Raw genomic sequence first — 132,433 nt, 5'->3', positions numbered from 1 at the left:
CTCTTACACCCAACAGCTCAATGAGGCGGCCCAGACTACACCAGTGGTCATGCCAGAATGAAGTAGATGCACCATTCTTTTACAGACACTCGATGAAAATAATCTTGCCCTCAAGCTTTATCATTTGGAAACTGACGTTCAAACTCCATCGATTTTGTATAATGTTTTATGCACGAACTCTTGTACTTGAACTTCCTTGATTTGTAAAATCTTCTTCCATCTCACCTTTTGCTGTAACCATAAATTGCCTTTTTCTTTAAGCAAGTGAAGATTCAGAATTTTTAACCTCCCACGTATACTCGGTTCTTCCTTTTTCCTCTGTTTTCTAACATCATTTTCCGTTGATAACAACCCAGACATCACATCGACTATCAAGAAGCCAGAAAATCTTCTTTTGTACACTCCCTCTCTCGAAGACAAGCTTGAACCTCAAGCAAAAGGATGGAAGCAGCACTCTAAAGCAACACTGTTCTTGTAACAGGATCATCATTCTCAATATAAAAGCTGTTGCATCCCTTACGTACAAAACTGATCCACATTACAAGGTCATCAGATTAGGGTCATGTCTTGGCAACAACTCAAGTGACACCCTACTACCAAAGACTGGTATTCTTTATATAGCCACCATAACCAGACAAGTTGAAGCTGCGGCTGACCATACTGCAGAGACTTGCCTGGATCATGCTGTAGCATATTCCTTGTGTTGCATTTGAATTTAAACCACCGTTTCTTGTAACTTTGTTTCTTTACTGATTTGTATACAAACAGCTTCTAACTCTACATTAGCCGAAAACTGACCAAGACAACACATTCCTTGTGAAACCAACTGCATAATCAATCATGCATTCGTTTCGTTTCCTCACACAGAGAGAATATAGAACCATGTCGTTGCAACAAGTCATTTTATTTACTTGCATTTTGCAGCCCACCATCAGAGGGTATTTGTCTGCAGTTGATGATTCCGGAAGTTGCACCAGGCTGCCTGCCTGTTTCATTGGCGTGTCTATCTGAGATGCATCCATCAACACTGTCCACAAAGACTTAACTGTGAAACTGTTGGTGAGCATAAACTCATGTTCATGAAACGAAATAGTCTCCTCTAAACAACCAGTGGCTGCTCTTTCAGAGGAGAATGACCAGAAGTCTCAGGAAGGAACCGTATCCTTCATCATCACCTCTGGGAGAGAACAAGTCTCAACCGAAGCACATTTATCAAATAACCTGTTGTGAAACTGCAACCAATCCGGGAGGGAGGGAACGGTGGATTCTCCATCTCGTCGTTGAACCAAAGTAAAATCGATCCCTCAGATATATATTAATTCCATCGAAACTCTCAGCTCAGCTCTGCATATCAAATCAAAAGGCAAAATGGCCAGAGAAAACATGTATATTCAACTGTCCTTAACAGAGCTCTTGTTCTTCAGCTGCTTCGTTTGTCATTCTTTCCACTTCATCTTCCTGTCTTTCACCACCGCTGTGACTCATCAGTTCCCACTAATCAGCTCGCCGGCAGCAACACATCCTCTAAAATGATAGCCAGCTTTTTTCATTTCATGGGCTTGCAGAGTTCATTAATGTTCATCTATATTCCTCTCAGCCCAACAAGAACAAAGCCTGTTTGCATCATTAATTCAAATACTTTTGTGCGTCTCTCTCTCCCACCCTGCTTTAGTCCTCTGTAACCTATTCATTCTCAATGGAAATAGCTTTTTCACCAATTTCCTCCTGTTTCGAGAGATTACTTTCACCAATTTCTTATATGAAGTAAACCGTTTAACCTATCTCTTTAATTCTTTGATTTCCAGTTATGTAACAAGTAGCTTCTACTTATCCGCAAAGAGTGTACAATAATGGATTGGAGGTTAGCTCTTCCAAGTTCAACCATATATTTTATATATATATATATATATGTATATTAAAGTGCTATGTACCACAAGACAAATAAATATATATATAAAAATATTTTTTTGGAAGTGTTATTGCTAAAAGATTTTGTTAAAAGAATGCATTATCTTAAGTTAACGAAATATTCGAATTTGGAACCGAGTTTCATAGAACATGAGGTTGATTAGTAGAGGCTGTATATTTGGATTTTTGCTTCAAATTTAAGTTGTCGATTTGTAGCTTTTGCTTTCGATTTTATTACTATAGAATTATTTCAAAGATTTAAAAGCACTATGATAAAACAAGAAGAAGAAGCTTTAAAAGCACTAAACATAAAGCTGTAGAAAAATTGATATCTAGAGTCAATATATTTCACTTGATTTTGGACTGTATCATTAAGTTTTCTTAACAAATTTTGGTTGTTTTGATTTTATTGCTATTGAGAGAATTGTGGAGAATATTTTAATAAATTTTTATTTATTTAATCAAATGGTTATTAAAAAGTTTCTTTCGATCATAAGAATGTCTACAAGTAATCTAAACAACAAAACCATATTTAAAATGATTAATAAAAGGATTTGGTTAGTATAGGTTTGTTCCATCGTGAAAAACAAATGGTTAAACCATACATATAAAATTGAGTTTCGTTTGATTTGAGATATTAGTAGTAGACGAAAACTGAAATATAACAATGAAATCTAAAATAAGTTTCTAAATAAATAGATCAGATAATGCATAAATCATATCACTTATATATATGATCTCTTCCAACTTTTGATGTTAGACTTTGTCATTAATACATTCATTCGAGATTATGGTTCTTTAGCCATATTTGAACAGTTTTTGGGCAGTGAGATCTATGGAAAATTTTCTTTTTCGGATCATATAGATACAACATACTACTACAAGTCATTTGTATAGATCACGATGATAAATATTAGCTGAAAATGAAACAAAATGCATATCAGAATCTCCAAAAAGATCATCCAAAACTTATATAGAATTTTGCTAGGTTAACCAGAGAAGCTGAGAGAAGGTAATGCATAATATCAGATACAAATGCTAAGAAACAACATGAGATTCATCGCCCTTCTTCTTGATCCTTTCTTCAACCTTTTCATCGGCAATAGAAGTCGACTTTTCATCGGCAGTATGAAAAACATACACTTTAGATTCATAATCTAGATCAAAGAAAGAAAAAGGAAAACATACTTGTTTCTGTTTCATTTTCTTACCAAGTTCTTCAACTTGTGAAAGAACAATGCTCTCTCTCTTAGATGCATGAAAAAAAACACTCCAAGTTGACCCTGCATTGATAATCTTCAGCTAAAATAAATACATACAATGTTAAAAAGAACTTAAAACACAGCATTCAAACCTCCTCGAGATCTATGCATCATCTGAGCACCAAGACTTCAAGTACTAGCTCCTGATTCATCAACTCACTGTATTTTTCAACAGAAGTCAGAAACCTATTGAAACTATAAAATTTAAAAACCAGTACTCACACTATAAACTACCAGTAAATCCCCTTGAATCAGATATATCTAATCTTCGTATCTTAAGCCCATGCATGATAAGCAGCAATTGAGAGTCTGACAGGTGAACTCCGCATAAACAAGATATGTGAATGTGGGAGAGATGTCAAAAAACGCTTGTATTGGAGCTTCAACAACCTCTCTCAAAGCATCATCTTATATGTCCTTACTCGTGTACTCAAAGCACTGTAGGTGTATGCAATGTGCACTCGCCACATGCATAGCATACTCTAGAGGCACAAGCCTTGCCAAAAACAAAATGAATCTAATTAAGTCTCTAAATGTTTTCCTATTTCTCTGTAGAAAGCCAAGAACTTACATTAGTCTATGAAAATCCAAGTTTGTTAAAACAGCACAAATAGCAAGCACCGGAGTCAAATCTTCTATACCTATTAGGTCTAATCCAACTAGTTTCAGTTTTCTCAAACCCCTCGAGATGCAAAAAGATAAGCAATAGGACAATGAGTAAAACAATAATACAGATTATGTATGTAAACACAAGAACAAATGTTACACAAAAAAAAAGAAATGCATATCCCAAATATTGTAGTGGCTCTAGTAACCTCCCATAATACATTCTATTCACATCAAATCCTCAAGATATCTGTAAGAGAATCCAACTGCAAGGGAATTTATTGTCAGATGAGCCCTCCTTATAAAGATGAGTGCAATAAGATTTTTTCCATAACAGAGATTACACATGTCAATGTTTTCATAAGCATATGAACACACCTTGCTGCTCTGAAGAACACACAAACATGCTCTGCTACGGCAACTTCATAACTTGATAAGTAAGAAAAAGACTGAAATGATGTGTATATGTAAAATTAGTCAGATCTAAATATAGAATAGTATTACGAGCGTAACAGATCAAAACGTAGATATAACCTTGGCGGTTAACTCCATTAGATGAACTTCTAATATAAAATCAGCTGTTGGTAAGTGAATCATTGCATATTACATATATATATATATATATATATATATATATATATATTTATGAAATCTTCCAACTTTTGGTGTTGGACTTTGCCATTAATACATACTTTCGTGGTTCTTTGGCAATTTTTGAGCAGTATTTGAGCAAGGATTTATGGACAATTTTTTGGGAACATATATTGTTGGATGACATGGAGATATAGGTCTATATATATCTATATCATTTTAGCAATGAACTTGTGTGTTTTATATCGGATATGTCTAAGATTTTAGCTTCTTAACTCCATGTAAGATAATCAGAATTTGAGAATCTGACAAATCAACTCCTCATAAAGCGAGACATGTGACATTTTGTAGACTTGTCACAAGTGCTTGAAATGTAGCTACAACAACCTCTCCCAAAAGAGTACCATATATATAGATTATGATTATTGTATTCAAAACAAAGCAGCTTTATGCAATGTCAAGTCTTTTATTTGTGAAACTACACCTTGTGAATAATTAATTGAAGATAAGAGCTGATGGAAATTTAAGCTTACGGATTCTTGACTTTGAGTGTAGAGAATAAGATTTTGAGTTGTGATAAACCTCGAAAAATAAAGTATAATAAAACATGTTAGTTTTTATTTGGTTTAGTAAGAGAGTTAGTTTATGCAAATATGTGTTAGTTTATGCAATATGTAATATGTTATTATTTTCTAAGGATTTCGGAATGTATTTAGGCTCTTTTGGTTATGAGTTCCCACTTTCAAACATGTTTTCCAATTATCTTTGATTGTTTTCTTACAGAAAAACAAAAAAAAACTAACATCGGAGAGTTGATATGTATTGTCTTTATGCACTTTTCATGTTTTCCCTTCATTTTATCATAACTTCATTTACATCGTAAATAAACACTTTAGTTTAACATCTTGTATTACCACTATTTTAGAATACTAGGGTTTAATCTTGCCTCTTGCACAGTTTTGAATATTTTCTGGTGATTTGTGAAGATGCAGATGCTTGGTGTGATGATTTAAAGACATATAAGGTGTAGAGCAAAGCCAAGAAATGAGCTTGGAGATTAAGAGGAATTGTAGCTGCAGATATGACTTGGTAGGCCGCTAAGGAAGAAGAGAATAATAGGTGGTAGTATGCTTCCGGACCGCCAGAGACCAAAGTAACTTATCATAGTGGTAGCACTTGATGTAGGTAATCACTACTATACGAGCTCGCTTCAAGGGTGAAGAACAAACTCTATGTGAAGGTTTACACTGGGGCAAAGACTGCTAATATAGACCACTCCAGGGAGTTACATGCGCAATCACCATTGCTGATATCAACTGCGTGCTATCAAAATGTATCCATCTATTTTGTATCCAATCTAATTTGTCATGGATAGCCCCGGTTTCTCTTTTCTCTATTATGAATATTTGTCTATATTAGTGATGAGCATAACTCACACTCAAAAGCTAGCTCAAGAGTGAATGATTACTCATACACATATATATTGCCCAAAGATCATGTTAATACACAATTTGGATTTTTATCTAATACTCCCTCTGTTTTTTAAAGATAGATGTTTTAGAAAATTAAATTGTTTCACAAAGATGTATTTTTTATGTTTTCTATACAAAAATTGCAAATTTCAATAAAATTGATTGAATTTATTGAAAGACTATTGGTTAAAATGCATTGGAATTTGATAATTTCTAAAAATGATATATAGTTAATGTGTTTTCTTAATATGTGTGAAACCCTACAAACATACATCTTTAAAAAACAGAGGGAGTAGTTCAGAGTAAAGTTTACATAACAGGTTTTATTAAAATATATGTTTATTCTGATTAACCCACAATCCAAGTATTTGGTGAAATTAATACTTGAAAATTATTTTCCTTGAATCGTACATCCACTTGCCCCTGTTCTTCCAAGATATTTGCAAATCCACCAGATAAAATCCATAGACTGGTCTGTTCTTTCATAAGAATATCATAATTTGTAACTTGACTTCGAATTGAGAAATATAGAGAATACATAAAGGATGATCAAAATGACTTGATTTTTCCTTTTATGCTTTGGGAATGGAGAAGACTCAAAGAAAACAACTAGACAAGAATACACATCCTAACTTTTAGTTTGCACTTCTCTTGGGAATTATGTAACGAAAATAAGAGGACCAATCAGCAAGTGATTTTGAGATAATAATTTATATGGGGGTCGTAGGCTACCTACCCGTTTAGAGCAGCAATTATTCGGTGAAACCATAGGGGAAAGAGATGAACAGTTTTAAAATTTTGAGTTAATAGCCCACAAAAGTACATGCTCAGATGTTGAAATCAGAACCACTCAACTTATCCTCATATGTTTAAATCAGAGCCAACTTAACAAGTAAAACTCAAAACTAGATCTCCACAGACAGGAGTGATAGGGAATGGTGTTGAGTTTCGTGAAGAAAGCCCTAAAAGAGACCTTCTGGCAGTTTGCCTTAGCATCGTTATTGTTTAATTTCTCCGTTGAGCTTCTTGTGAAATTCTAAGGTTTTCCCAAGACGATTAGGTTAAATGGTGTATATACAGTATATGGCGGGTTTCGGTTAAAATAATATTACACGGTGGTAAAAAATAATATTTTGAAAATATCTACTCCCTCTGTACCAATTTAAGTGATGTTTAAGCATTTTTATTTTGTTCCATAATAAGTGATGTTTTCACATTTCTAAACAAAATTTAATGTCAATTGAAATTTGCAACCAATTACAAAATACTAGATGTTTTTCTTATTGGTTAGACTGATTTTATTTAATGCAATTTTATGTAACCAAGATAAATTACATAGAAATTTGCATTTTCTTAATCTTTGTGTAAAAACCTTAAACATCACTTAAAATGGTACAGAGGGAGTATATGACTAGAAGTGGTGTCATTAATATCCACTGAGAACCCACTTGCCTAAATTCATGGTGTTTCAAAATCCAAGTTTCAAGAAAGTCATGTATTGATGTATATTTGATGTTCTGGTGGATCCAAGCGATCCAAACCGAATCAAGTTTATTTGAAGTTGAGGAGCTTTTATGTAGTAGCACTTGAGTCCATCATATGCATCTACAAGATCCATCATAACACACGACACAATGATCACCTGCTGGTTTACTTAACTCAAAAGTCACAACATTTAACATTCTTACTACAAAGCTTTTAACAAACAAAGTGAGTGAATCTGACAGTAACAAAACTCTTCAGGCTTGAGCACCGAGTTCGAGCAGTAAAGTGTGATTTATCGCATCAGATCCCGGTCCCTTGAACTGAATCGGACCTGGACAACAAGAGAAATAATGACAAGTTTAACATAAGAACAACACAAAAGAAAGAAGAAAATGAATATTTATGCAGAGGAATGAGTATGTGAACAAACCAGGACTAATGTATCTATTCTTCAAAGCCCATTCTTCACGCTGCGATGCAAATTTCTTAAACGGTGCACCTGAAAAATTGATCAGAAGCGATGAGTGAGACAGAGCAAAAGAGTTGAGATAAAGTTTTGAGGTGAAAAAAATTTACCTTCAAGTTCAACCATAGCTTTCTTGATAACAGGCTTGAATTTACCTGCAACACAAAAACATAAATGTTTGAACAAGAAGAATATCATTATAGATTTAACAATTGTTTATATTTTTTTACCATGTCTTCTCTCAACATCCATCAATGAAGTTAGCGGTGTACCACCAACGGTCCATTTCTCAACAGGAGCAGCCAGATTCCCAACCTGCAAAAAGAAAAACACAAACAAGAATTATAAGTTATCTTGAAATAATGAAACATTCTATGATATTTTTCAAGAAAAGGATGAAAAGGTTATTTAACCGATGAGATTAAACCGGTCTTTCCACTCTGGAGAAGTGATCCAGCACCGTAACCCAATGAGTAGCAGTAAGTTGCATCGAAATTTGTAGGCAATCCACATCTTCCCTCATACCTAATACGCACGAAAATAACATATGTGGAGGCTAATTAGTATCGAATCTATATGTTTATATAGCTTTTGACTAGTAAATATGTTATAGGTTACGTAATATACCCAAAGAAGTGCGATTTGCCCATGAACTCGCGTTTATATGAACCATCCTTCTTCTTTTTCTCTAGCTCGGTTTCAACCATTTGAATCAGCATTTTCTCTGTCTCTATTTTAGCCACCTGATGATTTAACATACATATGCAAGATGAGCCGGTTTTGAGTTTGGATTTTTATCGGTTTTTTAGTTAAACAGGATGGTCCCAAGAAATAGACCTGGACATTTCCATGTGGATCTCTCTCAAGCATCAGTTGTTCCTGAATTGTTTGGGGGAGAAACTCAAAAAGCTTTAGAGTCTCCTCGTTAAGATTCTTCTTCCATTGTCCTTCTTCATCGACGTTTCCTTGGGCTAAGATTTCGTTCAGTTCTGAAATAAGCTCTTGGACCTGCAAAATAAATGGAATTTGAAGAACAAAAACATTGAGAAAACAAAAGATGTAAGAATCATCTTATTGGAGAATCTAAAGATTTAAATGATACCTCAGGGATGAAATCAATTAGACCTTCAGGAACAAGAATGACACCATAGTTATAACCATTTTCAGCGCGTTTACAGATCACGTCAACAATATAATCCGTAACGTTTTTCAAAGTCAGTTTCTTCTCGGAAACCTGCATAAAATGTTCGGTGCTTTATAGCAAATCGGAGACTAAAGAATAACAAGCTTGAGTAGCATGCAAGTTACCTCTTCTCCAATAATGGTAATGTTTGGATGGGTTTGCAAAGCGCATTCAAGTGTAATATGAGAAGCAGCACGGCCCATAAGACGCACAACTGTATGTGCCGCAAATTAACAGATGAAAATAAAATTGTAGTTTGTATCAATAATGTTTTCCATTTTCCTAAGGGGAAAATAAACTTACAATGGTAGTATTTTCCCGTGGAACGTGCATCGATCATAACATTTCCAATCATTTCTGAGTATATCTGCACAAATATAATCACAAAAAAAAAGAAAAAACCATTGATAAGCTAACTGATGCATTTTCGATTTGCATTTCAAAGTTACTTACTTACCTTGCAAGCAGTGTCAAACCCGAAACTGGTGGGGACTTCTTTGCTCTTTAAATCACCATCGATTGTTTTCGGACACCCAATAACCCTAGTTTTCATGTCTTTACCTCTGGAAACCGAATGCGAAAATTACCATTCAACTAGTGAGAAAGTGTCTTTTTTTTTTACTTTTTGTAATATTAGTGAGAAAGTTCATATTCACTTATTTAATGGTCGGTCACTCTTGGAATAAAAGTACCTGAAGTATTCAGCGAGGAGACAAGCATTAGTATTGGAGTCATCACCACCAATAACCACAAGACCATCTAGGTCCATCTTTGTTACAGTCTCTTCAGCTTGCTTAAACTGCAATATGTAGGAAACCGATGCTAGCTAAGTCTATCGATGAAAGCCACCAACATTGTAGATCTTGAGAAGCGTCAAAGAAAGAGAGAAAAAAATAAAAAGAAACTTGTTTACCTGCTCTGGAGTTTCAATTTTGTCTCTTCCACTGCATATCATATCAAATCCACCCTGTGGAATGCCAAAACATATATCATCAAGAAAGAAAACACAAAGGCAACTCTTTAATTCATTTATAAATCATTTATTGCCAACTCTTCATGATCAATTTTGTTACTCCTAACAAACCACTCTTCAAGACATTTTAACAAGCTTCCCTCTGTGTTACTGTCGTCTTAACAAGCTTCCCAGTGTGTTACTGTTTACATAACTAATAGTATTCAACCAATCAACCCAAACCAAAATAACAGAACCGAGGAGGAAATAAACAGATCTGGTTCTTATTCCATATTAAGAAAAAACCCGAAAAAACGAAAAAAAAAAGTTCTAGTTAGTTTGAAAATCCTTGAAATTAAAATAAACAGTCTAAACATCAATAAGCTAAAGAAATTAAACCGCAAAAAGCTCAAAGAATTCTTTAGAATCTTTTTATTAAATTAATAACAAACCAAATGATGGTCGGTTTGCATTTGGTTTATACATTTTGATGAACCGAAACCAAAAAAACCAATAGAAGAGTTTCTTCTCCGTTTCTATAACACAGGGCACATAATTTCCATACCTGGTTTCTATAAGGATACACAAAATCAGAAGTGAGCTCAACGTATTTGCCTTTCATGATTCCAGCTGGACCACCACGAAAACCAAACAGTTTGCTTCCTTTCGCATGTTCCTCCAAGTAATCTTAACCAAACCAACAGCAAGAAAGAAAGACACTTAAAAATCACACCAGCTCTTCAGCTTTTGGTTTGAAGGAGAAAATTAAAGAAAATGTTCAAACCGAAAATTCCGCAAATAACATTGTGTCCTCCAGGTGCTTGACCACCAGACAAAACCACACCAACTTTAAGCTTTCGGTCCGACATAACTGAATCATTAGATTGGTCTGAAACCAATATAGCCGATGGTTGTCCATACAGATTTGGGAATAATTTCGCAATCTCCTCTGTAACAACAAAACCGATCAAATTCGAAGTAACATAATCCGGTTTAGTAAAACAGTAGGATGATTGATTGATTGACCTGAATTTCCGGCGGCGGAGCTCGGACGACCATCGACGATCTTAAAGGGGCTTTTAAATACGGAAGGAAGTGGAAGCGCGTGATCGATACGACTCACTTGGACTTCACTGTATACAGAAGGCACACGGCTTCTCCCTGGAGGATTGATCGAGATTCCAGCGACGTCGTCTCCCGTTAAGTGATACTGTGACGCCATGTGTAGATGTTTTTGGACAGTGTTCCTAAAAGGTCGTACGAGTGTCAGATAAGTTTCAGGTAATGTTTGGTATGGATAAGTTTCTCAAAGTACGGTAATGAAAATGTCCGAACATTCCAATATGCCAAAGTGTGATCATAATTTGCTTAAACTATGGTTTTCTTATTATTATTCTTTTCGAAAAGGAAAATATAGTTTTACTCAAAGATATTTTCTAATTATCTTTGGATTTTTCAAGTCTTTTTCTCTCTAAACTCTCTAACATCTCACTAGGTTTTCAAAACTGAATTGCATTCGGTGGCCGGTGTGCTCTTACGCCACCGGTCGCCACCCATTTTCTTTTTTTGTTTTCTGCTGTAATATAAAGATCCTTTGTACTTCGGGTTAGCCGATTTACTTTTCCATTGCGGATCAATGCTTTCGCTTTGGCGATGTATTTTGTTGTGTTTTTTTTAGTTAATTCATCGAAACTTATGTTCAATCTATATCTTTTATCTTCGCTGAGGAATGTTTTAAATCACTTTCCACTGAGGCTTATATGGATCCCAATGACCAATTGATCGGAGATCTCTTTTTAACCATTTCACTTTAATCAATTCTCCAGAAAATCAGTCTTCCTTTGTTTGATTTAGCCAGTTATATCTCTAGTAGAGAAGTGGATGGGTTTGATGGATTTTTTCAGTTTCTTCGGAAGAAATCAAGAAGAGTTGGTGCTATAGCAGTCCAACAAATGTTCTCTCTTCAAGCAAACTGAAGCTTCCCTGGACTTAATCAATGGTGAAAGAAGATATCTCTGTTCAGGAGGTTGCGGTTGGAGTGGAAAGTGTCTTCAGATCGGGAAGAACGTGGTGCCAAATCTGAGATCGGATTTCAAGACGGAGGAGCATTGCAACGGAAGTGGCAGAGGAATCGTGCGGCGGCCGAGATTGTCGTTTGACGCATGAGCGACGCGTGTTGTTTGACGTGGCTACAGTCAAGCATTTGGAAGACGCGTAGATCGTAGAACTATCCCGATGCTTTCTCCAAAACTGGACTGTAAACTTTCTAATGTCTCTTGGGCCTCGTTTGTAAACTGATCAATTGTATCAAAGCCCATTTGGACTAAGTTAATGAAATTTCAGTCGACAAAAAGAAAAAAAATTATCTTTGTTATAATTATTTTTAATCTTAAAACTGTTCAACAAAATTTTAATTCAGTAAAAAATTCTAAACTTGAAAATCTCTAAACTAGTCTTATTTACTACCACCCGCAAACACAATTTTTATGGTTAGCTACGATTGTTGCCGTTTTGCAACAATCACTCAAACTATTCTAAGGTGCTGACTGGTTTTCCCGCTACCACCCGCAAACGCAGCTTTTGCGGTTCATAGCGATTGTTGGCGTTTCGAAACAATCACAGAAAACACTACAAATCGTTTCAAACCGCTCCGAACCTCTTAAAATCAAAAGCTGGTTCCAGCTAGCGTTTGCGGTTGCGGGAGGGTAAATTTTTTTTCTTTAAAAACAGAATAAATAAAAATAATACTAAAAATATCCAATAAAAATTTTCAATTGAAATAATAGAAATTGTAAAATGTATTCATATTATATTTCAATTTATATTATAAAAATTCAAAACTAAAATATTTTCTATAAATTTTTAAAATTGAATAATATGATTTTATAAATATAGATTTTATATTTATCATATTATTATGATTTTTAATATTTTTATAATTACATAAAATGTAAATATTGTTAAATTATTATTTAACAGATGTTGTGTTTGGTAGTTTACCAGTCGTAAGAGTCCCGCAAACACAACAATTTCTAACAGTTGTACCAGTCGTACAAATCTCTAGAAAACGCTTAAAACCGCAACCACCCGCACCCGCAAACTCCCGCAACCGCTGCGGTTACACCAGTCAGGCCCTAAACTGTTTCAAATCGCTTTAAACCTTTTAAATTTAAAAGTTAGTCCAGTTAATGTTTGTGATTAGGAACGGTTGTGGAAGGATATTTTTTTAAAAATATTATAAATACAAAAATAAAAATATTCAATAAAAATTTAAATTTGAATTTTAAATATACTAAAACATATCTATTTTCAATTAATATTATAAAAAAATAAAAAATTCTATGATTTTTAGAAATTTAAAACTATAACTTTCTAAATATAATTTTATATTTATTATAATATTATGATTTTGATATTTTATGATTATATAAAATATAAATATTGTTAATTTATTATTCAACCGTTACTGTTAACCAGTATAAGTATCCCGTAAACGTACTAATTTCTGAAACCGGGAGACACCGTAACTACCTTCCGTAAACTCTCCCGCAGCCGCACCCGTTTGAACCAATCATGCTCTTAATAAACTAGACTATCCATCTACGTTAATAAAAACAATACTATAGGTAAACATTGATTTAGAGATTTATAAATTTGAATGATTTGTTATTGGAAATCTTAAAATACAATTACAACACGGAAAAATTATACTTCACATGTTCAAAATTAGCACTCTAACCCAATTAAATAAAATTGAGTAAGATTTGTTTTAATTTTCTTTTTAGCACTAAAAATCCTTGTTATAGTATGTATATTTTATGTTACTATAACATATTTAGAAATAAAAATATTATTCTTAAGATTGGTTAATTATACTATTAAAAGTTATGAAAAATGGTAAATAGATAGATGTATGAATCGACATTTTTATGTTTTGTGAAATTTAACATTTGATTTCATCATCCTAAACCATTCAATGTGATTCATTTTAATATTATGCTAGAAAATTCATAGCATTTTTCTCTAATCTACATAATCATTTTATACCCAGATTTTTTAGTATTTTTTTTTTGGGAAAACTTGATTAATTAGAATTAAAAGGTTTAAGAGTTATAAGAGCATGTCCATTAAGGGTTTATAAAGGGAGTTCACACGTTTTTAAAACAAAAAAAATAATATAATAAAGAAGAGGAGGTGAACCCGGAAGGTAGAGGTTCGATTCGTCACTGTTACGCGGACCCACGACACGAAGCGATTCGCGATAGGTTCGGCTATAATTTTTTTTTCTTTTTTGAAAAAGTCAAACAAAAAAAAAATTAAAATAATCAAAAAAATTATGTGAGGAATCGAGATGGACAAGTTTATTGATGGGCATGCTCTAGGAACTTGAGGCAGAATGCAAGAAGGCCTTGGAATGCAAGAAGGCCTTGTTGCAGCAACGGAGCGGAGGCTGCAGCCTTTCATTTTCTTAATCTTCCGTTGAATCAGACAAGCATTCCAGTGTTCAGGAGAAGCAATTAGAGATGATCAGAGAGACAAGAGAAGCAAAGATCAGAAGTTTCTGTAAGAAGATACCATGTTCTGTAACAAAATCAGTTTGTGTAAGTAATAACATACTGTATCAGAGACCTTTTACAACTTTATAAGCCAAAATTATCAAACATTTAAACCCTGAAAACACAACAACCATCATAACACTCGAACAATAACACTTACAAGACTATTAAATACAGACATGGTTCTATATAGATTTTACTTTACAATGTTTTTTAAGGGTTTAAGAGAGAGCTGCCTTCTTTGATAAGCACAAAAATGCTTCCACCATCGCCTCTTGAGATCCGAAGGTCTTTGTCGAGATAAGTCGTGAGGAGCCACGACTGCGCTCTGTCTGCAGGCAAAGAGAATTTCAACGGTGGTTGGCTTGAAATGGTTCTAGCCACTGAAGAAGCCGTGTCCTGGACAGACGTGAGTAATCCTCTAATGGGGTTGAGATCGATTTTCTGACCAAGAACCTCCACGAACTCAGGGATCTCTATCGAATCCGTTAGCTGAGGAGTCCCGATAACACCTTGCTCAAACTTGATCTACAAGCAAACAATCAATTAGGTTATGCAAAACGTTCATTAGATATTTTCGGTTCTAGGTGATGAGTGATGATCAACCTGGACGCGTTTAGGACTCTGGACTTCGAACTTAGCGTTGGTGCTAAACGATGTCGTGGCAAGGGGACCAGCGAACCGGACAGAGTTTTGTACAGTGAAGCTGTCGGAGTCAATGGTTTGTGAGATCTCGTCCACTTTGACCAGCGGTGAGATTCTACGTGAGAGCAACGGGAACAGACCAACGAACGATGTGTAACTGCAAAGGAAATTAACATTAACATTGAGGATTAAGTTCTTGACATAATGACATGGCTGGATGCTTTCTCTATCTAAGTTAAACCACGTGATTAGTAATAACTAGGCCAACTCGGTTCCAGCAATTTTATTAACAAATCGGTTATTGGTTCAACTATTCAAAAAACTACAACCAACATGCCGATTTTTTTTAGCAAAATTCTGAATCGAATTAACCAAACCACAGAAAACCTACTGAACAAACCGAATATCGAAATGGATTATTTTCGGTTCAATTTGGCACAATTATAGGTGAACCGAACTAATTAAAAATGAATTATCTAAACCGAACCAACCGCATAATTTAACTTACGCCAGAATCCATTTGCCGCTCAGGAGAAACAGAGCTTCGTTGGGAGCTGGATTAGGGTTGTTGGACTCGAGCTGCGTGATCATCTCACTGATCTCGGCTCTTGTCTCGCTCGATGCGCTAAGACCTCGATCTGTTCCGTACAAAGTATCCGCTAGCGATCTCTTCAGCCGTTCCGTCTCCTCCACGGATTCAATCGCTTCTTCTGCTACTTTCTCGGCCACCAATACGTTAGAGCCTCTCTCCGATGCATCAGGACCCCACTCGTCGTTAACGTCGCTAACTCGGACCTTGAAATCTGGCCGATGGACAGTGGTTCTAACCTCCGACCGCCGGTTGATTGGGTTTACGGGCACTAGAGTCGGAGCTTTTGATTGGAGTTTAGAGTTGGAGGAGCTTGGAGATAGAGTTTTGCATGGAAACTTGGTGAACAGAGGTACCGTCGCCATTTTTGTCTCTCTTTCTCACTATGTTTTCTCGACAGCAAGCAATGAATACAAAAAAAAAACTAAGGTGTTTCTCTTATAGTCGTTGAGCGTAGATGTCAAATGACATATAATACCCTCCTTTCGTTAGAACTGATAAAAGTAGACGCGGCTACGCAAGGGACAGTGTTGTATTTTAATACAGCATATGATGCGCTAGGAGATGGTGTTGACACGTGGGTGGTAAAGATAACCCGTTGGAGAATCGAAGATAATTTTCGGTCATTTAGCTGAAATTGCCGACTTTCCATAATTTTGTGGTAACCTTTTAATCGTTTTATTCCAACATTTTCTAGGAGTAGGAAATATTTGAAATTTATCCCGATATTTATGTTGGCGATGATTTTTTTGGGGGTTTGAGAAAACACTTATGCAGGTGTACGTGATGGACCTAGAAGCTTCGAAAAGTACACTTAGAACCTGTCTGTTTCTCCATCTTAATAAACCATTTGGATGAAGATAAGAGTTTTGTTTGTTTAGACAGTAAAATTGCAACTCATTCACATGGATCATTCGGATGACTTTTGGAAATCTAGGCTTAATTTTAAAGTTCATTCAAATGAACCAAATTGGATCATTTGAATGGAGATGATTCATTCAAAATGATATAATGTCTATTATACTTCTAATGTAATTCACAAATTATAAATCTAAATATAATATTATTTTGTCACACCTAAAAATTGACAAAAATACAAAAACATTTTTTTCCACCAAAACCGAAAGATCTCGTTTTCTCGCCAAAACTAAAAATCTCGTTTTCTCGCAAAAACGTGTTTCCCGCAAAAATGTCACATGCGTTTTCCCGCCAAAACCGAAAAAAATATTTTTCCGCATAAATCACAAAAACGTGTTTTCCTGCCAAAACCGCAAAAACGTGTTTCCCTCCAAAATCGAAAAAATCTTAATTTCTAGCGAAAACCGCAAAAACGCATTTTCCCGCCAAAACAAAAAAAAATCTCGTTTTCTCGTCAAAACGTATTTTGTCGCCAAAACAACAAAAATGTGTTTCCGCCAAAACCACAAAAAACGCTTTTGCCGCCAAAATAAAAAAAAAATCATTTTCCATCTAAAACAGCAAAAATACGTTTTCCCGCCAAAACCGAAAAATCTCGTTTTCCCGCTAAAACGCATTTTCGCCAAAAACGTATTTTCCCGCCAAAACCGAAAAATCTCGTTTTCCCGCCAAAACCGCAAAAACGTGTTTTCCCGTCAAAACCACAAAATCTCGTTTTCTGCCAAAACCGAAAAAATCTCGTTTTCTCGCCAAAACCAAAAAATCTCGTTTTCCCGCCAAAACCACAAAAACACGTTTTCCCGCCAAAATCGTAAAATTTCGTTTTTCTGCCAAAACCAAAAAATCTCGTTTACCCACCAAAACGCGTTTTCTCGCCAAAACAACAAAATCTCGTTTTCCCGCCAAAACCAAAAAAATCTCGTTTTCTCGCCAAAACCGAAATATCTCGTTTCCCGCCAAAACAGCAAAAACGTGTTTTCCTGCCAAAAACGAAAAATCTCGTTTTCCCGCCAAGCTGAAAAATATCGTTACCGCGAAATCTTATTTTTCCACCAAAACCGAAAAATCTCGTTTTCCCGCCAAGCTGAAAAATATCATTACCGCAAAAACGTGTTTCCTGCTAAAACCGCAATACGTGTTTTCTCACCAAAATCAAAAATTTGTATTTTCACACCAAAACCAAAAAATGTGTTTGTCCGCTAAAACCAAAAAATCTTGTTTTTCCGCCCAAACCGCAAAAGGACTTGTTAATTTTGAAATAATTCTAATGTAAATTATTAAACTAAATAATTAACCATATGATTAAACTAACACAGGTATTTTGGCAATTTATTTACTAAACTCATTTGAATGGAAATGGAAACAAAGAAACAAACATATGATTCATTTAGATATTTCATCTAGATGAGATATCTGGATGAACAAACAAACATGTACAAAAATCTGAATGGATCATCTAGATAGATCATATAAATGAATCATCTGAATGGAAATGACAAATGGTGAAACAAACAGCCCCTTACTTTTGGATGTTTGCCTTTTGGTGATCGCAGGGTCCGTTACAGCTTTCATTTTCTCTCTAAAATAGAATAAAAGTGAATATGAAGTAAAATTGTTCTAATCCTACTTCATTATTCATTCCATAACAAAGTCATGAACAAATAAAAATAGGTTATTCCATTTATGGAGTAAACTTCCAAATATAGTAAAATATGAAGTTGGGTTGGAACATTTGTTATTCTATATTCATTTTTATTCCATTTTAGAGTAAAAATAGTGTTGGATTGGAGATGCCCTTAAAACATCATCAACGCAAAACATAGAATGAGACCGGTATAAAAGTTATTATATAGCTAAAATAGAATTGTTTAATCTGGATTGTGGTCTGTTTCGGCTTTTTGGTATTTTAGTTTATAAAATTTTGATACCATATAAAAACCATATATATTTTGGTTTGATTCAATTTATATTCTATCGGTTTTTGGTTTATTCATTTTTATCAAAGAACTTAAACTATATTTATCTTTTAAAACATTTTGTCAATTTAGTTTTGTATGATTGAAAATTGAATCTATTAACAATGCTATAATTATTGAAAAAAATATTTTCTATTTTATTTAACTATTAAAAATAATTATTAAACAAATTTTAATTATTATAGATTCATAAGCTGAAATATAAAAAAGACTGAAAGTTTTTACTTAAAAATAATAAATTATTCAAGTTAATGTCTTTAAATATCAAAATCATATCAATAAAATAAACTAAGTATATATAATTATATTATGTAATTTACATATAACTATACTACTATAAATTATCAACATAAACCATATAATTATACTATGTAATTCACATATAACTATACTACTATATTTTTAACTAATAAGTTTTTTTTTTAAACTAATCAGTTTATTCTGTTTATATGGTCTGACCGGATTATATACTAAACAATATCTATATACCATAAGTTTTAATAAGAGCAAATTGGGTCAAAAAACAAAAATCTCTTAGCAGATTAGGTAAGTAGGAAAGATGGTAAAGTGGAACCAGCGTGTCATGGCAACAGGGAGACGATTTGACGAAACTGCCCTCTGGGTTTGGCGAGTCGACTTCTAGGCGATAGGAGACCTAGGGTTAGTATCTGACAGAAATAATTTACAGAGATATGGTGCTATAGTGTAAAGATTTGTTTAGGATTTTTTTAAGATTTTACTAGATTTGATAATCTTTTAAAGATTTTTTATTTATTTTAAACATACAAAAAGAAAACATATCATTTAAAAAACAACTAGATTTTGACCCGCCCTTAAAAGGGCGGGATTATTTTCGAATAATATTATTTTTTATTTTTATTGCGTATATACTTCTAAATGTTACTGATGAAGTGTTATATTCAGTGTACTGTAATCCGTCTAGACCTGCAGTTAAACCGATAACATCGATGACTCTATATATAATCTCGTTAAACTCTATTTAAAAGTTATATTAAACCCACAATTTTGTTGTAATCTTTATATTGGTAAATTTTATTTGATTATTATATTTTTGGTCAACATTATTATACAAATTAACTATTATCATTCAACCCGTCTTATACTTGATAAATAAATTAAAATTTTAAAAATATTTAATATAAATATAATATATATATATATATATTATATATATATATATATATATATATATATAATAATATATATGTATATATATATATATATATATATATATTAACTTATGAAATTATTTATTAGTTTATATATCGTACTTTAATTTTTTTAATAAGTTGAAGTATGTTGTAAAATTCATGCATTTATATATTATGTTATTTTATAATTTAGAAAATAGTTAATAGATGGATTAAGTAGATAAAAAGTCCTTCTATTTTAATATTATATGATTTTGGGATAGATTTTATACATTTAATTTTAAAAATTAAATTTGATTGATCCGCAAATCAAGGGAAAGAAATGATTTTGAAAATTAATTTTGTGATTTAGTAATAGGTAAAATTATAACTGTTTGTGTGATTCAGTTTCCCAATCTTTTTTTTTGAGAAAATTCCCAATCTTATTGTTATAATAAAGATTCTTCATTGATTGTAATTAAAGTTGATATGGATATATTGGCTAACTCGAATCTCATATGGAAGAGTTCATTTTTGGATAGGTTTTATATCCCCTTTCTGAGCTTTGTCATTTTTTGAATTATTCATGAAGTTTACTTGGTGTCGATATTGCAGGAGAAATGATATGGCAGGTAAAACAAAATATTGTCTACCTGGAGAACAAAAGCGTAGCTTTTAAATTATTGTTTCCTTTGTTTTAGTTGGTTTTATGTAGTTTAGGACAACATTGAATATGTGGAAAAGACAAATGTTTTTACGGTAAGTTAATTAAATTTTGAATGGAATTTGGTTGTAAATTTTATGCAAATTTAAGGAGTATTTTTTATGTGTACTTCTGTTTAATAAAGTAGATTATCTTCATCTCTCTATTCTTTCTTATTATTATTCTTTGTCAAACTTTCTTCATCCTTCTAATAAATACATAAACCCAAGAAGATATGTTTCATCATCATAATCTTGTTTTTTCATTTAGCGGTAAAGTTATTGCGTATGCTGTAGCCGGATAATTTTGCATTCGTTCACCTGTAAATATTAACCGGACAATTGGTTTGATCCTATACCCTAAACCATTAACCTTAAACATAAAATCCTAAACACAAATGTTAAACCCTAAACCCAACAGGGACCCTGAAACCTAAAGGGTAAAATTAAACATTAAAAATATTAACCCTTACCTCCGTAAACATATTACTTTATTAAAAATATAAATTATTATACATTAAACCATATACTCTTATTCACAACCGTACCCACAGCTGAACGTCGGTGTAAACAAGTTATACAGAAAATTTATTTATTAAACAGTCAGTTATTTTCATAACTGGATAACCTCATATTTTCACTTAGCAGTAAATTTATTACGTATGTTTTACCCGGATAGTTTTCGTATTGGCTGTCACCTGTAAATATTAACCGGACAAATGGTTTGACCATATATTGCGGGTACAACTTATGCTTCAACAATGTCAAGAAGAAAGAATGGACACATCTAAACCTAAACCCTAAACCTAAACCCTAAACATAAAATGCTAAACCCTAACCTAATAGGGACCCGTAACCCAAAGAATAAAGAGTAAACACTAAAATCTTAACCCTTACCCCGTAAACATATTACTTGATTAAAAAATAAATTATTATACCCTACACCATATACTTTTATTCACAACCGCACCCCAACAGCTGAACGTCGGTGTAAACAAGTTATACAGAAAATTTATTTATAACCGGCTAACCTCATATTTTTCACTTAGCAGTAAAATTATTACGTATGTTTTACCCGGATAATTTTCGCATTGGCTGTCACCTGTAAATATTAACCGGGCAATTGATATGGCCCTATATTGCAGGTGCGTCCAATGCTTCAACAATGTCAAGCAGAAAGAGTGGACACATCTAAACCCTAAACCTAAGCCATAAACACAAAATGCTAAACCCTAAACCCAATAGGGACCCCGGAACCCAAAGGATAAAAATCAAACACTAAAATATTACCTCTTACCCCCATAAACATATTACTTGATTAAAAATATAAATTATTATACCATAAACCATATACTTTTATTGACAACCATACCCCAATAGATGAACGTCAGTGTAAACAAGTTATACATAAAATATTTATTAAATAATTAGGTATTTTTATAACCTCGCCTTTTTCACTTAGGAGTAAAGTTATTACGAATGCTTTAGCCGGATAATTTTCGCATTAGCTGTCACCTATAAATATTAATCGGGCAATTGGTTTGATCCTATATTGCGTGTACGTTTAATGCTTCAACAATACTAATTTCTCAACCCTATACCAGCACACTTATTTCCTTATACCAACAATACTGTAAACATTGGTGTGGTTATCTAAACCCTTATACCAACACATTTATTTCTAATCCTACCTTTACACATCCAAGTAAATGTAAACAAATTATCTAGAAAACTGATTTCTATACAGTTATGTATCTTGTTAACCGGATAACTTTTTCCCATGGCTAATAAATTATTTAATTATCTGTTGTGGTAAAGTTATTAATGATAATTTCAATTAGACGCATACGAGGATGAGATGAGACTATGAGAGTATGTTTTTACTAAACAGAATAGACATAGGAAGGAGAGATAATAATTAAAATAAAAAATGTCCCAAAATCTATTACAGAAAAAAAACAAAAGGAACAATAAAAGTATAAACAAACATTAAATGTTAAATAAAATAAATAATATCATCCGCGCTAAGTGGAGCAAACCACTAGTTTAAAACAAAATGTAAAATCTTCTCATCAATATTATATAAGTCTGTGTTGTTGATGACAAAAAAAAACTCACATAAATAATGGCATTGATTCAATCTATTTATGACATGATTTAACACATCGGTTACACAAAACAATGTTAATATATATATAATATATATATATATATATCTATATATATATATATATATATATATATAATAATATTAAAATAATTAAAAGATTGAATATATAATTATTACTATAACTAAAATATAGAAATAAAATAATTGAAATTCGAGATGGAATTAATATTAAACTCATACTTTGTACAAGTTAATAAAAAACAACTAAATATTTATTATTTTTATAATAAAAATTTATCCAAATATTGTAAAATTATAAGAAAATACTTCATTTAAAAATTTATATTTCATAATTATACTGTTCTATATACTGTAAATAAAACAAGTGCTCTATGTTTTAACATTTATAATGTTTTGAATTTTGAAAATAAACATTTCTGCAAAATTATCTGTGCTATGCATTTCCAAAAGTTGATCTATCTCAACAAAATATATTTCAAAAAGTATTTTACCTTTTTAAAGGTTCATTACCATATTCTTTTAAAAAATAAAATATTGCAGTTAAAAATTGTTATATGATATTAAGATTATAGTAAATGGATAATATATTTTAGATATTATGACAAGTTTTAAAATAATTTAATAATCAAAAGCCATTGTACTAGAGATAAACATTGTCTAAATATCTAATGTTATTTTTGATTAATTTTAAAACACAAAAGACGATACTACTAGCTATATTTTGAATAATATTTAAAATTATATTTAAATATATTACTTAATGTAAAAATAAGGTTAAATAATTTTCTAAATTACTAAATCTATTAAAAGTTAATTTTAAATTTAATTTAAATTTAAAATTTTGTTTCTGCATATTGTGCAGGAAAACATATAGTTTCTATGTATAATATAATTTTAAAACTCTTAACTAATTTCTGCTTGGATGCTATGGTATATTTGGAAAAGAAGTAATAACAAAGTTTTTACTAATTTGGATATAGATCCCAGGGAAACTTTTAAATTGGCAGAAACCGAATCAACCTTTTGGGGTGAAGCGCAAATGCTGAATATACAGAGGGCGACATAGACTGTAGCAACTGCGACATTATCGTCAATCCCAGGACGATGGTACTTTATCCGGACAAAGTTAGTATAGTACGCTGGAAGGTTTTGATGGTTTGATGGAGGCAAGAAATGTCCGAGCTACCATATTTCCTCTCCACTCGGAGGTTGAAGTGCTAATTTGGGCAATGAAATGTATGAGGAATTTGCGACAGTTTCGAGTTACGTTGCAACCGATTGTTCTCAATTGGTGAAGATGGTTTCAGAACCAGAAGAATTGTCCATTTTTGCAAGCTATTTGGAAGATAATAAGATCCTGCAAAAAAAATTTCAGCTCAGAGATCATTCATATACCACGAACGAAGAATCTTAAGGCAGACAGTTGATGTTAGGAGATTTGAGGCTCCTAAGACAAATGATGTAGTATAGGGAAGTTGTCGAACCAGTTCTGAGGGACTTCAAATCAGAGAGAATGCAAGTATTTGCCTAATCTAAGTGCAACCAGTGATTTGAAAAATTCTAAATTAATGATTAAAGCTAATGCAAAACAGTAAAATGATACTCTTAAGCTATTGGAAAGGAGAACTCATAGATATAGGGATTTAGACCTTGGGTGATCAGGTTTCGATCTAAGGAATGCAAATGATAAATCAAACTATCAACCTTAAGCCTAGACACAATTCTAAGCAAGCTCTATGTCTAGATAAATGCTCATTTGCTAACATATCTCAAACATCAAATGTCTTTGGTTGAATAACATGCAAGCAATCATTACTAACAAGTCTATTAGTTATCTTAGCATCTTTAACAACAAATGTCTTTGGCAAAGTACACTAAAAGCCTAGGAGAGTTGACTTAGGCATTTCATCAAACACCTATCGGGTGAGAAATGCCTAGAGATCACCCTTTGAGTGGCCTACTCAAATGATGCATTAAGATCACTCTACTAGTAAGGAACAAGTATGATATATACCTAAAACATCCTAGAACTAGCCTAATCACCCTTAATCACCCTAACCCATAAATCCAAAAGGTGATTACTCACTAATCCCCATGATCATTCTTAAACCCATATTGGATTTCAGATTGATCAAAAACAGAGAAAGAAATCAACAAGAAATGAAATAAGAACAAAGGATCAATGATCCAAAAAGAGATTGATCTCCAATAGTTTGATGTTTTCCAAGTACAAAAGATAATATGCCTGGTGGCTGCCAAAAAGATAACTTAAACATATGTTTAGAGTGTGTAAATCGTAGAGGGGCAAAACGGTAAATTCAACATAGAACAGAGTCACAGCGGTTTAATGACACGCCAAAAGGCCGCTGGGAGTCAAAAAACCGCTGGGACACTTAGCCGTATGGAGGTCTCGTTCGTGGCGCGGCTTGCAAAGCCGCTGCAGAAGACCGATTCAGAATCCGCAAAAATCATCCAATCACAGCGGTTTTATGACAATGTGTCATTATGCCGCTGTGAACACAAAAGGCCGCTGGGACACTTAGAAAAATCGGCTGACGAGCAAAACCATTACTCTTGCCTCCAAAACACCTCTCAAGATTTCCAAAGTCACCAACTATCACCTCCAACACCTGATAAGGACATGTGCAATGAAATGCATCCTAGATATGCTTAGATGATGCCTTTGATGATCAAAATGCACACTAATGAATAGTTAAAACAATGCAAATATGCAAGATATCAACAGTCTAGCACGCAGTGCCATAAAACAATCATGGATGCAGAGCCGCCAGTTTAGTTGACATAGTCTATTTGAGTCCGTTTAAGTTGATGACAAAAACTCTTAACTAGTATTTTATTGGCGAGATCATCTTAACGCTCAAGGACTTGACGGATCTCTGTGATTGGAGGGGTAGTCAACAGGTGAAAACTTGATTTGGCTTCCGGTCATATCTAGGCAATCAAAGATCAGTCGCTTGACAGCGTTGGCCTTTTGGTCTATAATACCATTGTTTAAGTTTGTGAGCTTAACAAGATTGAACAGAAAAAGGAGAAAAAAAAACAGAGGAAGAAGAATCCAAGATGACATAGAGAGAAAGAAGATCCTTTTGTCTAGAAAAAAGAAAGTGAGAAAGAAAATACCTCTTTATTTACTTTGATTATACTGTAAAACTTCTATAATTTAATAATATTCAGACTACACCAAAATTATATAAATTATTAATTTATAGAAATTATTAATTTATCGATATACTAATTGAACAAAAAAATCAATTTGAGACTATAAAATTATATTATTTTATAAAGATTTTTCTTATATATTAATTTATAGATTATTAATTTAAAGAGGTTATACTGTTGTTTTGTTTCATACTACATCGAGATTGATAGAGAGGTACATGGGACTAAAAACACAACCAACAGTCCATTATAATATACTAAAGCGAAACCCAAAACATTTCATGACAATCATCGGAGCTTTCAAGCGCTGGTCGCTGCTGCCCCATCTGCTTCAATCCGATTACGAGGTACGAATGCAAATCCAAAGTAGCAGCACAGTGTCGGAGCCGAGTCCCTTTCCTTCTTGCCGCAGCATTTGTAGTAGCAGCAACACATGATTCCAGTCGCAATCACCACAATAAGTAACAACATAACAATTGGAGCTTATATTATAAAATATTTGCATTTATAACAAATAAAATTAAGAAAAATATATAATTAATTTATTTATTTTATTTAATAATATCATAAAATTATTTTTATATCCAGAAACTAAAATTTACATTTTTAAAATAAATTTATAAAAAAAATTTTAAAATAATATATTTGTTTTTTTTTAAGTTTAAATTTTTTCCGATATAAACATACTTTGATATTATTAAATAAAATAAATTAAATATATATCTTTCTTAATTTTTTATATATAAGTATATATATACTAAATTTTACGGTAATTTTAAATAGCATATCCATATTGTTTTACCAATCATTCTATTAATAATTTAATAAGAGTATACAACTTCTGCATCATGTTTTTTCTATAGCATACTGCTAATTCTTTATCATCCGGTATATCAATCAAGGCCATATAAAGTATTACACGGAATGTTAACATCACGCATTAAACCTGAAAGCTTCATGCGATTTTTTCTATATATACGAGAAGGAAGCTTCATTTTATAACTTTTATGTTTCAAAAAAAATTATATATGAGAAGCAACCTTCATTTTCTTTTTTATTTTCATAAGTTGTTTTTATTTTTCCTTTTTTGATTTCTTAAAGAATACTTTATTTTTATTTTCTTAATATTATTTTTCGGAAAATAAAACTTACAATTTACTTAAGTTTTTTTTGGTAAAACATTTTATTTAATTTTACTTAACCATTATTTCTAAATGATATGTTCTTTATTAAAAACAATTAAAATGAATACAAATTTATTTACAATATAAGCTCATAAGATTTAAAATGTTTAATATTATGAAAATATATCTCATTTTCTTTGACTAAACTATTTATAAAAATTTATACGGATAATATAATTTTATAATTCTTAACTCGGAATATTTTTGATGGGTCATCCATTGATGGGCTTATACTAGAAAGGAAAGCCTGGTCTGAAGTGTTTACATAATTTATAGTTACTAAAAATACTCAATCGATAAAATTGTTGTACAAAATAGGCCTATAATATCACATTTACATAATAAACTTCATTTCGCAAAACTGTTACAAAAAATAGCTATTGAATATGTGAAACATAAACCTTCTCTGAAGAAGTATCCCCAAACCTATAAAATCTTCTCACTTTAATCTCAAACAAATCATTTATTGATACCTTTAGGATGACTATTTCTAGTAACTCACACATAACATAAACTTTTAAGCCAATTTTTCTCCCTAATTTGAATTTTATCTTATATTTTCGAGTCTATTTATAATTATAGATTAAAGATTGCCATATACATAATCTTTCATAGAATAATCAACCTCGTTGAAGAAAAATCTACTCTTTGATACATTTAGTTTGACTTTTGACTTTTCATTTCCCCCTTCCCGACCGTACATGAATTGTAGGATCCCAAACCATGCCCATTTTGTTACCTCGTGCTCAGCCCTAGTTTGTTTAGTCTTCAACTCAAAACATGAGTTGTGGTTCAGGAGTATGCAATTCATGTATGATCAGGGAGCAGGAAAATGAAAGGTCAATACCAAACTCAATGTTTTAACGAGCGGATTTCTCTTCAATGGGGTTGACTCCATGGATGATTATGTATATGTCAAGCCTCAGCTTATAACTATAAATGAACTGGAAAGGAGTGACAAAATTCAAATTTGAAAGAAATATTTCCTCAAAATCATTGTTGTATGTAAATTACTAGAAACACATGTCCCAAAATCAACAAAGGATTTGTATGAAATGAAAGTGAGAGTGTTTTATAGGCTGACTCTTTAGGAAAGGCTTATGCTTCAAATATTCAATAGTCATTTCTTAGTAGCAGCTTCAGGCAACAAAGTCTATTATGTAAATATGATATTTTAAACTTATTTCCAACAACTTTTTCATCTATTGGGATTTTTTTGTAACTATTAATTGTGAAAATACTGAGGTTTCTGAAACAAAATTCTCTTTTTGGTTTAAGCCACCAATTGGTGACATCACCAAAAAAGTCCAAGTTATAAGAGTTTTTAAATTATATTATTCTTATTAAATTTTACATTTTATTCTAAATATTTGAGTCAAAGAAAAACGAGGTAATTTTCATAATATCAAATATTTTTAATAATATCAAATATTTTTAATATAATTATATTTTTTAAAGTGTTATTTAATAAAACATAAATTTAATAAAAATAACTGTTAAAGTAGAAGTTTTATTTTTAGAAAAAAAATATTAAGGAAACCAAAAAAAAATTATTTTTTGATAGCAAAAAGAGAATAGTTAAAAACTTATCTTATGAAATATAAATAAAATATAAGAAAATGTATATAAAAATTAAGAGCTCAAACTTGAGTTAAATGGGACACTATATATTAAACCTAAGCCAAAAGAGATGATAGTTTTCATTTATATATATTCTTGTTCAAGAGATTAATCTGATTTACCATATGACACATGTGGTGAATCCCTCATTTTTTACATATTGTGCCCATCTCATGGTTGTCATCGTCCTTTTCCTAGTTTGTATCAGCCTCCGAAAGTCTGGCATACTGCAAATCATTACACTGAATTGAGACCAAAGAAAAGAGACTGTAAATTGACTCTGAAACAAGAGGCAAGACTCTTCTGGTACTGTTTGCAAGCTCTTTCTCTAGCAGATTCGATAAAAAAAGTTACACAAAACGATTTACGGATAAAATACTAAAATAAACTCCCTTACAAGTAATCCATTTGCCTCTTGTGGTAATGTGTGCAGCAGCCGATGGTTCCCACGACGATCAGTACCAATGCACAATATACTACAAAACACCACTAGTATTGTAGAATAGTTAAACTGGAATGTAATTGGCTTGGTCAGCCTTTACCTAACCAACTCAAAACTCGGGGACATGCTCATCAAAAACAGCAGTTTCTAGCTTTGTTCATGATATAAATTCTGTATTTCATAACAGATTTGGTTAGTTCAGATAAACTAAGAATCCGAAAAACTGATAATTAGGTACAGTGAAACCTCTATAAATTAATAATGTTGAGACTACACCAAAATTATAATTTTTTATTAATTTATAGAGATTATTAATTTATCGAAATACTAATTGAATCAAAAACTCAATTCAGGACTATGAAATTATATTAATTTATAGAGATATTAATTTATATATTATTAATTTAAAGAGGTTATACTATATTTCAGAACAGATTTTAATAGGTTTAGATAGTCCTGGGCATTCGGATGTTCGGTTCGGTTTCGGATAAAAACCATTCGGTTTCGGATATATTGCATATATCATTACTATACCCAATCGGTTTTTATGAGATTTCGGTTTGGTTTCGGTTCGGTTCTGTTTCGGTTTCGGGTCGGTTTCGGATATCCGTTTAATATGTGAATCAAATATATATAGATAAAATATTTTAGTTAACATGTTAATCTAAATGGTCTACTGATTATATACTTGCATAAACGTCAATCCAAACAAAGTTCGAGTTTCTAAGATGTCAATTTTATAATTTTATAAATATTTACTCTATTTTAATATAAAATAACACATATATTTATAATATAAGAGAGTATATAAAAGATAATGTGGTCACGTGGTAACAATGTTCTCACCTTTCCTATCCAATTCAGGTTCGAGTGGTATTGATAGCATTTTACTTTATTCTCACCCTTCCTATCCAATTAAGGTTCGAGTGGTATTGATGGCATTTTACCTAATAACAGAAAGCTTAAACTTAATTTTTCGGATATTCGGATATCCATTCGGTTATTGGTTCGGTTTCGATTCGGTTACGGTTTTTCGGATATAAAAATATAGAAACCGTTCGGGTATTTTAGGATTTTCGGTCCGGTTTCGGTTTCGGGTATTTTGGTTCGGTTTCGGTTCGGTTTTTCGGATCCGGTTTTTTTGCCCATGGCTAGGTTCAGATAAACTAAAATACGAAACTGATACATTTGTACACAAGTATTAAAGGTACATATATTTATTCGTAACTACTAATTAATTAACTTCTGTCTACATCATTTTTTTTGTTTGGTCTAGTCTTTTTAAAGACGCTGAGGACATTTAATGTTTTTATTATATGATGTATACTCAAACTTGTGACATATTTTTGTTGGGTGATATATTACTCCACAAAAAAACAATGTAATTTGGAAAAATATAAGTTTAGGAAGCAATCGTTGGTTACCTGAAAAGAAAACAATGTTGATCATCTATAAGCAAAGATCGAAGCTGACTTGCAACCAATTTAGCAAAAGCTGGATTTTTATAAACCAAATCTCCAAGTTCCTCCAAAGTATACGCCCTTACAAACCCAGCTCCAGTACCTTTACAGTCAAGGTCCAGGCGTCCAAAGCTAGGGTTCAGGCGAAGTCTCCCGGCCAAAAACTCGTAAACGTCTATTGCTCCCACCAACTCCTTTCTCAGCATCTCCGCCACAATCTCCGGAGAATAATATTTGTTTTGTCGGAAGAAATGAACCGTTTGGACATCAAAGTTGAGAACTTGGTCGACGTTGGACAAGAACATAGAATTTCTCTCATGGGTTAAGGTATTTTTTTTTTTGAAAAAAGGTCAAGGTTTCTTCAGATGGAAAAATTAGTGATGATATCGCCACTTTGAGATCGTGAAGAAGCAATGATAAATATTCTTGATATGAATCACCATTTGTCCGATCTCTCTCTCCCTCTCTAACTTAATTGTGTTCTGAGAGGAGTTTGTGTTTTGGCTTTAAAGCTTAATCTCTATTATATAGACCAACACATGGTGAGAGATAATTATTTGCATGTAAATTATAGTATGAAATTATCCATGGTTAGTAATATATGGATCACATAAACATGTATTTTTAAAATACAAGATTTGATACCGGTTTTTACCAAAGAAAAGAAGATTTGATATCGGTAAGGATAAGCACGGATCGAATACTACCATAAATCAATATTTATGATTTGCTTCGCAATTAATAGATATCTAATTTACTGATTTTCTTTCCTTCGGAAAAGTACGGATATCCAATTTTCTTGATATCCAAAAAATTTACATATATTTGTGAATATTTACCGAGATTTACGGATGTCTCAGCCAGTACAAGCAATTTTGTAAAAGCTATATGAGATTGTTTTCAAAAATATATTCTACAAACTAAAAAAATAAAGAAAAAGTTAAGAATAGTGACACAATATGTTCCCTAAATTTTGATAATTATTTAAAATAATAAATATATAAATTATACATTTAGAATATCTGAGTCTAATATTTTCTAATAGTTGCGATTCGCTTCATTACTAATGGATGTTGATTTTTACTATTTGATTTGCTTCAAAGACTTACAAATTTTCAGATTTTTGATAGAATCAAAAAGAAAAACAAATCGAGTCGAAATTTAGGCATAAAATATATATATATATATATATATATATATATATATATATATATATATATATATATATATATATATATATTTGTCATCAAAGATACAGACTAATATAGACTCTGCACACCAAACTGGTAGCTCTGCATCCATGTGAATGACAAAAGACGATTGTTGTCTGGCACTGCGTGCTAAACGATCCGCCTTTGAATTTGCCGTCCGTGGTATATGAATGAGCTGTGAGTTATGAAAACTGCTTTGTAAACTCTTAATATCCTCAAGATAACTTGCGAACGCTGGCCATTCCTATGGTTCCGAAATCATCTTCACCAACTGAGAACAATCCGTTGCAAATGTAACCTGAAACTGTCGTAATTTCTCATACATTCCATTGCCCAAATCAATACCTCCACCTCCGAGTGAAAGGGGGACATACTTGCCCGAACATTTCACGCCCCCATTAGTCCCTCGAAACCTTCGAGAGTACTAAACCAACCTTGTCCCGAGAAAGAGTACTTGCCCCCATAAAACGTTTTTCTATAAAAAAAAATAGATTTTGATCCGCACTTTAAAAGTGCATAAATTATTTGGTTTATAAATTTATTACCTTGTCTGTTTGTCACTAATATCTTTGAGTTTGAGTGATTGGTACTTTTGGTTCGGTGCCATTTTGTTCCCGACTTTGTTTTTTCGAAGCTGTTTTAAAAAAAAATTGTTGAAATAGCTCATGTTAGGATCAGGGAGCGAGCTTGCCAGAGTGGCTCCATTGTCAAGTGTGGGGCCTATTGATTTTTTTCTCTGGTTTGGTTCCAGGTAGTATGGTTTCGGTTTTCGATTCAAGAGATATATTGACTGTTTGGTTATTTATGAATATTCGTTTTGATTTGATTATTTTGGTTTGGTTGGGATAACAATGATATCAACTTTTAACTTAGTTTATGGAAAATAAGAAACATACGAAAAAGGTAAAAAAACATATGAAAGCTTAAAACAAATATATGGACTAATGGGATGACGCGATCTTAATAATGAGAAGAGGAAGTGTCAATGTTAGGGGTGGGCACTTCGGTTATTTTATCGGTTCGGTTCGGGTTTGGTTCAATTTGATTAATTTGGTTCTAGAATTTTTCCAGTTGAAGTAAACCATAGTTAGTTTGGTTTGGATCGGTTTCGGTTTGGTTTGTATTCAGTTCGATTTGTGTATTAGTTCGGTTTAATCTGATTTTCTTAGTTTAGTTTTTTTAAGAGAAATCATGTTTTGAAACATCAACACATGGTCATGAAATCATCATGTTGGTGTCAATAAAAAATAAATTATGTGAACTAAATCTAATATAGAATTAAATCAATAATTTTTTGTGTTTAAACGTAAAACCAAACATAAAACCAAACATTAAAAAATGTAATCTACTTATTTTAGATTATTATCTTTGAACCTAATATAAATATTATAAACAGTAGGAGTGGCACTTTGGTTATTTTATGGATTCGGTTTTGGTTCGATTCGATTTGGTTAATTCGGTTCCAAAATTTGTCCAACCGAAGTAAACCATAACTAATTTGGTTTGGTTTTGATTCGGTTTGACTTGGTTCATTTTTTTTCCCACCCCTAGTCAATGTGATTGTTACTGCATTTTAGATAATAGAATTTCTTTTATTTTGGAAACTAAAGTAAACTTCAAAATATATTAATATTATGTTTAGTAGGTAATTGTTTCTTTCAATCTATCTCAATTAAAGATAAACTTGAATAACAATCTATACTTTAAATGCAAAAGAAAATGAAATACATGAGAGTATCTCGGGGTCATTAATTTTTTCGCACGATTTTATAATTACTAAATGCTTGAATTCTATTGGGTATTAATCATACTAATTGTCTTATATTTCCGGCCAATTTTAATTAATTATGCAAATATATAATTAATTATGTAAATAACTTAAAATACCAAGGGCGGAATCCTATTAGAAATTTATATTGTCATTGTTGTGTTTATAGTTTTGGGAATAGTGATGGGGTCACTTTAGTGGGTGTGAGGTAGGGTTGATGATTTATTTAAGGATTTAATAGGAGAGGTGTGATATGTAGAATTCTCAACAGAGGGTTCACAAATTATTGTGGAGTTTTGTAATTCTTGAGTATTCTCACTAAATGGAGAGACATGAGTGATGCTTTACCACAAAATGAAAGGAAACTATTTGGTTCCGTAAACGCTAACTGTTGTGAAGTTGATAAAGCTGTTTTGAAAGAATAGTGAGGTCAATTTAGGACTAGACCTGTGGAAGTATGTGCTGGAGAAATGGTATTGCTCTCATGGCCACACATTGTGTGATCAAATAAGAGTCAATTATGTAGTTGAGTGCTCAAGGAAGATATTGGAGAGATAAAGGTGCTTGAGCAAACCACAGTTAGAATGTTAGAGACCTCCTTATCAAACAAAGCCGTATTGGAGAATTAAAGGACGGCAAGAGGAAGATGATGAAACTGCATAGCATTTTGCTGTCTCTTGGAACATAGCTAATGTAGAAGATATCTCAATGTGATTGTTTTTTGTTTGCAAACCAACCACATTGTGCGCTTATCGGAAAATATGGATTTTGTTGAAATCTATCAAATGGGATTTGGTGGGGTTTGTATGATATTCTATATTGAAAAAGAAAAATTACAAATATTACCTCCCATGATAGTATTTGAAACTTGTTTTAAAAAAATGGAAAAATTAGTTCACACTTTTAAAAAGAAAAACAAACTGTTTGAAATAATATATATATATATATATATATATATATATTATCAGACTATAGTAATTAATTTTATATATATATATATCAGACTATAGTAATTAATTTGTTTTACAAAAACACTATTTTAAATAAATATTTAAGATTTAAAAAAAAAGACTCTGAAATTTCTTCAAAACCCTCATAAAGTTTGTTACAATCTTTTTTACTCAAATCTCGGATTTTCATGGATTTACTCAAATCTTGAATTCTCTCAGATCTTTGATTCAATAAAACCCTATTAAACATCACTTACAAACCTTTGTAATTCAATTACTTAGCTTTTTGGGTTAAAAAATACTTTAGGATCATTTGAGAGAATTGTCTTTTTTCTATTTTTTAGTTTCGGAGTGTGTTTTTGTCTGAACTGTACTGCTGGTGTTTAGTTTGAAGCTATTGTTGTTCTAATATGGTGTTGCGATTCTCGTCCTATCAGTAGGAACCGAGTAGTGTTCGTGATCTCCTTTCCGTTTTGTTGGCTTCTTACTTTCAAAAAGATAAAAGACCATGTTTTGAATTTGGATGCATGCAGTATTTGAATACAACGTCTGGATGGTGCATCCAAACGTGCTTGTCCTTGCAAAAGGAACCGAGTCTTGTCGTATTCTCCTCCTCTCAGTTCGTTGGCTTCTCAATCTTGACAAGGTAAATCTACACCCAGTCTTTAGGTGTATGTATGCCTTCTCCTCTCTTTGGTCGTCGGACCCAAACGAATTGTGTCCCTCGGCCTCTATCCTTTGGAATATATTGCTACCTGTTTAGAACAATTAGTATATTGTGAATTTTTTGAAACTTAAAGTTCTTGGCTTCTCTTGCCAAATGAGTTTTTATCAGTTGTTTTATTTTGTACTTTAGAGCATTTCCAATCTCATCCCATAATTTACTGTAAAATAGAATGGAAAATGAAGGGACGATGATGGAGTAATGTGATTTTTGTTTCTTCATCACTCAATTTCCCACTCCATTTTACTCTAAATTATAGAATGGAATTGGAGATGCTCACCCATCAATTTCATTTTTGTTGCATATGCATAATTGTAGAAGAGATTTTTTTGTAATGCTTCATCCCCTACTTTCAACAACAAAATTTGGTAAAAAGACTTTATGATAAAACTTGTTCTACATGATGATAGCGTTTAAATGGAGAGTCTTGTAACCAAGCCTATACAATTTTCTCTCTAGAAAAACCCTACAATGTTTATTTATTTACATTGCAATGAAAGGGTTTTTTTTATTTGAATGATTTTTCATCTAGCTAAAGAGACTTTTCAAGACATTCAACAACTATTTATTTAAGTTGTAGGTTTCGTTTACAGTGATCAACACCTCTTGGAGCATGAGAAGGAGAGTGGTGAATGTCTTAGATTGGAGATGTCAAAGAGCTCCATGAATCTCTGGTCAGAGATTCTAGCTTTGGAAGCTGCAAATCTCTGGTACTCGTCGAAGATGGAAGACAAACACCATCTCTGTATCTTCCTCACACACCCCACTAGACATCCAGTCCGATGCTGAAATCGAGCCAGAATATTATTAGAAATTTTATTTAAATTTACCAACGTAAGAATGTATGTCACTAGAGTTTTCACAAAGGGAAGATAGAGACTTCAATTATACCTTGCCACTTTTGCAATGGATTAAGACAGGATGATTCTCTGTATCTGGTTAAAAATGCAAGAACAAGTTAAGATTAGACGATGTTCAAAAAAAAAAAAAAATGTTAGGCTCAGCGACATGATGTTTTAGAGAGACAGAAAAAAAAATCATGTTACCTAGGAGTACTTGTAATGCTTCTCGGATAACTTGGTCCGGTATATTAACAAAGGGCTCCTGAAAAAAAAACAGAGAGAAACATCTAATCTTAGTAGAGATCCTCAGGTATAGATCGATCTCTACTATGCTCCTCACCTTGCATCTTTCGATTCCAAACTGAAACACGTGGATCCCATTGGACTTCGCAAACTCTACATTCACCTCTGGGTATGGCTCAGGGCACAAGTATCTTATAGAAAACATCAAATAGAGATCATCAGAGTAGAGGATTTCGAATCAGAACGACAGCGTTTGATCTTCTAACTAACTAGGAAGAAGACTGAATCAAAACGGAGAGATTGATTATTACATGATGGATCGGAGTCGCAGGGACTGGAGGAAGCTGAAACTAACCGGTTCAGGAAAACCGGAGCGGAAGATTCCGTTATCAACCATGGCGAAGTTGAGCGGCGGCACGAACAGCTCTCTATCTTTGTCGGTGTCGATCGGCGAGTTCTCCGATTGAGGTACGGTGTGAACATCGCCGTTGTAACTATCCAGCGTCATGGTGATGATGGGAACGAAGAAGAGAGTCTTTTTGCAATTAAAATATTTTTCTTTCAGAGAGAGAGAGAGAGAGAGGATAATATTTTGAGAGATTCATGAGAAAGGTTTTGTTGGATTCATGGGGGAAGAAGGCATGTTGATACGGATCTTCAAGAATATTCCTCTCACAAAACTAAGCTATTTATTATTTAAGTGTTTTTCTTTCCCACCAACTTTTCGCTTTTTTATCACTATTCTATTTCTCATTTACATTTGTATATATAAAATTTTAAAATATTTAATTTTGTAAAAATTTGAATTAGAAACATCATCAACTATATATTTAACTATAATTTTATTCATTAGAAAACATAAAAAATGATATAACATATAACTGTAATTGAAATTCTAAAACAACAATTATTTTTTAATGAAAATTTTACTTTAAAACAGTAATTAGTAATAGTATGAAACCGAAGGAATACGTGTTTGTTGACAAAATCTAAATGAAATGCATATAAAATACAAGTATGGGAATGGCACATCACCCCTCTCTCAAAAAGGCATAAAAATGAAAGAATATTTAAACTTAAATCTAACATCATTTACCCCCGAAAGTAGTTTCCCAACAATGTAATATCATTTACAGGCAGTGGCGGAGCTAGGATTTAGGTTAGGATTTAGATTTACATGGGTCATAATTATTATAAATAGGTTAGATATTGACCAAGACATGTGAGACTTGAACTCAAGACATGTGGGTCAAAAAGGAAGATATTGACCAGTTCACCACAACAATAACTTTGTATATAAACCTAAAATTTATAATTTCTAGATTTCATATGGGTCACTTGACACCCCTCACTCTAACGTGGCTCTACCACTGATTACAGAGAAGTTTTTGTTCAAGTTTAGCAAATAAAATAAAATTTTGTTCAATCATTTGTACTTGGGCAACAAACTCAGTCATAACAATTAACAAGCATCATAAACCTAAAACCATCATGAAAAAACCAATAATTGAGAATGTAAATTGCTGAATAAAATCATTTTGTAATCAAAACAAGTCTGTATTCACTGTCTATTAATAAAATTAAAATTGTCAAATTTTCTCTTGTCCTTAATAACAGTTGTATAAACCGTTAAATTCTCACTGAGTCGTACTTGCTCAACTCTATCTTCATCGCAATATATGGAATTAACATTTACTTGTTCTTTAATAATCTCTAATCTAAAGGAAAAATGCATTACAAGAACTTGATATGTTGTTGAATAATATATCTACGTGGTAGGTCGGTCAGTTCATCATTTAATATGCAGCAACTTTTTTTCTTCCTTAATAGTCTCTGTTAACCTAGATGGGTTTCTAACCTAAAACCAATTGTTGATAAGAGTATTGGATCATTCATTCACCTTATATATTATTAAAGATTTCTTCCAACTACCGATGTGTGACAACTATGTGTCTAATAGGCCCCCTCGAGATGATGGCTCTTTGAGCGTCAATCTCGGAATGTTTGGACAAAGATCGATGTGTTAACTTTGGGCCAGATCGATGTGAATCGGGTTGGCTGCGTGGATCGGGCTATGTTACCATGTTAAGCTAGATGGGTTTCTAACCTAAAACCAATTGGTGATAAGAGTATTGGTCCATCCACTTTTTATATTATTAAGGATCCCTTCCAACTACTGATGTGGGATAACTATGTGTCTAATAATCTCTAATCTTGAAAAAGAATATCAAACACTATATAAATATTTTGCATTAAATTAAGTTGTGACAGTGCATCCCTTTTTGGAGTGGAGATCAACAAAGAACAAATTTATTAATCACGAAACAATAATTTTTGTTATCATTGTATTTTTTTTGTAATAAGTAGATTTAATCTACCTATAACCTAATTATATTAATATTTCAACATGAGAAAATATTTGCGTTCTAGAACATCTTGAAGAAGCTAATGTTCATAAAATAAAATAAAAATGATCGAAGGAAAAAGAGTAGAGATCTATCTTGCACTGTTGGAGAGAAGTGTCACTGAAATTTTAAAGAACTTACAAACAACATAAGTTTCATAATTTTACCAAAAAAAAAACATAAGTTTCTGATCTATTTTCAATCCCCTTACAAATGGTTCAACGAATTTGGAAACAAGCCAAAAATATCGGACGTGGAGAAGTTATTGATGTATCACTTAAGAGGAAAGAAAATTATGGTACGAAGAAAAGCAATTGACCTTGAGCAATTTGGTAATATCTCACTCCATCGTTGCTTAACGTTAAGGTCATTGGCAGCATCTTTATATGTGAGATGTGGGTTATTGTCTCGATTTTTAAAAGCAAGGATCACTGTGCGACATTCAAAGGCCATCAAGCCATCTTTGAGTGAAGGTCACGTAGGAGCTCAGCTGGAATTTTGTGTCTCGATGCTTGATAATGCTACTCTTCCAGATAATTCGAAGTTTAGTGATATGTACAATAATGTACATATTGATGAAAAATGGTTTTATATGAAAAAGAAGACATAGAATTATTACTTGTTTCATGTTGAAGAAGATGCACATCGTACATGTCAGAGTAAAAATTACATTGGAAAGGTAATGTTTCTAGCTGCTATGGCACTTCCAATATATGATGGAGAAGGAAATGAATAATTTCCATGAGAATAGGATTTTTTCCATTTGTTACAATGCAACCAACTCAAAAGACGAAGTAGAAACCGAGAGAAAAATAATTTGGAGTTGAAGGCAATGACTTCCACCAAGAGATAAAATATAAAAGAGTTCACAATTGAGAAATTAATTCTGAAAATTCAGGAATGATGGCTACAAGAAGATTTTAGGAAAACTATTTTTATTCAACAAAATCATATAAAAACACATGTTGATCCGAAAGATAAATAATTTCAAGCAGCTGCTTCTGATCATGGTTTTGATATTCGTTTGATGTGTCAACCACTAAATTCATCCGACTTGAATATCTTAGATTCTAGATGCTGTATTTTTATTTTCTTTCAACCACTACAACACCATGTATGTCTTAAGACTATAGAAGAACTTATTTCTGCAATTGAAATTCATTTGATGAATATCCTCCCACAAAAGTGACAGATTTTTTTGACTTTACAATCATGCACGCAAAAATTTGTGAAGGTCCATTTAAAAACCAAGAATGAAATCCCGCATTTGAAGAAATCTCTTATCAGAGAAAGAAAATATTTTTTCCTTACAACTGACTTGTGATCCTATCTTAATACGTGATTTAATAAATTATTTGTCTACTTAAGTTGTTTTTATGATTGTGTTACGTTTATATTTGGTTTCCAATGTAATGATTGGTTTTTTTTACTAATGTAATGTAAAACCAAATATAAACGTAAAAATCATACAAAAAAACTTCATTATATAAATAATTTATTACATTTATATCAAGATAAGATCACAAGTCAGTTGTAAAGGTAAATCATCTTTTTCTCCAAAACATATTTCTTCAAATGTGGGATTTTATATTTGTTTTTTCTATGGACCTTCATAATTTCTATGATTATAGAGTAAAAAAAATTGTTTAACTAGTGTAGAAGGATAATCATCAAATGAATTTTAACAGCGAAAATCTGTTTAACTTAGGACATACCTGGTGTTGTAGTGCCTGAATAACACTAAAAATCCAAGATCTGGAATATTTAATTCGGATGAATTTGGTGGTTAACACATCGAACTAATATCAAAACCATGATCAGAACCATCTGCTTGAAATTCTTTATTTTTCAGATCAATTTGTGTTCTTGCATTATCTTGCTGAATAAAAATTGGCTTCCTAAAATACTCTAGTGTCCATTTTTCCTTTGAATTATCGAAATTACTTTCTCAATTAAGAACTCCTTTATATTTTCTCTCTTGATGGAAGTCATTGCCTTTAATTCCAAAGTACCCGCCTACCAGTTTTTACTTCGTCTTTGAGCTGGTTGCATTACAACAAATGGAAACAATCCTAATTTTTATAAAAAAATACATTACCTTCTCCATCATATCTTGGACGGTCCATAACAGCTACAAGCCTACGTTTCCAATGTAGTTTTCACTCTGACATGTACGATACGGTTCTTTTTCAACAGGAAGCAAATAAAATTTTGATGTCTTTTTGGTTTAATAAAACCATTTTTCATCAATATGTACAATATTGTACATATCAATAAACTTCAGGTTATCGGCCAAAGTAGCATTATCTAGCATCGAGACAAAATTTCAGTCGAGCTCTCATATTATCTTCACTAAAATCTTGATTGATGACATTTGAATATCGTTTAATGATCACTGCTTTTAAAAACCAAGACAATAACTCATGATTCACATTTAAAGATGTTTCTAGTGATGTTAACGTTGTGCAATTATGGAGTGCGATATTGGCGAATTTCTCAAACATAAGTGATTTTTCTATACAAAAACACATAACAAAGGATAACTAGCATGAGCTATTATTAACAGTAGTATGACAGTATGTTCTAAAAATTACATAAATCAGCAAAACTACTAAATATAGAGAATACTTCTTGACATGCATCAGTAAAAAAAATTAGAAGAAATATGTAGATATATATATATATATATATATAAACAATACAAAATAAATAATTAGCTAAAATAAATAAAAAATATATACCTGAATTCATAAAAGAATGGCTTTCCGGTTCTTCATCAAAATGGAATGATTGCACCATCATCTCATACAGTAGGATTTCTTAGTGGATATTCTAATCAAACCAAACTTTTCTTTCATTATTTTGAAATGATAAAGTTAAATAAAATCTGTTAAAAACCATTGACAAGTTTTAAATGGTGTAAATCCATGATAATATTTATAGAAGATTAGTGAAACTCTATTTTAATTTGGACTCCATTCTAAATTTGTATTCGCTAAAAATGTGGCTCTAAATATAAAAAAAAAGATCCTAAGTGCCAAGTGTCTTTTGAGTAACCAATTTTATTTTGAAAAACAAACACATCTCCTATTATTAGCCATTATTTAGATCTTGTCTGTTACATGAAAGTTGTATTTACTAATGCATTAATGTGTTGTAGGTTACATGCATTAAAATTCAATTGTAGTGACAAAACTAATATTCAGCTTAGTTTTTAGAGTTTTTTTTTTCAAAACAAGCAAGTGTCGTTTTATAGTTTTAATGAAAAATTTATTGACTTAATATTTTTATACATTTTATATTGTTTGAAATGTGGTTATTGGTAATGATGTTTTTATTTAGTAAATATAAATGAAACGACATGTGAAATACTCAAAACATCATATATTTAGTAATCAAAATTAAGTGTTCTCTTAATCTGTTTATTCAAATTTAAAAGACAATTAAAATGAAATGCTGGGAATAGCAAATAAACATCATATATTTGTATCTAGAGAGAGTATGTTTCATCTTAATAGTTGTTCTTTTGATTACTTTTAATTTCATTTAACTTATATGTTTCTTACTTTACTGACTAAGCTGATTTAGCCAAATGATTACTTATTTTACTGCATTCAATCTTCTTGACCCGACTTAACTAAATTTACTTGGTTTAGTAAATAGGTGTTTTAACTCGATTTAATGCTCTTTACATACCTAACTTAGCCGTTTCAGTTTGGTTGTTCTTTTGATTGTTTTTAACGTTTTTACTTCACTTAACTTATTCTCTTTGCAATTCGGTTAGATCAAAGTTTTGTACTGCATTTAAAGTTTTTACTTCACTTAACTTTTTCCGTTTCAGTCTGGATTTTATTCCTTTCATTTCATTTTATTTATCATTTTAGGTTTCAAATAAACTAAGAAATTCATTAAGTTTTATGTTTTACTCCTGATGGATACATGATTTAATTTGAATATGTTAACTAAAAACTGAAAATATGGGTAATACTGACAAAACTATCATATAATTGTATTGAAAATATAAAAAGACACGTAAAATGAAACAAATTTTTAAATTCTAAAACGATAATTAAAATGAAACGAAAGAAATACTTATTTACTACATTTAACGTTCTTAACTTCAGTTAAATGTTTTTGACTTCAGTCCATTTATTACAGTTTGATATTTGCTCTTTTGACTAAATTTTTAATGTACTTTACTTCAGTTAAAACAAAAAAAAATACTTATTTACTATAATTAACGTTCTTAACTTCAGTTAAATGTTCTTGACTTCAGTCCATTTATTACAGTTTGGTAGTTACTCTTTCTATTGCATTTAATGTTTACACTTTACTTAGTTTATATGTCTTAGTTTATATGTTTCACTTGGATAATTATTCTTTTTATTGCATTTTACGTTTATACTTCACTTAACTTACCCAAAACGTTTTTGATTCAATAATTACTTCTTTACTACATTTATTTTTTGGACCAATCAAATGTTCTTAACTTTATTTACCTTATTTTTTCAGTTTAATATTTTGTCTGTAAACTGCATTTAACGATTTTTACTTCACTTAACTTTGTCGTTTAAGTCATAAACAGTTTAGGCACTTGATGCATACCGTTTCTACTGTATTTAATAGTTTTAACTTCATATAATGTAGAGTGAAGTGGTTGATTATCCTAAAAGAATGTAGAAATTAAAAAAATTCCTATGATGTAACAAGTTTGTGTGCATGGAAGAAGGTATCATGGCGTGGGATTTAGGGTATGAAGTTAATTAGTGTATAAATTGTGGGCAGTGAGTGCAATTTTTCTATAATGTATTAGTTTATCACTGTTTTTACTTTATTTATGTGGACAAGTTTGTGTTTTTCTACTCTAGTGGTTTCGATACTTTACTATATATAAGTAAAACATAAATGTCAGACTACTTTTCATATATTAATATAATTATCGCGGGGAAATAAGAGAATTGATGGTATAACAAATTCTCACATTTCCATTTTGATTCAACGACTCAAGTAAGACATACAGTGAAATTTCTATAAATTAATAATATTGGGACTACACCAAAATTATAATTTTTTATTAATTTATAGAGATTATTAATTTATCGAGATATTAATTGAATAAAAAAATTCAATTTAGAACTATGAAATTATATTAATTTATAGAGATATGAATTTATAGATTATTAATTTAAAGAGGTTATACTGTACATTTAGCAAATGGTGAACTTGTTGATAAAATAAAAGGATATATTAAAAAAATATTCCAACTAAATTTTGTTAAATTTGTTAACACCTAATTTTTTTCATGTTAGCTAGTTAAATATCTTAACTGATTATTTTTCTTTTAATACTGACTTTTAAAACTATACTCATTTTATTACTTCAACTATAATTATTTTTATCAAAATTTTCATAAGTTTTTCAAACAAAAATAAAATATTCTCTCAAAGTGAAAAAAATAATGTCTAATTTTTTCTAATAATAAATTTTGGATGATGTTTAAAATTTATAAAATCTTATTTCTTGATGATAAATAAATAAATTAGTATTGTATTTCAAAACTTAAATTACAAAATTAAGGTTAGCCACAATTTAGTTTATTACTCTTAAAAATAAGAATAATATTAGAAAATTTTAAGACTTTTTGAATTTAATAGATTATTTATTTAAAACTTATCAATATCTTTAATTAAAATAAACATAATTTATTATTAAAATGAGTACATTTTTTAAGTTAAAGTATTAAAATGAATAAAATAACTAATTGTGGTATTAAATTGAGTATCAAAAGAGTTTGGGTATTAAAGAATAACCAAATTTAATTGAAATCGTGGTCGGTAACCTTTTTATATTGACTAACTTTATTTCGAAAAAACTACATATTCAGAAAAGTTCGAAAGATTTATTTGGAAAGGTATAATATCATCAACGTTGAGTTAGTCTGGTGATAAACAAGTTGTAGTTGTAAGTATTGTCATATTGATTCAATTTTTGGTGCAATTTATTTATAATATTTGGGTTTTCGGAAAAAAAAAAGTTAAAACCACCATTTTTATACCAAAATAAAAAAAAAATAGTTGGAACATCTTTATTAAATTTTCAGTACAAAAAAGTGGTGGGGAGAAAATAAGCAAACAAATTCCTTTTTCAGAGTACAAGAAAATATAGCATTCTTTTCTTTTCTCAAAAATTAATTTTATTCAAGAAAATATATCATTCATCATAAGTATTTTCCGTAAATTCCCAATATATTGAAAATAATTACGTCAACTAACCTAAACCTGAAAGTAATATAGTTCACACAAAGGTTTAATAACTTAAAATTAAGACAGCTTTGATATACATTTCACATCAATTCCCAAACGACAAACGGACAAAGAAAGGATTAAACAAGAGTAGCTGATTTAAGCAAATCAATATATAGAATAATAAGCAAAACAAGACAACTGAAACTTTCAAACTCGTTTTTTTCACTCTAGAACCTGTTCTTCCTCTTACACTTGTCACCCATTTTTCTTGTTTCTCAATCACCAAGTTAGTCAAAACGAAGCTATAAACTAAACGTCACGTCACGTCACTCCACAGCATCAATTCAATTCTCACCTACCTCTCCCTCATGGCCGCTCTTGTTTCTTCCATAAACTTCTTCAGACTTTGGTGTGTCCTTTGTGGACTTCTTCTTATCTGGTGTCCTCATCGGGCTACTACTAGCTTTGGATTCGTCCTTGCGACCGTCTACGCTGTGGCGATGTCGAGCACAATGCTTCCCTTTCACCTCCTGATGTGATGAGTTAACTGTGTCACTGCAGCTCTTTCTACGGTTAAGGTTTGGTGACTTGGGCCGAGTCAGAGGAAACTGTGATCGTTTAAACAACCACATAATGTTAAATATAATACTAAATGATAATAATGGGAGTTCAGTTCATCAGTGTTGGACAAGCAAGGAAATGAGGAAGAGCAGAGACAGTGTGGGTTTAGTTTGAATACCTTTTTGAGTGGAGGTTTCTGTGGAGGAGGCTCGTGGTAGAAAGTCGGTACGGGATTAGCTTTGTAAGCCATATTCTTCCGGAGTTGCTTAGTGGCTATTTCTTGCTCTTCCTGAAGATAACAACAACACGTTTTCAATGTTTCTGAGAATGCTCAAGAATGTAATATTATTTATTTATATTGAATCGAACATGTAAAAGCCAATTGTTTCAAACTGTGCAACAGCAACATCATGCTATTCCTAATGAAAATGCACGACAGAACTTTATATGTTGTTATAAAAACATGGAAAGTATATGAAGCTACTTTCTACACCACACACACTAGCTAATGGACATGTGTATACATTTTTCATGGTATTCCACTAATGAAAATGCAAGGCACAGAAACTACATGAACCAAAATTTCTACACCATATATATAAATATATATATATATATATATATATATACTAACTAATGGAGGTGAATGCAAGAGAGCATATATATATATATATATATATGTACCTTAAGCCTTTTCTCGTTTTCTCTCTTCTCTTCCTCAAGTGCTTTCTGTTTCTCCTCTAGCTTCTTGTAAAACTGAAACCATAAAACGTTGGTGGTTAGCTTAGCAGATCGATGGGAAACAAGAGTTAAGGAAGGAACAATAAGTATGAGAGAAGCAGGGGCAAATACATACCTCTTTGCGTCTCTCCAACCGAGAGGTGCTGCTAAACGTAGGAGCAACTCCAATGGTTACCTTGGGTTTAATACTTCTTACAGATGTTGCTGATCTATATATACATATATGGGCTAAGGATCAAAATAATTAAAAAAAAAATGTTTCTTCTTTATGTTCTCGTTCTAACATAATAAAATAAGAAAGGATACGAGGAAGCAACAGAAAAAGTATCTTCGTCGTCACGGTGCTTCATGTGATTTACTGTCTTCCTAGCTGGCATAGGCGAGTTTGACTGTGAAAATAAATAACAACGGAGCTAGTTCAGTCACCATTTTACACAAGTCCCATAAATAAAGGTTTAACAAAGATTATGTTTTTTCTTACCTGTGAACCTCTTGAACCAGAAGAAGAGTTGCGGCTAACAGCATTTCCAGGTGAGTTATTATTATTATTATTATGACTATCAACTCCTCCTGCTCTTGCGCAGACTGAGGAGGAAGCAGCAGGCTTTTCAGCCGACAGAGAGAATGGTTTTGGAACAGTGTAATTCACGCCACCACGAGTTTTATGCGGCTGAGGAGGTGTGTTTAGCTTCTTCCTATGGGATTGGGATCCAGATCCCTCATTGTGATCATCAGTACATTCCTTAACCTCTGCAGGCTCCATATGCTGCGAAGATCCTGAAGAGCTGTTTAGCTTCTTCTTATCCATGTGTTTGTCCTCCGGTTCTCTCCCCATTTACCACTTCCAACCCACAATACATAATTTTAAAAAAAACAGCCTTTAAACAAAACAAAGCACAAAAAACATCATTAAACAGGACAATACATAGACAACAATACCTAACTTTGTCTTGTCTCCAATTACAACATATAAAGAGGAATTTGCTGAATATATAGATAAATCAATTAAAACAATATTAAGAAACATATGTAGGTAGGTATCCACAATCATCAAATCTATGCTCTTTTAATTCTCTTAGCTGAAACCTAATTAATGTTTGCAATTAAAAATACCAAATTTATCAGAAATTTAACAAAAAGAATCAAACATGTGACATCAGAAAACCTAATTGAAAAACAAGAAAGAAAGAAAAGAACCTGAGTTGTACGCGGATCGAAATCAGATCGGAACACACATTTTTTCCTAACTGAAAGATTTGAAAGAAAGGTAACGAGAATTTTACTTACGGTTTATAGCTCCAATTTCTCCAGAAGCTTCGTCCAATACATTATTATTCTCTCTCTCTTTCTGCGCAGGGAGAGCGTTTAATGAAAATCCCCCTTTCACGTCTATCACTTTTCTCCTTTTCTTTTTGTTTTGTTTAATACAATTGTTTGTTTTTCAATTTTATCTTTTGTTGACCAATAGAATGTTAACTATATTCTTCTTTTTATTGGCCTTTATTTAGCTTCTCTTTTTGACCTTTTTGGTTATTTATAAGAAAAGTAAAAACACCTGTGAAAATGCACTAATGGTTATCCTGTTAAAAAGTCATCATTCTTGACTATTCTTAAACTGATAAGATCCGGTTCGGTTCGATTAGGTTCAATTGAGCCGAATCTGGTTTGGTCGAGCAACACTCAGAATTCCATAAGCAATAATATATCTAGTTTGGTCTAAGTGAGTGACGTATGGGTTGGTAGAAAAGCATATATAGCCGTGTGAGAAGAGTAATAAGAACAAAAGTATACCTTTTTTTCTTGAACAAAAGAATACCTTTTTCACCAATCACCATTGACTATTTTACGTTGGCCGTTCTTTCTCGGCCGTTACCTTGCCGACGGGATTTTTTTTTTTGTTTGATGGCTGCCGACGGGATTTCAATGTTTTGTTTTATTATTCTGATAATATAGGCTTTAGATCAACATAATTATCGGCGCTATGGGCCTATTCAAAATATCAGCAACTTGTAGGCTAGTGGGTTCAAATCGCCTAGGTCCAGTTTCATATTTGTTACAAGTCAATTTTTCTTGTCTGAATTTGTATTTTTTTTTTTTTTGAGGAAGTCTGAATTTGTATTTTTGTAAATATTTAGTATTTTAACATAGTAAAAGAATATTGTATTGCCCCCACATACACTTTTTGGTCTTCAAATTCTATAACAACCTACCTTTCATTCCAAATCACAACAACAACAACATACAAAGCGTTCATTCTTTGATAAAAAGGTTTTATTTTTATTGTATTTTTATATTTTTATTTTTTAATATACATAGACATGTTTTTCTAAAAATAAATAGAAAATATATAATCATAATCAATGAAAACACAGAGGCTAGTAGTGGGCACGAAGCGGATATCCGAAGTTTTAAGGATATCCGTGACCCAATCTGTTCCGTACGAATAATCGATTTTTTGATCTGATCTTATCTGTGATGTTTCAAATATTTGGTGTTACGGATATCCGGAAAAATCAGTATATTTTATGGGACAGTAAGGATGAAAATAAAAAAATTATAATATAAAGAATAATAAAAAATCATTTTTAAATAAATTAAAAGAAAATAAAAAAAATATAATATAAAATAATAATATTTCATTAAAAATTATTTAAAAACTATGTACTTTTAAAAATTTAGTGACCAAATAATTAATTTAGTGGATAAAATAAGTAAAAATCTATGTAGGGATATTAAATTATATATAATTTTATATATACATAGGGCTGGGCAAAAAATCCGAACCCGAAAAACTGAACCGAACCCGATCCAAAAAAGTAGCACCGAACCCGAACCGAAATTGATTAAATATCCGAACGGGTTCAAAATTTCGGTATTTAAAGAACCGAAACCGAACCCGATCCGAACCGAAATATTTTGGATACCCGAATGTATCCGAAATAAATTTATATACTTAAATATATACATTATTTTTATATATAATGTATATTAAAAATATTAAAAATATTAAAAATATATAAGATATCTTTAAGTTTTCCAAAATACTCGGAAAATATATGCAAATAGTCAAAAGTAAATGTTTAAAATAGCTAAAGTATACTGAAAACACCAAAATAGTTAAATATCTATTGATTCTTTATCTAAATATTCAAAGAAAACCAATTTATATGTTAAATTAAGGTATTTTGACATATATGTTATGAAAATTTATATGTAATATATTATCTTTCTTATAGATTTTGAAAATTTAAAGTATATAATGAATTTTGGAAATTTAAAAACATTTTAAATGGGTTATCCGAACCCGAACCGAACGCGCAAAGATCCGAACCGAACCCGAACCAAAATTTAGAAATATCCGAATGGGGCTGAAATCTTTGACCCCGAAAACCCGAAACCTGAATAAACTGAACCGAAACCCGAATGGGTATCCGAACGCCCAGCCCTATATATACATATGTACATTACTGATTGGATATTCATTTTTTAATGAGTGTTTGTGATTTGCTCTTTATTTGAGGGATATTAAATTTTAGCTTTTGCTTCGATTCGTAGAGTTACAGATATCCGTATTTTCAGATCAAATCGAACGAATAACGAATCGAATCAAATTTTACGGATATTTTACCCACCCTTAACAGAGGCAACTGATATTAGAGATGTGCTGCCGTCACAGGCAAAAGAAAGAAGACAATTGTATATTTGTAATTTTTCATTTTATTAAACAAAAACCAGAAAATAATACTAAACAAAAAGAAAATTTAGAATTTAACACACAAAACTATTTAAAATAGACCAAATTATTTTTTCACATACTGAAACTAATTTTAGTTTATACAACATATTTACAGATAAAGTTACAAAAAGAACTAATCCCTATTTTATTTCTGATTAATTGATTAGGTGTCAGATTGAGATTCTCTTTAGAAAATCTCCAGCAATGACCACAATTTTGGTGTAATTTCAATACTGTAATTTCAATACTAAATTTGGTGTTTTGGTGTCAAAACTTTTTTGTTATCTCCAACAATAATTAAATATTTTTTTATTAAATTTTTACAGTTTTATGTTTTATAAAATTTATTTACATTTATATTTTTGGTTTAACAGTATTATATTTTATAGTATTAATTTATATATTTTATAAAATAATAATTAAACTTTTATACTATTGAGACTAAAATAGAATCAATTTATGGTATTTTATACTTTACAAAACAACTTAAATGATAATACTTTTTTAGTAATTTAATAATTAAAAATAATTAAAAATAATTATGTAAAAAATAATTAAAAATAGGTTATGCAGTATATTTACGTTTAGTTACAAATATGAAATAAGTAATAATAGTAAATAAACTATATTTTAAACAAAATAGAATAAAAATTTGGTGTTTTGATGTCATTGTTATTGCTTTAGAAATGGAAAAAGGAGACGTGGCCTAAATTTGTCTGTAACAAAATGTCAACAAGTTAGATTCTTAAAATACCGTAATAAATCAATCATTGTATAGTCTACCGGCTATGTGTCACATACAAGTGCAGGACACATGGTGAAGGAGAGTCAAAACGTGATACGAAATGACAAACTATTACTATTTTACCATTTATAAATTCAACGGCCATTTTTTTATTATTGAATGTTATTTCAATTTTAATACGACAAAGAAAAGAAACAGATGTAAACTCGAAGGTGTTAAATACAACAGCCTAATTTCCGCCTCTGATTTGATTTATCCAAATCCCGAACTCAGCTCGATGGAAGAATCATCGAAACGACCCGACCCGATCCACAAACCGCCGGAATCATCGCCGGCAACCAAATTCTCCTTCCCGAGACTCCTTCTCTGGTTCGATCAGTCGAGCCGCCTTAAAACTCTGATCTCGTGGTCCCTCTTCTTCCTCCTCGCCGTCATCGTCCCGATGATCTCACACTTCGTGCTCATCTGCACCGATTGCGATTACAAACTCCACCGTCCCTACGACGCATTGGTCCAGCTCTCTCTATCGATCTTCGCCGGAATCTCGTTCGTCAGCCTCTCCCATTGGTCCAAGAGATACGGTATCCGCAAGTTCTTGTTCCTCCATAAACTCAAAGACGTCAGCGATAAAGTTAGGATCGGGTATGAAGCAGAAATCCAGGTAATTTCACTATATGTGTACAATCAGTTCAGGTACATTAGTACATACGAAGTCAAAAAGTTAGGATCAGTTTGGTTCCGGATAAAAAACAATTGATTCCAATTATGTCGGGTAAATTATTATGTTACCATATGGAGCTGATGGTAATTCGGTTCGATTCTTATCGAGGTCGGTTTGGTTTTGCAGTTGTAGAACCGTTTAATTGCTAAAATCTTATATTTATACCAATTAAACCGTCTAATGTGGGTTAACCAGTATCTTTTTGCTTTCCATACCCGAGTTCGAGCACCACCAATGAGTTAAATTGTGCATTTTTAAAATGGATTTCGGTCGGGGTAACCGGTTTTGGTATTCCGGTTTTTATGCCAGACCTAATTTCCGCAGCCAAACAAAAAAAAAATACTTAGGTTCGGATACGTAGCCAAAAGTATAATATATCTCCTCTGTTTCTTGTTGCAGAGATCAATGAAGCCACTGGCTATCTTCGTCCTCCCATCGCTTACACTTCAAGCGATCTATCGCATCTGGTGGTATGTTACTGGCTCCAACCAGATACCTTACTTTATCAACCCAACGTTGAGCCACGTCTTAGCATGCACACTCCAGCTCTCTTCTTGGCTATACCGTACATCACTCTTCATCATCGCTTGTCTCGTCTACCAAGTCGTCTGCCACCTCCAGATCCTTCGTCTAGAGGAGTTCGCTCGCTGCTTCGCCTCTGAGATCACTGACTTTAGCGCCACGCTCGCTGAACATTTGAAGATCCATCGTGAACTGAAGATTGTTAGCCACCGTTTCAGGCGGTTCATAGTACTGTCTTTGTTTTTTGTCACTGCCACTCAGTTCATGGCGTTGCTTACCACCATAAGAGCTAGTGTTCCCTTTCATATCTACGAAGTTGGCGAGCTCGCGGTACATAATATTCTTTTCTATCTTATTATTATTTATTATTATTATTTTTTCTTAAATCTTAGATTATTATTATTATTTTTATTTTTAATCTTAATATTATTAGTACATGATGCTTAATCGAGTTTTGTCTTTTTTTTTTTGTCACTGAAAAAAAAAAAAAGACAGGTTAAATCTTAGAAACATTATCAATGTCCCTGTTCTTGTTACTACATGCTTAAACAAACTTGTCTTAAACTAAAAAGGAATATTATCCTGGCCAATGTCTTTATTCTTGTCATTACATGCTTAGTCCAGTTTTGTGTTAACCTAAAGTAGGTGAGATCTTTGTTGCATTCTCTTGACTAGTGTCTCTGTTTTTGACAGTTATGTTCCATAAGTTTAGTGTCAGGGCTTTTCATATGCTTGAAAAGCGCAACGCAGATGACTCACAAAGCTCAATCTGTAACCAGCATAGCCACTAAATGGAACGTCTGCGCTAGTCTAGACACGTTTGATGATCTTGACAATGGAGAAACTCCTAAATATCCAACATCCAGACAGCATTTCCAGATTTTGTCACGTCGTCGTGATGTTAGTCGATCGTCTGATGATGACGAAGATGGAGATAGTGATCTTGACAATACCACTATACATCCAATCTATGCGCGAGCCATTTCTTTCCAGAAACGTCAAGCTCTAGGTAAAGAACGTATGATTTGGAAAGATGATTGTGATAAAGTCGTTTTCATTGTTCATTCGCCTTCTAACTATTTCGGTTCCTTCTTGTATAGTGACATATCTAGAGAACAACAAAGCGGGAATCACTGTTTACGGATTCTTGGTGGATAAAACATGGCTTCGTATGATCTTTAGCATTGAGCTCGCTCTTCTTCTATGGCTTCTCAAAAAGACAATCGGTAATATGCATATTTGTACTAATACCCGTACGTATATTCCATCATGTTCTCTTGTTTTGATAAAACTGTAAACATTCTTTCTCTTCGTGGTCTTGGATTTTGGCAGTGAACATAACATGAAAATGAAACCAGTGTCTTGGTTTCTCACACAACACACGACAAGATTAGTGTCAGAGATGATTTTTCCACAATGCGAGTATCACAGCGTTATTTTGTAGATCGTCTATGGATGGAAATTTATGTATGTTTATCAATGTTTGATCTCTGTGAGTTATATATGTATGTATCCAGCTCAGGTTTATTGTTGTGTAAAACTGATATTCATAGTGACGAATTTTTGGGTGAATGTATGATTTATAAACCGGAGCTTCTAGCTCTAGTGGTAAAGAGTTTATAGCTGTGAGTTCCGCCACATGGATTCGAATTATGGTCACTGGGGAATTAACATTTCGGCATTGCCAGGAACAAAAGACCGTCATATAGCAACACGTGACTAGTCTGGATCACTATTGTGGGGCCAGGATACCTCTGTATAATTCAAGGAAAAAAAGAATGTATGATTTATGGATTTGCGATCTTCTTCTTAGTCTTTTAATACTTACTAGATTTTGACCACTGCTTTATAAGCACGGGATAATTTTTGATTCATTTTAAAAAAAATTAAAAATGTGTTTTGAAGTTTAATGTAATTTGTTGAGTAATTTATTTTCAGTTCTCATATTAGTTTTCTTATCACGTTCTTCAATATGTATTTTCAAATTATTTACTTATTGATACTTATAATATGTGCTTTAAAAGGATTTTAAGGGCGAACGTTCAGGTAACCATTCAGGTTCGTTTGAAATGTTTAGGTTTTAAGTTTTCAGGGTTAAAATTTTTAGCCTCATTCAAGTATTTAGAAATTTAGGTTTGGATTCAGTTTGTATTTTGTGGGTTCGGGTTTGAATAATGCGTTTGAATTATTTTAAAAATTTTGAAATTTTAAAAATTTCAAAACTATATTTTTTTTCTCAAAATCTAAAAAATAAAAAATAATATATAACATATAAATTTGAATAATGTATGCGAAAAATACCTACTTAACATATAAATTGGGTTACTTGAATATTTGGATGGAGAATTAATAGACATTTTAAGTATTTTTGATGTTTTGAATATTGTTTATCTATTTAGATATTTGTTTTTAACTATTTGAATATATTTTCAACATCAAAAATAGTTCTCCATAATTAAATCCATAGTTATAAATTTATAAACAAATATTTTAACTCAAGTTCAATACAAAAACCAATAAGTAGCATTAGGGCTTGGTAAAATAAACTGAACCGAAGGAACCAATTCTGATCCAAAAAGTAGTAATACCAATCTGAACCAAGGTTGGTTAATTATCCAAACGGATTTAAAAATTTTGGTATAGAAAAAAAATAGAACCAAATTCGATCCGAAACAAAATATTTCAGGTATCTGAATATATCTGAATCAAATTTTTAGACCTGGAAATATTAGCTATTTTTAGATTTAGTATCAAAAATATCCAAAATATATAAGATAGCTAAACAATACTCAAAACACCAAAATATATGATAGATTTTGCTATGTCGCATAATAATCCCATAATCTAAACGGAAAAACAGTTATATTTCAAAATGAGTTTATCCCATAAGAAAAAGTAGAAACAAAGGTTTTGAATTTTACATGGTATAATTCCCTGTCATTAAGAAAAGTACAAGCTTGTTACCCTCTCAACACATATTCATTATGATATAATTTTCATAAATTATTTTGATACATTTATGTTTTAAGCAATGAAAATCAGTTTATTCAAGCAATTGTCGTAATGGTTTTAATTATACATACAGTTTTGAGTGTTTACATAATGTAATCTGTTATAAATGTTTAGTTAGTTACAGCAAAAGGGGAAATATATTTTTAAAAAAATATATATTGCATTAGAAGGAAAAATCTTGAATTTCTCATAATCCAATAGTAGGAATTTGTAAATATATTCAAAACAGAAGACACTTCAAAAATGTCATATGTTTTAACAATTTTTTGAATGACACATGTTCTTTTAAAAAAATTAAAAAAACATGTGTCATTCAAAATGAGCCATCTAGATGAACTCTCTGAATGGATCTCGTGTTCGTTTGCTTCTTTCTATCTTCATCGAGATGAGTATAATAAGCAAATTACAAATATACATCTGTTTTAATTTAAGCATATGTTTGATATTAATTTTAACTATACTAATTTTTATTATTTAGTCTAAAATATACTTCCACTGAATTTATTTTAAAATTTCATTTTGACATTTTTGACATTGAAAAATTCTTATTTCATATAAATTTATAGAATTTTATTTAAAGTTTCAATTTTGACATTCATAAATTCATAAATTTATAATTTTCAAATATTTAAATCTGAAAGATGAAAACCAACATAATAGAATATGATAAAGTTTCAAAATATTTAAATCTAGATGAGAATCCACATAACATAATGTGATATAAAGTTTCAAAAGATAGTTCTCATAACCAAAAGATGTTTCTCATAATCAAAATATGATAAGTCTCACAAACATAATATCAAACATAACATACAGCTAGAAGACACAAACATAACATTAGCAAACTCCAAGTACGATAACCTAGAAGTAGAAGACACAAACATAAACTCCAAGTAGGATAGTCTTCAAGCATCTCTACTTTCTCCAGTAGCAAACTCCAAGTATAGAACCTTGTTCTCATCATCATTAAAGAACAAGAAGGTCTGGCGATTGGTAGGATCTTGCTTGAAATGGTTGATAGCGGCTTTGTACAAAGAGGACCAATGCCTAATAGCATACAACGAGTGTAACGCTTCCATAGCTCTAAGCTGGTTGCAAATGAATTCAGGATGTCACCCTATCATTTGTTCTTATCAGAAAGAACATCTGCTACATCAACATCATATGAGATAGTCAATGTTTCTTCCACTCGATTCGTGTATTTAAGTTAGTATTATTTTTTTCTCTAAAAGGTAAAAGTCTAAGAAAAAATTCTTAACTTCAAAATGAATTTGATTATGTAAGTAGTTTTTAATACAATTCTAGAATTTCATAATAACAATACTTATAATTTTTAATGTAAATCTTTGTTTTATTGTATTTTTGAGTTAGAAAATCATTGACAGTGGTGAAGGAGACCTAATTACACATTTACATATCTATTTGGGTTAGCATAAGCTAATGTGAAGTTATTTCTATTTAGATGTTTTAAGCTGTTGGAAAATTAATCAACATCAATTTATTGATTTAGTTGGGATGGTGCGTGATTTGTTCACCATTTCTTGATACTACATTTATCTCATAATCAGATTTTAGCATTTAAAGTTATGTTTAGATTTCATACATAAATCACTTGTTTTCAAGGAATCTTCAGTACTATGCACTCGCAATTGGTTAAGTGGATTTGCAAAATTTGAAAGTAATCTTCAGTTGTTTTCTTTATTTTAACCACAAAGAAACAAAAACCATAATTTTGTTGTAGCCGCTAATAAAATAATATCGGTCCGGTTAGATAAGTTTTAGAATTGTAATAAATTATTTTTAATTGATTTTAAATGTTATGGCAGAATCTGTAAAAAATATTTTAAAATAAAGTATTTAATTTATTCTAAATGCAGTAACTAAATCTATAAATAAAAAGGTCTAAATCTGTAAATAAAAATAAGTACCAAAAATTAAAATATAGACTGATTTTAAATTCTGTAACAAATCTATAAATATGTATTAAAGTATTTAATTTATTATAAATGCAGTAACTAAATCTATAAAAAATCTAAATATGTAAATAAAAAATATACCAAAAGGTACTTCAGTTTAATAATATAGATAACACGCCACAATAATAACTTGTGTGATGTATAAATATTAAAATATGTTTAATGTAAAGTTATAAAAGTACGCAAGGGTCTAATTAAAAACATATAAATGTGTAAGAATATTTTTGAACTATATCCCAGCATCAGAATTATATATATACAAAATAAATGGAGTGAACAAGAAAATATCTACTCCTAAAAAAAAATCATGATTAAAATAATAACTAAAATATAACCTGCATTTCAAAGAGCGGTTATACTTTTTGTTTTACATTTTTAGTAATTTAATTTTTATATTTGTGTTTTAATCATATTTGTATTTTTATTTATAATCATGTTTGTGTAAAATATTTTTCTTAAATGAGTAATAATTTTAATAATTATATTAAAATAATTGGACTAAATCTAAATTAGTATGTCATGTTTCTGTTTTAATAGAATACTAGATTATGAACCGTCTTTAAAAATGCGAGTATATTTTTTATTTATACTCCCTCTACTTTTATATATAAGTAGTTTTAGTCAAAAATGTTAATATTAAAAAAATTATTACTTTTGAAAAAATAGTATTTAATACACAAACTCAACCAATAATAAAATACATAGATTATGAGATCAATCACACAAAATGTAATAAATGTAAAAGTTGCTTTGGATTATGTAAATATTTTATATCATGAAAACATTTTTTGCTAAAACTATTTACATATAAGAACAAAGGGAGTATTTTCTTAGAAATTTAGTTTTAATATTTGTGTTTTTAGTCGTATTTATATTTTTCTTTGTATAATATTTTTAATTTGATTAAAATGAAGTTTTAATAATCGTACTAAAATAGTTTGATCATACCGTACGTATATAAAACATTTAACCGAATAGAAACAGCTGGCGCTTTTATTCAAGTTTTCAAAATCAAATGACGAAGATGACACCTGGAGACTTTTCTAATATCAAATCACAGCCGTCTATTTCCGTGCTCGTCTGCTGGGACAAACAAATCTCCTTCATCAGCAAATATATACAACTTCATGTTGTTTTGAACCAAAACATGTACACATCGTGTCGTCCACCTAATGAACAAGGTAAAAACGACGTCGTCTTGACGAATAACGTTCCCCTCGACAAGCGCCAAACCAGTTAAAATCCCCCTTTTGGAAAATATCCTCTCCTCTCCTCAACACTCTCCTTCCTCTCTTTTTGTCTCTCTCTCTCTACCAACTACGCAGCAGTCTCCATTTCAAATTTCAAAAACAAACCTCTCATCATCTTCTCTTTGATGGAGACGTCGTTGGCGATCCCGATCGGTACTTGTTTGAAAGAGCACCAGAAGATCTACAAGGAATGGTTCAACATCGCCGATTCAGGTTTGAGTTCGATTTCGCTAGCCTCTCTTTATAAATGATACCGTTATGATTTTTTCTTGGTTTCGATTCTATGAAGTTCAGATGGAGATGGTCGTGTTTCTGGGAACGATGCTACCAAGTTCTTCGCCATGTCAAAGCTTTCTCGCCAGGAACTCAAACAGGTTTATTTATATTCATTACGAATCGAATACTATTCTACTTTGGGTTTAAGATTGATTTTGCTGATCTCGTGAATCGATGGCGGTTTTAAGTGGATTTGATTGGAATCAATTGTGTTTTTTCTTTCGTTTAAAAGGTTTGGGCAGTTGCGGATTCGAAGAGGCAGGGGTTTCTAGGTTTGACTGAGTTCATCACTGCGATGAAGGTATGTATGATTGTGTCAAATCAAATACATTATCTTTAATGAGTTGATTTGAATTAAACCTTTTGTGTTATTTAATGCTTAGCTCGTCACGTTGGCACAAGAAGGACATGAGATTACTTCAGATCTTCTGAAAGGTTCTGGTAAGTGAACAGTGTTGAAATCAAGTGAGAGCTATAAGAGAGTAGAATCATATGTGTATCCTTGTTACTGTAGTTGACATGAAGAGTGTGGAACTTCCAGTGTTGGAAGGATTGGAGAATGTGGTATCTGTAAGGAACCTCTGCTTCATTTTTGTTTTCTAAATTCTTCACGTGATTTAGTTTTCCTTTTTTTGAATAATTATCATTACATGTTTGCTTTACAGAAGCAGAAAGCATCAAAAGCATATGCAGATGATGAAAACAGTGGTAAAACTTTGTTGCAATATTTTCATTCATGACTGTTTTTGTTTTGGTTATGTGAAAGTTATTGATTTGCTCGTTAAAACTTGCAGTGGTTACTCAGCTACAAGCCGTCACCGCAAAAGCTCCCTGGTTCAAATCTAAAGCTATTATAAAGGTTTGCTACCACTTGGTTTATTGCTGCAAATGTCAATCTTTTAATAATAGGGTCGTGTGGTCGGTCTAACAAGTAATCTGTAATTTTTTCATGTGCAGCCTCAAGTTAATGTGGTGACAATCGTTGATGGCTTGAAAAGATTGTACGCTGAGAAGCTAAAGCCTTTGGAAGTCACATATCGTTTCAATGATTTTGAATCTCCGGTGCTGGTGAGTGAACTTATATCCGTTGTGGGGGGGCTTTGTTTTATCTCGTTTTTTCAGTTAAGAGTTACAGCACTTATATACTATGTAACACTTGTTCTTTTAATATATGCAGACTAATAGTGATTTTGATGCCAAACCCATGGTCATGCTTTTGGGTCAATATTCCACCGGGAAGACGACATTCATAAAACACTTGCTGGGATGTGAATATCCAGGTAATATGCTCCGTTTCCTAGCAATATATAAATATTTTCAATCACCACTATCTGATCTCACCCCTGTCTGCTTGTTATCAGGAGCTCACATTGGTCCAGAGCCAACAACAGATAGATTTGTGGTTGCAATGGTATGTCAACAGATAGATTCATTTTAGATATGAATCTTATGAATTAATTTTCTTACAGAGCGGACCAGATGAGAGAACCATACCTGGAAATACCATGGCTGTTCAAGCTGACATGCCATTTAACGGGTTAACAAGTTTTGGAGGTGCTTTCCTATCAAAGTTTGAGTGTTCCCAGATGCCTCATCCTGTGAGTATTTAACCATCTCCTTACTTTCTATCTCTTTTTGATCGCATCTTCTGTTGGTTTAAATGAGTTTTATTTTTCTGCGTGCGTAGCTTTTGGACCAGATCACTCTTGTAGACACACCCGGAGTTCTTTCAGGAGAGAAACAGAGGATGCAGAGAAGCTATGACTTCACCGGTGTTATATCATGGTTTGCATCTAAGTGTGACATGATTCTGCTTCTTTTCGATCCCCACAAGCTCGACATCAGCGATGAATTCAAGCGCGTCATAACATCTCTACGTGGTAACGAAGACAAGATACGTGTAGTCTTAAACAAAGCTGACCAAGTTGATACTCAGCAAGTAAATCCTCGTTTCCTTACCATTCATTTATTGCATACGTAAACTTTAATTTCTATTCGTTGTTGAGCTGATCCAAAAACTTTGTTTAACAGCTAATGAGGGTATATGGAGCTTTGATGTGGTCTCTAGGTAAAGTTCTGAACACACCGGAGGTCGTACGTGTCTATATTGGGTAATGCTTTTGGATACAACCTGAATCGTTTGTTTGATTTTATTTGGCTATATACTAAACTCATTTGCTATTTGCTTTTAACGTGTGCAGATCCTTCAATGATAAACCCATAAACGAAGCTGTTGTTGGACCAATCGGTAAAGAATTGTTCGAGAAAGAGCAAAACGACCTCATCACAGACTTAATGACCATACCTAAGAAAGCATGTGACAGAAAGGTATGATTTACAAACAAAGATTTCCAATACGAAACATGGACAAGTTTTATTTTGCAGATTAATGAATTGTTCTTTTATTCTTTCAGATTAACGAGTTTGTGAAGAGAGCTCGAGCTGCGAAAATCAATGCCTACATAATGAGTCATCTGAAGAAAGAAATGCCATCAATGATGGGAAAGTCCAAAGCTCAGCAACGTCTCATGGACAATCTTCAACAAGAATTTGAAAAGGTTAGTACCATCTAATACTCAATCTTAAGAATAATTGTAGTAGATGTTGCTTAACTTGTGTAGAAAGTGGAGTCAAAATATCGTTTTAAGTTTTAAAATATTTTTTTCAGTATTGATTTCAGATATGAAAATCTGTAAGTTAATGAACATGAATTTAAAAATATTAAACAGGTGCAACAAGAGTATCATTTCCCAGCAGGAGATTTTCCAAGTGTGGAGCATTTCAGAGAAGTATTGGGTGGATATAACATTGACAAGTTTGAGAAATTGAAGCCTAAGATGATTCAAGCAGTTGATGATATGCTTGGCTACGATATTCCAGATCTTTTGAAGAAATTCAGAAATCCATATGAATGAAATCATAAATGGCACCTAAAATTTGTATGGAATTTGAGAGTTCATGAATCTCTAGATCATGTTATGTGTTTGAATTGATGCTCGCTTTTTCTGAATATTAATATATCCCCTTATTATTAATCAAAAAGCAATTTAAAATAATGACCTTCAATGAATAAACTTATTACAATGTTGCCATTTTGATGACATGTTATGCTCTCATGCACCTTCAGTCTTGAGATAGAACTACTCTAAAAAGGCTAAATTTATTACATCAAATGCCATTGGTACTACTAATATTTAGTGCATTGTATTTTATATCATTTATCATGGGAATTGAATCTTAATATAGCGTATGTTATACCTTTTACGTGGATTGACATATTAGAAGTATCTGCATATACAAAAAATCAGTATGATAGCTATAGGAAAATGGAAAAATATCTCTGATATATTAACATGTTATATGCTACAGAATTTTATATGTATCTTTTTATATTTACGCTTCAGTGTATAATTTAGTAAGGTATTAGGAATCCTCTTCTCTCTAAACTATAAGTCCTAAAATGTAATTTTTTCCACGAAAACGATCTTATTGTATATCCCTCAAATGGGAGTTTAGACAACTTACATGAATATAACAAATTCGTTAGTATCATAACTATAGCTAAAAGTTTTATTTTTTTGTCCTTACATAAACATGTTTTTAAAAGGTTATCGATCTTCAGCTGTCAAACTTTTGAACCAGAATGTGAATGAATTTTGTTACACATAATAGATATAAACGTGTAAATCTGGCTTATCCTATATATTAACAGATATATAATATTGTATATATTAATATTAACATTATATTGTATATTGTATATAAATTTATTGATATTGATTTAAATATTTGAAGGCTATTGTTCTTGCAGAACCCTTTCCCAGTTTTGTGACGACATACAATTTGATTCGAAAATTGTATGATTGATTCAAAAATATTATTTGGGGTTCATATGAGTTAATGTAATTTTTAAACTGTTTTCTATAAATTGTTTTTATCATTAAAGACTATTAGTCAATCTTTCTGATTCCTAATATTAAGCTGTCATGATCAGTGCTGCAATTATGATTGATTGTAGCGTTTTTTTTTAAAACAAGATTGATTGTAGCTTTTTGTTTCCTAATCCACGTTATTTTTTTATTCAGACTTAGATATTAAATCACACAAAACTTAATTCACAAGTTTAATCTTTAAAACATTTAATAATTAGTCCAAGATTGACGCTAATTAACACTATTCACGCAAAGTAATTTCGTATTCAAAAGAAAGCAAATATGACATAAACTGATTTAGTGGTCAATCACATTATAAACTGATTTCGTATTCCCTTAAATTGTATATGCAAATTTATTGTTTAAGCAACTGCTTTACTAGATATACACATATGTGGGAGGAGACCCATATATCACTCAGCTTTTATCGTTTTCATATACTTTATTTTTCAAAATGGCCAAACTTTATTTCGTTTCTTAAAAAGTTGTCTAAACATTTTTCTGAAAAAAAAATTTCCAATTTTTTAATCATATTACCGGCTTCATATATTTAAGTGACCCATTTTGAAAAAAAATTGATAGATTCGTTTATACTTAAATGAACCCAAATCCATACTAATATAATTTTATACAATCTTGTCCTGGTGTCCACCTACAATTTGTCTACAAAAGATATGATATTATATTTTCTAATTCGTAATGTATGTTTTTGCGTTATCTTTTTTATTCTTACGTTACTTTACGTCTGCATACAATATATATTGATAAATATGTTATTTTAATAATGATATATTAAATTCATCCCGTATCTACTTATAGATTTTATTGTATATAAATTAAAATATGCTGTACTTTTGTTAAAAAAATTGTGTTTTTTATTTTTTGTTCAAAAAAATTTAAAATATAATGTACATTTAAATATTAAATATTTCTCTCACTCCGCGCAAGGCGCGGGTCATATCCTAATTGACTTAGTATTTTTATCTTTTTGCATCTTCTATTCTATTCGTCGAGTCTTTGAGCCACTAAAAAATAGGTTTAACATGTCCATGTCAATGAAGATTTAGCTGTAAATATCTGAATTTGTTGAATGATATAAGTTTCTGAGTATATCAAGTAAAAAGTGTAGCTAACATTTTTGTGCCTTTTCCAATGTAGTTTATAAATATATTGTTAATCTTCTATGTAACTAATTTTACACCATAATCAATACCATTAAATAAGAATCATTCTCAAATTATGCCTTTAATGAATGTTTTAAATTTTCCAAAAAAGTCCTTAATGATATGAACAAACTAAAAAATTCATTAATGGCATTAGTGTCTTTCGATTTTGTGGGCCTATTTCAACATTTAGATGGGCTTGCTAACTAATTAAATGGGTTATGTTTTTATATAATCAAATTCGAATTCCATAAACTTTTTAATATCAATACCACACAAATTAAAGTCTGCAATAATTTTAATAAGTTGATATTAGAGATTGAAATTTTGTAACTACACGAGGATAATACTTAATCAAAAATATTATTGGCCAATTTATATGTTTAGCAATATTTTATATAAATTATAAATCTTTAAAATTATATAATAGTCCAAGTAAGTATTTCGGATAAAACCAATGTTTTGAAAACCGATCTGGACACTGAACCGGACGATTTACCGGATTACTGGTCATTGAGTCGACCGCAGGTAAACCGCGGGTGAACCGCAGATTAATAAATGAATTAATTTTATTATATAATAATATATTAGCTAATAAAATAAAAAAATAAAAAATATATAAAACTAAAGTTACTACTTTCTAAATATTTTTAAAACATAAAATAATAGTTTGGATATGTATATATTTTATGTTTAATAAACATTTAGAATACTTAAAGTCGATGACAAAAAAAAAACATTTAGAATACTTAACTTAATTTTTTATATTTTTATTTTCATTTGGTATACGACTAAAAAAAATTATCTACTGGTTCAACCGGTGGTTCAACCGATACCGGGTTTTTGGTTTTAGTGGGTTTGAGTGGGTTTTTGCGGGTTTGAGCGGGTTTTTGCGGGTTTTTAAATTTTGGGTTTTTTACAAAACCCAACCCGAATTTATTTTCGGTCACCGGGTTTTCTGGTTCAACCGCCGGTCCGGGTCGGATTTCAAAACACTGGATAAAACCATTGTTTAACTTATTTACAAACATAAAATAGTTGTGACGTATTTTAAATTTCGTCATACTGTACACACTATAACAAACCCGCATAATTGAGTCTTGATCATGTCACAGTTTATATAATTAAAACGAAGAATTATCACTCTTTATATTGAAAAAACAACAAAAAAATACCTGCCCTTTTAAGGGCGGGTCGGAATATAGTTTACACTTAAATTTGGTCATAGGAAAATAATAAAAAAAAAATGATCGTTCAAACACACATAAAATTGGACTGATATAAAATCTCTCTAATTAGGAAAAGTTCCTTAAAAATACACTAACTAATTTATATTTGCTAATAAAATACACAAACTATTTTGGATCCTCGTTTAATACACGAACTAATTATCATTGTCTATTAAATACACAAATTTTTGAAATTCGCAGATTCTACACATCGTTTTAAACGCCGTTAATTATAATTAACGAAAGTAATGATGGCATTATTGCTTAATTAAACACGTTTTAAATTGTAAAGATAAAGTTTCTTAAAAATACACGAACTAATTTCATTTGCTAATAAAATACACGAACTATTTTGGATTTCCGTTTAATACACGAATAATGTTTATTTTCTGTTAAATACACAAACTTTTAAAATTTCCAGATTTTAGACAATATCAACTATGTTTAATATTATTTAGATGCTGTCAACTATGTTTTACAAAAGTGAAGACGATGTTAGTGTTTAATTAAACGTGTGGTTAAAATGAAAAAAAAAATCTTTAAAAAAATCCTCTCTATAGATTATTAGCTTTCTTCTCTATTATACACTTCCATCGTATAATTCCTTTATGATAAATTTCAAATGTATTTACCATTGTAAAAAGAATATACGTACAACATAATTGATAACACTAAACTTATTTATCATAGTGTAAATTAACCTTGATTGAATCATTATCACTAGATTCAAAGCGAAGAATAAGAATTAGAAATACATAAAAGTAAACTAATTCCAAAATCAGTAGCTCGTTTAAAAAAAGACCTGGTTTTCTTCGTTCTTTTCAAGACATGGAAATAGACTCTACTTCGAAGCGATATAAAGGAAAATCAAAGCAAAGAAGACAAAAAATTTGGACAATAAAAATCGGTTAAAACCGATTAGGATGCCAAACTCGTATTGAAACTAATTTGAATTAGAGCTCATTTGATTTGTGAGGTTTTGGTTGAGGGTGAGCGTGCTTTTCACGTTTAACCACATGTTTAATTAAAACTATTGTCATATTCTGTTAAACATAGTCGATGTCATCTAAATCGATGAAAAAATCTAGAATTTTCAAAAGTTTATGTATTTAATGAAAAGTAAATATTAGTTCGTGTATTAAACGTGGATCCAAAATAGTTCGTGTATTTTATTAGCATATGAAATTAGTTTGTGTATTTTATTAGAAAATAAAATTAGTTCGTGTATTTTTAAGAAATTTTATTTTTACAATTTAAAATGTGTTTAATTAAGCAATAACACTGTCATCATTTCCGTTAAGTATAATTAACGGCATCTAAAAGTTGTGTAAAATCTGCGAATTTCAAAATTTTGTGTATTTAACAGGCAATAAAAATTAGTTTGTGTATTAAACGGGGATCCAAAATATTTTGTGTATTTTATTACGAAATAGAAATTAGTCTGTGTATTTTTAAAAAAAAATCCCCTCTAATTTTTATGACCGCAGCTAAATGTATAAGAATATCTCCAGCTCACTTATATTATATTTGCTTCTAAATATTATTCTAGAAGACACTATTTTCCAAATTATTATTTTTTCTGAAACTATTTTCCAAATTACCTCCATTTATTACTATATAATGCAAACTATTATATTTTACCTTAATATTTAGGGAAGGAAATAATGTTGATATATAATTTTTTTTTGAGAAAGAAATAACATTGTATTTACATTTAAAAGGATACAATTACAACCAAGAGATTTGTTTCTGTATTTTGAAATTTTATGTAGAACCTCTATAAATTAATAGTGTTGAAACTTTGAAATTTTATTTATTTATAAAAGAAATTTTTATTTAGATTTTTTTATTTTAGTATAAAAGAATATTTTATTTTAGTGTATAGACAATAATTGTTATTTTCTAAAATTTGATATTATATTAATTGTATTATATTATTTTGTATATATAATATATATTTCATAGAATTTAAATATGATTTTAGATGTAATATTATTAAATCTCAATAAAATATAAGAAGTGTTAAGAAAATATAAAGATAATTTCACTGTGAATATAAAATAAATAATATAATAATAGGGTTTTACTTATTTGTAAAAAAATAATGATAGGTTTTTACTTATATAAAACTAGGGTAAACCCGCCCTACGGGCGGGCGAATGAATAAATTAATAGTAAAATTCTATTCTAGTGTTAGATTTATTTTAACTAAAAGTATCATTGACATTAATAAATTTCTCACAACAATTTTAACTATTTATTGACCATACATTTGTAAAATATATATTTTTTTCTCTCAGTGTCTATTCTAGATTAACTATTACAATAAGTCAATAAATTTTCTTAAAATTACAGTAATTTAGAGTGAGTAGAGTAAAATTATTTTCGCTCTCAGTTATTTTGTTGGTCTGTAAAGCTAGGTTTTAGTATACAATGCGAGTTAATTTGCTTTGACTTGGCGAAGAAGTATTTGTGACATATTTGATAGGCAGAGTACAATCGTCATGTTTTTTCGTTTAGATTCTTTCATATTCTGACATGTATGTATGAGTCTTGAATATCATAACTTTTATCTTTATAAAATGAGAGACAATAATTGGCAAATATCATTCTTTACTCGATAAGAAGGTGAAGGTAGCTTTCCAGGGAAGATGTAAACAATAATTGGCCAACATAAATAACCTTTTTCCCGTCTGAAGCTTAAAACTCTTTCCCACAAACATAGTTATTTAAACGATACACACCCTAGATTCTTGTACAATTGTACTCAAGATCAAACAACAGAGAAAAGGTTGACAACTTTTCATAATGATTTGCTGTCACATGTTACTACTATCATCAAGCCAAGAATCTTTTAGACTTTCTAAGCTAATTTCTACAAATAGAAAACACACAAGAACTACGGTAAGCAAAAAGCTCACCATTTAGAACCTCAAATCGAAGGATCAGGAGAGAGCAAGACCTCAACTGGAAGGATCAGGAGAGAGCAAGCCATGAGAGCCAAGTCTGTGTTTGGAGCAGAATACGGACTACTCTTCAGCTTCCTCTGTTTCTTTTGAGAGCACGCATATTCTTGACCAATGACCACTACACCTGAAGAGTTTACTAACATCAGTATGATAAGTATTATAAACTATGCAATCTTCTTGCTCTCAAGGTTAATAAATCTTACCCCTCCCGAAGGATCCTAAACCAAGAACAGCGACCACAGATCAAGGGAGGATTTTGTTGGTGTCTTTAATATGCAAGAAGGGTCGATTCTGTTTTACAGCTTTTGTTGTGTCAAGGATCACAATCCGCCTGTCTACTGTTATCAAAATAACAAAACTCATCAAGATGACGCAACATAAACAGCTCGGAGAGTTGATGATGCAGTACTACACCAGGAAATTCACAATTATTCATCATACATTCCCCACCTAACATTAGAAAGCTATATATTCAAAAGAACATTATTGTGTGAAAGGATTTAGACGATACTGAACTTACGAACAAAGCTTGCTAGGCTTAGAAAAAAAAAGAGATTTGATACCTGTCCGTTTAGTTCTAATAAACCTTTGGCAGGTTCTTTTTTAGAAGAGAATGTGACATAAGCAAACCCTTTTGGCCTTCATTTGACATCGTCCATTACAACATCCATTGAAGCGACCAAAAATTTGAAGAGGACAAAAGAGATGTGTAAATGCCGCTGCGTCAAGAAATTCCGAACTAAAACTGGTATTGAGATTTAAGAGGCTGACCTCCAAGCACTTGGCCATATTGAGATTTAAGAGATTGAGCTCCAAGCACTTGGCCGTATTGTGAAAATGCTAGGGTTGATGTCTCTTCTGTGCTTGAGAAATATAAGCCTGCAACGAACTGAGCATTCAATTTTATTGAGAACAGAATCGCTGAAACTCACATAAGAAGATCGCTCATGAGATACTGCCCTAAAATAAAAGACGATCCTTTTACATAAGCGGCAAATTCACACATACAGACACAGCATAAAACAGAACCAAATCAAAATAGTTGTCATAGAAAATGTGAAACACAGAAAATAACTGAAACTCATAAGAAAAAAAATGCTTTTAGATCTGAAAGTTCGAAACTTCAAGATTGGTCAAACTTAGACAGAATCTAAGCAAATTCATATTTTCGTTAGCTGTACAGTAAAATCTATCTGACTTACCTGGTCGTTCTAACACCATTGTTGCCATCTCCACCACCTACGTATCCCCATTTCACAGTGAAGAAACCCCAACTGCTCATCTTAAACATCAACTCGAATTTCTCAATCTAGCTTAAAATGCAAACTGATCGAAACAGAATCTCACTATATATGAAGAATAGATCATATTTTCCTCCACTAAGAGAAGAAGAGAACTAATCGGTCAGAGGAGCGGTGATGATTGACGGTGAATGCGAAGAAGGAAAATGGCGACTATGAAGGTGCCTGCAAACATGGACAAATAGAAACGAAATCAACAAACAAACAAAAAAAGTTTGATTAAAAATTCACCAAGATCATATCAACCCAAATGAAAAACTTTGCTCTCAGAAAAAGTTTATTTCGTGATAAGATGGTTTTTCGAGAGGAAGAATGTTTATCTTTTTATACTTGCTGATACACCGCCTAGCTGAAATACGCGCATTCAAGGCTATTTAACACGGATAATTCGTAACAGGAACCGTTTCGGTGATGGAAGTAAAGATCAGACGTTGTGATAGAACGAAAAGAGGAGATGAGCCTAAAAGTCGATGAGACGGCAAAAAGAGAGGATTAGGGTGGACCCCTATTGGGCTGTCAAGATGGTATCTTCATCTAAACATGAGGTCATAGCAATAAAAAAGCCCGCACCGATTCGAAAATAAATGACTCGATTTAATGAAACGCAGCACTTTGGCAACGTGGACAGGTGTCGCGTCCAAGATACTTGATTTGATGACGTGGATGAACAGGAGAGAAGGAACATTTTTTTATATATATAGATATGTATACACATAAATTATTTATTTGTAACTAGGTGTTTTCCTGTACCATGTGCAGTAAAAGAATTTTAAAATATTTTTTAGTAGATAAATATAATTATATTTATTTTTTTATTAATATTATAAATTTTTCTTTTTTTTATCAATATTTTAATATAAATTTGATTTAACTGAACATTAAAATTAAGATAAAAACAATTTTGTTTATCTTGAATTATATTTAAGAATGTGCATGTATATATTTAAAATTATAATCTTAGTTAGATTTTTCTATTTATTTATTTTAATTAAATATATTAAATAAATATGTAAAATTGCATCATTGTCAAAAATTAAAATTAAACAATATTTATAAAATTTGTAGATATATATAAGAAACTAATGATTTTACGATTTAATTTGATTTTATAATTTAATTTTTATAATTTTCTAAAAATATGTATATATAAATCTGTAGATATATATAAGAAACAATATTTTTAATTTAAATGATATTTCGAAATTTGATCATGTAGGTAATGCCATGGTTGTTGCTTAAGATTCCGCAGGCTGACGCTGATCTAATAGGATAAAGAAAAATAATCTATGGGTGTCATGGTATTTATAGTAGGTTTGGACACGGATCAGATATCCGAGATTTAAAGGTATTTGTAATTTGCTTCGAATGTTACAAATATCTAGTTTTCTGATTTGTTTTGCTTTGGAAAAATACGGATATTCGGAAAAACGGATATCCGAAAAATAAATAGATATTTGCGAATATTTGCGAATACTTATGTATATTTCATTTGTTTTTATTAATGAAAATAATCTTAAAAATCCGATACAAACTTGTTTTGTAAAATACTATTCTTTGCATGATATAAAAGATAAAAATTGAAAGAAGTAGTGAAACTAATGATATTACAATTTTTTAAAAAAACTTCAGAAAATTTAGAAAATTTTAGATAATAAAAATTTTATAATTATAAAAGTAAAATTATATAATATTTCGAAATTAAAAATTGTCATATTTGAATATATTTATTTTAGTGATGATTTATGAGTTATTACCATATTCTACAAAGTTTACCAAAAATATAAATCAATACTAAATGTAATATATGAGTTATTGCCATATTCTAAAAAGATTTCCAAAAATATATATCACCATTAAATGTAATTGTCCATGTCATATTTAACTATATGACATGTCATCAATTTTAATAGCCACGTCACAATTTTTTGTGTGAAAACGATTGTAGAGAAGACATGTGACAAATTACTTCTCAAATATAGACTAGGGGATTCTAACATTAATTTATAATTCTAGTGAGACTATATACTTTTTTCCCAAATTGAAATTCATTCATAATCGAAATACTAATATTCATACAAAAATTACCGGCAAAATATAATATCCCGAAAACAAAAACCTATTAGATTAAATATACGTTGTAAATTTGATGGTCTAGTTAGCATAAGTAGAAGCGGTCGCACAGTAAAAAACGCTAAACCAAAACGCGTTTGTTTTCCCTAAACGTTTAAAAACTGAAACGAACAATAGTAAACATCACACTCATCAATCATCATCGGCTAAGAGAGAGAAAGAAGGTAAAAAAGAAAAAAGAAAGAGAGAGAGAGAGAGAAATGGAGGGGAAGAAGATAGGGAGGAGATTGGAAGGAAAGGTGGCGATAGTAACGGCTTCGACGCAAGGGATCGGCTTCGGTATCATCGAGCGTTTCGGTCTCGAAGGCGCTTCCGTCGTCGTTTCTTCCCGCAAGCAGGTTTTTTGAATCTTCTCAAACATTCATCATATCTTAGCTTCTGTTCTGTATTTGATCTCCACGAGAAAAATTGATCCAATATTTAGCTGCTGTGTGTGATTGAATTGAAGAAAAGGCTCTGATTCTTGCTAGAGAAAGGGAGTTTTATCTTATTATTTTATTGACTAATAAAATTGTCAACCTTTGCTTTGACTAATAAAATTGTGCAGGCAAATGTTGAGGAAGCAGTAGAAAAACTCAAATCCAAAGGGATTGATGCTTATGGAATTGTCTGTCACGTTTCCAATGCTCAACATCGCCGTAATCTTGTCGAAAAGACTGTTCAGGTAAACACACATTTCTCTTAGCTTTTTTGCTACTTCTTGAAAAGCTCAAAACTGTTAAAAGAGGCTGAACATTACCATGTCTTTAATCTACTTGGAGAGATTACAGTGTTGTCTTTTCTTTTTGATTTCAGAAATATGGAAAGATAGATATCCTTGTCTGTAACGCCGCTGCTAATCCATCTACAGACCCAATCTTGTCCACCAAAGAAGCTGTCCTCGACAAGCTTTGGGAAATCAATGTCAAATCATCTATACTTCTCCTTCAGGTAAACCTTTCCCTTGCAATTAGTTTCTACAAACAATGATGATGCAGAACAAAGTTAAAAGTGTTGGCTTTTGTCTCTTATGTCGTCAGGATATGGCTCCTCACTTAGAGAAGGGCTCTTCTGTTATTTTCATAACTTCTATCGCTGGATTTCAACCACAAGGATCCATGGCTATGTATGGTGTCACTAAGACTGCTCTTCTCGGACTAACCAAGGTACTTACTGTATGTCTTTTTTGGTGGTACTATCAGTGTCTTCCATCTCATGACTCAACGAGGATAATGATGTTGAACAGGCTCTTGCTGCTGAGATGGGTCCGGACACACGTGTCAACGCGGTTGCTCCCGGTTTTGTGCCCACACACTTTGCTTCTTTCATCACCGGAAACTCCCAAGTGGTAAAATGATTGGAAAACTGTTAGATTTTGAAGTCATTATCGTATCTTGAGTGATGAATTTACACTTTGTTCTATGCTTAGAGGGAAAGCATCGAAGAGAAGACTCTGCTTAATAGGTTGGGAACAACAGGAGACATGGCTGCTGCTACGGCTTTCTTAGCATCTGATGATTCTTCTTACATCACCGGAGAAACTTTGGTCGTCGCTGGAGGAATGCCCTCAAGACTCTAAACCAAGTAATAGTCTAAGAAAAAACTAATTATAAATTTATAATGAAAGTCATTTTATTTTCGGTTTTCACGAAATAAGATTTTAAGAAAACAAAAGAAGTTCTAATAATATACAGTACCTTTGTTTGGTTCTTTATGCCAAAGCTTTCTCTTAGTGTTGGAATGCATCTATTATGTGAACATTAATCTTGCTTAACTACATTAGTTACTTGTTTAGCAAGCAAAAGATTCAGTTCCAATGTATTACACATCCTAGTTATCACAGTTCACAAACCCTAAAAAGATTTAAAAGAGCTACCAAGCATTCATTCTCCCTCTCCTCATCGAAAGAGATTGAAAACTCGAATACACGTCAGACATGTCAACCTTGAGCATAGCATCATTCATGGCATCTCTTAGATTCTTGTCATCAACAGCATCATAGAAACATCCACGTCTCTTTGACTCCCTTATGAGCTTTGTCCAAACAGAACCACTCATGGTTAGAGTCCTCTGGTTTCCAACCACCCACAAACAGTGCTTTGCACGAGTGAGTGCTACGTTAGCTCTTTGACGGTTACTGAGGAAACCTATTTTCCCATTACCGTTGCTTCTCACGGTTGATATGATAATCACATCTTCTTCTCCTCCTTGGAACCCGTCAACCGACCGAACATTCAAAGTGAAAAGGTGATCTGATACGGAGTTGTACTTATCTCCGACCCTCTCTTGAATTGCTCTAATCTGACCTTTATAAGGTGAAATAACCCCAACGCTCATCTTTGTCTTCGTCTCACTTGACGCTGTTTCAAAAAGAAAGAATACGTTACTGTTGATACTTGATGATATATATATGTAAATAAAATGATATGTATATATATACCTTTGAAAAGATTGGATATAATCTCAGAAATCACAGCGACTTCAACCATGTTCTTAGGACTATTCCCATCACCAAACTCTTCTTTCCCAAGTCCCACGTTGATAAACGAGAAAGAACCAAACATGTTCCCTTGAAGAAACCTCTTTTGATAGACACTTTCTTTAACAATGGCAGCATCAGAGATCTTCCCATCATAAAACTCCATGTTGGGGAAAAGACTAATAGAAGGATGCATACGGTACTGAACATCAAGCAAGTGTTTGTTGTGGCCAAGCAATACCAATCTCTCAAACAAGCTTCTCCCAAACTTAGCCTTCTCACATACCTACATTGATAGTAATATTCATAATACAATCATATGAAATGTTTTTTGTATAAAATAATTAGTGTTGTGTGAATGTAAACATAGTCATAAGTCTATATGTATATATTGCTTGGAATAAAAATTAAAAGTAAAATGTCTATATATATTGCTTGGAATAAAAATGAAAGAGAGTACCTCGCTTTGCACCATTGCTGGTAGCTGAAGCTCATCTCCTATTAGAACAACATGGCGCAGGCCCTGAAGTTGCAACGCAGCAACTGATTCACATTCTTTAAGTTGAGCTGCCTCGTCAACCACAAGCATTTCTATGGGTCCTGTCCTTTCAGCACTCATTTGAGAAGCACCCGAGGCAGTGCAGAAGATTATGCATGCATTTTGCAGGCAAAATCTCATTCCGTCCTCGGTTTCCAACAAGGTTGGAATCCTAAAACACTTTGGAAGTAAACGTAGAGGCTGGAGGCATTCAAATACGAACCTTCTAATCTCAAAGTCATGTCTGGATGAATTCTTCTTAAGGAAAGCCCTAGCATGATGAAGAGCTTGACGGGCTGAGATAATGTTCTTCACATCATTAGATGATATAAAAGACTTAGGCAGATGTGTGTACGTATCCACCATAAGATCCATCTTCTTAACCAATTCTTGGCTTAAGTTATGGAACTCTTTCTTTATAAACTCTCCAAATGTAAGAATCTTTTCTTTCTTCTTATCCAACTCATCTTGGCTAGATCCATAAAACATCTTCTTCACAAACTCTCCAAATGATTCGAGAATGCTTCTATTATCTTCAACTTTCTTCTTCCTTTCACTTGACAAGACATATGTCTTGTAGTTAGACTCGGCCTTCTCAAGAAAATCTATGACAGAACTCAAACTCAGTTCCCATCCAGTCAATGACACTGACAGTTTACTCAACTTACCGATCCGATGATCGAGAAACACATCGAGGAGATTATTGTTCTTGCTGTCTATCCCCATCCTGACTCGGTTTCCAGCTAAGACAATATTCCCTAACCCGTACGTAGAATGGTCTGATGAACAAGATTCCTTAATCAATGCCAAGAGCCTCGATGCAACTCCAACCACAGCAGTGTTTGTTGGAGCGCACACAACTGTTTTGCAACCTAAGTTGAGAAGGGCAAAGAGAAGAGTGGCGACCGTCTTTGTCTTGCCTGTACCAGGTGGTCCCCATATCAGTTTCACACTCGTCTTCTCACTAAAACTCCTTGTCTCCAAGCAACTCAAAATTGCAGATTCTTGAGATGAGTTTAAGTTCGTTGAACGTATTATATCCGTTACATTATTCCCCCAAGTCCTAGAAGAAGTAGAGTGCTCTGTATCCTAAATTACAAAAGATGAGTAAAAAAAAGAAGTTACAACATGTTATAAAATAGAGGCAAATGACTCACAATTAAAGATAAGAGTAAAAAAAAGGTAAAAAATATGTTATAAAAGGTGGCAAATGTTCGTTGTATTTTATAAATATAGTTCGAACTTTAATTTAAACTCAAGAAAAACTGAACAAAGAGATATATTTTATCAATATACCAAATAATAACTTGGTGTCCAAGACAATGTTATTTTTATTACATACCTCTGAATTAGCCTGAAGAACACTTTTGATGAGACTCAAGTTAGCACCTTCGTTGTGCAAAGCTTTCCAGATACGAGTGTTAGTTGTCAAAGTCATGAGAAAAACACCAGAGCCAAATGGAAACCTCTCATCAATGGATATGTATGAAGACGAGTGAACAGAGAAGTGTGTCTCATCTTCAACAGAGAACACATATGCAAGAACCAGTGGGTTCAAGTCATTAATGCTTCTTGGCCTTCCTGCTTCTGTGAGAGCTATGAGGTCTCCACATTTTGGCTCATACATTGCACTCTTTCCTCCAACATTCAGTGATATATTGAAATGATTTGATCTTCTACTAGTTTCTTTGATTCTTCTTGCCTCCAAGGATTGTATGTAGAAGACAGGCGCTTTCGACAAAGTTCCCAAGCTTGAGCACAACTCTGTTCGTGTTTCCTCTAGTAGATGAGGAACAAAGCAGTTGAGGTACTCGCCAACGGACCAGAACTTGTCTGGTATCGTCCTTATACGTTCCTTGAAGATGTCTTTGTTTAGAATCTTCTGGATTGACCAAGAGAAGACTTCATTAACTAGACTTTTGTTCTCTTCCCTCTCCATGTTTTAGAATCTTTCTGCGACATAATAACAAAAGAGAAACGTTAGTTATGTTCGTAGTTCGCAGTAGCAACACAAAGACGTAACTTGACTTACAAGGAAAACCAAATGATAAGAAGGAAGCAACTCTTTAAAAGTAACAAAGACAAACGACGATGAACAGTGCAAATCTTGCTTATCAGTCTACTTAATGTAAGACGAAGGTGAAAGGTTAAAGAGAATTGTGTAGTGTGATTTGTAGTTTCAACAATACTAAGAAAATATTGTAAATAGAATTTGATTTTCTTTAGATTTTCAACGATGGCATATGAAGCAGCCACGATGGCACTTTGCATGCATAAATAAATATTTTGGCATTTTACATTTTAACATTATTTCGTTTACTGTTAAATTTGAAACATCATTAGTGTTTCTTGATTTACGAGAAGCCGTAATTACCAAGGGAAGAAGAAAGGTCGAGAACTTTAAAGAATAAAGCATTCATGATGGGACACCATTTGTCTCTTCTAGTCGTCCTGGCTATATAAATCTATCACCATAGATCCTTGAATTAATTTATAATTATTCTAAGAAAATACTCTAGAATACCAAACAAAATATAACTCATCTATTATGAAAAGAGAAAACATGACCATATTAAAAAATATTCTTCTACTATCTATCATGTTCCATTCATGAAGGAAGCTGCATAGATTATTAGATAGTATTAAACTATCTGAGGAATTGGGTAACTGATTTGATTATAGGTTTATGTAAGCTCCATAGGTAATGAAATGATAAAACTTTAAATCACAAATGAGTGTTGCAGCATATATATTAGAAACAATTACATTTAGAGACAGTTTCATGTTTTTTATAACACTATGAGACAGTTTCTGCTATTAAAGCAGTTTCTTTTAACTAAACCCACTTTCTATCTATTTTCTAACTAAATGAGTTAACTAACCAGGAAGTTGACCAACTAAATTTTTAAAAGACTTTTGCGTCCTAACGTCTTTCTCTCTCCCTTTTTGATTTTATCCATATATTTTTTTTCTTCCTTTTTTTTCCAGAACTCATACAACATACCTTTCATATTTTCTGTTAGCATCACATCTATGTTCCTAAACAAATAATGAAAATAAGTTCTAATTTTTCTCCTCCTCTATATCCTCAGCTCTTCCGTCCAAGATGTTGTCGATCTTAGGTCTCGTCCACCGGTGGTCATTGTTTTTCGTCCCGTCTCGTCAACATTAGCTTCTCCACGTCTCAAGCCCATAACCGCTCCATCTCGGATCGTGCTTTTAAGATTAAATCCATGATTTAAGACTGAAAACTATCACATCTGGGTAAAAATACATCAAGAAATAAGTTGAAAATATAAAGAATCGTGAAAATAGACGAGATAGGCGGAGATTAGAGTTTTTGGACGACAATGACTAAGGAAGGAGATAATGTCATTTTCGTAATTATGCAACATTAATGAAATCGTGTGTACATTACACTCAAATTGTACATGTGTACACCCTTCCATGTACACTCCGAACTGAAGTTAATGTACGCACAATTTCATTAATGTTGCATATGTACATTAACTTCAGTTCCATGTACACCCCGAACTGAAGTTAATATACACATTTATATATATATATATATATATATATATATATATATATATATATATATACACATTTATACATTAACTATATATATATATATATGTACATTAACTTCAGTTCGGAGTGTACACGCAAGGGTGTACACATGTACAATTTGAATGTAATGTGTATATATATATATATATATATATATATATATATATAAATGTGTACATAGAAGGGTGTACACATGTACAATTTGAATGTAATGTATATATATATATATATACATAGTTACTAAACTCATAATTCAGTGTCGTATTCTACTCGTACATCGCTGAAAAACTATATACATATACACATGTGAACATATATATACACATTTGTACAAGGTTAAGAAACCACACAAATCAAACAAAATTATATCTTAATCTTATATTCTATTTGTACATTAGTTCAATAATATACACATGTGCACATGTACACAAGTAAACATGTACACATACACATAAGTAAACATGTATATATACCGGTGTACATGTGACACACAAGAAAAGAAACTCTATTAGCATAAACTACATTTTATTAGCTTTGAAAATTTAGAAGTAAAAATGAAAGCAATAAAAACATGGATCATTGTGCAATTACGAAGAAGTACTGGAATGAATAATCAAAGAGTTTGTTGGTTATTTTGTGTACACTTTATGACATGTCCACGTGTACTTAGAAAATAAACTAGTATATGTGAAGAAGTTGTACACGAGTAGGTGAACTGACGGTAACTTACTAAAAATCAAAATACATAATAAAATACAAACTAAATATGATGTACATGAAAATAGGTGTACACCACAATTTTCATGTACACCTTGTAATTGATATGCAATAAACATGTTTCGAACATATCTCTACATAATAAATATATAATATTCTACATAACCACAGTTGTACACATGTACATAACCACGAATGTACACATGTGTACACGACCACGATTGTACACATTTATACACACGTTGAAATAGATCACCAACTTTTAATGTACACATGTACACTAACGAATGTACACAGCTTTACAACATGTTGGACATCTAATATATATTTCAGAACTATACCTTCACAGATCTCAAAAGATAGATTGAATAATAAAGACACTGATTATGAACATATTTTCTGGAAAAAATCTTTTGGAAAAACAATATTCACTTTACAAAAAGAAGAATAAAGAACTGAATAGGAAAAAATGAAGAAGAAGGTACATGGACCTACTTTATTTTATTTTATAAAAATATATGTGATTCATTGTCGGCAAAAAACAGAAGTTGAATTGGTTAACAAAGAATTAGTTGCACACTAACTAGTTCATTTAGAAAAAAGAGAAATAGTTAGAAAAAACTACCTTGGTAGTATAAACTGCCTCATTATGTAATAAAAAACTTAAAAGTGCTCTATAATGAAAATAACTCTATATATTACACCTGCTTGTTCTGAAAATACCATTATCAGAGACTAATATTTTCATTGTGTTTGGACCAATTGTCGTTCCCAAAATAGTGATTTGAGCGTCATATGATCTTTGGAAAACACCACACCAGTGTGTCAAAACACAAGGGTAATTCATATTGATGCCCCAAAAGTATCCTAGTTGCCTATAGTTAGTGAAATGCTAGAGAAATTCAAATTTACATTTGAAGCTTATAACGTACACAGAACATAACCCCATCAAAAGAGGCAAAAAAAACTCATATGATGACATTACATGGTTTCCTTTTTCATATTTTCTCTCTTAGGGCCTAATTCTTGGCTATACAACATATATATATATATAGGATCTACAGAATATAATAGATAAGCAAAGCATACGTAATTATGTATATGAATTTCAGACAGGAACGACATCAACATTCTGATTCTCGTCACATGTAATGATAAGGCCTTCCACATAAGCTGGGAAGAGGCAATGCCACCATTTGCAGCCAGTGGCGACTGATTCTGCAGGAGGAATGATCATCAGAACGTTGTCATGACGCCTCACCATTCCCATCACACTTACGGTGCTCCCTTCTTTTATGTATCTGATCAACAAATTCATTATTAAAATCATTAAAAATCGCAAGAAATGAAATACATGTTAATTATTTATATGTGAGAGAGCAAATAGAAAGACCATTCTTTTGAGGTAAAGCTATGCACTTTAACAATGTTTTTGTTCTAAAAAGTGGTTAAAAGCACCAGAAGATTCTTGCTTTGAACTAAAGCTATTTACTTTGACAATATCTCTGTTCTAAAAAGGGTTAAAAGTACCAGGAAGATTCTTCCTTTGAATTAAAGCTATTAACTTTTACAATTTCTTTCTTCTTTGGTTCTCAAAAGGGCTAAAAGCACAAGATTCTTCCTTTGAAAAAAAGCCATGTACTTTGTCACTCTTTCTGAAATTTGAAGGGTTAAAAGCACCGGAGGTTTATGGTTGACCGACTTATATGCACTTTACTCTGTTAGAGGTAAAAGTCAATGCTTGAATTGTTTCATTTTTCAAAGGTCATAATTTCGGTGAAGTTTCAAGATTTACAATTAGGTGAAAATCACACTTCCAATCTAAAAGATGCAATGTGTAAATAAAAGCATACCCTTCTTTGAGACGCATGGCACGGCTATCGTTGGAAAGGCTACGATCCGCCAACCATTGTAGAAAGCTTGGAGATAAATCCTTAGTCTGTGAGGTTACATTAGCTACTGTCTCCGGTACGACAAACGGAGAAACTTTTGATCCGTATCCAGCTTTAACAAGTGCTCTCAATCCAGATTGAAAGTCAGAGATGTAAAAATCCGAAACATATCTCTGCCACATAAACAAATAATACACACAATGATCAGCACAAATATTAAGATAGAACACTTGGATGAGATTACTATTAGAAATTAAAAAAAAAAAGAATCTGAAAACCTCGGCATGTCTAGATCCCCATGACCACCCTTTGTGCTCATGCAACTCTGTAGATACGTAAACACATCTCGGTATCTTTTGGTATGAAGACTCAAGCGGGGTACTTCCACATGTTACAACCTGAAAACATAAACGTAACCGATCATTCAAATACAGCACTGACCACTCAAAAGACCATTTGAATTATTACAATATATCAAGAAGAGTAATGTATCCTCAAGTGGGATTGTCTTAAGCTAAGTTTAGTCTCACTAAACTAAGCCAATGATGACTAAAATGGCAATGAGTATGACATTCTAACTAACCAGCTGATCAATTAACTTTTGTTTTAATTAGTACATAACCAATTAGCTAACCGAAGACGGAAACAAGTTGGTACAAAGATCAAGTCCTTAACTATAATTAGAAAGACCCAAAGAAGTTGAACTACAGAAGAAAACTTACTCCTGTAACCTTGATTAACTGTCCATCAATGGCGCCTCTAAGAACAGCATTTGGATGGTTCTTGATGAAACCCAACAACCCTCTTCTTCTCCAGACACAGTTCCACACAAAAACTACGGCGGCCGGAAAAATCGCCGCCGCAATCGCCACAATAATCAATGGCTTCTTCACCGCAACTGCTAAGAACGTTCCAATTAGTAACGCAGTCACTGCAACTACAACAACCGCCCAAATCAGAGCCCTTGGTACTTTGAACCCGACCCGAACCGGGTCAGAGTTCAAAACCGTAACAGCAGATCCGTATTTGGGTTTGGTCGACGGCCTTAGATTACTCGTTTGGTGATGATGATCCAACGGACCTGACCTCCTTGACCCGGACCCGATTTGACCCGAGGAATTTAGCGGCCCGGAGGTGATTAAACCGGTTGGTTGAAGCTGGGAGAGAGGACCTGAGGACTTTCTAACTGGACCCGATTGGGATCCGGATCGGACGGGTCCACTGTTGGGGTTCGAAGAAGATGCGGAGGAGGAGTGGACACGTGTCGGCGGCGGTCTGGCTGTTCCGCCGCCGTGGAACGAAGTGGGATCAGCGAAGGAGATGTCGAACATCCTTCCGAGCTCGCCGGATTTCTTGATATCGCCGCCGGTGTAAGGCATAGCACGAGCCGCCATTGTCGGTGGTCGTGTCTCTTTGGGTTGCTCGAGTTTGCCTGAAACGTAGAGTCCGCTTGGAAGCTGATGGGATTGTAATCGACTCGCCATTGTTAGAGAAAGAGAGAGAAAGAGAGAGAGAGGAGAAATGTAGAGAGTTTTTTTTATTGTTTCTCTCTCTAGTCTGGGTGTGGGATTTGGTAAGGGAGAGAATGTGTAGCAGTGTGTTAAAGTGTTTTGAGTGGCAGTGAAGATGTAAGAGAAAGAAAGGAGAGTGACGTACACGAAATGACAGCTTTACCCCTTGTATGTTTTTTTAGTCGCGATTTTTTTTAATTCTTTTTAACAAAACGAAACTTCGACGAAGAGGTTTCCAAGAGGTTTTGATTGGTTCATGTGCCACACAAAGGCCCACATATTCGTAAATGTAATATGTTTACTTTTATGCCCCCACGTTTAATGATTATTCGAAACTACCCCTTTATATTGTAGCGTTTTAAATTATACCCGTTATTTATTTTGAATGGAATCGTAGATTAATAATGTTGATGTTTCTTTTTTCTGATAGAATCACTTTTATCATGACTGATTTGAATCTCGTCGACACAAAAATTAATATCCTAAAAATGGTCCCAACCATGATATTTCGATTAGTGTTGTTATGTGCACTTGTTAGTCTATTTTGAAAATGATTTGACATATATAATCAGGCATCCACATACGAGTATGCTTTTACAACAAGAGACTATATGGATTCCAATTGTTTGACATCGAGTGGAGGGAGCTTCTAGCTCAGTTGGTAAAGGGTTCACAGCTGTGAGTTCCGCCACCTGGGTTCGAATCCCGGCCACTGGGAAATTAACATTTCGGCATCGCCAGGGACAGATGACCGACATGTGGCAACACGTGACTAGTCTGGACCACTTCGGTGGGGCCAGAATACCTCTGTATAATTCAAAAAAAAAAAATTGTTTGACATCAAGTGGAGGAACTAATGATTGAATCCTTAAATTCTTTATTTAAGGACTGATCCTTAGAGCATTTGCCTATAATAATATTAATATTATTCTAATCTAATACACTTATGATTAATCGCTAAGGATTGTTGTGAGCTTCCGTTGCGGCTGCTCTTATTACTGTCAAATTATTATACAATCTATTTTATAAAAATTAATTACATGCTGAAAATGATTGTTTTTATATATAAGATCACCCAAAGAACTCGATGAAGAAACTAAATTTAGATTTTAAATTGACTAGATGACATATATTAATTTAGCAAAAGTGAACTATATATAAAGTTAAGCGTTGTGTTGATATAACATGTAACTTGTTTTTTTAGAAAATTCAACAATATGTCAACGACTTCGAATTTAAATTCTTAATATAATAAAGAGTTATCTCCGCATGTGTTCATTTATATCACATTTATGCTGGTGTCAAGATGTTACCAACACCATATACATATTATAATTTATTCTTATAAAAGGTGTGGGGTGCTCACTAGGCCTGGACGTTCGGGTACCCGTTGGCATTTGGATCGGGTTTTTCGGATTTTCGGATTTTCGGGTTTATGCTCATAGGTCCCATAGTAAAATTTCATTAGTACGGGTCGGGTTCGGATAATAATATTTCGGGTTCGGTTAAAAATTATATTGCGTCCTAAAACCCATAAAGTAACCATATATCATTCGGGTTCGGGTTTATATCGGTTCGGTTCGGATATAACCAAAGTAAAACAACAAAAACTTAAAGAAAAACATAAAGAAAAACAACTAAATTAATAAAAATTAATCTATCACACATAAAATTACTAAAAATAACAATAAAATGTTAAATCTAGGATGAAAACATATATTATTTGTAAACAATATACATTATATTATAGAGAGTAGACTTGTTATTGTAATGAACAAATTATAAATTACTTATTTATAACTAATTGTGTACTTAAAATATTTTTAATATTGTTAATATTTATTATTATATATCATATTACCACGAATATTAAATTTAATAACTAAAATACTTACATATATATATATATATTTCAAAATGTTTATATTTACTATTAGTTTCGGGTTTTTCGGGTTACTCGTTCGGGTTCGGTTAATAACACTTCGGGTTTGGATATTTGTTATACCACCCTACAAGACCCGTTCAGGTATTTTTACATTTCGGGCCGATAACGGGTCGGGTTTTTCAGTTCGGGTTCGGTTCGGATTTCGGGTTCCGGATTTTATGTCCAGGCCTAGTGCTCACTCTAAAGAAAAAGGTTGTGGGTATGCTACTAAGTACTAACCAAAGAAGATTTTTTATGGTTCAAAGAAAAAGATTTAGAGAAGAGCATGCAAATTCAATTTCAAACTTTAATTCCCTCACATTCACAGTCCTTCATCAGGATTCATATGCCCCCTCCATTATTTATCATGGGTCGACAGATCCAACGTCTCACATAAATTCTCTTATCTCTTTTCCCCACACAAAAATATTTTAAGAAAATTTCCGAAGAACCTTTTTTACAACGAAATTTGAATGGCAAGTAGAAATAGCAGGAGCAGTCCAGAGCACAGGTTATCCAAGCACTGGTTTATAACCCTTAAAATTTAGAAAAAAAAATTACATATATATAAGCTTTAGAATGTAAAAAATCATATGAACTTTTTACTAAATTAATTTTTTATAACCCCTAAAACTGCAAAACCTGCTCTGAAGAACAATCCCTTCAAAATGTTATTTAGGTGTTCGCCTAGTTATTTGGATGGTTCTTCTCCTAACGTCAATTATCTCACAAAACCTTGTCACTATAGTCTATATTACTATATATTGTTTATGAGATAATTGAAGTTTATACATCCAAGTGCCAACCATATTAGGATATTGCCTTCAATTTTTCTAATCCATTTTCCATTCAAATTTTACTTCTACTTTAGCTTCCTTGTATCTCTAGCTAGGCCTGAGAATAAAATCCGGAACCCGAAATCCGAACCGAACCCGAACCGAAAAACCCGACCCGTTATCCGACCCGAAATGTAAAAATACCCGAACGGGTCTTGTAGGGTGGTATAAAAAATATCCGAACCCGAACGGGTAACCCGAAAAATCCAAAACTAATAGTAAATATAAATATTTTGAAATATATATAATATATATATATATATAAGTATTTTAGTTATTAAATTTAATATTCGTGGTAATATGATATATAATAATAAATATTAACAATATTAAAAATATTTTAAGTACACAATTAGTTATAAATAAGTAATTTATAATTTGTTCATTACAATAACAAGTCTACTCTCTATAATATAATGTATATTGTTTACAAATAATATATGTTTTCATCCTAGATTTAACATTTTATTGTTATTTTAGCAATTTTATGTGTGATAGATTAGTTTTTATTAATTTAGTTGTTTTTCTTTATGTTTTTCTTTAAGTTTTTGTTGTTTTACTTTGGTTATATCCGAACCGAACCGGTATAAACCCGAACCCGAATGATATATGGTTACTTTATGGGTTTTAGGACGCAATATAATTTTTAACCGAACCCGAAGTGTTATTATCCGAACCCGACCCGTACTAATGAAATTTTACTATGGGACTTATGAGCATAAACCCAAAAATTCGAAAATCCGAAAAACCCTACCTGAATGCCAACGAGAACCCGAACGCCCAGGCCTATCTCTAGCTGTTCCAGACACTCTGATATCTTACTTACCTATTGGTAGTTTTATATGTATCAGATTAAAAAAAAAATTTAACTTTTTCCCCCCTTGTAGTTTCTTTCTACTCCAAGCTCTCTTTTTTTTTCCTTTCATTTCTCTGTATTTTATAATTAAATGCTACATTTTTATAAATTGTATCCCTCTTCAAAGTTTCATTCACCATGAACTATGATGTGATTCATTTTCCTCATCTTTAAGTACGAAACATCTTAATTTTAAGTTATACAAATTTTTATCCAATTCACTAAAGTCTTCACCATCTCGTCCATTTCAAAAACATCATCGCATAATGATTCTAATACTACCAAAATGATGAGCTCCTCAATCTATGGTAGACAATCTGTACCAAAGCGATGGTATTTGTGTGGAGGCGACTGTTTCCGGATTTTATTGACACTGTAACTAGGGATTTTATGCAAAGAGGTCTTGATCTGACATGGTAGAGTTAATCGTTGTCACTGATGAGTTTGTGAAACACAGCGAAGGAACTTCAGATCTTCCATTGTGGTGGTCATGGTCATGAAATCGTCGATCAAGATATATGTTTGGTTAGCCGCTAAGAAATTGTTATTAGATGATACATGTTTTATTAACTATTAAATAATATTACAAAATAGGTTATAAAATAAGTGTTGTTAACTGATACATATTTTGTTAACTGCTACAAACTTTGTTACAAAGTAGTGGTCATTAGATAAGTCACTATATATTCTCGATATGATGCAAAGCATGAGATGAAGGCAGGCCCGGCCCATAGGATAGGCAGCATAAGCGGCTGATTAGGGCATACGGGCCATTTTTCAAAATTTTACATTACAACTTATTTTTACTTGGATATTTTTTACATTAGCTTAAGGCCTTATAGAAAATTTTCAATGTTTGGACCGGCCCTGGATGAAGGTGTAGACCACAACGTAAATACTATACAAAATAGTGAATATTTATTATTCGGCACTATTCCAGGTTACATGTAACAAAACAATGTATTAGTAAACAATTATTGTAACACCTAACAAATGGCTTATCAGCTGATGCTAATTATTTTGGCTAATGTGTTATGAACTAAGTTATTTATGAATACATAATTAAATATGGTTTATTGTTTAGTTGCTTGTAGGAATTTTATGTTTCTAATTTTTGTTACAATCTCTATTAAATATTTATTGGTTCTAAATTTTGAAAAAAAAGAAGAAGAGAAGCTTCAAATATTAAGAAGTGGTGGTAAAGACGAGATAAAGAAAAGGAAGAGAACAACAGAAGTTTGAGACTAAAAAAAAATCAGAGTTAAAAGAGCTATAAATTTGTATAGAAATTAGAATTCTCCACTAAATTTTGTGTAAAAATTGTATTATGAAAAATAAGAACAAATTACACATAGAATTTATAGGTGAAAAGAAAATGTAAGAGGAAAGATGGTGTAGAAAGAAAGAGGTGGAGTGTGAGAAAGAGGTGGGGTTGGAGGAAAAAGAATGTCAGGAAAGAGAGTACGAAGTTTAGATTGAATAGAAAGAGAGTGAAGGTATTTGCATCCTCTTGATGTACAAATGGTATGATGCAATTACCTTCTTTCAAATCATAGGTAATTCTCTAATTTGGGTCTCCATTTGGGGTAGTCCCCTAAATCTCACTTGTTTTATCTTAAAACTGGTTCTGAAAGATACAACAATATCCTTTGATAAAAAAAAGATACAACAGTATCCTATATCTAGGTTATGATCTAAGGCCAAGACCTAGCTTTTATTTGCATCCGAGTTATTAACAAGTATAACCTGTTTTAGTATGAAACTAGTCTGTCCATTTACGTAAACAGAATATGTTATATATAATGGCAAATAATTTGGGATTTCACTAGTAACCGACCAATTAAAATTTCTGTGTAAATCGGTCTTTTGTACCATGTCTTTGCTATTATCGGTATTACTATTCTAAGCTACCAGCTCTCTGTTGATTCTCAAATGTTGTAACATTTCACATCATTGAGCATCGATCAGCTCATCCGAATGTTCTATATCTTACCGGAGGTTCAGATTTTCTACAAACTGATGGAATTGAAATTGTGTCCAAATAAGAATCGACGGTCTGATATTTTACATGTGTTCCCATTTTCCTCATTCTTTTGATGATATGTTGCAGTCTTCAACTAAATGGTTTGACTCGAAATCCCACAATGATGATGATAATGATGATTCTTGTTAGCATTCAAGGTCTTCCGCAGTCGAATGACTTTTGCTTCAGATGGATGCATAAATTCTAAATCTCCTATATTTTAAAGGAGAAGCATTCTAAGAAATGTGTTAATACTATAATGGACATATGTCAATCTCAAAATGATTTTAGAATGAACATTCACACTCTACATAAATGTTTTCAATCTCTACATAAATGTGTTCACACTATGTTCTTTATATTTTGTTTTTAATATAAAACTCATATGTAAGGTTCCAAGAAAATATGAATTTAAAATCTAATTCAACAATAGAATATTAAGACATGATAAAAAATAACCCAAAACCAACTAATATTTAAATTAAGGCTGTTCAATATGCTAAAACTGAATAGTACCAAACCGAACCGAACAGATATAGATAATATGATTTTGTTTGGTATATACCATACAAACTGAATGAATGTGATTTTATAAAAACCGTAGGATTTAGATATGGTTTGGTTTATAACCGATTAAACCGAACAAAACCGATCAAAAGTAGAAACATGTAAATATGTATATATCTATAACAACGCATGTATATCTATTTGTTATATAAGTTGAACTATAATTATAATTTTGTAAATCACTTGAACTATAATTAAGTAACAATTCACAGCAACTGAGGCTTCTTATTTTCTTAGTCTTCTTTTTGATCTCTTTGCTTTATTTTAACATTGACTAAATTGAAATAAAGATTATAAATTTGATAGAAAACAATTAGTTGAAATTCTTTTACAACTTTTTTTTATCTTTAAACAAACATAGTTGTGTTCAATCGGAGACATATGAATTTGATGAACACTAAATATGGAAGAATAGGAAAACTTTTATTTCGTGCTTCTGTTTTGTTTTCTATTTTTATTTTCAAAATTTAGAATTTTGATATTAATTATAGATTTGATTTTTTTTATTAGATGATAGAAGCATTTTTTATTCTTTTATTTAAATATATATATTTTTTAATAAATGACTTTTAGACAACTTGACTCTAAAATTCGTATAATATGTAATATGATCTGAAACTAAATAATTATGTTTCGTGGTATAAAACCGAATAAACCAAAAACCGACGGTATATAACCGAACCGAACCGAAGTAAATTTGGATTTATAATAGTATTTATATTTTACTAACTGAAATACCGAAAACCGAAAAAAATTAAACCGAACTAAAACCAAACCAATATCCGGATTTAACACCCATAATCAAATGAAACAGAACTATTGTTTCATTCTCTAAAACATATAAAAATAACAACTTCATCTAGCGCAAGACGCGAGTTTTATCCTAGTTGTCATTACAACACGTATTTTCCTTCTTTGTCTTTGCTCCTGTACTAGACAAGATTTAATTTCTCACGAAAACTAGTTCTTGTGTTCAGCTTTTGATATCTTCCTCCACTGTACATAACATCGTCAATTTGTCAACTAATGAAATTAGGAAATCTAACATATTTTGGGGGTTTAAATTAAATACTTATAACACTTCCACTAAAAAAATCTATAAATTAATAATTTTGGGACTACGACATTTTATCAATTTATAAATTTATTAATTTATAAAAAAAAATTAGACTTTTCAATTTAAAGATATATTTTTATCTACAATGAGAAAATATTTGATTTTTAGTGTATATACACTAATTAGTTTGTTTTTGAACTCGACATTTATATTAGTTTTAATATATTATTTGTTGTATATAAAATATGTTTCGTTGAATTTAAATATGGTTTTAGATATAATTTTACTAAATCTCATCAAAATATATTATAAAATAATTCCATTGTAAAATTAAAAAACAACATTATAACAGTTGATTCATACTTATATAAAATGTGTACACATATAAATTATTAATTTGTAATTTCATTGTGAACATATATTTACATAGGATTTTCTAAAAATATTATTTTATTTCTTATCGATTTGTATCATATTTTGAATCGAACTAACTTGGAACCAGAGAAAATTATTAATTTATAGTATTTATTAATTTATCGAATATTAATTTATAGAGCTTCTACTGTATATAAACCTCAGCCACTCTACCAACTTTAAATCTAAGATACCACAAACTATCTAAATTTTTACATAAGTATCTAAGGGTAACACTATTGATGGATTCTAACCCAGTATCTAACTCTTTTGCCTTAATAAAAAAAGAGAAAATGTGAAAGTATTGGATAAGAGAGTTCTCTCGGATACTTTGCTAAACCTTCACATGCACGTGGTAGTGTATGACTGATGGATAATAAATAAACAAAATAAATTTTAATAATTTAACAAAAGTACATTATAGTATTAATATTTTTTAAAAAATTAAATACACTTTTGGGGTAATTGACCAATTGAGCTGTTCTAAGCAATAACTTACTAACCTAGGACTAAGACTGAACATTTTATTTGTTAAATTTTATTTAATTCGTTATTAATTTCAAATCGATCCGATTTTATATATCCATGTTTTTTTGGAGTAAAACAAATAGTAAAAACTAATATCTGTTAAAATGTATTAAATCGCAAATAATAAAAATTTCAGAGATGGATATCCGCTCCACTCAGGTTTTTATGCAATTAGATATATATCTACAACTAAATATAGAGTTTTAAATATATGATTTATATAATTATTGTTTACCATATAATTTTATTAATTTTATTTTAAAATAACATATAAAATCTTCAAAATTAAGAAAGGAATATAACATCTTTATAAAAGATCATTTTTATTAACTTTTGTGTTTATTAAAATAAATAATTTTAAAAATTTAAGAGACATATAATTTTATTTTATATTATGTAAAAATATTTTTTGAAAAAAACTTGAATAATGTTTTATATATTAATTTGTTATTGAACAAAATAGATGAGATAGCCTTAAATATTTACAAAATGTATATTTTTGGATATTCAAAAAATCGGATATCTAATCTCTATTTTTTTTTCCAAAACAAAAATAAATTAAATATCCATAAATACAAAATAATTCACAAATATTAGCTCCGTATTTACCTTAACTAGGACTCTTCCCTCGAAAAACACTAGACTTTGAGATAATTATAAGCTCACAGAGAACACTAGAACGGTAAGACTCTATATTATTATCGGCAAATGTACACTCTATCCATTAGGAAAAACGTAATAAAATGATAACATGGGAATTTACTTTTAACTGATTGAGGTAAAGGCTTACTAGTCAAAGTTATTCCTTTCATATGTAGTTTCTTTTAATAAAATACTCCCTCCGTTTCGAATAATTTGTCGTTTTAAAGTATAATTTTTGTTTCAAAATAAGTGTCGTTTTTTGTTTTTAATGCAAAATTTTATTGACAATATTCTCTACTCTACTTTTCTATTGGTTTAGATGTATTGGTAATAGTATTTTTACTTTGAAACTATATAAAATTAAATTTTTTTTTATAAAGCTAGAATGACAAGTAATATAAAATGGAGGGAGTAATATTATTTTGCGAATTATTCTGCTAATACATGTCACTATAGTTAAGCCCAGTTTTGTCAAATGTCTGAGCCTAATAAGAATAGATTGGCTAGACGATTTCTTGAGAGAACGTTGAGGAACCTACAGAGAAAATCAAATGTCAGCGACGAAGCTTCAAGCTCTCTGGAATCATCCAGCAGGACCTAAGACAAGTATGTCAAATTCGAATTACTTTACTTGTTCTTATAACGTTGACTCTTTCGCTTCTTGCGCTTTGAAACTTTGATCACCGAATTCTTCATTATTAAGCAACACATATTTCTTGATTTTGCCTTATGACGAGTTTCTCTCTGCATCAATTCATACTTTTGAATCTGATGATATATTATATAAGAAATTTTGATTTTCTTCAAAGTGGGGTTTGATGATATCACGAAGATACCCTGAGTTTTGATTCAGATTTTCCTCCAAGAAAATGGGTGTTGCCATTTTCTAATAAAACGTTTCTATATGGATGTGCAACATCGAAATCGTGTTGTTTTCTCCAATGGATTCTAATTTTAATCAAGAAAGTGCATATATTAGTTATCTTGATCAAAGTAGAGAAAGAACCTGAACTGTAAACTAATTTTTGTAAAACTTTCAGTTCATTTCTGGGCGCCAACGTTCAAGTGGGGTATAAGCATTGCTAACATTGCAGATTTTCAGAAACCTCCAGACACACTTTCATACCCGCAGCAAATGGGTATTATATTCTTCTTATATCCTTCATGTTCTTGTGTCCGGCTCTGTATTTCTTTACTCTGTATACCCTTCTTTCAGCTTTTCTATTATGTTTATGTAATTAATTTCCCATATTTCTTTCATTATGTCTCTATGCCTCTATCTTCTTACGGTTTTTCTTCAATGTTTAAATATTCTTATAGTTTTTCACAGAGTTTAAAATATAGCTGGATTAGTAAATATGTGTTTTATAAATAATTAACTCTCTCCTACGCGTCAGCCCAGACCAATATTTAGAAATATCATTTTGCTTATGACCGATCACCGTCTAAGCAGACATCTAGACACCAACTGAACCAATTTTTAGACAAATCATTTTGTTTATGACTGATTTGTCGTTTAGACAATAGACAGAGCATCGGTTGAACATTTCTTCTATGCTTACATGATGTCCTGTCTCTGTTCGTCGTCATGTATCAGTCTTCTTACAGTTTGTCCGCTCTATATTTTTCCAGTGATCACAGGCACTGGACTCATCTGGTCACGTTACAGCACTGTAATCACTCCGGTATGTTGTTGCCTTTAAATACTCTTGATGATAATTTGGAATGTGGGATTGACAACTCTTCAGACTCACTATATATTCATTTTTTTCTTTTACTCTTGTACTGATTTGATAGTGGATTTACTTGTTTATAATAATTTTGTTCTTGCAGAAAAACTGGAATCTCTTTAGTGTTAGTCTTGCTATGGCAGCAACAGGCATTTACCAACTTACCCGCAAAATAAAGTAAGATTTTAAATTACATTGCAATGAGATTGAATTTGTATTAACACTCGTTTCTAGTAATGAACATAGTTTGGTTGTAACTTACATCATGGTTTCAAACTTCACCATTGGTATTTGTTTACACGTAGATATGCTAATTCTTTTTTTTTGTGGTTTACAGACACGATTATGCATCTGAAACAGACCATGTTGTTGCCAAAGAATGACGAAGATGAAGCCTTGTGATTCTTAAATAAATAAATAACTCGCTTTTTTGTGATTATTCCAAGAAATCATCATGTCAACGATTAAAATTTGTACTACGATTGTATTAGTTTCCCACACTTTTTTTACAGTTCCTTCATCTTATCTGAAGTTTGAACCTCGAGAAGAACATCAAACTGACACAAGTTAGAACGTCTTGGAGAGTCAAAGCGTTGCTTCAAGACTCCCAGGTCATGTTTCTCTCCATCAGACACATTCAAAAGTAGAACAAGCTTCTTGAGTGATGTCGCGTTACCTAGAAAGTATCTTACCACTTCCTGTTCAATTGCTTTCTCCGTGATAGGGCTTTCAATATCAACATATTCAAGAGACGATACCAAACAAAAAGACAGCACTTTCGATAGACTAAACGCCAACTCTAAATCATCATCCTTAACCAAGTTCTGCAAACATAAAAATCGACAAAAACCAAACCAGAAACATTAATGAACAAATAAACAAAAAAAGAAAAAACCTTTCTTGGGTATGAAGTTACAAATTTTAAAGCAAGTCATTATTCATTACCAAGGTCAAGTGTCGCAGATTTGGGCAGCTCTCAAGAACCAACGGCAGTAACTCAAGAGAGTACTCTAAGCACATAGTGGCACGCAGACGGGTCAAGCCACGAAATTTGGGTAGTGGGTTCATGTCATGGAGACAATAGATTAACTGCAAGCAAAGAGAACAAGTTACGTAAGTCGTAACACAAAGAGAAGAAAGATTACAGATGTGTCTTCAGTTTGATTACATACCTCAATAGTATCCAATGAGAGTGTCATATCTTTTACGGCTGAAAAATTGTTGAGAAAATTATAGATGATATTTCTTTCAGATAAGTCAAAAGTCGTCAGCTCAAAGTAAACACCAATATCAACCTTGACATGGTCACTCATACGTTTGATTATCATGAAGCTTTTGGATCGAAAACTTGTGACAGTCAGGTGTTCAAGCCTCGGTGTATCAAGCACCGCATTGTGAGGAGAAATAACATGTTCTAAGTACATAACCTTGAGACAGGGTAAGGAAAGAGACTCAAAATCATTCAGCTTCACGGAATAGAGCTTTAAGGATACCAGTGTCTCACACATAGGAAAGGTTAAGGATATCTCCATGTCCCGATAATAGTTGACTTGAAAATGTTGAATCTTGCGCTTGGTCACTTTATCGATGCACAGCTCTAAAATAGAGTCATCTTCTTCAGAGTCATCTGGGGCTAGGCATAGCTTGAATTCACTCAAGATCTTGAAATTTAGAAGAAACTCGTTGATGAAATCCACACACACTTTGTCACTTGGGAAATTTGAGCTCACTAAATCTAAACTAGGAACCCACTTCCAGTGATCTCTCCATCTAGAAGACAGAACACTTGTAGAAACAGCTTCCTTAGTCGTAAGAAAGCTGAGTATATGACATAGCAAGGAGTCAGGTAATAAGCTTATTCTATCTTTCCATATGCTTGCACTCTCTTCAAGTGACACTTGTAAGAGACCCAACCTGATATAAAAAAACGTTATCACAAATTCAAGATATAATAATTAAAAACACTAAGTATCTTTTTTTTTAACCAGAAGCTAAGAAACCCTAAGTGTCAATAATAATGCAAAATCACTAGTAGGATCGTCAAAGAATAATATATATATTGACGTATCATTCATCAGATTGGTGAAATCGAAACTAACAAGTTACGGACTGCGGAATATCGACCGTTCCAAACTTCAAGTGTAGAAGAACTAGCCGCAGGTTCTGTAATACTTTCATCAGTAGATCCAAACTTCTTGATTGAGAGTACTGTCAACATTTCCATAAGATATTTAGTTGCCCATTCATCGTAGTTCGTACTATTAGTTAACGAGAAAGAGACTGTAACACCCGGATTGTCACTAGACGTGAGATCATCGAGTGAGATAGTCTTGCGCTCTGTCTCCGTGTTTGCTTCCGTTATAGACATCTTCCACGGATAAGATCAAAGAACAAGAGCTAGAGTACCAGCCACGAATTAACTTCGTCTTTATTATGAATAGCTTGAATATGGGACTTGACCTAACTTAATGTATTTATATAACTCTATATCAAAGCCCGGCCCACAATATATTTGGACCCTATGCACAATCAAATTTTTTTTTTATATCAGTTATAAGGTCTATATACATATGAATTTGTAAAGCTGGACCCTTTCTTACAAATAATCAGAAAAATAGGACCGTAAGTTACAAAGGAAAAAATAAATAAAGAGAGTAAGACCTGGTGCAAATGCACAGCTTGCTCATGTGCAAAACCAACACTGTTTTGTATATGCTAACTTCACAAGAAAACTTAGTCAAATGATGACAAAAAAAAACTTAGTGAAATTTATAAAAGATCAAAAATTATATTAGTTCAAACATATAACAGTTTCAATAGAAGTCTTGTGGAAACTTTTCTGGAATACTTATTCTCAGAAGACTTAAATTTAAAGCGAGAAATTAAAATAAAAGCGGAAAATTTAGGCGGAAAATTAAATTTAAGCTGGAAATTCAAATTTTAAGTGAAAATTGAAATTTCAAATTTCAAGAAAGTTAAAAAGTATATCCTATGATCTAAGAAGATACATTAAACCATATGACTTGATATTTTTAAAGTTACTTAACACTTTTGGAATTTAAAAAAAAAACATATTTCAAAGTTAGTTAACAAGTTTACAAAAACTAACAAAGAAGACTTTCATGGAAGTCTTCTCAAATCAGTTAGAAACTTTAATAAACATGAATGTTTGTAATCTCATAAATATAACCAATTAATTTATAAATTTCATTCACTAAATCCAATATTGACTAATATACAAGAATTAACAAGAAAATGTTAAAAATGCTTTATAGTTTTAGAGAAAATAAAAGTTTATTAAACATTAACGAATAAAACTTTGTCTTCTATTAGACATCTAGGAAGTCATCCATTTATAAATAAAGACTTCCGTGTAAGTCGTTTCATGTTACTTTTGTAACTGAAAAATAAAACTTAAATATTTAATTTTATTTGGACGACTTACACGAAAGTCTTCTGTAATAACCAAGGTTTGACCAGAATCTTGGAATAAAATCATGGAAGACTTTCGTGTAAGTTGTCTACCGGACGACTTTCGTGTAAGTTTTCCAAAAAAGTAAAATTTTAAGTTTTATTTTTCAATTGCAAAAGTAACCTGAAACGACTTACATGAAAGTCGTCTAATTATAATAAAATATTGAAGTTGTATTTTTCTTTCGGACGACTTACAAGTAAGTCGTCGAGTAAAAGTTAAATTTCTGGCACAATCAGGTCAAATGCAAAACTAACTTGTTGATCCTAGACGACTTACCGGAAAACTTCCGCAGAAAGTTAAATCTTTGGTATTTTGAGTTTTTTTGTTAACAAATGAAAGTGGAAAACTTCCATAGAAATCGTCTCTAAAAACTCATATAAAAGTCAATTGCAAAACTAACATATGCATTGACCGAAAGACGTCAGTGTAAGTCTTCTAGTGTTAAAAAGACTTACATGAAAGTCTTTTGACGAACATATCTGGAAAAAAACTGATTTCGTAGTTTCAATCAGTGAGATAACTTGTTTAGCACACATAAGTCTTCTCTAAGCATCCAGAATCTCAAACAAAAGTGACCCACCAAGAATCATAAACTTCAATGGCTTTATGAACCACGAAAATTTTAGAATCATTTTTTGGATTTTTTTGATGAATATGGAGTGAAAGTGAAAGAGATGTTGTTTTAGTTCATAAGAATTGAGAAAGAAGGAGTGTAAATCGATTTGAGGTGGATTAAGAGCTTCAAATTGGTTGTTCATGGTGGTTGGTGTATTGATGACAATTACAATCTTGTAAATACTTGAAGATGATGAGGTTGAGAGACTAAAAAAAAAAATTTTTGAAAAAAAAATTAATGGTATTTTGTGAATAATCTGAAGGGTGAATAGGAAAAAATGAAATTTCCAAAAAAATATAGGTTAATTTTGTGTCTGACTTTAAGTTTTGAGTCAATTTGGCAAATAGCCCAAAATATATTTTACCTCTTCGGTAAAACATATTTTGGTTATTTTGACCCTTGTGAGATATTTTGTGATAAAAACAATTATGTGCTATCTATCATATTTCTCTATCTATAGTTTATACTATTACTAGTGATATTCCGGCACTACGCGCCGGGTTCATATGTTATACTTTTACATAAATTTATAAATTATTATATGGTCTTAACAAATAAAATATATTAAATATGAAAATAAAAATATATTAAAAATGATATTTTCTGATCTTTTTTTGTAATGGTTAGTGATCGTAGTGCATTACTTTGTTTGAAGTTGTTTAGTTCAAAGTAGAATAGCATAAGTGGTTGTTACTAATCGATTTAATAAAAATAGAATAAAAAGTCGATAGTCATAACAAAATTAATTTAGTTGGAATTTAAACATAAAACAAAGTTGATGTTTTATATAGAGAACATACTTATATTATTAATTATTAAAATAACTATATATGAATTATAAAACTTTTACTAAAATATTTAGTTCAAATAATAGAAATATGAAACACATTTCAAATTTTATAAATTTTATAAAAAAAGAGTGAAGTGTCAATTTTTGATAAAATAATTGGTGAGTATCTAATATATATTTTTAAAATTACCATGTTGACTTTTAAAATATAGAGTGCGAGTTGTATGTATTACTTTAGTTTCAAGGTTCTTAAAAAGATGTATCTTAAAATAAGAAACATAAAATTATTTTATATATTAGTTTTGTTATAATGGAAGATTTTGTGTGTGTTCATAGCAAAATTCTTGTTTGTCCACCCTTATTTAAAAATATCAATGAATCTTAATATGAATCTAAATATATTTTTTAGCTAAAAATTATAAATGGTTCCTAAACTCCTCTATTAAATGGAGAACTTCTATTTCAACCGGAATAGAACAATTTCGCCAAATCTTCTTAGTAAAAAATCAATTTGTTAATAAGTAAATGAGATGTTAGCATCTATAACGATCATGAGAAAGACAAATTCTAACTATCTGTGACATTCGGGCTTGCTGACTTGTTGCATTTAGTAATGGTTTTGACAATAAATGGTTGGTGTGGTGCAAAGAATTAATGGTGATGGTGGTGTGTAGTTTACATCAATTTTAAATAACTTTAGAAACCAGACAACATTTTTAAATTTCTCTCAGATTGGAAGTAATGATTCTTTTTTTGTTTAGTTAAGTTTTAAGAGTATATTAATCATGTTCACGGTTTTTATAATGTAAACACGGATAGCATGCATCAGGGAAGTTATTGATTTCCTTGCAAAGTGTAACATGAGAAGATACCATAGAGTTTATGTGCCAATACCATTAGATCAAATGTTAGTCTTTTGGACATGAATCGCCATCAATTACTAAACATTATTAGAGCGGGATGAGTGGAATTTATAGATTGATTATATGACGGTTACGTCGATTGCGTTAAAGAAGGAGAATCGTAGAGGTTCTATTTTTCATCGTGAACATCAAATATAAAGAAATCCTGTAAACCAATGTTTTGACATCAGACCCGGACACTGAACCGGATGATTTACTAGGTCTCTGGATCAACCGTGGGTGAACCGCGGTTTAGTAAATGAATTAGTTTTATTACAAGATAATATATTAGCAATGAAAATAAATATATAAAAACTAAAATTAATATTTTAAATGTTTTCAAACATAAAGTAATAGTTTGGATATGTATCTATTTTATGTTTAAATGTTTTTGAAAAGACTTAACTTTAGTTTCCATTTTTGTATTTTTATTTGACATACAAAATATTAAGAAATACTTTAAAGGTATTTAAAAATATGTAACATAAGAGTTATGAAATCTAAAGAAAATTAATAAATTAAACTTTCAATCCAAAATTAAAACATCATTGTAATAAATTGTCAATAACAAAAATAAACTAACACCAAAAAACAATTAACACCAAAACACATTAAATAAAGTTGAAAAAAAATTTAATTATTAAAAAGAGAATGCCACATGGCATTTTTTCCCTCCAATGAGAAAAACTCAACTTTATTATATAAGATTTGCGAAACGATTATTTAATTTTGATTTTTCACGTTTAAGGTTAGAGCGATGAATGTGTTTAGTAAACTTCATAAATTATTATATTTCATTTATAATCTAATCTATATTATTATTTGCAAAATGATTGTTTTATTTCAAACTCAGAGCGATCAAATTCTTTAGTACACTTCATAAATTATTATAACTCACTTTATAATCTAAAAAAATGTATATATATATAGTCTAATTTAAAGATTATCTATCAATTACATATAACCTAAGTAATTTCTTTATTGTGAGTTTTCATGGTGAACGTTAGACTGGTTTGATTTTTTAGTAGTACCTTCATAAAGTATTATAACTATTTAGAACAAATTATTCTTAATTGGTGAAGATAATTTCGGAACCAAAAAAATGATCTGTTTTTACAAGTTATTTGAAATGTATCAAAATAACAAAGAAAAGTTTCCACAACTCAACAATTATTGATATACTAAGGATACATAATTCACCGGTAGATAGCCTTGCGTTCAGTGTCAGAAAACAACTATGTTTTATCGTTTACATGGATGCAGAGTTATCAATCTGCTTTACAGAATCAACCTAATTTGTTTCTGTTGATGACCAAAAAAAAAAACTTAAATAGCCTTTAAAATAATTTTGTCCCTAAACTAACGCACAATATTCAAATTAAGTTTCATTAAAAGAGTAAATGACAATTATATTTTTTTCTACAAGTATATTATATTAAAAACTAGAAATTCAAGTATAAAATTTTCAAGAATGTTTTTTCGAAAAGAAAAAAATTGAATTGTTATTTTTGAAACAATTTTTCTTTCAAAAAAGTTTATCTAACACTTTGTTTTAGATATATGAAGTGTTTATACTTTTTTGAAGAAACAATGTAAATTCAGTATTTTATTATTGTTTTTAAATTTAGTATAGTGTGTATTAGAAGAAGAAGAAAAAGAGAATTGCAATATTGCATAACTATTTATTATATATGAAAAAGGAAAAGCCAAAAATATTAAAACTTTAGTGCTTTATTTTTTTGAAAAAAAAACTTGAGTTCTTTATTATACGACGTCATTTTGGGTAGCATTTTTCCGTTGATATTTTATGTTGGAGACTGAACCAGACAGAAAAGAGAATCTCCCAAAAAAAAAAAGTAGATGGCAACGTCGAAGCTTCAAGCACTCTGGAACCACCTGGCGGGACCTAAGACAAGTGAGTCAACTCAGATTCTGTTCACATTATTTCATGAATTCCAATTTTCGTTTTATATTTATTTTGCTACATTCATGGAAATCAATTTGAATATATGCATCATTCAAAATCTAACGATTTATGAATCTTAAGCCTGTATGAAATTTATATGGTCTTATATAGTTGTTGGCTCTAATGTCTCACAATCCTGAGTTTGATTGTTATGTGTTCCTTTCTAACAACTTAATACTCTTATAGTAACCAAGAAATTATTCATTCAATTTTTTTTTGGTCTTATCAGTTCATTTCTGGGCCCCAACTTTCAAATGGGGTATAAGTATTGCTAACATTGCAGATTTCCAGAAACCTCGAGAGAATATTTCATACCTTCAACAAATTGGTATATACACATTGTGGTTGTTTCTTTCTAATATAGTTACTACTTCTTGGTGTTACCATAACTTAAAGAATATTTTTTTTGGAAGAAACTTAAAGAATCTTTTAATGAAAGTTTTCTAATTGTTTGTATCAGCTGTGACATGTACTGGAATGATTTGGTGTCGTTGTAGCACTGTAATCACTCCTGTAAGTTTACTTAGTTCTCCTAAGTGGGATTATTTTCGTTCTTGCTTTTTTTGTAATGATATTTTATTGGATTCTTGTTTTTGTTGTACAGAAAAACTGGAACTTGTTCAGTGTTAATGTAGCTATGGCAGCGACAGGGATATACCAACTTTCCCGTAAAATTAAGTAAGAACAATGTGACATAAAAATAGTCAAATTACTTTACACTACATGATGATTTATATGCTTAAGCCTCGGACGCCATTTTTGTTTTTAGCGTTTACGTTTGCTATTTTAACACGAGACAACAGATTGAAAAGAAGAGGAAGTCACATTTTAATATAAAATATCTGTTTTGCTTCTTTTTTTTTTTGAAACACAACTTCCATTAAAACTTCAAACATTCGAACTACAAATAAAGAGGGAATTTAACCAAACTCCAACAAAGACTAACACAAAAACATACAACATAAAAGTAGAGAAACCTCTAAGATAGAATGACAGCGAACTCGAAGCAATGCTCGAGTGCGTCGAAACAAGTATCACGACAGCGCCGGAGACTTGAGATTTAGTCACTTTGAATCGTGACGTTAAGATCCAATCCGCACCTCGGAATATCATCGAGACAATATCCGTTGCATCTTCAGGCCCCAAACGGACCGCTACACAAGATGACAAAATGGTTATGGATAAAGATACACAACTCCATTTAGTGTTTGGAGGGGAAACATTTCTCAAAGATGAGAGGAGTGGTAATATGGTTCGCTTCTCCAAGAAAAAGGATGCTAGAGATGATGAAAATGAAAAAGAGCCTGATGAATCCACCAGTAAATGAACATCAATTAAATTCTTCGTACAAGAGAAATGAAGCATTGAGTGCAAATCAGTTTCGGTAAAAATAAAGGTGAATCCACCGAATACTTTTAGCGGGTTACTCAAGAAGACTAACCCACCCCACTTTGAAATGGGCTGTGAAACAAGTAGCAGGAGATGGGGGCATGTGAGCCATGTTGGGTTTGCCAAGTCCAAATAGGATTTGATGAAGCCCATCTCGTGTTTGGACTGGGTCGGTCTCCGTCGGACAGAGAAGGACTCAGAGTCTGAGGAGACGAGACAGCCGAGAGTGGACGAGGCGGCGGATGAGTCCGGTAGAGGTTCACCCTTCAAATACGGTGTGATATGGATAACGAGCAGCGGAAGGGTACATATAACACGGGGAGAATCCTCACCGAGATATATCCGACCACCAGAATCGTAGGTGAGCTTGACGGCGGCAGATATGGAGTAGGAGCGGTGTGAATACAAGCTTTCAAATCGACAAAGAACCAGATCTATAACCCGTGTTAGGTGTGGAATCCCACGAACATCGGTGTTAAAAAAGCATAAATCTAAAGCATCGGGGATGGAGGGAACGGGAAGTGGCTGCGGTGGGATGAGATGGGATTTCCGGTGCAGATCTATGGTTAGCGAGCTGTTTCTATCAGATCTCAAGCAAGGTGGAGGAGAGACGCAGCGGTAGGGAACAAAGTGAACAGCGGTGCCGTTTGAAGAAGCCCTCCAGGAATCCCCAGAGAAGCGGACAACGGGAGTTACAGCGGCCAAAGAAGCAATAAACACAGTAGAAACGGAAAGATAGACAACCGGCGGAGGGTCGGGAGGGACTGGAGGGGGAGGAGGTTCCACCGGAAAAGCTACATCGAGGTCCGGATCTGGTGGCTCTGAGGGCGGTGGGGAAGCAGAAACTGAGACAGCAAATAGAGACTCCATGGAAACAAAGAGATCGAAGAGGACTTCACGCGGTGTGGGTGGTGACGGCGGAGGACGAGCCCACAACTTTCAGGAGGAGAAGGAGCTGCACGAGGGAGAGATCTTCATGGCGGAGGAAGCTTCAGATGCGGCCGTCATGGCGGAGGAAGCTTCAGATGCGGCTGTCTTGGACTCCGTGTCTGAGAGAAAACCCTAGAGATATAAGAAACAAGGATTTTTCTAGTTTTAATTCTCTATCTGTTTTGCTTCTTATAAAATATATATGCGGAGTGCAATCGTCAAATACAAATGGAATGTTAGTTGCATTTTGGCGTTAACGTTTGCGATCAACTAATGATGTTTGCTTAAATGTTTTTAGGTATGATTATGTAACTGAAGAAGAGGCTGCTACTGAAAATGAATGATGATTAAAAATACGTGAAAGCTTTTTGATGAAAAAGTTCTTTCATTAAGGTCTTGTAACTAGAGTACTAGACATCTCTTTTCTTCAACATATGCCAATGTTTGATTTTTATTATACAGTGAATGATAAAATCAACATGTTATCCAAAGATATATGAATGTGTCTTCGTCTCGAATCTAAGTAAATTATGATAGATCAATTTTGGATTATGATTGATTATTGTAGAATTTTAGTGAGGTTTAGGCTGTTTCAGTTGCTAGCTTTTGTGTTTCCGTATCAAAATAAATCATAGTACAGTACTTCATTTGTCACTCTCTAGCGGCTAGGAATTCTTTTTTTTTTTGATAAAAAAAATCCATTAAATTTAGTTGATGAACCGAGCTGATCCAATCCAAACTAAGCGAAAAGGTTATTAGAAAAAAGTGAATCAATTTTAATTGGGATATTTAGTGGTTTACCCATAAATGAAGCCTATATTAGCAAGTTACCTTCCACAGATGAAACACAAGTCATACAATAGAGTCCAAGAATGGACGAAAATGTCCTTCCCCACTTGACACATCTATCGAGAGTACACTGACACAAGTCTTCTTCCTCTTTTACACTCTTTCTCTTCTGACTCTTTTTTCCTCTTTTCACTGACGCAAGCTTCATTTTTCTTTTACTTCTCTTTCGTTTCTTTCTTTCTTCTCTTCTCTTTCCTTTCACACTCTTTTTTTAAATTAATCATTCACAAAAACTTATTATTCTTAGTTATTTGGCATTCATCTAGTTCCAAACATATGTAGAACTTCTTCTCTTCTTTATCTCGTAGTATCCATCATTTCTCAGTTTTTGAATATTCATTCTTTCTCATTATTTAATATCAAAGTATGTGTCATTTAAAAAAACATGTCTTGAATAACAAACTGATGTATCAGATAATAAATATTTAACAAACACCGTATAGACTCACAAACAATGTATCAACGCTAACCAATAGGCTTTTGTGTAGTTATTCACCAATATCCAGCTAAGTAGTTAGTTATATACATTAAACAAATCAATAACATAATAATAGTCTTTATAATTTAGCATTAGTTATTAATCTAAAATATTAGTTATCATATAACAGCTAAGTTAATTGCTAAAATTTAAGTTAACGAATATAATTTATCAGGTAACAGATAAGTTAGTTGCTAAAATTTAAGTTAGTGAGTAAAACAACACATGTAACATGTAACAATTCTTATGGTAGATTGTTAATAATTGATGTATCATTTAAAATATGTATTAGTCGTTAACATATGTATTAACATAAATTTTTCATACAACACATATACTAAACATACATATTTATATAGATATAATATTCGTTTTTACACGGTAATACATATATTAGTTGTTACGCCTCATGTTAGAACATAAAATCATATTTTGATGTAGTTATTTGTTACATGCAGTTTATGAATGTAACATATTTAACTTCGCTATTATACCTTAACCGTTTTAATAGCAGTAATTTAATTATGATATATTAGTTGATATCAAACTCAAATCACTGAGTTGGTTTCTAAGATTGATTTTTGGAACATAATTAAAATATGATGGAAAATATGAGAAAGTATAAAGGGAAGAGAGTTGGATGTAGATTGGTTAAGTTCGAAATAATAATTAGAGAACGAAATTGAGAAAGAAAGAAGAGATAAGAAAAAAAATAAGATGGAGAGAAGTCGATAGTTCGTAAGTGAGAAGGAATAAAAGAAAAAATGGAGAGAAGATAAAATGAAAAATAATTGGAAAAAAAGATGAGATTAAACTAAGAAAAAAATACAGAGACCAAAAGAAGAGATGATAGAGAGAAAGAAAGCTAGAGAACGTACTTGTTTTGGGGAATGAGTTAAAGGAACCTAACAATTTTTCTGACACAAATACAACTACACCTAAGATCATCAGTAAGGAGGTAGGGTTATTTTCGGAATGAAATTATCAACATCACATCAGGTGCAAAGCTCTAATTAGAGCATGAATTAGAGGTATAAGAGCCAATTTTCCCATTTTAATTTACTCATTACGCATCTAAAATAAATCTGAACATGAACAATTATTAAATAAGAATCAAATCGAAATGAGATTTTTGTTGTTTTAGGGTACCAGTTTTTCCATCTTAACCTATATTATATTCTAAATAAATGAGATTTTTTTATACATTTGATTACTGGAATGCATAGGTATTGTCTCTGAGTTTAATCTTTTAGCATCCTTGTCTTTTATTACATGTTTGTATGCCTTTTTGGTTAGACTTTTAATTTCTAGAGAGTTCTTAAATTTTTACGCCGATTTTATTTACCAGAAATATTAGTCATTTCAACTAGCTTAGTATCTGGCAATGTATCCATTAATGCATCTATCTTATTAAAACAGAAACATTACAACTTTTTATAGGTGGATTTTAAAGTTGGACCTCCACATATTAATGCTAAACTAACCTACCTATTATTAAACAAGACTTTTTGTAACCTTATTTTACTTTAATGATTTTAATTAAATGATCCGATATTAATTAATAATCCGATTTATAACAACCATCTTTATTGTTTTCCCTAACGTGTTTTGTTGTTTCCTTATTATTATATGATTTAAATAACCCTACATTTAAGCAATCTATATCTTTTTCTATTTTATTAAATCATTTCTTAAATCTCTTTTACTTTCCTTACAAAAATCCAATGATATTAATTTAGGCAAATCAGTTTACCATTGCTTCCAAACAAAAAATATTTTCTAAAAATAAAAGATGCTTATAATAACAGAAATGTAATGAATATCTTTTCAAAAATAAATGTTCTTTGTTACTATGGAGGTTTATATTAATAATATGGTGATATACATAACTCAAATATATGTATTTCCATGTTTGGCTACCTTTAATACATAACATAATTAAAACAAGGAAATAGTTGATTTACATTAGTAAACCTGCGTATACGAAAATACAGAACTTTATGTATATTTTATATAAATAATAGTCTATTAAAAATTAAATATACTAAATGTGGAAGAGTATAAAATATAAACTATTAAAATTTCATATTAAACAGTTATTTTATTCAATAAATTCAAAAAACATAGACTATTATTCGTACAATATAATATTTTTTTACAAAAAATAGAAATTAATATCTGCACAGATGTGCATGTTAAGCTTTCTTTATATAATACAAAATTATTTTGTATATAATCTATCATTGTTCATTTTAATCTTTCTTTATATATTACAAAATATTTTCCACACATTTTATTGTTATTACAAACACACAAAAAAACTCAATATATTACAAATAACTATTACAAAATAATCGTATAAACCAAAAAATTAAAAAATGAAATAAACACCCGCCCGAACGGGCAGGTCATGGTCTAGTTCTAATTAAAATGAGACTCAGACGATAAAAGTATTTCAAAACAAATTATGCTACATCTCAATTGAACCACAGTAAATCAGACCTCGCATTGGTAAACTTTTTTGTGCATTCTAATTAAAATCAGACGATAAAAATATTTTAAATCAAATTATACTACATCTCAATTAAAAGTATTTTAAATCAAATTATGCTACATCTCAATTGAACCACATTAAAATTAAGAAAGGAAAAATTATTTCATTCCATTCGTTCCAAATTTTTGAATAATTAGAATGTCTAGTTTAGTTAGTATCCAGATTAAAATGATGGATTGAAATAACTCTATTATTATAAAGTTGAATGGCGATAAAAAATTTTGAATAGCGATTTTAAAATTCCAAAATAGTTTTACCACATATACTCATTTATTTGATAAAATGTATCTTCTAACCTTTTTCATCATACAGTTTACCAACATCTATCGTCATTGGTCTCCAAATTTATACATAAGAAATGCAAATAGATATCTTTAAATTTTAAGATTGTTGAAAAAATTGAAAACCAAAACAATGTCATTTGTTATATGAAAAATGATAACTATGATTTTAATAATTTATCCAAAAATAACAAAACTATATTTCCAAATTCCTAGATCAATGTCCATCCTTACGTTAAAGAAGATATTTATTTTATGGAGAAAAGTCAAGTTTAAAAGGATCAGCGGGTGATAAATGAAATGTCTTGTATCTCTTAATTTTAGCTCTTAAATAATGGGTATTAAACAAATTAATAACGTTAAAACTCTTTTGAGACACTAGCCAACATTAGTCATCAGTCAATTTTTTTGTCATTAGTCATTAGTAAATTAGAATCTTGAAATCAAAGTTGCATGAATCTATCAATCTAATAAAGACAAGTAAATCTTCTAGTATTAATTTGTTTTGCCACGAAAGAATCTCTCACCATTTCCTTTCCAAAATTAAAATATTTTCATAATAAAAAAAAACATTTCTTCTTCGAGGGAACATTTCCCGCCAAATCCTTCTCAGTAAAACCCTCTCCCACCAGAAACCATCTCCTTTCTCTCTCTCTCTACCTCCATCCTCTCTCTCTCTCTCTCTCTCTCTCCTCCGCCTCCATTGCCCAGAAACCCTAGCTCTCTCTCTCTGAACATCCATGGCTGCTTCAACTCCAAAAACCAAAACCTTCCAATCCCCAACCAAAACCCCAACTAGCAACGTCTATCGCAAATCGTACCTATCTCCTTCTTCAGCATCGCATCTGACTCCCCAAACACCACAAACCCTCACTCCTCTCCGCAGATCCGCTCGCCATGTCTCCCGCAAGATCGATCTCGGAGACGACGCCGACGACCACCAAGAGAAGAATCTCAACGCTCCGATTGAAGAAATGAATCTCATCCGAAAACGAGAGAGAGCCCCCAGAAAACAACAATCCACAGACGATCTCAAAACTCCCAACAAGAAGACTAAATCCAAATCCAATGTCAACGCGGAGGTTTCCTTCTCTCCTGTATCTCCGATTCGATCCGAGAAGACGCCGACTACGACGAGGACGAGGAGGAAGACGAAAAACACCGAAACAAGCTCGAACAAGAGAGTCTACTACAACAAAGTCGAATTCGATTCCGTCCAATTCCAAATCGGCGACGATGTTTACGTCAAACGAAAAGAAGACGAAGAAGACGACGACGACGCGGAGTTCGAAGATTGCCGGATCTGCTTCAAATCAGGAAGTAGTATCAACAACGTGATGCTCGAGTGCGACGACTGCTTAGGCGGATTCCATCTGAAATGCCTGAATCCGCCGTTGAAAGAAGTCCCCGAAGGCGATTGGATCTGCAGCTTTTGTCAAGGCCACGAGGCTCCGAAGCCACCGGAAGGGAAGAAGGTGGCGAGGACGGCGAGGGAGAAGCTTCTCTCGAGCGATCTATGGGCTGCTCGGATCGAGAAGCTATGGAGAGGAGACGGTGTGTATTGGATTCGAGCTCGTTGGTATATTATACCTGAAGAGACTGCTTCGGGGCGTCAGCCGCATAACTTGAAACGAGAGGTTTATTTGACGAACGATTTTGCTGACGTGGAGATGAGTTGTGTGCTGAGGCATTGTTTCGTTAAGTCTCCTAAGGAGTTTGCCAAGGCGGGTAACGATGGTGATGATGTTTTCTTGTGTGAGTATGAGTACGATGTGCATTGGCATAGCTTCAAGCGTTTGGCTGAGTTGGTGGATGGGGATTGCGAGAGTGATGACCATGAGTGGAGGGAAGAAGAGGAGGTTGGTGATGATAGTGATGAAGAGATGGAGGGGGAAGATGATTCCAAGAGTAAGATAGGTTTAGCAACGAGTTCTAAAGCTGCGAATTCGCTTAAAGGGAGGTTCTTTGGGCTTGACAAGGTGGGAGCGAAGCGGATTCCTGAGCATGTGAGATGCCATAAGCAGAGTGAGTTGGAGAAAGCGAAAGCTACGTTGTTGTTGGCGACGAGGCCTAAGTCTCTTCCATGTAGGAACAAGGAGATGGAGGAGATCACTGCGTTTATAAAAGGTTCCATCTTGGATGATCAGTGTTTAGGAAGGTGTATGTACATTCATGGTGTTCCTGGCACAGGGAAGACTGTTAGCGTGCTATCCGTTATGAAGAATCTGAAGGTTGAGGTTGAAGAAGGAAGTGTGAGCCCGTATTGCTTTGTGGAGATCAACGGTCTCAAACTGGCTTCACCTGAGAAGATTTACACTGTGATCTATGAGGCGTTGAGTGGTCATCGTGTGGGTTGGAAGAAAGCTTTGCAGTCTCTGAACGAGAGGTTTTCAGAAGGGAAACGTATTGGGAAAGAGGAAGAGAAGCCTTGCATACTTCTCATCGACGAGCTTGATCTCTTGGTTACTAGAAACCAGTCTGTTCTATACAACATTTTGGATTGGCCCACCAAGCCTAACTCCAAGCTGATTGTGTTGGGGATAGCAAACACTATGGATCTTCCAGAGAAGCTGCTTCCTCGGATCTCAAGCCGAATGGGTATACAGAGACTATGTTTCGGTCCTTATAACCACACTCAGCTACAAGAGATCATCTCCACAAGGCTGAAAGGAATCGATGCTTTTGAGAAGCAAGCTATTGAGTTTGCTTCGAGGAAAGTAGCTGCGATCTCAGGAGATGCAAGACGTGCTCTCGAGATTTGCAGGCGTGCAGCTGAAGTTGCGGATTACCGTCTAAAGAACAACGCAACCGCGAAGCACCAGCTGGTGGTTATGGCAGATGTTGAAGCAGCGATCCAAGAGATGTTTCAAGCACCTCACATTCAAGTTATGAAGAGCGTTTCGAAGCTGAGTAAGATCTACTTGACGGCTATGGTTCACGAGCTTTACAAGACAGGAATGGCGGAGACAACGTTTGACAGAGTGGCGACGACAGTGTCGTCTCTTTGTGGAACCAATGGAGAAGCTTTTCCCGGTTGGGACGTTCTTCTCAAAGTGGGTTGTGAACTTGGTGAATGCAGAATCATTCTCTGTGAGCCTGGAGAGAGGCATAGGTTGCAGAAGCTGCAGCTGAACTTTCCAAGTGATGATGTTGCTTTTGCATTGAAAGACAACAAGGATCTTCCATGGTTGGGAAATTACTTGTGAGTTTTTCTGTTATTGCTGTTTATTGAATCCAGAAACTTTCTTTAAGTTAAAGACTAGTTTTGTTGGTTCATGTTGGATGATCATCTGGACTTATATCTGTTTTTTCTTGTTTGAAATGTTGTCATGTATCCTTTGTTTGTGTAAAATCACACACAGAGAAATGTTTTTTTATTCTTCATATGCAAGAACAAGGTCTCTCCCTGTTATTGACAAAGCAACCATTATACACAGTTACCTCATGATTATACTTGTATTAGATACATTATATGAAGTAAATCTTGAAGTTAAGTTAAAACCTTATTGTTTTCTTTATCAAAAAAAAAAGAAGTTAAGTTAAAACCAAACATTATTTGTTTTTTGTCCATTACATTATTTGTAATCTAAGCATTTTAAACGTTATTACACATATTTTATTTTAAAAACTATTCAATCAAGAGGGGTTGATTAATCATAGGTTGATTTCCAACATAATACAAATCTTAGCACAGTCTATTGTCTTCAATGTTATCTATTAGTATCTAGTGTTATTTAATTTGGTATTTGTAAATCTTGCTTTGGAGATTGGGTTAGTGTTATTCACTTAATTTTTTAATATTTCACTGAAGTTGGATGTCTCAGAAACAAAATACAAGGCATAGCAAATGTTTTAGAACTAACACATGGATTTTTGTTAGGCATTCAAATCATGAATCGAAATACTCGATGCCAAAAAAAAAAAAAAACCAAATACTCTTCCTAAATGCTAACAAGGGGTTATTCGATTCATAAACATTTGTACTAATTTTTTTAACATCAATTTTAAAAAAAAAAATCATAAAAATTTATAATTTGAAAGAACTAACCTTGAGAATCTTCTGAAGTCTTAGGTATCCATGTTTTCGATCAAAGATCCTTGCAGTGTTGCAAGTAAGCCCTTTCGTTACCTGGAGAATGAAAACTGTGAGAATGGTTTATATAAGCCTTACGAAAACAGAAATCCTACAAAAGCTACACATAAATAGAAGTTGACTTCCACTAGACTAGGACTTTTTTATTAACAGAAATTGACGCAGAAAGCTACACACGACTCTTTCAAACCGAAACCTCCTCTATTTTAGGCCGTTTAATTATAGTTTCTTAGATACACAACACAGTTTAAAAGGCTATAGGTGCTTGCAGGGAAAACGACCTATTTCCACACGAGAAGTATTATATAGTAACAGTTCCACACCATCTTTCGACCTCGTCCTAATTGCCCATATTCAAAGTTTGACAACCTATTTCCCCCCAAACTGAAAGTTCGAAACCCGAACCTACATGGCTTCGGTTATTCATCAATTTAGTGGTTCGTAAGAGGTAACCAAACCGGAAGACCGAAAATAACCCGACCAGAGATCCAATATATCAACCCGGTTCAAAACCAGTTCTTAAAGACTCCCAATTATACGAACCCTAAAAACAACGAACCCAAAAGCTCTTTCCTTTAACTGGTGATAATTGAAGATGAGCAATGACAGTGGAGCTTCGACAGAGACATCAGGTGTTCGAAGAAGAAGACAAGTAGTTCGTGTGCCGAAGAAATGCTGGTGTGGCGAAATCGAGGTCGCAAGAATGTCCAAGTCTGAAGCTAATCCCTATCAGCGATATTACCGTTGTGCATATGCGGTGGAACGAAAGGTAAGTGTGATGAATCTGAGATTCGATGTTCATATAGCATAGATTTGAAGAAATGATGTTGCTTTGTATGTGTAGCTTAGCAATGATAACCACTCATACAAATGGGTTGATGAGGCTTTGGCGGATGAGATAGAAATATTGGGGATGAGGACTGAAAGACTTGAGCAGCAAATTCAGAAACATCTTTCTCAATGTTGAAGTCGTTACGCTCACGTCGGTTTTCACCATCAGAATCATAACTCTGGTCAAATTCAGGGACACTATTCCACTCAATATTCACATCAGTCCATCCTTCCTGAGACATTCTACAAGCAAAAAAACACCAAGATTATCATACTAGAGACTCAAAATTAAAACAGAGAGTAAGCATAATAGAAAAGAAATTCGAAAAGGAAGAAGATGAGGTGACGAAACTTGAAAAGGAAGAAGAACAGACGACGAAATCGATTCAAAGTTTCGGTCTTGCCTAGGGTTCACGATACTTGCGAGCGATAGAGAGAATTGGGATTTTTTTCTGCTTAATTTAAACCGGGTTAGTTAAATTATGGTTTATAATCACAAATCGGGTCGTCTTAGGTTTAATTAGGTTTTCTATTGGTTAGGCTTAAACTCAAAACCCACTAAACCGATTTTAATCGGCTAATTGTAAGTTCATGTGGGTTCGGGTTTCGAACTTTCAGTTTGGGGGGAAATAGGTTGTCAAACTTTGAATATGGGCAATTAGGACGAGGTCGAAAGATCGTGTGGAATTATTGCTATACGATATTTCTAGTGTGAAAATAGGTTGTTTTCCGTGCTTGCATATTGCTACATGGAATTTTTAAAAACAATTTACATTCTGCTTTTGATGAGAACTGTTTTGTTGACATAATTCTTCATAAGATCAACAACCTTTACAAAGTCTACAGCTTCTTTTGTTTGATACTGGAAAATAGTGATTTATTGAGTCATAGTGATTAGATAAGGTTTTTTGATTTGCGTCGACAATATCTTAGACAATGTACCAATAAGCTCACAAGAATGCGTGTGAAACGCAGAATCAACTCAATACCAAGAATCACCAATCTGAGAAAACTATACATTCATAAATTAGACTCTTTTTTTGACAACGTATCTCCATATTTTATCGAATGCTAAACAAAATTAGAATGTGGAGCTCTAACCAAGATGACAAAGGATCTTGGATAACATGTTCCACACATTATCTCCACTGTCAACACCATCATTGTTATCAGCCGAATTATCTTTGGGAATATTTCCAACGCGTTCTTCTAAATTTGTCAGTTTCTTCTTCAACTCCAAAGCCTTTCATCCAGTCAAAACAAAAAAAAAGAAAACAAAAAAACTTCTAAGCCTTCTTCAGTATGGATATCCTCTAAACTATCTTTTATGTCCTCACACACGGCCTCACAATCATCTTCGTCATCACAACATAATCTAGTATTGTCATCATCTAACTAATGATCTTTTTCACTAAACTGATTTTCACTATTATGTTCACCATTGCGTTACAAAAAAATAAACCCATGATGGACACTAGAAATCAAGTAATAGAAAATATAACATAACTATGTCTATAACATAACCATGACGAATCCATAACATGATCATCAATAACATAGACATGAGTATTTCTTCACATTCATTGGTTCAGGCTCTGGTTGAGTCATCATCTCATTACGCTTTCAATTGTTGCTCTACTTGTTGCCGCCGCCTCGTCTCACACCGGTGAATCAAGAGTTTTGTTCTTCTAAAATTAGCCATCGTCTCTAGAAAAGCAGAGTTATACTGATTAAATAAAGGGAGAGATTAAGTTACCTTCACGCTAGAAAATCACCATTCAGGCAGATTTATTTTGTGCCGTTTGTTGGCCATGCAAAAGATAAGTAGCTCACTACAAGAGAAATATTTGATTTTTCGGAGAACGTTCTTTTTCAGATGAAATTTGAAAGAGAAATTCCCTTAGATAGTCTTTTTAATTTATTTTCACAAAAGTAGTTTTTTAAAGAGTAAAATGACCAAAAGAGATTTTATTAAATTGGTAAATATGTATTTATAGCCTTTAGATTAACTAATCTAAATTTTATGGTTTAGAGTTAAGTGATGGGGGTTTTAGAGATGAATTCAAATTTTTAAAAATAAAAATTAAAATTAAAAATTTTGAAACTGAAATGAGCTATTTTGGTAATTTTATTTTTTGAGAACTATTTTTGTGACAAAAACTTAAAAAGGGTTATATGACAAAATTGTCCAAGTTGCTCAAAAAAAAGACAAAATTGTCCAATTTGAAAGAAAAAAATTAGCTTTGCATTTTCTTCGCAAATTTGTAAGAGACAATGCGGTTAACCTGTCTATTTCAAAAGAACATTGTTTTCACTCTCTCTAAATTTCTTCGGAAAATTTGCTTATTTTTTCCTAAATTTGTGTTCTTTCGCAAATGCAAGAAACTCTTTTTTTTTGCAAATTTTGCGATGAAATCGCAACCCAGTGTGAACTGCAACACATATTTGCTATGAAATAGCTCCCCTCACACATGTTTTGCAAATGATCATTTCTAAGTAAGCTTTATGGTGTGGAAATATTGTAGCCTAATGATTAAGGTTTAAAGGTTTCTACACTAAATCTGGGTTCGAAACTCAGACTATGTATTTTTTTGCAGATTATAAGAAATCCATGTTTCAAATCCTGGAGAGAGCGGTTTATTAAACAATTATGCATATTACGGAAAAAGACTGACAAGAGATTTACAACATGGTGCAAGTTAAACTAGTCAGACGTGAATTTTTATAGGACAGCTCAGGTAATGCAGCTAGGCGTAGATCTCATAAGATAGATAATATTGTCGATTGTCGAATCTACTATATAATTTTTTCTCATATCATAATTGTAATATCATATAATAAATCAGCATTTAAAAAAGTAAGCACTATTAGTTATTTCCATTGCAAAATTGACTTGTTTCCGTTATTGGCTACTGATTCTTGGGCGATCTTTAAAATTGTGAAGTTCAAGTGATAATAATAACCTTTCGGAGCTGCTTTAATACAATTTTAAAACTATGCTTTCTTGTTTATATTATCCAAAATTTGAAAACATTAAACAATTAAAATTTCCATTTCTTTCACAAAAAGTGACAATAATAATTAATTTACTTTTTCTTCCCGTTACTTTTTGAAATTAATATGATTCAGTCAATTTATACTTAAGTTGTTTGGAGAGAAGAATTTAGTGGGGATTTAACTAATTTTAACACTTTTGGGTTTAATTAATTGACCTTTTCCTCTTCAAAATAGGAAAAAGTGCTGAGTAGACGCCTTATTATCAAAAGCTTTTGTTTGGTTTTAAATAAATTGATTTTTTTTTGAAAAAATATAAATAGATTTTTCTGACATAAATAAATAGAAATTTATTTGTAAAAAATCTTTGACGGGTTAACAAAGTACGTAATATATGGATTTTCTATTGTTATATAGTTTTCATGTGGGAGCTTTTGAAAATCTTTAATCTGAAGTTAATTAAATATTATAATTTTGCAAATCACAATAATATATGCCTTATTAAATAACTGGGTGAATAAGAAACTTAACGCACCTTTATCATTATCAAGGAATTAGTCTGATGGTAAAAACCCGTATCATCCCATAATTCTTAAAAAAGAAAACTTTGTTAGAAAAACAGTACGCATTTTACCAAATAAACAGTGACGTATGTGGCAAGTAAGAGACTTTCTGTTATCCTAAAGACACGTCCAAAAACGTCATTGTTCTTCTCTTATTCAGTCATGCTGCTGAAGATCATGCTGCTGAAGACTAAAAATAAACGCTGCTACGGCCTACGGCAAGAATCTTTGAACGGTTTCTTATTATTAAAACATTTAGATTGTTTTTTTTTAAATAGACGATTAAACAAAGTACATAAGAGTAATTCTAATATTTGTTTTTTTCAACCGAAATTTATTAATTTTTTTTACGTCAAATGGCTGATTTATTACTTAAGTTTGAGGTGGTTTGAAAATCCAAATCGGAGTAAACAAACAATGTAGTATATGTTTCTATGAAAGGATCTCGCTATCTTAGCTAATGAATCAGACAATACATTCTCAGATCGAGGAATAAAAACAATTGAAAAATCTTAAAAAGAGAAATCTGAAAATCTGCGTTTCAGCTTCTGCAGCTCAACTAATTCAGTAAAGAAGTTGGGCCATGCTCTTTACAATCAGTGCCAAAAGCCTGATACGCCGACAGTTGAAACATGCACTCTATTATCTATAATAGAATCACAAGCTCTGAGTGAAGTGGTGAGATTCTTTGTTGCAGATTTCTTACTCCCAATAGTTAAGTTGTTCCTCCTGAAGTTTTCCATGTCCATATATAACCATGAGTGAATTATGTGTCTATGAATCATCTATCAAGCATCTCTTAAAATTTGTTATCTGCTCAGGGATTTGTCTCACTGTTTGTTCCTCTTGTTTACTATTTCCTTCGAACTAAGTATGACATTCTGATTCAGTATGTCGGACAATTTTTAAAGGATCCCCTGTCTTTTTCTCTGAATAGTTTATCATTCCTCGTTTTCTAAATATAACACATAATCAAATTTATTAATTAATTTGATGGTGAACAAACTACACAAATATATATACAATAAGGATCCAAACAATAATGAAAACAACAAATAAGGAACAAATTCCTTTTGATCTTCAAAGTCTCTCACAGATTCCTTTTAGTTTTTTTTTCAGTCAGAAAAAGATGAGGAACTAAAATGATGAGAAAAATAATGGATCACAAGGAATAATTTTAGAAATGATTTTCTCAAGACGTCTTTATTAATAAAGTATCAACTTTATGACATCAATTATTTTTGTTGTATTTAATTGACCTTATTTCAGTTTAAATCGATAAATTATTTGGTTCAGAATTCAATATATTGATTCAACCATAAGAAGTGATTAAAAATGTCAATTTTCAAAGATTATAAAAATATCACCATATACCAAAAAGACTATATCATTAAATTCATATTGTCGCTTCCTCGATGATGCATTCCATAATTTCAAAAATATATTGTCGCTTCCTCGATGATGCATTCCATGATTTCAGAAATATATTTTTGTACCACAAATATTGTATCAAAATATAAAATTTTGGTGGTCGACATCAAATATCTTCTTCTTGTGTCTAGATCTTCTTCCATTTATTGAATCCATAGTGATTTTATTGGTGGGCGGTGTTTCCATAACAAATCCGTGAGTATTTGTTTCAAACATCTAATAGTCATCACAATTTGATGATAACCATCGGAAACTAACAGTACATGTTGGAATTGACAAGGACTCAGCAAAAACTGAAACCCGATAAAATAATTGGGTAATCTGCAATAGAGAAATGAAAAAATGTTATAGAAACATAGATCTATGCTTTTGTTTTGGTGTTGCAATCACAAATTTTTTGTTGATACTTTTCTGTAGAATTATATGATTGAAGAAGAAATAAAGAAGGAGACAGAGCCACCAACAGATATCGGTGACCCTAAAAACAATCGACGGAGTCTAAAAGTGCGGGGAGATGAGAGTTCAGGAAATCATCACTTCGTGAGAGAAGAAGTGGTTGGTAATTCAAATATTTGTTGTATGGGAAATTTAATTTTTGAGGTACTTTGGATAGCTTACATACAAAAATAATCATAATTGAACTGGATCCGATAAATTTTTAGATAATTTAAGGTTCTGAATAAAAGATTCATACTGAACTAAACCGAAAGATAATCAAAGTGATCCAAACTGATTTTAGTGTGGTTCATGCATGTTTAGTTACTAGGTATGCCTTTTACTTTTCAAAGGTTTATTATGGATTATATTATTTATTTTTTTTGTGTCAAGTTTCAAACTATATACGAAACTTTATAAATTAATAAATACGATAAATTAATAAGTTTTAAATATCCCAAGGTGGGCCAATGTAAAACATGACACAATTCGATATGGTAATAAGATGATTATTTTGAAAAAAAATTATATGGTTCAATATAATTTTTAATAATTAATGTATATAAAATTTATATAAATAAACAATATATTAAATAATTTTATATACAATGAAGTCTATCTTTATTTTTAGTATTTTTGAATATGTTGATGTTATTTTTTTCATTTTACACTTAAATGCATTTATATATACGATACATATTTTCTATACATCCAGTAATCAAATAATAACAACATAAAACATTACCTTTATCTTTAAAATTAACATGTGTCGTAAGAGTTACAAAAATACATGTGCCATAAAATAAAATTTATTTTTTTCTTTTACATAAAACAAAATTTTAAATAGATAAATCTAAAAAATGAATATTTATGTAAATTAATAACTTTGTAAATTATCAAATATCAACATTATTAAATTATAGAGTTTTTATTGTAACATGCTGTTTACTGGAATTACATGCAGTTTATTGGTACGAGAATTACATGGAATCCCCTATATATTAAAAGAGAAGCATTCGTAATTAATGCTTTCACACTATATTTTTAGAATATGCTGACGTGTCGCCTTCACAATCGTTTAACATTTAATGCGTTCACACACTAATTTTTTTTAACTACAATCGAGACATTTTAATGTGTTTGCATTCTATTTTTCAATAAGCTCTTTTGGTTCATACATTTTTAATATTTTGTAATAGTGAATTGAAATTATTTAATCTCTTTTTACAACTACTTTATTAAAAAAAATCATTAAGATTCGCATAACTAAAATGCTCGAGTGAAAATGTTTAAGAAATTAAAAGTTTTGTATCTAACTTGGTTTCTTGAAAAGAGACATGTGACATATACAGTGATGAATAGGGTGCAATGCTATACTCCAAGTGTATAGATTGTTTCAAAATGTTACCTTTGACAACTGTGATATCAGATAGCATCTACACAATTCATGGAGGTCTCTTTCAAAGCTGTTCTCGGATTCATGAAGATAACACTTTATTGTTGGGTTCTTTAGAGGAACTTGACAAGATTGAGAGGAGGAGACATGTTGGTGAGAATGATGATGATGATGATGATGGGAATATAACTCTAAACCATATTTTATGGTCGTGTCCATGGATGACTTATGGCCTGAGCGAGAGTAACTACACGAGATTTTTTGGGAAGCTGATTGCACTGAGAGTTTTCTAAAACAATTGAAGTTAAAGGTAAGTGGTTAACTTCTAATGATGTTTTCGTATGTGATTATTTAAATTTAATGTGTTTTGTTTACCGTTTTAGATGATCATAAGATCACATGAAAGACCTGATGCAAGATCAGATCGAGAAGACATGGGAAACATGCTATGCGGATACTCACATTAACATTAATCAAAATATACATTTTTAAACTCAATAAAAAAATTTCTATGAGTATAAATATACAAATTTTTATATTATGTTTAAGTTCAAACAACAAAAATAATATTAGATTATCTTATGTAAAATACAAAATCTTAAAATGTCACCAACATTTTTTGTACAAACAATATAAATAATATTGGATGTCATTTTCTTAAACTATTTTTAGATTTTATTTGATTTTACAAGCATTTAGAAACTTAAAAATGAAACCATTGATTCGACATAAGAACTGTCGAAAATTCATATAACACGAAGCCAAACAAATATAATAGTTTTAGGTTTATCACCGAAAAATAAAAAACCTCGATCATTTTAACCGAACAAAACAAAATAAATATGGATTTAGGATGGTATTTATATTTTAGGAGGTTATAAAAATAACGTAATACCGAACAAATATCCAGATTAAACAGATAAATGTCTTTTTATCTTAAAAATAGGACTGAACAAAATATCCGGAACTGAAAAACCGACTCGAAACCGAACCAAAAATCAGGGTCCCGAACTGGATCAGACACTGGGTAAATAACTGAATGGTTCCTAAACTGATGTATCCGAAGAACCGATACTCAACCCGATCCGAACAGAGAACTGAATGAGTACCCGAAAATTTCCAAAATGTAAATAGATATTTAAAAATATTATTTATAATTATATGTATAATTATTTTTAAAATAAAATCAAAATTATGAATTAAATATATTAATTATTTTTGTGTATTTTAAGATAAAATATGATAGTTTGCATAGAAATACTCAAAAACCGTGTCTAATGAGTAATTTTAGTTATTTTGGTATATTTGGGAAGTTTGGATACAAAATATCCGAACCGAATCAGGTAATATAGTTACTTTGAGTATGAACCAATTTCAGATATATTATTTATTCGGTTATTTTAAGGTTTTTTTACATCAAAACCGAACCCACTAGAACCTGGGAGGACTCGACTCGAACCCGACTCAGAATTTTGTAATACCCGAACGAGACTTAATTTTCAAACCTGAGAATCCGATATCCGAAAGAACCGACAGATACCTGAATACTCATGCCTATTAAAAAGATAACAAAATCAATAATTTCATTCCGTGCAAGGCACGAGGTATTACCTAGTTTCTTATTACTTTGCTTGTTTCTTAAACATTTAGCGGAAACATTTACTTACATTTGTTTCGGTTCCTAACGTTTTCATATATTATAACAGCTTCTAATAGTGATAATGGTTTGACGGCAAAAGAGAACTCCGTATATATAATTCTAAAGTATAATTTTTCAATAGTACTTAGGTCAATTTTGAAATATTAGGTCGCAGTTTACCGTGTTTGTAAATCAACCAATACACATTTTCTTAGTCTGTGCCCGTCAAGCAACGTTCTCTGATCTCACCTATAAATATAACAAAGCTCTTAAATCAATTGCTTCTTAACGAGAAAGAGAAACACTCTTCTTCTGAATTTTTTTTTTCTTCTTTCACTATTTTAAATAATGGGTCGTCGCAACCCTGCTTTGATAATGTTCCTCTCTTCTTCTCTTCTTATTGTCCTTCAAAACCTCGACGTCGTTAACGCCGTCACGTGTAGCGGAAGCTTCATCAACGGTAACAGCAGCTACTTTCAGAATCGCCACGATCTCTTCTCCACTCTAGCCTCAAAAGTCGTCGCCAACGGCGGATTCTACAACGCCTCACTCGGTAAAAGTCCTAACTCAGTTCACGCTCTTGTCCTCTGCCAAAGAGGCTACAATCGACAAGACTGTATCAGTTGTGTCGAAAAAGTGACACAGGAGATAGAAACTGGTTGTCCAAACCGCATGGATTCGTTCAAGTGGGACAATGACGATGGAGACCATGTTTCTTGTCTTGTAAGTTCCTCAAACCACTCAACTTTGGGGAACCTTGAGCTTGAACCTTCTGCGATATATCCAAATGCACTTAGTATCGAGTCATCGAAGGACATGACGCTTTTCAGACAACAGTGGGAAGCAACGGTTAATCGGACCCTCGAGGATGCCACGGAAGCTGAAACCTCCTCCATACTTAAGTACTATAGTGCTGTAGAAGCCGAGTTCACGGAGTATCCAAATGTATACATGCTGATGCAATGCACGCCCGACATAACTTCCCGAGAGTGCAAGATATGTTTGGAAAAGTGTGTGACATATTTTAAGAAACAGTTTTGGGGAAGACAAGGAGGCGAGGTTAGTCTTCCGAGCTGTGTTTTCAGGTGGGATCTATATGCTTTCCATGGTGCTTTTGATAATTTAACAAGGGTTCCTGCACCTCCTAGATCTCCGGCTCAGGCAAACGGAACCTTTATAACTGACAAGAAAGGTAAAGCAACTGAGTTAAAGGCTTAGCCAATATTAGAATAACATCCTCTAGAGAGTTGACAAATACTAAAGGAATTTCTCAAAAGTTAATTAAGAGAGACTATTACATATTTGTCGCTCTATTTTTATATTTAATTTATCTTATAGATACTTCTTAATTAGAGCATATGTAGGTCTCGGTTAGGATAAGAATGTTAGAAACCGGCTAATATCTATTACTAGGGGAAACCCGCCCTACGGGCGGGCAGTGAATGAATGTATAATATAAAAGTATCTTAAATTATAATGAAAAGTTGAAACTATAAATTTATTATTAATTAAAATAACATAAACACTAACTATTTTGTTATGTTATTTTTATCAGACAAAACTTTTCTCAATTATTCACATGAAAATGATAATGACTACTTTTTTTTACTTGACTATAAAAATATGTAACTGGCTTCTATATTTTATATGTAAATTTATCATCTTAAATTGTTTGTAATATCAATATGATTAATTTGTTTTTAATTTTGTCACACATCTATTTACATTGTACTATTTTAAATATGTGTTTTTACATTGAATTTGTTTGACTAATGTATAAACACAATTTCAGTTCAATACAGTCAATTATTTTCCCATCACGCCATCTTAATGGGGAATTTATTATCTTTTTGGAGTAATGGGAAATTATTTTTCATAATATCTATGCTTACTTTTCAAAATTTTGATGGTTAATTCTAACTTTTACAAACAAACCCAAAACTATGAATGGAACATTAGAGATAATCTAATAATGAAGTTTTAAATTTATTTGAAGTTATGTGGATGTTCCATCGTTAGAGACAATGTTTTGTATTCTTTTTTCTTATTGTAGAGACGTTAATTTGGACTGGAATAGGTTTGTGAGTGAATAACAATATCAGATACTCGGACATTTATTATAAATTGTTTCTAAGGACTGTTTTTAAAGAAGTTAGAGAGCCTCTTTTTTTCTTTTTTTGAGCAACAGAGAGCCCCTGTTCTATAAGCTTTTTAAGAGGTTCTCTTCTTCTATTATGATTTTGTATTATTTTGTTTTCTTGTTTTTTGGTGCAGAAAGAATAAATGTGGTTGCTCGGTGCATTTTCGAGTTTTGGTTCGTTTTTGTAGTTTATATTTCTTTGTAATTAGTTGACATCTCTCAGTTGTGTATATACACTTAGATCACATACATTAATATTTTATGTTTTCTTTGCTTATTTGGTGATTATTTTAGTGATATATACTGACGATTCAACTCAATAATTGACATTAAATGTTCAAACCACGGTAGTGAGTTGTAATTTTTAATGAGCATATTTACCTCCGTATTGTATATCTGCAATAATTTTTAGAACTCAGAGCAGATCACCTTGACACTGGTGTTGAAGTGATTTCAATAATTGTCTCCACTATCCTATCCCAGCACGAACATACCTTGATAACATTGTACAGTATATACTATTTTTATTGTAACTTCGTATGCAGCCCCCAAAAATTATTCATCAATTTTTACCCAAAAACAAAAATTATTTTTCAGTTCCCAGCATCTATTTAGTTTTGAGTGTACTGTACCAGTAAGTCTCACATTGCAGACCTGGCTTCCAGTGTGGAAGCTGTTTAACTTATGTCAGTTTGCCGTGTTTAAGCATCTGCCTGCGGTTCCACTTCCTGCAGTAAAGGGTCTGCTCTGATGAGGGTACCATGTAGTTTTCTTAGGTGGTGCAGTATGCTCAATCAGCTTCAGAATAGTTTCTGTCAGTGATAGTTCCATACTAATAGCTTCTTTTTAGAAAAAAAAGTACAAACTAATGTTTTCTTAATAAGCTTCAAAGAAGGCAAATGACTCAAGTCTTAGATACTGTATATAGCATACGTCTGAATGTCAGTGGATTGTATCTATAGTGAATTGGTTATAAATTGGTCAGAAAGCAGTTTGTTGAAAGTAAGAAAAGTAGAGCAAAGCGTTTTCTCTAACCATATTAACTCTAGTCTCGCATATGGAACATATAAATTGTAGAGCAGTTCAGCTAAAGTTACATATGAGCTGACTAACGTTGCTTGCAGATTCAAGCTCTCAATCATTGTGAGAACATTTCAGCCCGTGGACCTCAGATTTCTTTCCCACGTGCTTCCTGCTCTCGGCTTGGATTTTATGTTGAAGGAAGTTTATGTCTCTGAGCCCTGGTGATGAGATCCTTGACCTTATTTGTGTTGACTCGCTTGCACTGTGTTTCTTCCTAAACCTGCAAGTTATATATGTGGAATACTCTTTCATAGCAGAAGCAAAAAAGATTTCAGATGCAATTTTAACAGCAGGAACCAAAAAAACAAATTAATCTGATACTTCCATTGAATACCTTTCATAACTTTTGCCTTTAGAATCCCATGGAACAACTTGTCTCGATCAGCTGCAAGCAAGGCTATATTTTAGTTAAGCAATCTCTGCATGACACTTCACTTACCACTTTCTTTCTTAAGTAATGTTGATGTCTCGTACAACCGCTATCTACAAAGTGAAGGTCTAGTCTAGTTATACTTGATCTAGAAACACTTCCAATAATGGATTAATGAAAGTAATGGGACTCACCAGGTAACTAACTGAGTATTAGTATTTGCCAAAGACATTAACTCTGCATATTTACGAAACCTAAAAATCTCCAAGGGAATTGAAGCAGCTGATTCGGTCCTCTCAACAAACTTAGTAAAGTCTGTGAAGTGAATCGATGGGATGAATCTGAGAACTTGACGTCGGTGTTTCTGCTTATAACATTAAAAGGTCTCGAATTGTATGAGAAGCTGTGGGGTTAAAATTGTTAGCGACAGTGAAGGAGCCTAAGGACACAAACCTTTTCATCAAGAAGGAGCATGTCCACTCCCATCAGTTCTCCTCCCTTGTTGACGTTTCGGGTTTCCCAGAATCGCATCAGACGCGTGACGACTGATCGGAACAACGACCGGTGTTAACATCAGAGAAAAAGGTTTGGTTAACCACCATTGTTGCAGGTTGGTTGTAAGAAAGAGATAAAATTCAGTTGAAGCACCTCAATCTGAAGATTTCTAAGACAGTATTTATAGAATTTAGATTAAAGACAATAAGATTTAAGACGCAGAAACCACAACGCCTTCCGTTACAGAATTTGGATCGATATCGTCTCCGCCGATCTAAGAGAAACGAAGAACACGGTATCGTCTCTACGGGCGTATGGCTAGATGGTGTCTGAGCCGCAAAACAGAGCGTGACATGCCCAAGTGAAGCCCAGACGAAGGACAAAAGAAAAGACGCTGCGTTTCATTTAACTGGACACGTGTCACACGTGAGATGAGCGAATTTCTGATGTGGCAGCTGATGTGTCAGGAGGAGAGATCCAACATTTCTTTATAGTAATAGATAGGGTAATTCAGACAAATTTAAATATCTTGGATTAAAAATATTTGAGTAATTTGACTTTAATTTTAAATATTTTAGATAAAAATATTCGGATAGTATGGTTTTCTCGGATAGTCGGTCTAACTAGTATTTTTAAAAATGTTTGGTAAGTTTAAAACTATATTTTAGATATATTCAGATATCCATTTGGTATATAGAAGTTGTTCAGATATTTGTGGTACTTCTAAATTCTAATACGGATGGCTTTAGAGACTTACCAACGGAAATGCCCATAGAGCATTGTCTTTTTCTTTCTTTTTGAAAATAACCTTTAGAGCATTGTCATAGAATCAAAATTTGTAAAATGAGGTTCCCAGACTGAAGTGGGTTAATAATTTGCAGGAAGAAGCATCAGGTATAGCAGAATTATTGCGATTATTGGGGTTCCTACTCTCATTAATCTGTTGGTATTTATTGGTCTCATAAAATTCTATGTTCGGAGGAAAAACTCATACAACGGATACAATAATGGTACGTAACTTGTAAGTTGTAACTTGTGTCTTGCTTCAATCAACCTTATTATGTAGAAAATAAGGCTTATTATTATTATTTTGTAGTTGGTATTGCAGAGTACTCTGATTCTAATGGCCAACCTATGTTACGGTTTGATCTTGGTACAATTTCAATGGCAACCAATGATTTTTCGTCCGAAAATAAGCTTGGCCAAGGTGGATTTGGTGCGGTCTATAAGGTAGTCATAAATGTTCTCCTAATAATGATTTATTGATTGATTTTGGTCTTGGATTATAGATCTTGAGAACGGTTTCAGGGGACATTACCAAATGGGCAAGAGATAGCTGTGAAGAGATTAACCAAAGGTTCAGGACAAGGGGAGATAGAGTTTAAGAATGAGGTTTCACTCTTGACAAGGCTCCAACACAAGAATTTGGTTAAGCTTCTTGGATTTTGTAATGAAGAAGATGAAGAGATTCTTATCTACGAGTTTGTCCCCAACTCAAGTCTTGATCACTTTATTTTCGGTAAGGCTTCGAAAGAGAGCTGAAGGTTTTATACAGTTTTTAGCAACTTAGCATTAAAATGCTTTTTGAGCTCCACAGATGAAGAGAAGCGTTCACTTCTTACGTGGGAGGTGCGATTCAGAATTATAGAAGGCATTGCTCGAGGTCTACTTTATCTTCATGAAGATTCTCAGCTAAAGATTATTCACCGAGACTTGAAAGCAAGCAACATCCTTTTAGATGCGGAGATGAACCCTAAAGTTGCAGATTTCGGGACAGCAAGGTTGTTCGAAGAAGATGAGACGAGAGCTGAAACAAGACGAATAGCTGGAACCCGGTAAGAGTATATCAATCAACCTTTTTCAAGAAAAAAAAATCAGGAAGTCATGCGCCAAAACTAGAATCTCTAAGTATGGAAACCATAACATGTAGTACTAGTTTGTCTCAAGCGTCACTCGACATTAAATACATATTTATTACATATATGGATCTTTGAGACAATCTTGGGTGAAACATTCATGAATTAATTTGCATATATGTAGTGGATATATGGCTCCTGAATACCTGAATCACGGGCAAATCTCAGCTAAGTCTGATGTATATAGCTTCGGTGTTGTGCTTCTAGAGATCATAAACGGTGGGAAAAACAATAGCTTCAAAGGAGAAGGACTTGCAGCTTATGTAAGCTTGTTTCACATTGTATCAGTCTTTTCTCCATTTTCTTTTATCAAACCTAACATGTATCTTTTTGGTTCAGGCATGGAAGAGATGGGTTGAAGGAAAGCCTGAGATTATAATCGATCCTTTCTTGGTAGAGAATCCGAGTAACGAGATCATAAAGTTGATTCAGATTGGTTTGTTGTGTGTTCAAGAGAATGCAGGGAAGAGACCAACCATGAGCTCAGTAATAGTTTGGCTAGGCAGTGAGACTATCACCATTCCTTTACCTAACACTCCTGCTTTCACTGGAAGCATGTCCCAATCTGAGAAAGGTACAACGTCAATAAGCAACGTCTTCACGGAGTTGAGTTTTCGATGACTTGTTTCGATCGTTTTGTTTGCGTACACTAATTCAACGTCAATAAGCAAGTGTCCATCGCCACTACTAAGTTTGGGACTGGAATACTGGTGACATCCAATATAATAAAAATTGAACAAACCTCTCTGAAAATTCTAAATATATATAGATAATTATTTTGATATGATCTTTTCAAATATTTTGTTAAATAATAATGCTTTATAAATTATTTATAAGTAAAAATAAAAACGATTATAAGAGTCTACCAATCCATAAAACAAAAAAAAAACGAAAATGTTGATTTTTTTTTGTTTTTGTTTTTATGCATTATCAACGCTGTGAAAATGCTGATTTAACATCAAATGTGATGAAAATGCATGATCAACATTATTCCCTAAAATTATTTCCGTAATGCTCAATTTTCTGTTATACAAAATTTGTTTGTATGATATTTTAGAAATTTTGGAGGTTGCAAAGCATATTTACCAGATCATTAGTATCGTTGTAATATTTAAATGTGTGTCATAATTTTTGTTGTCAAGTACCTATTAAAAAAGATTTGTATCACGTTTCTTTTGTAATATTCTGTTTGTATAGTTTTAATTTTAAAATAATATAAAATTTTTCTTCATTTAAATTTATGTGTAAAACTTGAATTTATAAAAATAAATCTGAAATAATGATGAGATATAAAGAAAACTAAATATTAAAACGATAAACAAAAAATATTTGAAAATCCTAAATATGATGTATAATTAATTGTAAGGACCAAAAATGCAAATAAAAATATGAAACTTAAAATTTAAAGTTTTGAAATTTTTTTTTGGAAACCAGAAAACTCTATATTTGAAATAAATTTTCTTTTACAGATCCTCGTAAGAAATTTAAGTTTCGAGTGAAACAACTTCAGTAGTTAATCCTTTTTCAAAAAGAAAAAAAAACCTCAGTGTATCTAAGACTGAGTGGCTACCCTTAAGTGGGTCTTAATTCACATGACAACACATGGCCAGAAACCCTCCGGATAGAACCGTGCCTATGATGTAATGAAAAAGGCATTTGCCCTAGGCCCCTAAATAACATATAAGTATTAGGCCCCTAATCTCAATAACTCATTTTATGGTATAGTGGTTTAAGAGTCTTTGAAGGAGATGTCAACGTAAGTTGAACTACATACGCTGCTTTTGTAGTTGTTACCTAAAGTTTTTGACGATTTGTAATATATATTTTAAAGGTTGGTTAGATTTTATTTTGTCTGGCATTGTTTTCTACCATTTTGATTTGTATGTAGAAGAAATAACTTACTAATTCTACTGTGTATCCTAAACTTTTTATGATTTGTAACCTATATTTTTATTTTGTTTTTTGTTTTTTATTTTTTTTCTGTGCCACAAGTTTTTTTCTGTGATTTTTATTTGTTTAAAGTTTCTAAAAAAATGGTGTATGTAGAAAAAAACATTTATGCAAGAGATTTTTCTATAGCTTTTGAAAATTTTTTTTTATTGTCTGAATTTAAATTATGGGTATTACTATTAATTTTAAACTATAAGAATAAATGCTTTAACTTCTTCTTTTTTTGCCTTAGGCCTCCGGAAGTGCTCGCACGGCACTGCCTCCGGAGTCCTAGTTTGCAAAAGATTGCAGGAAAGCTTGAGCCAGCCACTGGTCACCATTACGCAATCAAGCTTCTTTCTAATAGGGAGATCATCTTGAGTATTTTTTTCCAAGTAAACACTGGTCCGACTCGGAAAAGATCAGTGAGTAGATAATTCATTCTGCATTTTGGAATTCCATCATTTCTCTGTTAACACCATCAAGAGCCGTTAGTTATGTTCTTCATCTTAGATATCTATGAACATCTGTGTATTCATAAATATTCAAAACGGAAACTGAACGGCTATATATCTTTTGGGGGTAAACACCATATTTCCACAGCAGAACTATCCTATAGCAATAATTTCACACCATCTTTAAGACTCATCCGAACCTATTAGAACATTTCTAAAAAGACTCTATTTTGGAGTTTGCAAAACTCTATATTTTAAATTTCAAGGTATTCTTCTCCAAAAGTAAAACTTCAAATCTAATTTCAAAATTAATTGTAATTTACTTTATAGTCCTTATATTTATCATAATTAATGTAGATCCATAAAACTTTTATAAATAACTAGAACATATATAAACCATATTACAAAATATTAATTAATAAATTCGGGCACTGCAATATAAAATTATAAATAAAAATACATAATAAAATATTAAAATACAAGAAAAATACCACATTATTCCCCAAAATTATTACCGTAATGCTCCATCTTCAGTTTGACAAAAATATTTTGGACAATATTTTAGATTTTTTGGAGGTTCCGGAGCAAATTTTAGAGATCATTAGTGTTTCTGTAATATTTTAGTGGTGTCATAATTTTTGTCTTCATGTACCTTTTTAAAAAAAAATTAATCGTATCTTTTGTAATATTCTTGTTGTATGTTCTAGTTTTAATACATAAATTTTATTTTATTTATTCTGAAAACTTGAATATATAAAAATAAATCTGAAATAATGATGAGATATAAAAATATTAAAGAATAAAACGTAAAAAAAAATATATTTAAGAATAGTAAATGTGATATGTAATTAATTGTAAATACCAAAATGCAAATAAAAAGATGAAACTTTAAATTTGGATACCAAAAAATTCTAATTTGAAGTTATAGAGTTTCTTTTGGAGTTCCTCATAAGCTAATTCATTCTACATTTTGGAATTCAGTCATTTCTCTGTTAATACTGTCAAGAGCCGTTAGTTATGTTCTTCATCTTAGATATCTATGAGCATCTGTGTATTCATAAATATTCAAAAACGGAAACCGACTGGCTATAGATCTTTTCGGGGTAAACGCCATATTTCCACAGCAGAACTATCCTATAGCAATAATTGCACTCCATCTTTCAATCACATCCGAAACTATTAGAACATCTCCAAAACAACTCTCTGTTTTAGAGTTCGCAAAATTCTATATTTCAGGTTTCAAGGTGTTTTTCTCCAAAAGTAAAACTTCAAACTTAACTTTAAAATTAATTATAATTTACTCAATAGTCTTTATATTTGTCATAATTAATAAAGATCCATAAAACTTTTATAAATAACTAGAACATGTATAAAACATTACAAAAATATTAAATAATAAAATATTGCACTAAAATATAAAATTATAAATAAAAATACACAAAAAATTTAAAATACAAAAAAATACCACATTATTCCCTAAAATTATTACTGTAAGGCTCCATCTTCGGTTACACAAAATATTTTTAGACAATATTTTAGATATTTTGGAGGTTCCGGGGAAAATTTTAGAAACCATTAGTGTTGTTGTAATATTTTAATGTGTGTCATAATTTTTGTCTTCATTTACCTTTAATTTTTTTAATTAATTTTCTTTTGTAATATTCTTGTTGTCTAGTTCTAGTTTTAATATAATATAAATTTTATTTAATTTATATTTATTTTAAAAACTTGAATTTATAAAAAAATCTGAAATAATTATAAAATATAAAAAATTTAAAGATTAAAATGTAACAAAAATATATTTAAGAATCATAAATGGGAATGTAATTAATTGTAAAGACCAAAATGTAAATAAAAGATGAAACTTCAAACTTGAAGTTTCTTTTTGGATACCAAAAACTCTATATTTGAAGTTATTGAGTTTCTTTTGGAGATCCTCATAATCTACCTTAACTCTTGCTGGAAGGTCATCGAATATGTCTGAAGCTCAAGTTCAAGAAGCTTAAGCTTCGAGTGAAACAACTTCAGTGTGTAGTAGTCCAGAACTAAGATAATACCTCAAGGAATATGGGGTGGTTGGCAACATGGGTGAATAAATTATCCTATAGAACTGAGTGGCTACCCTTAAGTGGGTCTTAATTCACATGATCAGAAACCCTCCGGAGTCCTAGTTTGCAAAATATTGCAGGAAAGCTTGAGCCAGACACTGGTCACCATTACGCAATCAAGCTTCTTTCTAATAGGGAGATCATCTTGAGTATTTTTTTCCAAGTAAACACTGGTCCGACTTGTGAAAGATCAGTGAGTAGATAATTCATTCTGCATTTTGGAATTCAGTCATTCTTCTGTTAACACCATCAAGAGCCATTAGTTATGTTCTTCATCTTAGATATCTATGAGCATCTGTGTATTCATAAATATTCAAAATGGAAACTGAACGGCTATAGATATTTGGGGGTGACCGACATATTTCCACACCATAATTATCATATAGTAACAATTGCACACAATCTTTCAATCTCATATCTGAACCTATTAGAGCATCTCAAAAAATACTTTCTATTTTAGAGTTTGCAAAATTCTATATTTGAAGTTTCAAGGTGTTCTTTTCTAAAAGTAAAACTTCAAACTTAACTTCAAAATTATTTGTAATTTACTCTATAGTCCTTGTATTTTTCATAATTAATGTAGATCCATAAAACTTTTATGAATAACTAGAACATATATAAGGCCGCCCTAATTTGAAATGCTCTCAGGCACTATTACCGAGAAGACGTCAACCTTCAACTTTCTCGACGCCGATGAGCCGTGATACTGTACTAAGTAAATTATAGTATCATTTTAATGTATCCATGTTTATATACCCAAAACAATATACCTGTTTTTTTTCATTTTAATTTGTCAATTTTTAATCGTCTACATAAAAAAGGTATACCTTTCCCCGGAGAGAGAATGTGAAAAGCTCCGATGACCACGCGCCGTGCTTATCTGGGTTAACAGCGGATTCAAATTATCTACATATTTTACTATACAGATGTTTTAAAATCTTACAATGAATTGCAAGTAGTGCCTTTTGTTTGACTGTTTAAAAAGAAGAAAAAAAACTCAAGGAAGGTTTTTTAAAGCGGATAGCTCGGTAATAGTTGATGAGTTAAAATAGAAAAAGAAAGTCGTTGATGTAATATACTGGATATGAAAAGTAGGGTCTTCAGCTGAGTGTGAGTGTTGATCCGGTCAGTGGCGGAGGCAACAAATATTATTGTTGGGGTCATAGACAAAGGTGTGGGGCAAAAGTAAAATTATGAATGGGGAGCATTATATAGATCAAAATGTAAGTTATGCTAATTTTTTAATCTTGTCGGGTTCATTGTCCCCTTGTTACTGAACGTGGCTCCGCCACTGGATCCGGTAGGAGTCGAGCTAAGCTGATCTGAGTCGACTTGGTCGACCCATGCTTTTATTGGATGGTCCTTGTGGTAATTAGCAGTGCTAGTGCTATAACATTCTACTGTGCTGATGAGTATCAAAAAAAAGTATAATAAAGAGGAAATTTGCTCAATACCCCCAATTGGTGTCAAAATTGGGATTTTATACATGATTTAACCCAAAGGTAAAATATTGTAACATTTATGTCGTAAATTACTGTAAATGCTTCTATTCTCCTCTCCATCACTAACTTCCTCATCCGACACACTCTTTCCTTTGTATTCTTTCTCTCCTCTGGCATTTTCTTTCATTCCAATCCCCACTCCTCTTCTTTTTACATTTTCTTTTTTTTTTCCTTATATTCTTTTTTTTCTCCTATAATTTTTTATCTGTAAAACACTGCATAATTTTCTCTTATTCTTCATAATACAATTTTAGTTTGAGATGGAGATTCGATCTTTGAGAAAGCTTGCCGAATTATCTATATATGTGAACTTATGGAGAATGAAAGCCTGATAACTACTGTTTTCTGGGTTGATAATGAACAACACTAGAACTCATGAATAAATTGAACAAAAGTTAACTATTAATTTAACGAGCAAAATAAAAAGAA

The 132,433-nt window shown here is 31.9% G+C and overlaps 15 protein-coding genes, 2 long non-coding RNA genes and 1 other non-coding gene across 30 annotated transcripts; 8 read left to right on the top strand and 10 right to left on the bottom strand.

The window, feature by feature from the left end:
• Positions 1-7,474: 7,474 nt before the first annotated feature.
• Positions 7,475-11,237, bottom strand: LOC108825561 (pyrophosphate--fructose 6-phosphate 1-phosphotransferase subunit beta 2). The gene is made up of 16 exons (XM_018598873.2): positions 10,952-11,237; positions 10,710-10,874; positions 10,491-10,612; positions 9,887-9,940; positions 9,666-9,772; positions 9,431-9,536; positions 9,277-9,340; positions 9,099-9,187; positions 8,893-9,024; positions 8,628-8,798; positions 8,418-8,533; positions 8,204-8,315; positions 8,021-8,105; positions 7,901-7,945; positions 7,755-7,823; positions 7,475-7,655 (listed from the first exon to the last, which is right to left on the bottom strand). Exons 1-16 carry the CDS (start codon positions 11,145-11,147, stop codon positions 7,579-7,581), a joined length of 1,710 nt encoding a protein of 569 aa, XP_018454375.2. The 5' UTR covers positions 11,148-11,237; the 3' UTR covers positions 7,475-7,578.
• Positions 11,238-14,502: 3,265 nt separating this feature from the next.
• LOC108831780 (probable plastid-lipid-associated protein 1, chloroplastic) lies at positions 14,503-16,137 on the bottom strand. Its single transcript, XM_018605293.2, has 3 exons — positions 15,635-16,137; positions 15,088-15,283; positions 14,503-15,009 (listed from the first exon to the last, which is right to left on the bottom strand). Exons 1-3 carry the CDS (start codon positions 16,078-16,080, stop codon positions 14,695-14,697), a joined length of 957 nt encoding a protein of 318 aa, XP_018460795.1. The 5' UTR covers positions 16,081-16,137; the 3' UTR covers positions 14,503-14,694.
• A 19,359-nt stretch (positions 16,138-35,496) lies between these two features.
• LOC108825657 (probable tyrosine-protein phosphatase DSP4) lies at positions 35,497-36,885 on the bottom strand. 2 transcript variants are annotated; one of them, XM_018598985.2, is made up of 5 exons: positions 36,529-36,882; positions 36,315-36,408; positions 36,179-36,236; positions 36,024-36,067; positions 35,497-35,917 (listed from the first exon to the last, which is right to left on the bottom strand). In XM_018598985.2, exons 1-5 carry the CDS (start codon positions 36,723-36,725, stop codon positions 35,729-35,731), a joined length of 582 nt encoding a protein of 193 aa, XP_018454487.2. In that variant the 5' UTR covers positions 36,726-36,882; the 3' UTR covers positions 35,497-35,728. The 2 variants fall into 2 exon arrangements, with proteins under 2 accessions (XP_018454487.2, XP_056849769.1); XM_056993789.1 differs by having other exon boundaries at positions 36,179-36,408; positions 36,529-36,885.
• Positions 36,886-44,925: 8,040 nt separating this feature from the next.
• Positions 44,926-47,615, bottom strand: LOC108827874 (protein WVD2-like 2). Of its 4 annotated transcripts, none has more exons than XM_018601377.2 (7): positions 47,457-47,615; positions 46,651-47,010; positions 46,476-46,558; positions 46,285-46,378; positions 46,113-46,184; positions 45,607-45,717; positions 44,926-45,475 (listed from the first exon to the last, which is right to left on the bottom strand). In XM_018601377.2, the coding sequence occupies exons 2-7, from the start codon at positions 47,002-47,004 to the stop codon at positions 45,212-45,214; spliced, it is 978 nt and encodes a 325-aa protein (XP_018456879.2). In that variant the 5' UTR covers positions 47,005-47,010; positions 47,457-47,615; the 3' UTR covers positions 44,926-45,211. The 4 variants fall into 4 exon arrangements, with proteins under 4 accessions (XP_018456879.2, XP_018456880.2, XP_018456882.2 ...); XM_018601378.2 differs by having other exon boundaries at positions 46,651-47,047; positions 47,457-47,606; XM_018601380.2 differs by having other exon boundaries at positions 47,367-47,508.
• Positions 47,616-50,828: 3,213 nt separating this feature from the next.
• Positions 50,829-53,513, top strand: LOC108824171 (uncharacterized). The gene is made up of 5 exons (XM_018597544.2): positions 50,829-51,311; positions 51,771-52,223; positions 52,587-52,902; positions 52,994-53,119; positions 53,226-53,513. The coding sequence occupies exons 1-5, from the start codon at positions 50,928-50,930 to the stop codon at positions 53,237-53,239; spliced, it is 1,293 nt and encodes a 430-aa protein (XP_018453046.2). The 5' UTR covers positions 50,829-50,927; the 3' UTR covers positions 53,240-53,513.
• Positions 53,514-58,143: 4,630 nt separating this feature from the next.
• On the top strand, positions 58,144-61,449 carry LOC108828477 (EH domain-containing protein 2). Its single transcript, XM_018602184.2, has 16 exons — positions 58,144-58,344; positions 58,426-58,505; positions 58,640-58,708; positions 58,791-58,848; positions 58,922-58,977; positions 59,073-59,115; positions 59,202-59,266; positions 59,365-59,475; positions 59,585-59,687; positions 59,769-59,818; positions 59,877-60,005; positions 60,095-60,346; positions 60,439-60,518; positions 60,609-60,735; positions 60,822-60,965; positions 61,137-61,449. The coding sequence occupies exons 1-16, from the start codon at positions 58,257-58,259 to the stop codon at positions 61,320-61,322; spliced, it is 1,641 nt and encodes a 546-aa protein (XP_018457686.1). The 5' UTR covers positions 58,144-58,256; the 3' UTR covers positions 61,323-61,449.
• A 5,943-nt stretch (positions 61,450-67,392) lies between these two features.
• LOC130499883 (uncharacterized) lies at positions 67,393-69,532 on the bottom strand. 6 transcript variants are annotated; one of them, XR_008938738.1, is made up of 5 exons: positions 69,048-69,532; positions 68,903-68,974; positions 68,472-68,589; positions 67,904-68,339; positions 67,393-67,824 (listed from the first exon to the last, which is right to left on the bottom strand). It is a non-coding gene; the product is annotated as an uncharacterized LOC130499883 (long non-coding RNA). The 6 variants fall into 6 exon arrangements; XR_008938737.1 differs by having other exon boundaries at positions 68,472-68,579; XR_008938736.1 differs by having other exon boundaries at positions 68,903-68,939; positions 69,048-69,531.
• Positions 69,533-71,251: 1,719 nt separating this feature from the next.
• On the top strand, positions 71,252-72,824 carry LOC108823865 (short-chain dehydrogenase/reductase SDRA). Its single transcript, XM_018597157.2, has 6 exons — positions 71,252-71,469; positions 71,679-71,795; positions 71,927-72,061; positions 72,151-72,276; positions 72,357-72,458; positions 72,540-72,824. Exons 1-6 carry the CDS (start codon positions 71,332-71,334, stop codon positions 72,687-72,689), a joined length of 768 nt encoding a protein of 255 aa, XP_018452659.1. The 5' UTR covers positions 71,252-71,331; the 3' UTR covers positions 72,690-72,824.
• A 10-nt stretch (positions 72,825-72,834) lies between these two features.
• Positions 72,835-76,066, bottom strand: LOC108823864 (helicase SEN1-like). Of its 3 annotated transcripts, none has more exons than XM_018597156.2 (5): positions 75,470-76,066; positions 74,668-75,216; positions 74,050-74,616; positions 73,551-73,875; positions 72,835-73,470 (listed from the first exon to the last, which is right to left on the bottom strand). In XM_018597156.2, exons 1-5 carry the CDS (start codon positions 76,064-76,066, stop codon positions 72,983-72,985), a joined length of 2,526 nt encoding a protein of 841 aa, XP_018452658.2. In that variant the 3' UTR covers positions 72,835-72,982. The 3 variants fall into 3 exon arrangements, with proteins under 3 accessions (XP_018452658.2, XP_056849586.1, XP_018452656.2); XM_056993606.1 differs by having other exon boundaries at positions 73,551-73,863; positions 74,050-74,630; positions 74,685-75,216; XM_018597154.2 differs by having other exon boundaries at positions 74,050-75,216.
• Positions 76,067-79,304: 3,238 nt separating this feature from the next.
• Positions 79,305-81,921, bottom strand: LOC108828636 (uncharacterized membrane protein At1g16860). Its single transcript, XM_018602382.2, has 4 exons — positions 81,029-81,921; positions 80,585-80,704; positions 80,268-80,479; positions 79,305-79,715 (listed from the first exon to the last, which is right to left on the bottom strand). The coding sequence occupies exons 1-4, from the start codon at positions 81,788-81,790 to the stop codon at positions 79,523-79,525; spliced, it is 1,287 nt and encodes a 428-aa protein (XP_018457884.1). The 5' UTR covers positions 81,791-81,921; the 3' UTR covers positions 79,305-79,522.
• A 9,194-nt stretch (positions 81,922-91,115) lies between these two features.
• On the top strand, positions 91,116-92,909 carry LOC108828234 (mitochondrial pyruvate carrier 3). The gene is made up of 5 exons (XM_018601853.2): positions 91,116-91,270; positions 91,705-91,803; positions 92,297-92,349; positions 92,498-92,571; positions 92,732-92,909. The coding sequence occupies exons 1-5, from the start codon at positions 91,216-91,218 to the stop codon at positions 92,775-92,777; spliced, it is 327 nt and encodes a 108-aa protein (XP_018457355.1). The 5' UTR covers positions 91,116-91,215; the 3' UTR covers positions 92,778-92,909.
• On the bottom strand, positions 92,778-94,822 carry LOC108824938 (F-box/FBD/LRR-repeat protein At5g18770). The gene is made up of 4 exons (XM_018598296.2): positions 94,494-94,822; positions 93,567-94,308; positions 93,340-93,483; positions 92,778-93,218 (listed from the first exon to the last, which is right to left on the bottom strand). The coding sequence occupies exons 1-4, from the start codon at positions 94,760-94,762 to the stop codon at positions 92,901-92,903; spliced, it is 1,473 nt and encodes a 490-aa protein (XP_018453798.1). The 5' UTR covers positions 94,763-94,822; the 3' UTR covers positions 92,778-92,900.
• A 5,062-nt stretch (positions 94,823-99,884) lies between these two features.
• On the top strand, positions 99,885-102,948 carry LOC108828235 (mitochondrial pyruvate carrier 2). Its single transcript, XM_018601854.2, has 5 exons — positions 99,885-100,092; positions 100,373-100,471; positions 100,604-100,656; positions 100,748-100,821; positions 102,761-102,948. The coding sequence occupies exons 1-5, from the start codon at positions 100,038-100,040 to the stop codon at positions 102,804-102,806; spliced, it is 327 nt and encodes a 108-aa protein (XP_018457356.1). The 5' UTR covers positions 99,885-100,037; the 3' UTR covers positions 102,807-102,948.
• LOC108835929 (uncharacterized) lies at positions 100,998-102,621 on the bottom strand. Of its 2 annotated transcripts, none has more exons than XM_018609144.2 (2): positions 101,585-102,621; positions 100,998-101,297 (listed from the first exon to the last, which is right to left on the bottom strand). In XM_018609144.2, exons 1-2 carry the CDS (start codon positions 102,400-102,402, stop codon positions 101,279-101,281), a joined length of 837 nt encoding a protein of 278 aa, XP_018464646.2. In that variant the 5' UTR covers positions 102,403-102,621; the 3' UTR covers positions 100,998-101,278. The 2 variants fall into 2 exon arrangements, with proteins under 2 accessions (XP_018464646.2, XP_018464647.2); XM_018609145.2 differs by having other exon boundaries at positions 101,589-102,621.
• A 4,268-nt stretch (positions 102,949-107,216) lies between the features above and the next one.
• Positions 107,217-110,044, top strand: LOC108828233 (origin of replication complex subunit 1B). The gene has a single exon (XM_018601851.2). The coding sequence runs from the start codon at positions 107,365-107,367 to the stop codon at positions 109,828-109,830; it is 2,466 nt and encodes an 821-aa protein (XP_018457353.2). The 5' UTR covers positions 107,217-107,364; the 3' UTR covers positions 109,831-110,044.
• Positions 108,355-108,431, top strand: LOC130500543 (small nucleolar RNA snoR28). The gene has a single exon (XR_008939164.1). It is a non-coding gene; the product is annotated as a small nucleolar RNA snoR28 (small nucleolar RNA).
• Positions 110,045-110,396: 352 nt separating the features above from the next.
• LOC108828237 (uncharacterized) lies at positions 110,397-112,080 on the bottom strand. The gene is made up of 2 exons (XR_001945782.2): positions 111,901-112,080; positions 110,397-111,791 (listed from the first exon to the last, which is right to left on the bottom strand). It is a non-coding gene; the product is annotated as an uncharacterized LOC108828237 (long non-coding RNA).
• Positions 112,081-120,235: 8,155 nt separating this feature from the next.
• Positions 120,236-126,742, top strand: LOC108824939 (putative cysteine-rich receptor-like protein kinase 39). Its single transcript, XM_056994212.1, has 7 exons — positions 120,236-121,198; positions 124,976-125,104; positions 125,191-125,324; positions 125,403-125,613; positions 125,692-125,929; positions 126,135-126,273; positions 126,350-126,742. The coding sequence occupies exons 1-7, from the start codon at positions 120,355-120,357 to the stop codon at positions 126,629-126,631; spliced, it is 1,977 nt and encodes a 658-aa protein (XP_056850192.1). The 5' UTR covers positions 120,236-120,354; the 3' UTR covers positions 126,632-126,742.
• The last annotated feature ends 5,691 nt before the right edge of the window (positions 126,743-132,433 follow it).

This window comes from Raphanus sativus, chromosome 9 (genome assembly GCF_000801105.2).
Source record: "Raphanus sativus cultivar WK10039 chromosome 9, ASM80110v3, whole genome shotgun sequence".
In the NCBI taxonomy this organism is placed as follows: Eukaryota; Viridiplantae; Streptophyta; class Magnoliopsida; order Brassicales; family Brassicaceae; genus Raphanus; species Raphanus sativus.
The sequence above is the reverse complement of the archived record's forward strand: the minus strand, read 5'-3'. Positions and strand labels throughout refer to the sequence as shown.

Bases quoted from the DNA above. Each gene is read 5' to 3' on its own strand.
- LOC108825561 (XM_018598873.2), bottom strand. From the start codon at position 11,147: ATGGCGTCACAGTATCACTTAACGGGAGACGACGTCGCTGGAATCTCG. The intron at 9,941-10,490 runs GTATGGAAATTA...GGCATTCCACAG, and splicing joins TGTATCCTTATAGAAACCAG to GGTGGATTTGATATGATATG. The intron at 9,025-9,098 runs GTAACTTGCATG...CATTTTATGCAG, and splicing joins TTACCATTATTGGAGAAGAG to GTTTCCGAGAAGAAACTGAC.
- LOC108831780 (XM_018605293.2), bottom strand. From the start codon at position 16,080: ATGGCGACGGTACCTCTGTTCACCAAGTTTCCATGCAAAACTCTATCT. The intron at 15,284-15,634 runs GTAAGTTAAATT...TTTCCTTTGCAG, and splicing joins AGCGGCAAATGGATTCTGGC to TTACACATCGTTCGTTGGTC. The intron at 15,010-15,087 runs GTTGATCATCAC...GTTTGCTTGTAG, and splicing joins AGAGTCCTAAACGCGTCCAG to ATCAAGTTTGAGCAAGGTGT.
- LOC108825657 (XM_056993789.1), bottom strand. From the start codon at position 36,725: ATGACGCTGGATAGTTACAACGGCGATGTTCACACCGTACCTCAATCG. The intron at 36,068-36,178 runs GTAACATGATTT...ATTTTTAACCAG, and splicing joins AGCATTACAAGTACTCCTAG to ATACAGAGAATCATCCTGTC. The intron at 35,918-36,023 runs GTATAATTGAAG...GCTCGATTTCAG, and splicing joins TCCATTGCAAAAGTGGCAAG to CATCGGACTGGATGTCTAGT.
- LOC108827874 (XM_018601377.2), bottom strand. From the start codon at position 47,004: ATGGGGAGAGAACCGGAGGACAAACACATGGATAAGAAGAAGCTAAAC. The intron at 46,379-46,475 runs GTATCCTTTCTT...ATGTATATATAG, and splicing joins ACTTTTTCTGTTGCTTCCTC to ATCAGCAACATCTGTAAGAA. The intron at 46,185-46,284 runs GTATGTATTTGC...TTATGGTTTCAG, and splicing joins GGTTGGAGAGACGCAAAGAG to TTTTACAAGAAGCTAGAGGA.
- LOC108824171 (XM_018597544.2), top strand. From the start codon at position 50,928: ATGGAAGAATCATCGAAACGACCCGACCCGATCCACAAACCGCCGGAA. The intron at 51,312-51,770 runs GTAATTTCACTA...TTCTTGTTGCAG, and splicing joins GGTATGAAGCAGAAATCCAG to AGATCAATGAAGCCACTGGC. The intron at 52,903-52,993 runs GTAAAGAACGTA...CTTCTTGTATAG, and splicing joins CCAGAAACGTCAAGCTCTAG to TGACATATCTAGAGAACAAC.
- LOC108828477 (XM_018602184.2), top strand. From the start codon at position 58,257: ATGGAGACGTCGTTGGCGATCCCGATCGGTACTTGTTTGAAAGAGCAC. The intron at 58,978-59,072 runs GTAAGGAACCTC...TTTGCTTTACAG, and splicing joins GATTGGAGAATGTGGTATCT to AAGCAGAAAGCATCAAAAGC. The intron at 60,966-61,136 runs GTTAGTACCATC...AATATTAAACAG, and splicing joins TTCAACAAGAATTTGAAAAG to GTGCAACAAGAGTATCATTT.
- LOC108823865 (XM_018597157.2), top strand. From the start codon at position 71,332: ATGGAGGGGAAGAAGATAGGGAGGAGATTGGAAGGAAAGGTGGCGATA. The intron at 71,796-71,926 runs GTAAACACACAT...TTTTGATTTCAG, and splicing joins TTGTCGAAAAGACTGTTCAG to AAATATGGAAAGATAGATAT. The intron at 72,062-72,150 runs GTAAACCTTTCC...TTATGTCGTCAG, and splicing joins CATCTATACTTCTCCTTCAG to GATATGGCTCCTCACTTAGA.
- LOC108823864 (XM_018597154.2), bottom strand. From the start codon at position 76,066: ATGGAGAGGGAAGAGAACAAAAGTCTAGTTAATGAAGTCTTCTCTTGG. The intron at 75,217-75,469 runs GTATGTAATAAA...TTTGTAATTTAG, and splicing joins TTCTTCAGGCTAATTCAGAG to GATACAGAGCACTCTACTTC. The intron at 73,471-73,550 runs GTATATATATAC...TTTTTGAAACAG, and splicing joins TATATCCAATCTTTTCAAAG to CGTCAAGTGAGACGAAGACA.
- LOC108828636 (XM_018602382.2), bottom strand. From the start codon at position 81,790: ATGGCGAGTCGATTACAATCCCATCAGCTTCCAAGCGGACTCTACGTT. The intron at 80,480-80,584 runs GTTTTCAGATTC...TTTATGTGGCAG, and splicing joins GGGGATCTAGACATGCCGAG to AGATATGTTTCGGATTTTTA. The intron at 79,716-80,267 runs GTATGCTTTTAT...TTTGTTGATCAG, and splicing joins GCCATGCGTCTCAAAGAAGG to ATACATAAAAGAAGGGAGCA.
- LOC108828234 (XM_018601853.2), top strand. From the start codon at position 91,216: ATGTCAGCGACGAAGCTTCAAGCTCTCTGGAATCATCCAGCAGGACCT. The intron at 91,804-92,296 runs GTATTATATTCT...ATATTTTTCCAG, and splicing joins TTCATACCCGCAGCAAATGG to TGATCACAGGCACTGGACTC. The intron at 92,350-92,497 runs GTATGTTGTTGC...TTGTTCTTGCAG, and splicing joins ACAGCACTGTAATCACTCCG to AAAAACTGGAATCTCTTTAG.
- LOC108824938 (XM_018598296.2), bottom strand. From the start codon at position 94,762: ATGTCTATAACGGAAGCAAACACGGAGACAGAGCGCAAGACTATCTCA. The intron at 93,484-93,566 runs GTATGTAATCAA...CTTTGCTTGCAG, and splicing joins TCTCATTGGATACTATTGAG to TTAATCTATTGTCTCCATGA. The intron at 93,219-93,339 runs GTAATGAATAAT...TTATGTTTGCAG, and splicing joins ATCTGCGACACTTGACCTTG to AACTTGGTTAAGGATGATGA.
- LOC108828235 (XM_018601854.2), top strand. From the start codon at position 100,038: ATGGCAACGTCGAAGCTTCAAGCACTCTGGAACCACCTGGCGGGACCT. The intron at 100,093-100,372 runs GTGAGTCAACTC...TGGTCTTATCAG, and splicing joins CCTGGCGGGACCTAAGACAA to TTCATTTCTGGGCCCCAACT. The intron at 100,822-102,760 runs GTAAGAACAATG...AAATGTTTTTAG, and splicing joins CAACTTTCCCGTAAAATTAA to GTATGATTATGTAACTGAAG.
- LOC108835929 (XM_018609145.2), bottom strand. From the start codon at position 102,402: ATGGAGTCTCTATTTGCTGTCTCAGTTTCTGCTTCCCCACCGCCCTCA. The intron at 101,298-101,588 runs GTGGGTTAGTCT...CATCTTGTGTAG, and splicing joins ACAGCCCATTTCAAAGTGGG to CGGTCCGTTTGGGGCCTGAA.
- LOC108828233 (XM_018601851.2), top strand. From the start codon at position 107,365: ATGGCTGCTTCAACTCCAAAAACCAAAACCTTCCAATCCCCAACCAAA.
- LOC108824939 (XM_056994212.1), top strand. From the start codon at position 120,355: ATGGGTCGTCGCAACCCTGCTTTGATAATGTTCCTCTCTTCTTCTCTT. The intron at 125,325-125,402 runs GTAGTCATAAAT...GAACGGTTTCAG, and splicing joins GATTTGGTGCGGTCTATAAG to GGGACATTACCAAATGGGCA. The intron at 125,930-126,134 runs GTAAGAGTATAT...GCATATATGTAG, and splicing joins AGACGAATAGCTGGAACCCG to TGGATATATGGCTCCTGAAT.